The sequence below is a fragment of the Tenrec ecaudatus genome, chromosome 5 (assembly GCF_050624435.1).
Source record: "Tenrec ecaudatus isolate mTenEca1 chromosome 5, mTenEca1.hap1, whole genome shotgun sequence".
Taxonomy (NCBI): Eukaryota; Metazoa; Chordata; class Mammalia; order Afrosoricida; family Tenrecidae; genus Tenrec; species Tenrec ecaudatus.
The window spans coordinates 40,343,604-40,487,782 of NC_134534.1; the positions used below are offsets into that span (position 1 = coordinate 40,343,604).

The 144,179-nt window shown below is 43.7% G+C and overlaps 1 protein-coding gene, 1 non-coding gene and 1 pseudogene across 2 annotated transcripts; 1 reads left to right on the forward strand and 2 right to left on the reverse strand.

Annotated features, from left to right (window-relative positions):
• Window positions 1–683: 683 nt before the first annotated feature.
• On the reverse strand, window positions 684–68,349 carry MTDH (metadherin). Its single transcript, XM_075549454.1, has 12 exons — window positions 67,626–68,349; window positions 52,822–52,923; window positions 42,793–42,877; window positions 41,949–42,125; window positions 40,488–40,553; window positions 38,621–38,857; window positions 33,200–33,298; window positions 26,601–26,725; window positions 15,441–15,548; window positions 7,074–7,214; window positions 5,034–5,193; window positions 684–4,169 (listed from the first exon to the last, which is right to left on the reverse strand). Exons 1-12 carry the CDS (start codon window positions 68,004–68,006, stop codon window positions 4,099–4,101), a joined length of 1,752 nt encoding a protein of 583 aa, XP_075405569.1. The 5' UTR covers window positions 68,007–68,349; the 3' UTR covers window positions 684–4,098.
• LOC142449653 (small nucleolar RNA SNORA42/SNORA80 family) lies at window positions 39,573–39,704 on the reverse strand. Its single transcript, XR_012784778.1, has one exon. It is a non-coding gene; the product is annotated as a small nucleolar RNA SNORA42/SNORA80 family (small nucleolar RNA).
• A 70,620-nt stretch (window positions 68,350–138,969) lies between the features above and the next one.
• Window positions 138,970–139,561, forward strand: LOC142448700 (ATP synthase F(0) complex subunit C2, mitochondrial pseudogene; annotated as a pseudogene).
• Window positions 139,562–144,179: the final 4,618 nt, after the last annotated feature.

Here is a 144,179-nt window from a genome sequence, read left to right on the forward strand (position 1 = left end):
GCACATTATTAGTAGCTAGTGGGACTGAATGACTCGGCTGGAATGTAAGCTCATGTACAATGCACAACTTCCAATTGTCCTACAAAGAACGGGACTCAGCAATTTTCTAGCTGGCTGACATACTGGCAAGAGATGCAGCAAGCCACCTCCCACCACAGCACAAAAGCTGCATGTGGAATACCAGGGACCAGCAAGTAACCTTTGGCCCTACAGTGTCAAACTGGCTTTGGTCCACCTTCCTAGTTTTACCCACAAGGGAAAACGTCTATCCTGTTTGTCACTGTTGTTTGAAGGCGCAGTCAAACCCAATCCTACTACATAATCTCAGACTTAAGTCTAATTTGCTTAACCCAAGAGGTTCATTTAGACAAAAAACCTCTTCTCAGCCATTGAGTCAGTTCTGACTCATGTTGACCCTATAGGACAGGGGAGATCTGCCTCTTTGGGTTTCGGAGACTGTTCACTCTTTATGGGAGTAGAAAGCCTCATCTTTCTCCGATTCAAGTGAGACTGATACTGTACTAGTGATACTGTACTACATCGTCTAAGTCAGACAGCAGAAAGCAGACCATGTTTCCCACAGAGGATATAAGCATTGTGTGTGACAAACGGGCGTTTTAAGAGGTGCCGCACCTGTGGAATGACTGGCAAAGTTCCTTCCCGGAGAGAATTGTAAAGAGCAATTTAAACAAAAGAAAAATGGCTTATTTTATTTACAATATTCAAAGCATCTTACAAATAACATATTTGCATTCCCTAAGTCTTCTGGAGAGTAATTCCAGTTTTTGTGCAATGAATTTACAGGAAAATCTGAAGACATCTATCAGACATCTTAAACCTAAATTCTAAGTTTTGTAAGATATTTCATACTATAGTAGTAGAGAATTTTTTTAATAAGAAAAACTAAGCTCTGTAGTTAAATATTGCCCTGCAGTATCTTTAACCCAAATACAAAGCCGATTTTCCCATGAAATAATACCATTAGATTGGATGAAATCATATCCATCACCCTTCACAAAATGCATGCAACAAAGTAAACATGGTAAGTTACATGAAAGACATTTCAATACTTTTTTTTGGGAATCTCTCAACTGTTGTTTTGCTCAATTCAGGGTGTAGGCTGGTAGAATTCCAGTGTGGGGAACCCCTAGAGCCATTGGTCTATGCTCGCAGGAGGGCAGGATTTTTCGCAGGCGGGGCAGGGCAGGATTCAGGAGACTGCAGTGGTTTTGCTCGCTGCTAGGAGCAAGACTCTCCAGGCCTGACAGCGTCTGAAGGGTCAGTTTCCTTCCTTCCAATAGTCCAAGATGCATCTTATCCAGTCACTAAGGAGCTCTTTCTTCCCAGTACTAGCCCCCAAACCAAACACCTCCTGCCAGGGAGTCCATTCTTAGTCCCAAGAACGTTCTGGAGCAGAGTAAAACTGCGCCTGAAGATTCCCAAGACCGCACATCATTACAGGAGTGGGCAGCCTCACCTTCTCCTGGGGAGCCACTAGTTGGTTTGAAGCACCAACCTTCTGGTTAACAGCCCAAACTAGTCCACCAAGGTAGTTGGGTCAATCTTGATTTTAATGCCCTTCCAGGTGATGAAACCCAGCTCCACTATTCAGATCAGGCACCCTCAAACTGCGGCCCGCCGCGGATATTTATCTGGCCCGCCGGGTGTTTATTGCCCCATTTGTTTTTTTACTTCAAAATAAGGTATGTGCAGTGTGCATAGGAATTTGTTCATAGTTTTTTAAAAACTGTATTCCGGTCCTCCAACAGGTCTGAGGACAGTGAACTGACCCCTGTTTAAAAAGTTTGAGGACCCCTGATTTAGATGCTAGAAAAAATTTTACAGATAAAGAATACTGAACCACTGACACTTCACTGTGCAAGACTTATTTATACCTGATGAATCTGAGCATGAGTTCATCAATTTTATCACTTACACAGGTGCCATCTTGTAACATAAATTCCACTCCTTAGCTCTTGAGCCAGACAGGAAAGACAGAGAGGTATCTCTGTCCTGGATCCATCCCAACTTAGCAAAGTGGCTCACCACCTTCACGACATTGTGCTCAAAGATGGTGTTTCTGCCACCCGGCGTAGCTGACTGGGGACATACGAGGTTGGAGAAATAAAGCACACACGCGACACAACTAACAGAATTCTAAGAGAGTGAGGTAGAGTTGAGAGAGTTCAATTAAATTTTTTGGGCATAGACCTTCTGGCACATTCCCAAACTATACTAACTCCTTATCACATTCTCCTTTGCAATACACCTTTACAAAGTGCTGGCAACTTCGATATCCTTGGAGGGCTCTTGTGGGAAACACTGTACCAAGTTCATGAAGTCACTTGAGAAATCCCTTCCTGGCACTTTGGCTGTCATTTCCCCCCGTACTGAAGCAAATAAAAACAATGCTATCCATTTGCTGAATTTATTTAAACAAATCAACTTAGAAGTATCACTGAATTAAACAAAACTCCTGACATGTAAACACACTGCCATGTTCCTGAAACAGATGTTAACACCTGTAGAAAAGTTAATAACCGTTTGTTAAGAAAGCTGTCCAGTAGTAAGGCCAGTCTTCAGCAAAATTCAAACCACGTTGTTTCCTTGAGCTTTCCTAGTCTGACAATGCAACACCATCAAACGACAATCAAATACAATAAAGACAACATGGACGGATATATCAGTACCATTGGTTACAGCTGTGGAAACACGTTCATTCTTGGCGCCACATAAAAACAATTAAGCCAATCACATCAAATAAATCATGGCTTGTTTTTTGTTGTTTTTGTTTTTTATCACAATTCTCTATGTGATGTTAATTATGGTCCTTGTCAAACACGTTTGGTAAAGGCCATGTACAGTGTACATGGCTGAACATGCACTACTTATAGTTACAAAGATACCTGCCAGTTTATTACGATAGAATTACACAGTGCCTGAAAATGGTGAAACATCTCACACATCATTGTAATCAATACAGTTTCAAGCAGGAAATGTTCCTTATTTGACCATGATCGCAGTATTACATGAAAATTCTTATAAAAACACGAATCCCCTTCAGGTAATTGATGCATATTCTACGCACTACAGGTTAAGGCAGTAAAAAAATGTATTCCTGATAACTGGAGGTCTTGACAATGTCAATTAAAGCTGTCTGCTGCTCATTCCTCATTCTCCACCAAAGCCCTAAGTCTTGTCTGTCCAACTAGTGTGTGATTTTATTTTCAAAGTCAAAAAAGCATTAGTAACTAACAAGAGTTGACAGTGGAAAAAAAGTAATTGCCAGGGAAAGAACATATCTAGGTTGGGTTTTGTCCAACAGGGTTCAAATCATAAAACAAGAGTATTAATTGTGAGTCTGAATCTTAAAAAGTATAAAACAAATACGCAGAGTTGACTTTTCTTAATTTAAAATATACTGTACTTGGAACAATTCAAGTAATGTAAAGACTATCAAAAATAACTTCAAAAGCCATACAAGTGTCAGCTGCATTTTCCATGTTTTAATCAAGAACTTCCTAAAACCGCAAGTTAACCCGGCCAGCTTAGTTAAGCAAATGATAAGGGACTCTTTATTTGCACTTGTGATTCCTTTAATACAAACTGTTACCAACAAGGATGTCAAGATATGGCCGATTATGCATTTGATCAAAAGCACTTTGATTTAAGCACAAACAGATTCAAATGGTACAAAGTCCGTGCATAAGATCCAAAAAATACCTACTAAGTCGCAGGCAACCCTCTTTCTAATCGGAGTCCTTTCTCTCAGCTGCAGAGGAGATAGGGCACAATCTGCTGCAGACAGGGCACTGCTGGAAAGCCAGGACGCTATTCTTAAATTAGGATCACTCTCCTTACATGGAAAAGACTTTCTTTCCCAAGCGTCATCCAGCAACTGTCGTAGGTTCTGTTGACCGTTTAGTTCCATAAATTAATTTTCCTTTGATTCCATTTTTACGGTGGCTGTGTTCAGTTTTGTTTTAAAAATTGGTTGAAATTTATATAAAACTCTGTACATGTTCACAAATTATTGCATAAACAGCATAATCATCAAGACAGTGTTTGCAAACACATGTCCAATTCAGGAAAAAATATTCACGTTTCCCGTCTGGCTTTTTTCTTCTTTTTTATTTGTTTGGGAGATTCCCAGCTAGCTTCAGACTTGGCTAAAAAGAAAACAGAAAAAAGGATGGTAAGTAGGTATTGCTGCCAGTCACTCACAATGACAAAAATGTGCTTTAAAATCCACTAGGAATGCAAAGGTCTCAGACTGTATGTTGAAGTTGGAAGATGCTAGTCCCTTTTCTCTCCTTTCCACCTTAACGTATTGTTAGGCCTGAACCCGGGAACTGCTGATGACCAGTTCTCATCTAGAAAAACCACCACTCAATTGAACTCTCAGCTGAACTCAGAAGTGCTCATGGGCCAAATGGATGAAGGTAGCAGGGGGGGGAGGGGCACAGAACAATCTGCAGTCACAGAAAACAGGAGGATGTGGACAGACAAGCAGGCAGGTAATATGCCCTCCCTCATTTACATCTTTCCCTGCTCCTGAGTTATTTCAGCTCAGATGGCTCAATTTCCATGATGCCACAGATCCTAGGTTTTTGCAAGGAAGAAAAAGTTGACTCATTAATACTTGCCATAAAACCAAACTCACTGCAGCTGAGTCAATTTCAACTTAGTGACTCCAAAGGGCAGAGTAGACCAGTAGTTCTCAACCTTCCTCATGCCGCAACCCTTGACAGTGCCTCATGTTGTGCTGAACGCCCAACCATACAATTATTTTCGTTGATACTTCATAACTGTAAATTTGTTATTGTTATGAATTGGGTGGCCCCAGTAAAAGGGTCACTTGACCCCCAATGGGGTCGTGATCCACAGGTTGAGAACCCTGCTTTGAAATCCTTGCCTGTCTTTCTCCCTTGGAGTGACTGGGGGTGTGGTGTGTGTGTAATTTCTAACTTGGTTAACAGCTCAATGTCTAGCCCTCTCCGCTCGCCATCAGCACCATATTGAAGCACACTCACTCTGGGAAGGAGGCACGCTGTTCTGCTTCGCATTCGACTTGGACGTCTCTGTCTCCGTCTCCTGTAGCGTCGGTGGCACTTGGGAGGAGCTCATGGCATCACTTTGTGATGACATTACAGATGGCTCGGTAGAAACAGCAGGTGGAAGAGTCTTGAGAGGCTATTTTGGAATAAATTGACCTTAGATTGCTTTTTTGGTAAAAGCATTCAAAATAAAAGTACTTTAGTCATATCAAGAGGCTTTCAAATAGAAAATACTCAAGTGGGTTCTAAATAACTTCACATCAGAAGCACTGCAAGTCATGCCTGCCCTCTAGTGACACGACTAAGCAAACCTTCACCTACAACACTCATGGGGCCACACAGGAGCAGGTGGAGAGAACAGGGAGGACAAGGACAAACGTACAAATGCCTAGGGAATCACAAGCACATAGGCCTTTGAATTTCATCAGCTCTTCCACTTTTCTTACTCATTATCATTAGCAAGACGTTGTATTTGCTAGTGAGTCCATGGTGTCAAGAACCATCAAGTTGATTCCAACTCATTAGCGGCTACACGTGAGAATTTTCTAGGTTGTCATCTTTAGGGAACAAATTGGCAACAGCAGAGTATTTAACTGTTGCATCACCAGGGAGCCTTAGCTTGGTGATTAGTAAGCTTAGCTTAGAAGATCCCTTCCTCCCTACTCTCAACTTCCCAAACCTGTCTGATGTGGAAAACAGTTCATTCCTGAACCTGTTCTCCTTCCACAGAGGTGGGGATGGATCATGAGAAAAAACTATCTGAAAAGAGAAGAAAAGGCTTCAGATGGCCCCATAGAAGCCAACTGTGGCTTCTAGTCTTACTGATTAAACCCAGTAAACCTCAGGTCCAAAGCTTCAGAGCTTTCCCCAGCCTAGCCTGGAATGAGAATGCTCGGCCCAGCCTGGAGCAGGCGGAGGCACACGAACGGAGCGACTTCACTGAGGCATCACAGGAAACGACAGAACCCTGAACCCACGGAGTGTTCTGAGGCCATACCAGCCAAGTGGGAGATTGTTTCACCCTATCCACACTGTAGCGACAGATAATCTGAACAGAGAAACAAGCGAAGGAATGTTTCTTCTGCTGCTTACTTCTTCTGGGCTCCACCTCCCAAGTGTGGCATGGAGTAGGTTCTCAACCTCCCCCCCTTTTTAGGGTGAATACATGAACCAAGTGCAACTCAAGTATAATTTACCCAATAGGAAATCAGACATAGAAAGGCCATAGTCTTTGTCACCGGCCTTTATCTTTTATAAAATGGTCTGGATACTTCAGTCTGTTCCATAGAAAACACATTAATTTGCGAACCTGGTAAGAGGGTTAAACTAGTTATATAATGCGTGTGCTTGGGCGGGGGCACCTGCGAGGGAATGTAACCCGCCCCATGTCTCCAGGTCACCTGCCCCTTGTGTGCCTACAGATTTCACAGCGAGAAACAGTGCTCTAACTGCTTTGGTGAGAAGATGCTGAATCAATCTTATAAGTCCTTCTATCTAACAAGATGCATGCCCCAATAGTGGACTCGCTCCTGTTTCTGTACATAGTCCCACCTGTTACTGTGATGTGTTGCTCTGCCACCAATAGTGCCTCCCCTTTTTTTCCCAGTCATGCTTTTTGACACAGTGTACACACATACACACCAATACTCCATGTTAGGGTCCCAATTATGAGCCCTTGGGTGCCATTTCAACCTTGTGTCAATGATCTCCCTCACCAGATGATATGTGCTGTGTCTTTGTGTTGTATTTGCCTCCCAAGAGTTCTCTTAAAAAAAAAAAGTTCTCTTTAAATTATAAAAAAGAAAAAAAAGTGGCTTTAATTTTGTCAGTGAGAGAGTTATGATGCTGGGCAACTGATTCAACTTCTGAGGCCTTGACTCAATGTCTAACACGTTCTACCTTTCTCTTGGGGTGTTCATTTAAAGTGCTTAGTACATACAGTGCTTCAATGAAACATTAAGTTGCAGTTCTCAAATTGTCATATCGCTTAAATAAGTGAAAAAAAAAAAAAACTACCTGGCTATTTTTGACGTGGACTTCAGCCGGCTCACTAGTGCTTATGGTCTTCAAAGAAGACGCCTTTTCTGCTTTGGGTCGGACTTTAGAGGTATTCACAGGAAGTTCTTCTTTAATATCTTTTTCCAAGTCTTCTGTGTCCTACAGAGAATAGAAATCACTAATTTTTTACTAATCATACCTAATTTGGGGTAAGGTAGTTATGTCTAGAAGATAGCCCAGAAAAATAACTTGATTTTGGAAACTGCCCAAAGAGCTAAACAGAGGATATAAAAATAATTGCTTGAAGATTTACAGCACATACGGTCACCTATACATACAACATTGCCCCTGCTTTCTGAGGTAACAGTCCAATCGGCTGTGAGTTCAAGGACAACACCCTCCACTCTCTTCCAATGGGAGCTGGTCTAACACACTCGACAGACAAACGGAATCAGAGTACTTTTCTTTTTAAAGCACACAGGGAACTAGTGGATACTTGAACTAAGCATATTTTGCTTTGTAACTTCAAGTGAAATGTTTCCCTTCCAGTTTCTAGATGAACTGGTTTACACACAGTGAAAGGACACACACAGCTGGCTAGATAATCTCAACACTAAACACTTAGCTTCCACAAACTTGCATTTTCTCAACTGTAAAATAAGCCATGCCCAGACGGTTTTCAGGGCTCCACCCAACATTTGATGACTTTTAAAAGCGTTAACACGATCACTCTGAAAACGTGCTACAGCTCAGCGCCCAGCCCCTGGCCCCAGAACCAGATGGTCCGAGCCAGCATGCAGACTGTGTGAACGGGAGGAAAACATGGTACAAAGCTTCAAAAGGGACCAGGTTTTAAGGCGTGACAGTGGCAGAACCCCTGAAATTCTGGTTTGAACTTGACCCCGCCCTGACTTGGCTCAACTAGCAGTCAGATCTACAGGTGATCTAAACGACCAGGAGCTTAGGAGAGCACAAGGGCATTTGCCGGAGGACAAAGATCAGAGGGAAGGAAGGGTTGGGAGAAGAGGAGGGACAGAAAGGAGAAACGCTGGGAGGAAAAGGGAAGAGAGCTGTCTGTCACAGTGTGCAGAATGCAGTCAGTGCCTCGAACCAAAGCATGTGATTGCTGAATGAAAACCCAGTGGGCTCGAGAAACCTTTGCCCAAGTCACAACTAAAAGCTTCAATAAATCAATGCCCAAACGTATGGTGCCCTTCTACCGTGTCACATCATCACCATGTGGTGGTGTAATGAAGACAACGTATTACATTCATATCGATGTGAAACCAGCGTCAGCAGCTAGAGTAGGAGTAAAGACAGGAGCATCGCTGTAAATCGAATTGTTCTCTAGAAAACACACACAATGGTTGTTGCTATCCTAAAGAAGTGGTTAATAAAGATCCTTTTCGTTCCCAATTCTGGTGAAACTTCTTAAGGATGGTAGTGGGTTTAGATTATAATTTATTTTTTCTTTTAGTTTTATTGGCACTGAATTCACATATCATATAATTCAATAGTTCAAGCATATTGAGTTGTACAATTACCACAATCAATTTTAGAATGCTTTATTTTTTCCTTATGGTTAAATAACTCAAAAAATCATTTTATTGAAGCTCATACAACTCTTATCACAATCCATACATACGTCAATTATGTAGAGCACACTTATACATTCCTTGGGCTCCTGGCATCAGCTCATTTCCCTCCTCCCTCATAAACCTTTGATAATTTATAAATTTTTCTATACCCCGCCCCTCCCTTCCCTCCTCTCTCCCAGTATCACCACTCTCACTACTGGTCTGGAGGGGTTCATCTGTCCTGGAGTCCCTGTGTTTCCCGTTCCTATCTGCACCAGTGTACATCCTCTGGTCTAACCAGGTTTGTATGGTAGAATTGGGATCATGATATTGGGGGGGGGGGTGAGGGAGGGAGGAAGCATTTAAAAACTAAAGGAAAGTTGTGTGTTTCATCGATGCTACACTGCACCGAGTGACTCATCTCCTCCCCATGACTCCTCTGCAAGGGATGCCCAGTTGTCTACAGATGGGCATTGGGTCCCTATCCCGCACTCCCCCTCACTCACGAATATTTTTGTTCTTTGGTGCTTGATACCTGGTCCCTTTGACCCCTCATGATCACACAGGCTGGTGTGCTTCTTCCATGTGGTCTTGGTTGTTTCTGGGCTAGATGGCCGTTTGTTTACCTTCAAGCCTTTAAGACCTTAGACGCTCTATCTCTTGATAGCCGGGCACCATCAGCCTTCTTCACCACACTTACTTATGCACAGATTTGTCTTCCTGATCCGTTCAACACCTTGTGATCACACAGGTTAAATCACTTTTACAATGAGTTGTGGCTCCAGAGGGTCTTGGGAGAAGGGTGTGGTGAGTGGATGGCACCAAGGACAGGGGAACAACTAAGGAATTGAAACCAACATCTAGCAGTTGCAGAGATCCTGTGGGTATTAGAGCAACACCAATCTAGCTGAGAGGAAGTACTAAGAGGTGGAAAAAGGGGGAATGTGACGGTGGGGCTGGAGGAGGCAAAAGGAAACAAAGGAAGCAAAGCTATAGATAGAGGTATTAACAGGTGCACTTCTGTAAATACATCAATTCATAAAAATACAGATGTTGGCCTATGTCATATATTTTTAAGATTGCAGACGGGCCTCAGCTCATACCCTCCCCTCAATACAAGAACACTTGTTCAAACAAATTGGCATTTTGTAATGCTCAAGCCCCCCCCCCTGATCGCTGAAGACAAAATGGGCCCATAAGCAGATGTGGTGAAGACAGTGGATGGTGCCTGGCTATTTAAAGATAAAGCATCTGGGGTCTTAAAGGCTTGAAGTTAAACAAGCAGCCATCCAGCAGTGAAGCAACAAGCCTACATGGAAGAAGCACACCAGCCGGTACAATCATGAGGTATCATCAAGACCGGGCAATGGGCATCAGAAAGCTCATAACAAACAAAAACGCACTGGTGAAAATGAGGGTGGATGGAGCAGAGACCCAAAGCCCACCTGTGGACAATGGAACATCCATCCACAGAGGGGTCATAGGGAGGGGATGAATCAATCAGGGTGCAGTAGAGCACAGATGGATCACACAATATATCTCTGATCCCTTGAGGCCTCCTCACCCCCCACTATCATGACCCCAGTGCTGCTTCCCACTCTGGACCGAATGGGAGCATGTACATAGGGATAGGCAAGATAAAGCTCATGCCATGCGGAACCCAGGAACAGGAATAGCGATACCAAAAGGGCATGGGCAAGGGGGTACCAATTGCAATGAATGGCACATAACCCCCACCCCCATCCAGGGGGAAGAACAGAAACCAGAGGAGAAGGGAGACAACAGTTGGCATGAGATATGAAAATGATAACAATCTATAATCTATCAAGGGGCCATGAGGGTTGGGAGGAGGGAGGGCCAAAAAAAGGGGAACTGATCCCTAGGGCTCAATAGAATATCTAGAAAAGAACGATGGCCATATATGTATAAATATGTCAGATACAATTGATGTATGGATTGTATCAAGAGTTGTAAGAGCTCCCTATAAAATGATCTGAAATAAATAAAATGTATGTGTAGGTCTTAAAAATAATGAGTTGTGTAATCATCAGTTCTACTGTTCCCTCCCCACTCCCCTCCCTATCTCTTAACTCCCCACCCCTATAAACCCCTCTATCAGTTGTATCTTTATGCACCCACTCTTCTGTGTTCCACAACCTGGGAAACCCAATAAAAAACAGAAACAAAATAAAGTGGTAAAGATAAAATAATAATACAAATAGTAAGAAAAGATTAGTGAATATTTGAAAGGTCAGGAAAGAAAATTTTGTCATGTAACTATCAAGAAATACTTGCACCTAGAATTTCAAGTTGGAGGTATCAAGTTTGTTCCAGGGTGTAATCACGATGACAATGATCCCTATCTGATAGGGGTCTGCCAGCAGCTTAACCTGACTCGATACTCTGCAGATGGGTTATGAGCCCTCACTGTCCTTCATAGCCTTCCAGAAATCGGATGTTTTGCAATTTAGGCTCTGACACTATTCCCTTGGTCATATTTGAATTTCACTGTCGTCTTTGGATCACACAAACTGGTGTGCTTCTTCCATGTGGACTTAGTTGATTCTTCACTTAGATGGCTGCTTGTTCGAATACAACCCTTTAAGACCCAGACACTATTCTAATCGACAGCCAGGCACCATCTGCTTTCTTCACCACACTTTGCTGTAGCACCTTATCTTCAGTGATCATTTCATGAAGGTGAGTATTGAGCAGGGACATGTTATCACAATGAGCTGTTCTTGGATTGGGGCTAGAGTTCAGTGGGGCCACATAATCCATCTGCTTGTACCTGGGATAGGAATGACTCAGGTTTACTTGGTGGTTATATTTTGACAAATTCAAAACCCAGTAAGACCAACTACCCTAACAAAAGCAACAAACCAACTAGCAGACAATAAGACAAACAAAAACGAGCAAACTGAAGGCGGAAAACAAAAACCCACAGAGGCAGAAAAGTAAAACATTGTCAATCATCCCCCCTGAGGTATAAGACGATTGTACTTGTAACATCATCATTTTTGGCCAATGACATAGCACTCTGGACACTGTCGGTATGCGGAGTCTACTCAAGTACAGCTCCACCATGAGCCGCAACCCATCTCCCTAAGCAGGGAGAAACCTCCCAGATCAGTTCTTTCAAGTTCAAATCCCTGTCCAACAGATTAAAACCTGTCATGTCTAGGTCCTTTTCCACTGGACACACACCAAATTGGGGGACAGCCCAAGGTCTAATGCCTGCTACTTCAACTCTGCTTCCTCTCCCATCCAAGTAAATTATAATTTAAATCTGTGTTGTGAATTTATGTGGGGCAAGTAATTCCAGGAATATCAGGTTTGCAATCTACAGAAGACTGTATTTTCATCCTGAAGAACTCCACCAGACTCATACCAACTAAAGTGTTTTAAGGAAAAAACAACAAAAGCCAAACACATGAAATTCTGCCACTTATGGATATGTACTCCACACAGAATTTAATGGATTTAGCATTTAATTCTTTTAAAATAAATCATTTTATTGGGAGCTCTCACAGCTCTTACAACAATCCATATATTTGTCCATTGTGTCAAACACATTTGTTGCCATCATCACCTTCAAAACATTCTCCCTCCACCTGAGCCCCTGGCATCAGCTCATTTTCTTAGGCAGCCCCTCCAAGCCTTGATAATTCATAAATTATTATTTTTCACATCCCACACTGACCGATGTCTCCCTTCACACACTTTTCTGCTGTCCGCTCCCCTGGGAAGGGGCTATATGTAGATCATTTTGATCGGTTCCCCATCCCTCCCTCCACCTTCCCCTTATCATCCTGGTATCTCCACTCCCACTACTGGTCCTGAGGGGTTTGTCTATCCTGGAGTCTGCGATTCCATCTTGTATCTGTACCAGTGTACATCTTCTGGTCTAGCCAGATTTGTAAGGTAGAATTGGAACCATGATAGATGTGGGGAGGAAGCATTTAAGAACCAGAGGAAAGTTGCATGTTCCATCATGGCTACACTGCACCCTGACTAGCTCATTTCCTCCCTGTGACCCTTCTGTAAGGGGATGTCCAGTTACCTACAGATGGGCTTTGGGTCCCCACTCCATGCTCCCCTTCATTCATAATATGACTTTTTGTTCTTTGATGGCTGATACCCGATCCCTTCGACACCTCGTGATCACATAGACTGGTGTGTTTCTTCCATGTGGGCTTGGTTGCTTCTCAGCTAGCTAGTCCCTTGTTTACCTTCAAGCCTTTAAAACCCTAGGTGCTTTTATCTTTTGATAGCCTGGCATCATAAGCTTTCATCACCACATTTGCTTATGCATCCATTTGTCTTCAGCAATTGTGTCAGGAAGGTGAGCCTCATGGAATGCCAGTTTAATAGAACCAAGTGTCCTTGCATTGAGGGAGTACTTGAGTGGAGGCCCAATGTTCATCTGCTTGGGTACTGTTTTAAGACACTAAATTAGTAGGGTTTTGTTATGACAGTATCAGAATATTCAAACACTTTCTAGATGGTGGGCAGATATATTTTTAAAGGATGATCTGAAAGGAATGTGGTGGCATAGTGGGTTACTCCTTGGGTTGTTAACAAGGTCAGCAGCTTGAAACCACTAGTAGGTCCAAAGGAAAAAGTCTTTCTACTCTCATAAAGAAGGCTGAGGAAACCCAAGGGACCTACAAGGTCACTTTACTGAGAGTTGGAATTGACCAGCAGGCCATGAGGTTTCTGCCTGCATACCTACCAAAGGAATGGTCGCATACCGCTGCCTCTCAACGGAAAGACTTAGAAACACATCTACGGTAAACAACATCTTTGATGGTGTCAAGGAAAACTGGTGGAAGTCTTATCTTTGTAAAGGGCACTGTCTTTGTATTTTTGTCCATCCCAATAACCACAACCTCCTCTCCTCCTTCCTCCCACACCCAAACTTCTCATCTCAGGAGGTTGAGAAGGCCAGAAGGAGAACTAACTGGGCATTTTTGGTTTAACTTTACACTGAGGCGTGCTGTAAACTACCTCTACTCTTTACTCAGAGTCACAAGGGTCTCCAAGGCACATTTTCAGGAGTTACTGTCAAAGAACAGTGAGAAGCCTGGAATCCACAGGGGAAGACCCAGCTTTAGCTAGCTCTCTGCCCCCTTGGGTGGGACCCTGGGGGAATGTCTGGATAAAAATGCCGAAGTTTACAGAATCAAACCACCTCTTAAACAAAAGTCGCTGAATCCTTACCCATATTAGTGAAGGCTATCGTTCTATCATTCTTGGAATATCCTTTCTCATCAGCTAGCTTTAGGTAACAAGAAAGGTGTACTTATGACATGTTTTTGTTTATCACATCTATGATCATCTTGGCCACTCCCACCTGTACCCGCCATCATCGGGCGCTCTGGTGGGGTACTGGGTCACAGGCTGGGTGCTGACTGCCAAGCCAGTAGAGTGAAACCACTGGCCACTCCACAGAAGGTGAGGCTTTCTGTGCCCCTGATTCCCAGCTAAGAAATTCGCCGAGGCAGTTCTTGCTTCTGTTAGGATGCTCTAAGAAAGCTGGAATGGACTTGATGGTAGTGTTTTTCAGCTTGGGCCTATTCATTATTAATTCCAACGATGATGAATTAGATATTTATTTCTTTTCCAAAACAGAGCATTAAGTAGGAAAAATCATTACGTGGGGTTACCCTCTGCAAATGTTAGCTCTGCCTGTCTCCTATATTGAAATGATTGACAATTGTTTGCAAGTGGGTTTCAGTCAGGCACAGTCTTCCTAAGCTCAGTAAAGGAGAGAGTGCATTCAGAAATACAGATCTGTGCACGTTCCCAGTAACTTATTGTGCTTCACTGAACTGAAAAGAACTTGGATTGCAAGTTTACTACAAGCTGACTTTCCCCCCCAGAGGGGAGATCAAAGGCAAGGAGAATGAGGAAGGATGTAAACAGAACACGTCTGCTAATGAGAAACAAAGTAATCAGGAAAAACACAGTAGAATCATAAGTCCGCAAAATCAGAGGCAGTGAAAAACTCCACATACTTTGTGCCTCGTTTGCAAATGGCATAAAATGCTGCCATTCAGTTACAGGGAAATGTGTGAGCACCACTAGACTATCAGAAATGTATTTGATTAATCTGTACTCAAAACTCCAAACTCACTGCCATCGAGTCAACAGACTCAGAGAGACTCCCTACTGTACCTGTGGGTCTCTGAGACTGTAACTGCTTACGAGTAGATGGCTGGTCCTTCTGAGAAGCAGTCAGTGGTTTCAAACTGTTGACCATGAAGATCACTTATCTTTTAAAACACTTGAGAATTTTAAAGTTTGATTTCTCACACATTTCTTTCTACACATTAGAGTCTGCATATGAGGGGTCTTCAAAAAGTTCGTGAAGATATTACATCCGGGGAACCAATTACAAGGATCTACACGTGCCCACCTCCCGGGGGGACAGACAACAGAAAAGTGGGTGAAGGGAGACGTCAGACAGGGCAAGAAACAACAACATAATAATTTATAAATTATCAAGTGTTCATGAGGGAGGGGGGAGGGGTAAAATGAGGAGGTGATGCCAGGGGCTTAGATGGAGAGCAAATGTTTTGAGAATGATGAGGGCAATGAATGTACAAATGTGCTTTATACAATTGAAGTACATATGGATTGTGATAGGAGTTGTATGAGCCCCTAATAAAACGATTAAAAAAAAGATATTACATCACCTTTAATTCCACTTTCCACAAAGTCTGGGAAGCCCTCTCACGGTCACTACAACCTGCAGCAGTCAATTTGTAAGGAATGTGTGCAGTTCTGCTATTTTTACTTTTACCTGTGCAGAAGAGTTATCTTCACCTTGCTTCTTCTTTTTCTTCTTCTTCTTTTTCGATTTCCCGGCTTGAAGCACTCCCTCTCCCTTTTCTGCATCTTCATCCGAAACCTGAGTGACAAGTATAAAGTAGTCAAGTGAATGGACTGGTGTTGGTGAAGTTTTCTTTTTCCAGATAATCATGAATGCCATGATTTTGCCCATTAGGTGTAGTCCTTGTCTTCCAAATTCCATTTAAGAATTAAGATGAAAGGGGGCAGCATTTGCCCAAGGACAAAATTCGGGAAGTCTAGAACAGGGGAGAAGGAAATGGAGGCGGGTGGTTAAGCGCTATCGCACTGCAATACAGGAGAAAAGCAACGAGTGAGAACTATTGATATGAAACCTCAACAAATCATAAAGAAATAATGAAACTGATCTAGTATTAAAGACTAGAATAATTTCCTACTGACTACAATAGACCACTTTCCCCACATCTTTTATTTTTCACTAGAAACTTACAGCCAGAGTAAATTCCGACTCACAGTGACCCTGTAGGACAGGCTAGAACTGCCTTGTGGGTTACTGAGACTAACTCACCATGGGAGTAGTCAGCCTCATCTTTCTGCAAGAAGTGGAAGTGGCTGGTGGTTTTGAACTGCTGACCTTGCGACTGGCTGCCCACTGTATTGCGCATCCTCGCTGCTAAGGCTATTTTTCACAAGATCAATTAAAGAGCTGTGCAAATCTTGATGTTTGGAAATGCACTGTTTGAGAGTAGTGATACCAGGAGGGTAGGGGGAAGGTGGGGGGAGAAAGGGGGAGCCGATCACAATGATCTACATAGAATCCCCTCCCAGGGGGATGTACAACAGAAAAGTGGGTGAAGGTCAGTGTGAGACATGAAAAAATAATAGTAATTTATAAATTATCAAGGGTTCATGAGGGAGGGAAAATGAGAAGCTGATACCAAGGGTTCAAGTAGAAATAAAATGCTTTGAAAGTGATGATGGTAACAAATGTATAAGTGTGATTGACACAATGGATGGTAAATAAAAATGTACTTCTACACAATCAGAGGTCTTTATTAAACAAAAGTTATCAAAATGTAATGTGATTCCCCACATACCCTCCAACGAGGTCGATACTCTTCTGAAGGGGGGTTTCCATCTCATACCCTGCCCCACCTCAAAGAATGCTGTGCTCTTCCATGCACATGTCAAAAATGACAGTTTTGGCATCCCTGGGGGCTCAAATCCTGTTCCTTTTAAATGTTGAGTTTTGGAAACAAAAAGGCAGTCTGAATAAGATCAGGGCTGTGAGTGTGGTAAGGTTTCCCAACAACAGGTCTATTGACATGATGGGGAAACAACTTTCTGGCTCTCCCCCCACCAATATAGTTTACTATTTTCTTAAAATGCCATCATAGTATGCCCCCATTCATTCTGTGTCCTTCAAAAGAAGCTATGAAGATGATCTTTAGGAAATGTGAAGCCCGCAGAGTTGCTCAGGTGTCACCGTTTTGATTGGATCCCTTTTCCCTCTTTCCTGATGGTACCCCAGTGAGACTAAGACAAGTTTGTGGCAGAAGGAATTTGTCTGCAGCCATTCCCTGATTAACGATATTTTTGCCCACACAAGCCCCCCCCCACAGCCATGCTTTCTGATACCCTTCGCCTTTGCAACCATAGTGCCAACAAAGGACTAATGTGTGAAATATATAAACAACACTCATGATTCAACAACAGAAAATATGCGAAAGACACATTTTACCAGAGGATATTCAGCAGCCCAAACCAAAACCACCTCCCTCGAAAAACAAACAGAATATTCAGGGTCACTAGCTCGATCGGAATGCTAAACGAAAACCAATGACACCATCAGAACGCCTGTAAGGGGGCAGACATACAGCCCCTGGACTGCCAGGGGTACTGTCACTCAGGAAAAAGACAGCTACTTACAAACAGAAATCTGTAATTACAATACCTAAAACACCAAACCAAGTTCACGAACAATGAATCCATTCCCAATTTAGCAACCCTACAGATAGAGGAGCACTGCTCTTTTGATTCCCAAAGGATAGGAGTAACACACCAAACCCATCTATCTTCTTCCTGAGGGGCAACAGGTAGATCCAAACCTGCTGACTTTGTGGTTAGTAGCTCCTTGGGGAGCCCACAATCCCAGAGTGATTGAGACTTGGGTTCACATTAGCCAAATTCAGATGTCTTTCAACTGGGACATCCTGAAAGCGAGTGCCATCCCAATCATGGAGTACCATTTGGAAGAACAAAGGAAGGACCCAGCTCTACATACAACCACCTGGACCAACAGAGGACTCTGCAGATGAAATAAACCAACCCCCAGTTACACACTTCACGATTCCATTCATTGAGCATTTCTGAAGTCATGAAACCAGACAAATGGGAGAACAGACCACTGGTTGAAGAAAGTGTGGCTTTAAAAGGGCAATTTGGGGGGTGCTTGTGGGGCTAAAGAATGCCTGCACCCACGTCAGCACCCAGCGTGTGGTAACTGTGTGATAGCTTTCAAGATGCTACCACTGGGGAAACTACCGAGTATAACCAGGCTGTATTATTTCTGACCACTGCATATGAATCTACAATTACCTAAAAGTAAGATGTTAAAATTTTGTGAAATTTTGAGAAGTGTCTTTAAAAACACACACACCTTAAAAATAGCAATAAAGCTCTCCTCCCTCTCTCCGTTTCTCTGCCACCCCGAGTGTGGTGGTGCTCCGACTTCACCATGTCGTCTCATAAGACTTTCAGGATTAAGAGATTCCTGGCCAAGAAACAGAAGCAGAATCGGCCCATTCCCCAATGGATTCGAATGAAAACCGGTAATAAAATCAGGTACAACTCCAAGAGAAGACATTGGAGAAGAACCAAGCTGGGGCTGTAAGGAGCCCCCTGAAGGGTGGCACGCATGGCCGCATTTTCCCAGGCTCAAATTTTGTCCCCATCTGATGACTTGAACTTCTATTGGCAACTAATCTGGTTTATTCCTTGTTTTTTTGCTTCCTAATCAAGTTTAACAATAAATGATGTAAGGCTTTTGGTGTGGAAAAAAAAAAAGCAATAAAAATCCCTATTGAGAGCACATCTTTTCAGAATGATGAGGGCAATGAATGTACAAATGTGCTTTACACAACTGATGTATGTACGGATTGTGATAAGAGTTGTATGAGCCCCTAATAAAATGATTAAAAATGAAACAAACAAAATACCTAGTGAATAAAGATTATTAAATCAGTATTCACGACACCTCTTCACTCACACTATGTAGCTGACTGCACGATGGAAAACACTCTTTTGCCTAGATTACTTGATTGGCCTTTGGGGAGAGATGAGTTGATAATAAGGAATTGTTACTTTTCTGCTCAGTATCATGGTCACGATGATTGGCTTACAGAAAGAGCAAAGGGCAGGCAGGCTACCTGGCTTCCAGTCTGACAGGCCTGGAAAGCTACAACTGCCAGATGAACAAACGCATCCTGTGAAAGGTGCTCAGGTCAGAAGGATGCTCGTTAGTCTGCGGCTCAGCCCATTAGAGTTCCTACATGAATGCTGTTCCGTATATGGTGAAACACTGTGTTTCTGATAATGAGAAGAAATGCAAAAACAATTCTGCAGCATCTCTAAAATGTTGAGGCTGTGGCTAAGGCTAAGTGACCGTGCCACAAGTTTCTGTTTTAGAACGCACATATTTTGAAATGCTAGAAGTATGCAAACTACCAAACACCTGCTTACAAACTGTTAGGGTTCTCTAGAGAGATAAAACCAGATTGCTCATAATTATATATACATATTTATAAAGATATATAACACAAGAATGAACGGTTAAATTATAAACGGATAGATATGTAAGACAAGAAATGAACAGTTAAATTATAAAGCAGTATAAATGGCTCAGTGCGACTCATTCCCGTGAGAGTTGTGAGACACTGGCAGTCCTTCAAGTCTTGAGAGCCGCCAGGTAGTCCTCTGTAGAGAGAGCTATAGGCTATCCCAGCACAGGCAGCAAACAGCAAGGCAGGGCACCAACTGTCAGCCAGGTCACCAACTGTCAGTCCCCAGCTCAAGAGATGGAAATTTCAATCGTGTGGTCTTAAAGGGACCTCAACTTACAGAGATACAGTCCACAGGCTAGGCCTCCCACAGGTAGTGTAGCCTGTAAATTGAGGCACAGAACAAGCAAGGCAGCTGCACACTGGTCCGATGATCAAGGAGAGAGAGACAAGAAAGGTGAGGCTCACAGAACCATTTATCTCTCCGCCCTTCAATTAATACTACTTGTGTTTATCGGCCAGGCTGGCACAATAAACTATCTCAATCCACCCCTTGCCAACCTGGCACCTGTACACAATTCTTTAGCCATATATACTTATATAATTTCCAGACATTGACGAAATCACACTGATATTTATCATTAATCATCTATCATACATATAAATGAAAACACAGAGTCCAGTTGTACCTGATATATGACACCTGAACAAAGGAAAGATATGCAATAAGCACATAAAAAGAAAATACTGACAATCACAAACCTCGCTTCTGCAATTGATCACGTGGTTGTAATTGATAGGTAGAACTACCTTCTTCTACTACTCATTCTGTATATTACCTTTGTTCTCAGCAAGCACCTCAGCTAGCTGTGGTTTTGCCAAGTGGGGTGACCCAGACCTTCATTCCTGAGGGGGTCTGGGCCATTATAAGTCTTGCCAGGATTGGGTTGCTGTAATTTACCATTTACTTTAATCACAGGGCATGGTAGCACTAAGAATGGGCCTATGGGATCTCCTGGAATCCAGACATTTTCTTTCTTCTTTACCTCCATTATATAACACCACTCCAATTTCTCCTTGGTAATCAGGATCAATCACACCACTTAGTACAGTGACACCCTTCCTGACCTGTTGATCTAAAGGTATGAGAAGCCCAAAGTGGCCAGGGGGCATTCTCAGATGCCAGTTTAGTGGAATCCGTGCTGTGTTTCCAGGTGGGAGAGTTCCTTCCTTCGGGACCAGGACCTCCAGGCCTGAGGAACACAGGGTTGCTGGGACAGGAAGCAAAAATGCTGCCAAGTGGATCACTAGGAGTAATAGTGAGTGGTGCCACTCCAGCTTCTACCCCTTGGTTCCTGGACCCATGAATTCTGGCTATTGGAGACACAGCACCATACATTGGCCGCTGGTTTAGAGCATATACAGCTTCCTGGAGAACATTTCCCCAGCACCACAAGTTGTTACCACCTAATTGGAGCAGTAATTGTTTTTAGGAGCCCATTCCATCGTTCTATCAAGCCGGCAGCTTCAGGATGATGAGCAACATGATATGACCAGTGGATTCAATGGGAATGGCCCATTGCCGCACTGTATTTGCTGTAAAGTGAGATCCTTGATCTGAAGCAATGCTATGTTGGGTGCCATTATTTCTGGTAGACCTGTCACTAAAATTAAGTCTCAGAAAGCTCCTAAATGTGAGGTTGAGATGATTACCCAAGAAGAAGCGCGCTATACTCATAAAGATCTGCTCAAGTATTAATTCACAATCCACACCTGAGTATATTAACCAAACTATTCAAGTTGATATGCAGGTGCCACTCGTAAGTGGACAGCAGCAGCACTACAGCCCCTTTCTGGGATCTCCCTAAAGGATGGTGGTGAAGGGAAATCTTCCCAATGGGCAGAACTTCGAGCAGTGCACCTGGCCGTTCAGTTTGCATATAAGGAAAAATGGCCAAACGTGAGACCGTTTGCTGATTCATGGGCTGTGGCTAATGGCTTGGCTGGATGGTCAGGGATTTGGAAGGACCATGATTGGAAAATTGGTGACAAGGAGGTGTGGGGAAGAGTTATGTGGATAGACCTCTCTGAATGGGCCAAGAAAGTAAAGGTAATTGTATCTCACGTGAACGCTCACCAAAGGATCACCTCTGAAGAGGAGACTTTAATAATCAAGTGGATAAGATGACATGCGCTCCTCTTTCCTCTGCCACCCCTGTTATCGCCCAATGGGCACATGAACAAAGTGGACATGGTGGCAGGGATGGAGGTTATGCATGGGCACAGCAATATGGACTTTCACTGACCAAGGCTGACTTGGCCACTGTCACTGCTGAGTGCGCCATTTGCCAGCAGCAGGAACCAACATGAAGTCCAAGATATGGGACCATTCCTCGGGGAGATCAGCCAGCATCTTAGTGGCAGGTTGATTACATAGGACCACTTCCGTCATGGAGGGGACAGCGTTTTGTTCTTCCTGGAATAGACACCTACTCTGGATATGGATTTGCCTTCCCTGCACGTGATGCTTCTGCCAAAACTACTATTCGTGGACTTACAGAATGCCTCATCCACCGACATGGCAAATGAAAGACACTTAGATATTGTCCCTGCCCCCGCTTATAAATGCACACGATGATTGCTAAAGTGGACCCTCAACAACAGGGGCTGGAACTTCCATGTGGATTTTTTAAAAAAGTGTGCTGCCTGGAGACCCAAGGCCCAAGTGTCGACCAATGGAGATCCCCTCATAGAGGGGTTTAGGAGAGGAGATGGGTTAATTAGGGTGTGAGGTAGTATCGATGAAGAACACAGCTTTCCCCCAGATCCTGGATGCTTCCTCCCCCAACTACCATGATCCGAATTCTACCTTGCAGGGCTGGATAGGACAGAGGCTGTACACTGGTGCATATGAGGGTTGGAGGTACAGGGAATCCAGGGTGGATGATACCTTCAGGACCAAGGGTGTGAGGGACGATGCTGGGAGAGTGGAGGGTGAGTGGGTTGGAAAGGGGGAACTGATTACAAGGATCCACATGTGACCTCTTCCCTGGGAGAGGGACAGCAGAGAAGGGGGGAAGGGAGACTCCGGATAGGGCAAGATATGACAAAACAACGATGTATAAATTACCAAGGGCATATGAGGGAGGGGGGAATGGGGAGGGAGGAGGGGAAAAAAAAAGAGGACCTGATGCAAGGGGCTTAAGTGGAGAGCAAATGCCTTGAGAATGATTGGGGCAGGGAATGTATGGATGTGCTTTATACAATTGATGTATGTATATGTATGGATTGTGGTAAGAGTTGTATGAGTCCCTAATAAAATGTAAAAGAAGAAAAGAGAAAAAAAATGATTAGGGCAAAGACTGTACAGATGTGCTTTATACAATTGATGTATGTATATGTATGAACTGTGAAAAGAATTGTATGAGCCCCAATAAATTGTTAAAAAAAAAAGTGTGCTGCCAACACCTCCACATGAACAAATTTTGTATTGCAGTAAAACGTGTTCAATTATAGCTCTCACATATTTCTGGCCCTTTAAAGTGCCCCTCCTGAGGCTGGAAGTGCTCGCGAGAAGCAGAGGAAAGCCACGTTGCTGTCTGCTGTGGCTGTCCACCACGTCCAGAGAAAGGGATCCAGATGACCAGCCACCGCAGAAAGGGGATCTGTGGCGCCGTGGTGGCAGCTATGCCAGCAGGCACAACGCCCCTGCACTTTCGGAGGAGCACTTCCTCTTCTACTGACAAGGCAACTTTTAAGTTTTATTTCAACAATGCGTACACGTTTCAATTTATTCATTGCAATCCCCCTCATGCACCATCTCTTCACTCACTTGCTCCATGTTTTCTCTTGCCATTCTTCCTCTTTCTAACCTTCTGAAATGTGTCCTTGGGTACATGCTAACTAAACATTTACTCGCGTATGGTTGGTTATTCTAAGGTATGTGTATTGTTATTGCTCTCCTTATAGGCCAATTATTTGACTGAAAACTCAGTCATGGGGTGAGTTTCATTTCAGACATGATGGATGACTAAGAACCACAGTCTTGGCTGTCTCATCAGTCTCTCAGTAATGCCTAATCTCTATCATGATTTTTGAGTTTTATCATTTTCGCCACTCCACACAGACCTTCTAATGTGATACTTTTCAGAGCACTTGATAGTGGTAGTGGAGCACCAACTCGTTCTTCGAGTCTCAGGGTTATAGAAACCGATGTATGTATGCATGGTGGATTATTTCCACGTCTCTTCAGATTGTCGTTAGGAGCCCTGGTGGTATAGTGCTTAACTGTTGGGCTTCGAGCCATATAGTCAGCAGTTTGAAACCACCAGCAGTTCCAAGGGAGAAAGACTGGGCTTTCGACTCTTGTTAAAATCATGCTCTCTGAAACCCACAGGGGACACTAGGAGTCTGCATGAACTCAATGGCAATATTTTTAATTCTCTCCAGTCTTCTTTCCTCCAGATGGGGAGAGACCAATATTTGCGCTTTAAATGGGTGCATGCAAACTTGTCGGACCCGTCTAAATACTCACCCAAAGTAGGGTGTAGAACGTTGCCACAACACTGGGTGTCTCCTGGGGTGATGGTCCTGAGCCTGCAGGGCCAGACTCATTCTCTCCAGGGGTCATCATAATTTTCTTTGCTCTATGTTCCTCCACATTTATGAATATACTTGCAGCTAAGATGCACACAACACATCTAACCCTACTGCTTGTAACTCTTGCAAACCTCCCAATGCCTTCCCCTGCTCCATTTGGTGCCAATCTCATTCCTCTTCTATATTTACTTCCCCTTCATCCAAGTTAATACTTGACTAGCCTCTACTAGCCAGGGACTTCTTTCCTTTCCTGGTAATCACCCAAGAAATGTTTTTGCTTTTAGTGTAAAAACGTTTTCTCAACTTTTTACAATATTGATCTCATGCAATAGTTATCCTTTGGTGATTGACTCATTTCATGCAATATCTCCCAGGTCCATGTTAATATGGGGTCCTGCAAAGCAATCAGGACTCTTTAATGTTGTGGAGTGTATTTAGCTGACTACACTATGCCTTGGCGGCAGAGTGGGTTATGCATTGGGCCGCCAATCGAAAGGTCAGCAGTTCGAAACCACCAGCTGTTCTGAAGGAGCAAGACGAAGCTTGCTGGCCCCATAAAGTTACAGAAATGCATACATAGGGGCAGTTTTACTCTATCCTAAAGGGCCACTAGGGAGTCCACATGGATTCGATGGCATTGAGTATACCATTGTGTATATGTACCAAAAGTTTTCTTATTGACTCTTCTGCTAGACATTTAGGCTGTTCCCATTAGTTTGCTATTGCAACTATTGCCCTTGTATAAGTTAATGAGCTGTTTCTATCATCAGCCAGACTTCACACCAACAGCAGGTTATAGTAATTCAGCTTTTGAGGAGTTAAAAGTTATATTGAATTTGTGACCACCTTAGAGCTCTTTTAGCCAACATTTGTTCATTTGTGTTATTCTAACAGTTTAGGGAGGCTAGAAGTCTGAATTCAGGGATCCTGGTCTAAGGCAAAAGAAGTCTTGGTGGCATAATGGTTCTAAGATGGGCTGCTGGTGGCCAAGGTCAGCAGTTCAAAACCAACAGCTGCTCCGCGGGAGAAAAATGCAGCGTTCTGTTCCCACCAAAAATTACACTCTAGGAAACACACAGGGGTAGGTTACTGACCCTGCTTACAGGGGGTGTTAGTTATATGTTGTTGTCAATTTGAGACTTAAGAGTGAAAGGGGTGGGGGAGGTTATCCTGTAAATCAGTTCGCAGCTTGACCACCTCATTTGGAGGCACTAAGGAGATAAATAGCTTGCTGGAGGTGGGACACAGGCTCACTCCGTGGGAGACATTCCTGCGGACAAGACACATGGAGCTACGCTAGAGCTCTGGAGCCAAAGGAGACCCCTGCCAGTGCTGAGATGCCTCTACTGCCACTGGTTCCACAGACTTCCCACCCACTGGCCCCTGATCGTCCTGCATTCAGCATCATGGCATGTGTTTCCTGAGTCTGAAGAGGACTTTCGAGACTGGTATCAGACATATGGACTTGATCTGGACTGGGCTAGAATGTTTTCTTGATATTCAACGGCTCTTATATATAAAGCTCTTTCTTATACACACGAGTCTCTCTGGACTTGTTTCTCTAGACTATCCTAACACACACAGGGTCACCGCCATCACTTGGAATTGACTCTATGGCAGTGAGTTTGATTTGTAGTCATATGCCATTAAAGGTCAATCCACCCATGTAGACTCAGAATGTCCACTCCCTACTGCCTCTTTTCAGGACCTAACCTGACTTATTTGTTAAATGCTTTCATTTGTGCGTAACTTTTAACTTTATTTACAAAGGTTGATCAACAACAAACCCAGACCAACAAAGTTTTACCAGGACACAGGCCCACCCATTCTTTCTACAGTGTCTACGTGGAAGCTTCAGAAAGCTTGGGGGAAATTCCATTATTTTTCCAGTCCAGTTTCCCACAAACTTTGGAAGCCTCATCCCTATAAATAGCAGCTGATAAGCTATGTACCTCCCTATATGGCCCTTTGAGGGAGTTTGCCAGGCACTGCATAAAACGCCTCCCAATCATAAACCCGAACTGATAAAGTAACCAGGACTGGGCAATGCTTTGTTCTGTTTGTAAATAGGGTCACTGTGAGTCATAACGGACTCCACAGCATGGCACCTAATAATTCCTCCTCAATCGACTACAATATGGCTTCTATTCCAAAATTTCTAACAAGGTTGCTCTTGGTAAAATTAGCAGAGAACAAATCCAATGCTGTTTTTTAGTCCCAGATCCTCGGCTGCTACTGAGATGGTAGTATCCTGCCGCCTTCCTGACACACTCAGTTGCTTCCGTTGTGGTAATCCAGGGCTCTCCTCTCCTCAAGACTCATCAATGGAGTTTCTTATTACTAAACATTTGAGAGCTTCCCAGATTTCTATGCTTGTTTTCTTGGACTCTAAAAGATTTTCTTTAAATATTTCACCCAGTCTCAAAAGTTTTAACAACCATATGCCAGTGATACAGATCTTCCCTAAGCTCCAATCTGGTAGATACTCAAACTTCTCTAAGGCTCAGATTTAAAACCCCCAACAAACCCATAATCTTCTTTGCCCCAATTAACTAGCTCCTCCTCTCTTGCTAATCTCTTTGGCTGTAAATCCCCTGCATCTAAAGGTAAATCATAAACCATATGCACCAGAGAATCGGGGCAGAAAATACAGCAATTACCATGCTCTTGAGCAACCAAGAAATGCCATCATTGCTACAAAAGCAGTAAATTCTTTCTGATGTCAATTCTGAAGTCGAAAGACTAAAACCATACCCCCACCACTGTTTTCTTACCTTTTGGTCCTCAGGAATTGTTTCCTGGGATTTTAGAAGTGATGCTCTTTCTTCATCTACCCAATTCCCCCACTCTTCTGCTGGGGCATTCCAATCCGAGCTGGGATCAGCAGATGACAGACCATCTATAATTGAGAAATGTCAATTAGATAGCTACCATTTATACCATAAACTAAAATGCAAAAAAGAAAATGACCTATGTTGAATTAAATGGCAATTTAAAATCTATTATTCTTCTCTTTCCCGAGCACAGGTTAAAGGGCTAGAGAGCTCCCCTGCCCTGCCCCAAATATAGTTAAAAACCTTTATCTAAAGTTAGCTAGGCATATAACATGGTTTATTATGCTGAATTTCTAATAAGCTCCTGAAAATGTATAGTTTAGCTTTTCAGTTCTACTCTTTTGTTTTATTTGTTATCAATTTGCTTTTTTCATTAGAAATCTATAACTTGGTCCTTTAAACAAATTCATCAATTTTTGATACAGTATTCAACCTGCTCAAGAAAGAATTATTACTCTAGACTTTCGACTCTCTTCCCCTCCATGAGGAACTGAATTCTAACCCCCTTTTAGAACCTAACACTATCAGTGGCTTGTTCTTAAAAGGGAAAATCTTTGGGCTTGTTGTTCTGTCAATCCACTGCCATCAAATCAATTTTGGCTCTCCGTGGTTTCAGAACAAACAGCCTCAGCTTTCCCCCACAATCTTGGGGTGAGCAGCCCCTAATAGCATGATAGTGCCACGCATCAGATGGGTCCTGTCTCAAGAGAGACTATGTACAATAAAACCAGATATCGCCCCGTCCTGCAGTCACTTTGTCAATATGAACAGAAGTGGAACATTGGGTTTACCTGGGCTAAAACACCAATACCCAAACTCAAAGCCAGGAGTCAATGTGGACTCAAAGTGACTCTCTGTGGGTTTCTGAGACTGTAACTGTTTATGGGGATAGAAAGCCCAGTCTTTCTCCCTCAGAACGGCTGAGGTTTCAAACCACGTGGACTGAATCCCAACAATGCATAACCACTACATAACCATGGCTCTCCAAGACTAAAATGCAGCTCTAAAAATTAGTCCTTCTATCTTCTGTCTTCACATCATATTAAAAACAAAGAAACAACACAAAACCAAAAGCAAACTCACTGCCATTTGAATCCATTGCAACTCCTAGTGACCTTACAGTACAGAATTTTTCAGGAATAAAAAGTCTTATCTTTTATGGAGCACCTGATGATTTGAAACTAATGACCCTTTCAGTTGTAGCCCACCATGTAACCCAGGTATATACAGATACACATGTTCCTATATGTCCTTATTATAGTCAGGTTTCATTTACAATAGCTTAAGATGAGATTAGGTTTTATTTCCAAATGGTTAACAAGTTGTCCTAACCCTACTTAATTGAAAAATCAACTGTTTTCCACTAGTGTCAAATGCCATTTTTATCATACAACAGTCTTTCGTGTAGGTGAGTCTATTTCTGGAACTCCTATCCTGTCATTCTAATCTACTCTTGGGGCAGTGCCACAGGCAACACACTAATACAGTCGGTTCTCTGGATCTACGGCTTCAACCGTGTGGATGTCACATCTGTGGCTTCAATGACCTGCAGATACTCCCCCACCCCAAAAAAGGGGAAGAGGTTGCTAAAAAGTAATTAAGTAATCAATACAAGCTTACAGGCTAACTCCTCTGACCTTGAGTAATATGCAAACCCGTAGGGCAGAGAACTGCCCCATGGGGTTTCCAAGGCTGTCCATCTTTACTGAAGCAAACCGTCTCATCTTGTCCATTGGAGCTGCTGGTGGGTTTCACCACCTGCTTAGCAGCGTAATCTGTCACGGTACCAAAAGCTAAGACCAAGTATAAAGTGCTCTTTACCCGGTATTTAAATTTTATTGGTTATTATTCTCCGATGGGCTCTGGAACCAAGCAGCTGTGGGTATCTAACTATTGGAGGAGGAGCGTAATTTGAGAATCTACAAGGGCAAACCTGCCTGCACGAATTATTCTTTCCATCAGTATTTATTCAGGTGAATGCTGTTATCATTTTTTTCTTAAAAGAATTGTGATACACCCTATAAAGATCTTTAAATCTCGTGTTTTAAAAGAATACCTAATGATCTGGAAAAATGTTCACAGGAAGAAAACAAAAACATAAACTGTATACATAATCACAAATTTATATGCGTCAAAGAAACAAAGAAAACAGAGCTTTAGCTCATTGGTAGCATTGTAAAAATCTTATCTATTCATTCCTTATTAAACATTTACTATGTGCTAGGATCACTAAAGGCAGATATTAATATATCTATTATCTCATCAGTAGATGGCAGGTATACAAAATGATACCCCTACCCCCACCTCACGGGCCTCAGAGTCTATTCAGGGACCGAGAAAAGTTAAGGACACTGACAAAATTAAATAAAGAATGACAGATTCTGTCATGGGGCTGTAGGGCTAACTTAGAAGTCAGGGCGAGGTTGAAAGATAAGGGTTTACCATCTAGTGGGTGGGAAATCACTGAACACATTAATTACAGGTGTAAAATGTGTGACAATGGGAGAAATCGCTACTATGTCTACACTTGTTATCATAAGCAAGTATGGGGCATTAGGCTCAAATACCGTATATAATCGCATGTAAGCCAACTCAAACATCTAATTTTACCACAAAAATTGCATTAAAATGTGCTGAAAAACTTGGCTTATACACGAATATATACGATAAACTTACATTTGAATATTGCTTGACTACTTAATAACTATGTGACTTTGGCTAAGTTGCTTCAACTTAGTAGGCTAAATACTAATCTCACAGGATCACCCAAAGCATTAAAGACACATGTAAAACAACTGATAACTAGTCCGTAAATGCTCAATAAATGGTGGCTGTTTTATGTATCACTGGTACATTAATCTTAGAAAACTAGCTTCTAAGACATTTCAAAATACACCAGAATCAAACCTTCTGACATCTAGAACCCAGAGGAGAGCACTTTGGTTTCTGAGGTTATCAATCTTGTGGGAGTCACTCACTGCCATCAGGTTGATCCCAACTCAGTAGTGACCCTAAAAGACAAAGATTTCTGCAACTAAATTTTTAAAGAAGCAGACAGTCTCATTTTTCTCTTGTGGAGCAATTGGCGGGTTCAAACTGCTGACCTTGCAGTTAGCAACTCACTGAGCCGTCCAATATGCCAGTAGATAGCCTCATTTTTTTGTTCAAGGACTGGCTGCTTGTTTGAACCACTGACCTTGTGGTTAGCAGCCCAACTTGTAACCCACTATATCACCAGGGTACTTTCTGGACTTAGTCATGTATAATGAGAATGTATCTTTCATAATCCCGAAAAAATCTCTAAATTAGATACAATTGACATACCTTAATATCGAAGTTATTTCTACAAATGTATAAAGCAATCTAGTAGACATCGGAAACCAATCTATCACATGATTCATTAAATTAATACTATTAGCCCATCCAAATGCTAGAGCAGTCATTACCAGATAAGAAATCTAGATTTTGGTTCGCTCCCGGGTTTCGGCACCAAAAAAACCCAACCAACCAACCAACCAACCAACCAAACAAACAAAAAAAAGAAATCTAGATTTGGAATATCACTTGTCCATAAGTTGTGCCCAATGGCTGCTTGCCAGAAAAGAAGAAACTGCAGTAAAAGTGAGGTCAGGCAATAGCGTGGGCAGTATACTCACATAGAAACTCTTAATAAATATGGTGGGAGGTAAGGGTACAGGATAAAAATATAGTACTTAATAAGAGTACCCCCCCCTTCCAAATCATCTTATTGGGAACTCTTTAGAGATACTATAACATTCAATAATTCATTTAGATCAAGCATGACTGTACAATTGCTGACACCAACATTTTGAAACCATTTTCTTTCTTCTTCAACTCTTTGATGGCAATGGTTCAAAGGCCCCAAACCCAGTGGCTCATTCACTCAACGTGTTTGGCTACAGCTAAGAAACTTTCATAACACATCATTGTCCCGTGTACACTCTACTACACACATGAATATATTTTTTCACATGTAACTATCTCATCAAACAAATATACATATATTCATGAGTATAGACTCTTTTCACTTTCCCACCAACTGTTTGGCTTGCATGCCAACTTATGTATCCATTCCACTGGTATGTTATTGTGTGTTACATGTTTGTGTACGTAATAGTAGGAGAACAGTAACAGCAGCCAAGAATAGCACCAATAAAACTTATGGAATATTTACTATGTACCAGGTACTCTGTTCTAAGAACCTGATGTGTATAAATTAATTTAATCCTTTCAACAACTGAGGGGAAGGAGGGGACAGGGGTACAGAGATCTTGCAACTTGCCCAAACGCAAAGGCCCTGGGTTTTAAACCCCAAGTAGGCTGTTCCCGAAGCTCATGATCTTAACCACTTTACTATGTTACACTCTTCAACTCAATGTGTTTTGGCTAAATGATGTTTATGACTCAAGTCATTGAGCAGATATATTAAGCACACTGTAAAGGTAAAGCTAATATAAAATCATGCACTTTTCACATTCACTGACCACCAAAATCAGTCAATAAAGATAAGAGGGCAGAAAAGAAAATTCACTGAAAGATAATAAAGGAGCTTTGGGTCACCAAGACTGGCAAGATAGCATAACAAACTTGAGAAAAGATGAAGGTGTTCTTGATACATTAACTACAGCATCTTACAGGTATGCACGTGGGGCCTTCAAAAAGTTTATGGGAAATGTCCATTAATTCCATTTTCCAACAAAATTTCTGAAACCCCTTGTGTATGCATGTGTTCGAATATACACATACACATTCGATCTTTAATTTTAGCAGCCAAACATGTTTTTCATATTGAGAGTACATGTGAAAGTGGAACTTTGTATACAAGACGGGAGGCCTGGAGCCGTCTGCTGTTTTCTTCGGTCTCATCCTCATACCTGACGTTCCTCGGTGCTATTTCCTTCCATTACAGTCAGCACGTTGATCATTCTTAAAGCAGAGAGGCTATCCCTTTCGCCCTCTGAAAACAGTGCTTTCTACCTTGTCACACACTGGACTTACAGGAGACCTTACAATGCACAGAGCTTCCCTGTGCACCTACCACCTCATGGAAGTCTCAGAGCCGGTAGGAGTGTCATCACCAGCGACTACAGGTGACCAAGTCTACCCACAGGAGACAGTATGTTTTAGCGCTAAGGTAGCACTTCCCCAACACCCACCCACTCCAATCAAGATTTCCAATATCACTTCTCTTAACCTGTAAGAATACGGCTTCACTAGACCAATTATCCATCAAGTCACAAGCTTGCTTTTATGGTGACTATGATCACCTAGGCTACATCAACTATGTAGACCAGTGGTTCTCAGCCTTCCTAATGCTGCGACCCTTTCATTCAGTTCCTCAAGTGGTGGTGACCCCCGACCATAACATTATTTCATTGCTGCTTCATCACTGTAATTTTGCTATTATGAATTGGGTGACCCCTGTGAAAGGGTCATTCGACACCCCCCCCCCCCCGCAACGGTGAGGCACGAGCCACAGGTTGAGAATCGCTGATGTAGTGGTTTAAGAACATGAATCTTGACGCCGAAAGGTTTTGAATAATAGACCTCTAGCACTTAACTAGCTGCATGATAGGGGATAAGTTAACAACAATTCTCCTCGTCCCTGTCTATTCTGTAGGGGGCAAAGAAAAACATCCCCAAAGACCTACACTGAAGAATTACTATGAACATTTACTAAACTGAAATGTAAAATGACTTAGCACAGTGCCTGATGTAACCTTGTATTAATTATTAACACTGCTGAACACCAGTGTCTGTATGCAGCAGGTATGGTGCATACAAAATAGAAAAGGCTAAGTTCTTGTTATGGAGGGGTTCAAACTAGTTTTAAAACAAAAGCACACTCTTTAAAATATATAATTAATTATAAATTTTATTTACTCTTTGAATAATATTTTTAGTGACATCTTACTCATTTCAATATCAAAAGCACATTATTAAACAAACAAACAAACAAACATTAAACAAAGACCCAAATGGAAAATCTTAAGAAGCAGGTCATTAAGTGCCAAATAAAATAGTAGAAAAGTGCTATAAAAAATTCAGTAAAAATGGATAAATACTGAAGTTTAGACTTATGAGGAACAAAACTTAAAATAACACAAAAGAAAAACACATAGAACAAGCTTTCTGACTAAAAAAAACCCCACTATTATTTATCTCCCTTACTTTATTTTACAACCCGTCTTTAACCTTTAAGTTTTAAAAATTTGAACCCATTCTAATCGCTCAGTTATCACTTAGGAGAAACAGAACACTCATTTAAAGCAAAATTTGAAGCTACAAGTACTATAGAACTACAAGAAAACTTCTTTACACAACGCCTCACGGACTCATGAAAGCAAGCTTAGTTTAATTCTATGGCATTCAATAATCAGTCTCCAAGACACGTGGTCGATATGATAGTACTATGAACGGAAAGTTGAGAAATTAAGATTACAAGATAAAGCACAAATTCAAGGTACTAGAAAGAAAATTCTGAAATAAAAAAACTGATAATTTTGAAAAGGACATACTTAACCCAGACCATTCATCATCGATATAGGGTTGATTACGGCTAACATCCCACTGATAATCAGAAGTGGTAGACTGAGAAACTGGCTCAGCAGTAGACCCTTAAATGAAAAACGAATGCAATAAAATTAAAAGTGGAATATTTTAATGATGTTTCATAACAACAGTTCTTAAATTTGTACATGGAGATTTTTAAAAGTATTTTTTCATTTCTCCTAAAAGGAAAAATTCAGACATTAGAATATGTAAAACAAAAGGCCAAACAGAAGAATTGAGCATATTTTTAGACTAACTATGATATTCACTTAATCTGAGTCAATTGATCAGAAATATATTTTTCCCTAGAACCAATCTGTTAGATTTTGTCTTTTGTAATACATACTTCAAATTAGTTATTTATAAATTTCAAGAAGCCACGAGTTTATTTTTCTTAACGATGGAAAACAATACAACAAAACAGCTTATACTCTACTTATTTTAGAACTGCTAGTCCTGCATGCTCTGGATATACCTTGTATCTTAAAAACTCTGACAGAGCACTAGAAAACATCTATTTAAAATATTTTATTAATAGAATTAGCTAACTGCGGTTAAGGAAAAGTTAAAGTGACAGGTAGGTGATTATCTAGAAGGGAGAGACAAAGAGAAGCCAAAGCATAAGAGAGCTGCTGGTAGCTTAGAGACCCAGTTTCAGATTCACTTATAGACAATGGAGACTCATCTAAGTTTTGGGGTGGGGTAGACGGTGGAGGGATTTGATGAAAACTGTGATGGACTACTGGTCTAGAACTTACACAACATTTTAGTTTGCAGCACATGCATTCATGGGTGTGAAATAAAAACCCCTTGATTAGTAGCCATAAATTCATCTCAGAATTTAACCATGAATGTAAAGCGCTCTGTGTGTGTGTGTGTGTGTATCTATCTTCCGTGTCTTCTCACTCAGAACTTCGTTTATCACTACTCTGATAGTCACCACTCTGGAGTCATAGCCACTGATAACAAGCAATTATTATGAAAAGATACCTGTTAAGTATAGAAGACCTACATACAATCACTTCCTATCAGAATCCTTACTAATATGTATTTCTAATTGGTTATAGATAATCTTTCTTAAGAGCATTCCACCAATGTGATAACGCCTGATGTATACTCAAAATAATCACCTATTTTACATAATTGTAACACACCAATCGAATCCATAAGCTCCATATACAATGGGGCAGCAGCTGCTCAGAGGAACTGCTCTTAGTTGCCCGTGCTTCTTTTCTCTGAATGCGCAAAGGGAACATTGTGCGTGGTACACACAGTCTCCAAAAGAGCAGCAAATCTCTTGTACTTGCGGCGAACACATGGTGGAGGAGACCAGTCTGGTAAACTATGACCTCCGGGCAAATCTGGCTAAGTTGCTGTCTCTGAAATTATAGTTTTGTTATTTAGAAATGGTTGGGAAGAGGGGGGAAATCGATAAATAACATAAACAGCATTTCATTTTATCCAAACCAGCCATATTTCTGTTTATGTTTTCTCTCGGGCTGTTTTCTTGCTATGAGGACGATAGGGCCATGAAGCCTGAAACATGCATTCCCTGGCCCTTTACAGCAGGTGTAGACAGACACCTGCTCTAAGTGAGCGATGGCCCAGAAGTTCCACAGCACACCAACCCTGCAAGCTTCACAAACGTCTCCCACAATCATGGAAGGTAATTCCAACAATTTCTTCTATGCTAATTTTAGAGGAGACAAATTCTTTTAAGTAATATTAAATTCATAGTAGCTGAATAGCAATAGTACATCTTCCAAATGACTAGATACTGAGTACAGTTGTTATGTGGGAGTCGATGTAACTTGAAATGGGCTGGCTAAAAACTCACTATGAAGAGGGGCGAATATGGAAAAGTGTCAAACTTCATGAACCTCTGAGTGCTGAGCACACCAGTACTGGAAGAGTGCCAGGATCCTAAAGAGAAGACCACCCGTGTACATCTGTCTGGGGGCCACTTCACTTGCAGTTATGTTCCCCCCACATACGCTTTCTTGGTCCTCCAGAAAGCAGAAGAACGAAGCCATCTGCAAACCCATTTTAAAGCTTGCCTCACACGTAATATGTACTGTCATTTCCCACAAATAACGCAGCCACACGTGCCATGCTCAGAAATGAGCAAGTGGAGTAAACCGTTCTGGCATGTCCCATGAACTTTGCAGAGCGAATCTTGACCTGATTCCCCTACTTCTCCCATATTACAGGTAAATCCTGTTGTTTTAGTAATTGAAATTGCCTACTTAAACATGGATAAAAACAGTCCAAGAATGCTGTTTTTGATAATGATTATGCAATAAAGGTATAAATAAGCCTTGGTCAAGAATTTATGCAACAAGTTTGGTAGTCTAAAAGAATCAGAAATTACAAAAATGAAACTATGTATTTGTTTCTATTATTTTAAGTTGATAATTTACTCTTTTAGCTCAATAGTCGAACGTTAAAAACTTGATCAGATGGACTTGGATAAAACCACAATATTTTAACTGCTGTTGGGACAACCCTGAAGGACAGAGGAGATTTTGAAATAGTAGATCTTTCCCGTCGCAGAGAGTCTCATTTGGCTCCTGCAGAGAAGCTGAACCACCACTCTTGTGGTTTGCAATGTCAGGTCTGCTTATTTTTATAATTTAATGTCTTCTAGTGTCAACTGAAATAACAGGTAAAAATAAATTTGCGTAGACTGGTTATGAAAGTAGCGTGTGTGTGTGTGGACAGATGTGTGTTTTTAACGTAGTTAGCACAAGGGGGGAAAACACACATTTGGGGAAAATATGGTACCTTCTATTTATGCTGCACAGTGGTACTTGATGGTAATTACTTTTCCAGGTAGCAAGCACTAAAATTGAACATGGTTTTTGGTTAACTAAAGGGAAGACTATTCTCACACACCAGCAACAGCAGAGTTAAGTGTGAGAGATGCAAAAGCAGATTCTGTTCAGAGGCATTCACTTCCTTGGCCACACTAGACCAAGCAGACGTCAAGATCAAGGTCACTTGGAACCTTCAATTTGCAATGAAACTGGTAAGACATGTGCCTTAGAAACTAGAACCATTAATAGTAATAGTTATTATTTACTGAATGCCTACTGTTGGCTAGGCCCTTTATTTACAGAACAGGTAAATGCTTTGCTGATTGCCTGAAAACAGATTAGCCATGATGAGAGCAAGTCAATGTCCACCATACCTACATACTTTATTGTCTACCACAATTGAGCAACTACTTTGGGCTAGGCACTGAACTTGGTACTTGATATTCACTGTAAGTATCCCTCCCAGCTTAAATCTGAGGTTACAAGTCCAAGGTCCAGAAAAGTTATTAAGCAAAAGATTAGGGGTCCATATTGAAGAGACCTGGTCTGAACCAGTGCCCAAGTTCACTCCACTACCCCAGGGTACCCTTTCCATCTTTTCAGAAGCATTCTTCCACCAGGATGAGTATTTTAAGTAACACTCAAGAAATGCATGTCCCCCAGTGAAACAAAACCCAAGACACCTTTCTTTTCAGTGACCCGCTGCAAATCTAATTTAATACAATTCTCTTTCAATTCAACAAAGGTCCCCATCTGTTCTGGCATAAATGTTAACCTGAGCCTCAATTTTATCAGCAGCAATATTAAGCAAGTACCATCTAATTTACATATTAGTTATGAAAATGCTACCGTTTTTATATGTAATCAGCATGATCTCATAGACTACAACAGTTTCTTTTATTAAAAGTAAAGGATGTTTTATAGCAGGGACATTCTTTTCTGATGAAAATAAGGTTGCAATTTAGGGAGTACCTCCTTTTTCCAATCCAATGTTTATATTCTTGATAATTTTTGGACATGGCAAGGCATTTGGGGGGGAGGGGGTGCTAAGAGCAGTACCAGAAAATATATAAAATTTACTAGTCAAACAGGGGTCTTTCTAAGCTTAAAAGCAATGCCAGAAGCATAGTTTTGAAAAAAATCTACTTAACTACTAAAAACTTCCTAGATTCAACTCTTGTCTCTAAGCCAAAAGAAATAAACTAAGAAAAAATATCTCCTACAAGCCTAAGTATGTGTTTTAATACATGAGGAATTATACCTTGAAGGATAAAACAAGGAGAGCCACAGGGCAAATGGACAAAATACACGAGCAATTCATACACAAAATAGAATCAAGGAAAATTGTGTTTGTGTGAGTGCTGTTAACCAAACTGATATGTAATTTTTCTATCGGATTAGAGAAGATCTAAAATATAAAAATACTCAAACCCTGAAAAGCCTATGATAAAACGGACAGTCATACTGATGCTAGAGTACACATGAGGAGCATTCTTGGAAAATGCTTGGGTAAGATGTAGTAAGAGTATTGCAAACATTCATTATTTCCTTTAACCCAGCAATATCACCCTTAAAGCAATAAACCCCCAAATAAAGGTATTTATTGTAGCATATTTAAAAAGAAAAGTGATTTCTCCAATAACATGAATGATTAAGTAAATTAGGCTACGCTTACACATTATATTATAGGTCATTAAATAAAAACATCTACTAGGGCTGTGACGTGTGGCTACACATAATCAAGCCCCCTGAAGTAGTTATAAGCCTTGATGAGCAATAAACATCTCTCTGGCAAAAAAAAAAAAAAAAATTCTACTAGGAGTAAGGAAAAGTCTTATCTATAATGTTAAGAGGAAAAAGGAACATAAAAACACATCTAATTGTGTCAAAGGGAAAAAAAACACCTTTTGCTGGGAGAAAACAAATCCATACAGAAATATAAAACTAAGTTATCTGCAGGTGGTGTGAGAACAGTAGTTTTCCTCTTCTCTTTGTGCAGTTTCTCACATTGAACAGATTACTTTTCTATAACTGGCACACTTGGGCAAGCACATACATGTGCGCGCGCACACACACACATACACATACACACACACCACACACAACTTGCTTTTAAGTTGAAGACCCTCAACAAAGACTTTCAATTGCTCGTCTTTATCTTTTAAATCCCAGGCAGGGGTGGGGTTGGGTAGGGGGCATGAAATGTAAACAGGTTTGGTAGACTGCAAAATATTACACAAATATATGCTATAGCCTTCAATTCACAATGCTATGCAGCTCATGAAAGCCGGCTGTAAATCAACCAGGAAGCCTGCTCACACACTATACTTAGTACATATGAGGGTACTCTGTAAAGAGTCCCAACATTTGTACCTACTTTGTTTCCATTGTTCACTTTCACTTTATTCCTACTGTTTCAATTGAAGAATCTGAGTTATTTAGGAGCATTTTTAAATGGCATTACTAATTTTCTTATTCGCAGATCTCCCCCCACCCCCGCACGCTGGAAAAAATAACAATCTACCAAACAAGCAATTTCAGGCGAACTTGAAATTTATGAACAGTTCTTACCAATGCTAGAAAATATTGAACGGTCACTCCAACTCCTTCCCCAGTCTTTTCCATTTGTGTTCGCATCTCCGCTGTCTTGACGCCAAGCAGATGGCTCGGTTTTCCTCTTGCTGGCAGACGCAGGTGGGACAGAGTTCCACTTCTCCTCCCCTGCACTCATCTGCGAGGAGAGTTTCACAGACTTCTCATTCCAGCCTCCTCCATTCACGGTGAGGTTTTCATTCAGTCCTGAAGAAACTTAAAAGAAGTAGCAAAGATTAAAAACTGATGAAATCATGGGTGAGGGGAGACTTCTTAGGGCTACTTATTTATATTCATTACTCATTTTTGCCCCCTACTGTCCTGGTTTGAGCTTTAAGTGCAAATTAAAAGTGCTAAATTAAAAGGGAACATGATCACCATGGATCCCTTTTAGATAGCTTAAAAACTGACAGGCAGTTTGAACTTAATATATACACACACGTATACACTATGTTTTCAATAGCAGAATGACTTAAAACAGAGCAAACGGGAACACACACATTCTGGTATACTCATGCCCCCTAATAGGAAGGTTTCTCCTTAGTTACATAGGTTTTCCTGAAATATCTTCCTGCATTATATGAGGCTTCTAAAAGGTTGTGGAAAGATCCCATTTTCTTTTCATTCCATTTTTCCACAAGCTTTTTGAAGTCTCCTTGTATGAATGATTAAGACAGGAATTCTCAAACTTGGAGGTACATTAAAATCATCTGAGAATTTCTTAAATCAAAATCTCTGGGGTGGCACTCAGACCTCAGCATGTAAGTGTATATACACACGCACACAAGCATCTGTATATGTACACTACACAACAAATGCTTTTTTCTTGTATATAGGGGCTTCAAAAAGTTCATGGAAAAATGAAATTGAAATAAAATGGCATTTTCCCAAGAACTTTATGAAGCCCACTTGTATGTGTATTTTGTTTTAGTTTTATTTTTACTACTTCAGTGCCCGACGCCCATGGGATAGAGCCAGGCAATGGTTCAGGGCACAGTTCGCTCTGGCCTGAGGCAACTGAGAGGCCCCTGGGGTTGGGCCTGCCAGCAATGCAAACCCAGGCACTGTACTTGGTTCTCGGGTTCTGAGAACATTGTAGTGCAGCCAGGACAAGGCCCAGCTGAAGAGGAGAAGGTGCTGTTTCATGTCTCAGTTCACCACCGTACTCCTGTTTAGGACAGGTAGACAAATCCGTGTAATTCAATCTCTATCATAAATGAGCAAATATGAGGAGACTTCAAAAAGTGTGTAGGAAAATCCCAGTATCTTTAATTCCATTTTCAAAACAACACACAAAAACCTTTTAAAAGCCCCCTCATAAAAAATATCATCTTTGTCAAGGACAGCCTAAGTTTAGAATATTTACTGTGAAGTATTTCCTTATTTCTTAAACGTAGGCCGTTTAAAAAGCTTGTAGGTACCAGTCAAGCATGATGTAGGATGTGTTAGCAAGGAAGGCATGCATCCAGGAAGACCCTCACCCCAACTTAACATACAGGGCTACATCTTGTATTTCACAAAGGCCTACCTAAGGCCAAATCCAAAAAGACCCTTCTCTATTGGCTTAAAGAAAGCAAGCAAGAATCAGAATTGCATACAAACTATTCCTGGGGAGAAAACCAACAAACCAAACACCTAGAAATATCAGAGACTGTTAGAAAAGTGGGAGTGACTTTTCTTTTTAACTACTTTCCCAGAATCTCTTGGCAGTGATTATGACACTTTCCTAATTAGTTAGTGCTGAAGGGAGCCCCCCCCCCTAATTTTCTCTTGTTGAGGTAAGAGACATGTATAAAGCTTCTATTTTGATGGCCCTTCAATTTAAGTTTTATGTAATTTCTCTCACCCTGAAGTGTAGAATCTCCTTTTCCAGACTTAAAGTTGCTAACTTGAATATTTAGATGCGAATCACCTGGTTGAAATAGAAATAAAATTCATTTAATATTAAATAGACCACTGTGTATATAAAAATCAAATCAGGAATAGCATACATATTAATTTTTACTTACAATCTAGACCAACTTGCTCCTGCAAAGATTACATGGGGAAAGAGCCAGCTTACCCAAAAGATACTTCATAAGGAAGTTAAGGAACTGACTTCTGGGTCAGACTCTCAATCAACTAAGCCGCCAACACAGGGCCACGCTGCCTCAGTGTACACAGATTTGGCTGTGCTCTGTTAGCAAGACCCTTTAAAATCGGAACCAGGGACTTGTGCTCTGTAATTGGATTCAACTTTGCCACCTCTCAACAAGACCAGCTGCCTTTTCAACAATCCTGGAAGCAAACACATCAAACTTAAAGAACTTTGCCAGTATTTGGGACCAGGACTAAGGAAATATGGCAAGAAGTGAGAATGTACGTTACAGCACACACACACACGCACACACGCACACACACACTAGTTCTCTAACACTCAAAAGCGTAATGATCACAATGTATCAAACAGAGCACCAGCCAGCATGATGGCGGCGGCTGTTCTAGCAGGGGAGGCATGCACAAGACACTGAAGGAGGGTCACCAACAGACACTACGCACAGCTATCGCCAAACAATGGGAATGATTCAGCAGAAGTCATTGCTGCACCATGGCAATAAATTCCACCAAGTCATCAAGCAAAAAAGTAAAAGGCTAAGAAAGTGGTCTGAAGGCAACTGGAGGGCAATCCATAAAAACGTGAAGGCAGGTAAGTTGATGCCTGGAAGTAAGTTGAACAACATCCCACTGCAGACAGAGCTCGTCCAGGATGTACAGGATGGCAGTGCAGAACAGCTACTAAGAAATCCCCACTACTGGACAGTTCGAGCATTTCTAATCTTAGGAGGAAGACTGTGAGCTCTGTGATTGTTGAAGTTCCAGCTTTATCGAACACTGGAGACTCAAAAACTTGGGGCGATACAGAATACAGTCAGGACCAGCACTGACCGGAGCATGCTCGTCTCATCTTGGAAGGAAAGCACCCAACATGCACAATGGTGGCAATTCCACACTATCTTTTCCACTGTAAAAAATGCGGATGCAACAGAGTCGCGGCAAAGCAATACACACAAGAAGTGCCAACATCATTTTCTCATGTGACTCAAGGCAAAAGGCAAATTTTAGTTTAATAGGCCCTTCATTAAGCAACATGTAACATTGCTGGTACCAGGATAAACCGTACATGGTTCACAATACTCTCATGAAGAAGGGTATATCAGCACAATGAAATAAGCAGTTCAATATCGTCAGATTGATGTCAAGATAGTTTGTACATCTGATTAAAAGGAAATTTGATTTGGTGTATTAGTCTTATGTTCCACTAATATACCTTTATTCTTCTTGGAACCAACAGGAAATGATGCAGTTGGAAGTTGCTCGGTGGTAACTGTGATGGTATTTTCTATCCCAGGGATAGTTGAATCCAATGAACCAGAATCAGTCAGCACCTTATCACGTTTACGCTGCTGTCGTTTCTCTCTGTGACTAATTTTAGTTTCCCAGGCTCCTGACATAGCCCCAGAAAAAAAATGTTATTCAGTAAGGGGAGACAGAAAGAGCTGTAGCTTTGGGAAGAAAATGGGATGGGGCACACAAAATATGGTAGATTTATATATTACACTAAAACTCACCATTGATTATATTAATTTACCCTAAAAATTTACTTTACTCTAACTTTTAAAATGTAGGCAATAATTTCATCCAACCTGTCACCTATGGCTTAAAAGGTTATCAATATCATCTTGTGTATTTATGTTGCTTGGCAGAATAGGAGAAGGTTAAGTATAATCACTAAATAAGTGGGTACATTATTAGGTGATAACAAAAAATGGCTCACGAGTTTTGTCCTGTGCCTTCTAGGGAATGGTATAGTTAAGAACAAAGGGAGCAAAACCAAAACCATGTTTTCAGAAACAAAGCTTAACTGCTTAAGATACTGAGCAATTTTAATTTCAAGGTGGTTCCCACTTCAGGAAAGGCACTGTTGGATCCTTAAAACAAGTCAGATAGCAAGTGTTTCCTAACAGTGTTAGTAGATCTGTACATTAAGGATTGTAGTAATTAAAAAGAAGAACTACAGATATACAATTAAAGTGAAATAAATGCAGTTTCTATAAAACACGTTGGTAGAGAAATTAAAATGTTTCCTAAAGCCCTTTCCCTTGCTCAAGTACCTTCATCCACTTCCTTCCCGTCACGGCGTGAACTGTTCTGCACTGCGTTAGCATCTGACTTTGATTTCTTCTTAGTTTTCTTTGACTGAAAGTAAAATAGAATGTTACTTAACAGTATTTCATTGGGTTTTTGATTAAGGCAGAAGTCAGTAAAATCCATAATGAAATGTATGATACTGACAACTAGAGTAACTTACTGTTTTATTTTTTTAAATTAACACACGTGAAATCACAGTGATAGAAAGTAACCACTTGAGTCATTACTCTGTACTAAGTACATTTACATTCCATTTCTTATTTAGTCCTTAAATAAAATTCACTAGGGAAGGTATTACCCACCCCCATTTTAGAGGTGAGGAAATAAGAGACCTAAGTAGAATGAGGTCACATACAGTTAGTAAATGATACAAACCAAGATGGTATTAAGTTAGAAACCAGGTCACCCAAGCACAACGCTTGTGCCCTTCGCCATAATGCTGTCTTAACTGACACCATAAACCAGGCACAGTCAAATGAAGTCATCAAAGCAATAAACCGAAAAGCCATTGCTATTATGTGGAAGGAAATGCTGTTACGAGTATTGATTTTTTTTAATTTTGCATAAAGCAGCTTGTTGGCACACCCTTTGCTTATTATGTATCAAATGAGTCAATGAAGCAGTTTCCGAGAAAGGTGAAAATACCCTGGGTTTATATGGAGTAGTATTTAACAATCCAATAAAAATAAATACGCTATTTTTATTAAATACACACACATTTTAGGCTGGTGTTACAACTCCCTCTGATAAATTTCATTTTTTCTCTTTCCAATAATAGCTCACTAAAAAACGTACCAAGCTTTCAACATTTATGTAAGTGCATCCACGAGAAAATCATCGAAGTTCGTAAAACAGTGTTATCTATGCTTTCTATTTGTCCTTCTCACAACACTCAAAGATAGCAACCATTGCGCGGAACGCACAGGTGGGTCGCGAAGAGTCATAAGTCACTCCACAGACAACAACTTTCACTCTTCCAATCATTTGTTGAAATCAGTACTAACTTAAATTTCAGTTTACAACTAAGAGAATATCTTGAATATAACTTTTTTGGGGGGAGGGGAGTAGGGAGGCTTCTATAGGTAAGCAATAAATGACAGCTACATATCTTTCCTTTCAATAACAAAACTTTCGAATATTTTCACATAGCATGACCTTTTAAAAGTCATTAAAAATGGTTTATGACAATGGGAGCAGACATAAAAAACAAATTGGGTTTGGAATTTATCATGTTTAATAAAACACTGTATACCACCTACCAAAGTAGGTGCATATCTAAACTTAAGAGACATACTGAAACATATACCCATTGAGAAGATGGAGTTTAGTGGCTTTCAATATGTTCAAAGCTGTATACATATGATCATTATCTAACTCCAGAGCATTGGCATAATGCCAAAATTAAACACCACCCTCTTTCCTCTTCCTCACTGCCAATCAATTTATTCTCTGTCTCCACCACGTTCAGTAAAGTTACACACGGGCGATCTCTTGTTTACACTTTAGTACAGGGACCACATTATTTCTGTAAAAAACAAGACAGTATATACTTTAGGGTTGGTGGGTCAGCAGTGGGAGAAAGACTAAGCTTTCTATTTGAAAACTCACTGCCATTGGGTTAATGATGACTCATAGGGACCCCCTGGGGGTTCTGAGGCTGTATTGTTTATGGGAGTAGAAAACTCGGTCTTTCTCCCATAGAGTTGCTGATGGTTTCGAACTGCCAACCATGTGGATCAGGGCTTAGAAATCCACAGGGGCCACTGTACTCTGGCCCAACAGGTCACTGAATCGGAATTGCTATAATGGCGGTTAAGGGCGTTTTTGTTTTGTTTTGTGTCTCTGTTGCAACCACTCAACTGCTGTGGCTCTAAGGAACAGTAATATGTAAATGAAGGGTGTGAAGGTTCCAATAAAACACACTTTAAAATGCAGATGTCTGGGTGAACTTGAGGTTGATTTGGCCATAACTTACCAACCCCAAGTCTAGAGCAGTGCTGTCTCATAGAAATATAATGCAACACACTGAAAATTAAACTTTTCTAACAGAAACACACAATTTAAAAAATGGGTGGCATTAACTTTAACAACATACTTCACCACAAGTTCATCACAATGGATCACACAGCCCAGCAACATGGCGTCTTAGTGTTTAGGTCTGTCCTGGAATAATGTTTGGAGTGCTGATTCAGAAGACTGCCCTGGATAGACCTCATCAGTTTACTTTAGTAGAGATGGCGGCGTGACTCTATTTTCAACTATTGAGTTATATGCATTTATGAATTTATCACCCTAACTTTAAATATAAGAAATCAGACCCACAAATTACAGGATAAGACAAAAAAAGTTCTAAGAAATATTTGAAAATTAATTGAGTATGAAGGGCCTTCCGAGGGAAGCTGTATATGGATGCCTGGTGGCTTATACATTAAGCTGCCAATCGCAATCACGGCACTCTGAAGACTTTAAAAAGGGTAGTTCTTTTCTGTCCTCTAGCGTGCGTCACTATGAGTTACAATCCAGTAGATGGTAGGGTGTGTTTCTCTTTGGTATGAGAGATTATGCAATATATTCAGGCAACATGTTGGACACTACAAAGTCAGACACAGCTTGAGAAGAGTGGAAGACAAGCACACCTTTGGAAGGTGTGTGGACAATTCAGAGTGCCCAAAATTTAAGACTTCATAATAATTTTCACAGATGTTTTGAAGATCTAATTTTTCTCTCTTCAAGTTATGCAATAAACATTTCAGAACACATTTTAATACAATAATTCATGTTAAATGTTTCAGAGGTGAGGTTGACTCCAAGCTTCTTTATAAGAAATATTCTAACCTTTCTTTGAAGAGTTCTATGCACAGGTGAAGTACAAGATTGGAGCATTTTAATTTTAATACATGAGTTTGTACTATTTTATTTGAATTTACTGTACCAGACTCATTACCAGTAGGTCGATGAAGACTCATAGCGACCCTGTAAGACAGAGCGGAACTTCTGGTGTCTGAGTTAGAGGTTGTAAATCTTCATGAGCACAGAAAGACTCCTCTTCTCTTGCAGAGGGGCCTGAATGGCTGACCTTGTGGCCAGCAAACATGAGACCCACTATACGCGCCACCAGGGCTCCTTAGATGTTGCACAGTGGCTCTTATCTCTGGCTCCCTATAAAGATAACAAATTGGGACGGAATGTTCTTCAGTCCTTAAAGGTGGAATGATCCTTAGGGAAAACTTCAAGCTCAAGTAGTTTACACTGTTCAAATGTCTTTGGCTCAAAGGACCATGTGAAGTATAACTTGACTTAAATATTTAATACAACACAAACAACTTTAAATAAAGCTAGAGTGGAGTGCACTTCCTCGATCTCAGGCTAGCTACCACTACACATTAAACTATCCTCATCTTTTTATGAGTAAGCAGTGGTATATGGCATGCTCTCTATCTCAAAAACTAGTGCTATTGGGGAAAATCGGTGCTGCCAAATATACTCAGAAACAAGTCTAACCTCTGAGGTACTAAGATGTGTGTTGTTCAATGTTACATTTTCTCCCCATGTAAGCAACATAAAAAGTTATTAAGAGATGGTATAAAAATAGAATGCAAATGAAGCCTTCATAATTAGGTAATATACTTCAGACAATTCACATTTCAAGTGGTCCCTGACCACTGCAGCAGTGGATACCACACTGGACAGTCCTGGTCTTTGGGGGTAATTTTAATATGGGACTAAGAAGTACGTTGCATTCAGGATTGTAAAAACTTATCACATACCAATTTTGTTGGATAAATTAAAATTCTGCCATTTCCTATTGGCAAGTGAAAGAACTTTTTTATTCCCCCAAATTTGAGATGGGAGCATATATTTGGTTGGACTGGTTCAAAAGAAAATTTGGATCAGGAAGATAACCCTGAAAGAGACATGTTAATAAAGAAAATTTTATCCTATTAATGATGAGAAAGTCTTATTAAATCATGACTAATTTTTCAATGTCATCCTCCAATTCTGCAAAGGTTTTTATAGAAATTCAATGAATAAAATTTAATCTTCCTCAGCATCAATCACATTTCTGCAATTAAAGCAGAAGTTTTTGTATGCTGTTTTGTCTGTAAAGTCAACAAAGACTAAAGAATGTACTGAAAGTCTTTCCAGACTTAAATCGGTTGCACAACTACTACACTGCTCTAGGTAACTCACTTAACACTCAAAATAGGCTGACTGTCTGCACTTTACACATAAGAAAAGCGAGGCAACTTGATTGTCTAACCCCAAGATCACAAGTCTAGGAAGTGTGGGAGCTGGAATTAGATCCCAAAATAGTGCTCCGGACACTGGTCTTCTAACCAGCACACAGTTTTTTTTGTTTGGAAACTGCTGTCCTATTTATGAGTAACATACAAATCACTTTAATAATAAGGATGCATTTTTACTCAGAATGGTCTCTTCATTGCCATGAATTTCTTTTTAAAAAACCCATTAGTTTCAAACTCCTTGCTAAACAGTCCTTTAAATGGACAGATAATGTATTCATTTCCCCCTACCCCAAGTGTCTAAGAAGATAACCATTTGGCATTATAAGAAAGATCAATCCATTTAGAACACTACTTCTTGGGGGAAAGAAAACTGCGTGTGGTTCCCTTAAAAGTTGGTCGTTTCTCGAGCACTGTTTTGTCGCAGGATAATGCATTGCACACACGGTGCTGTCTCTGTGACCTTACGGCTAGGCTCTCCATGCTTTTGTTGAATCAGAATTCTCACCAGGAGCAGTCACGTTCACTGTCACTTGTGGTGGCTATCCTACGTTACTATCCCCGACAAGTTCCGACTTCACAGTGCTCTACAGTTGGCACTACTTACACTTCTCAAACACAGAAGCAAAATGGGCATGGTTAAGGAACACATGGGCCAAGGGGTGCTTTTCTCTAGACCGGCAGCTCTCAATGTTTAATTTTGAAACACAATGCCAGGCTGAAATTAATTCTGAATGCTGCACAATGATCTTTTTAAAGTAGAAAAATTTGCAGCTGATTTCTTCCTTTTGAGGGGTATAGTTTGACACTAAAAATTGATGCCGTGGTTAAAGTGCTAGGGCTGCTAAGCCAAAAGACTGGTAGTTCAAACCCACTAGTCCACTCCACACAAGGGAGAAAGGTGTAAAGCTGTGTCAGCCTGCTTCCACAAAGTTTCTTTCCATGCAGGTTTCAAATAGTGGATTAGGTGAAGGGGGTCTGTGAGGACTGATACCCTTGGGTGGCTACTGCCATAGGGTGGGGCACTCGGTGCTGTCACACTCCCCGCTTAAGCTGGACCAACAGGAGTCCACTGCTACAACTCGGATACAGTCTCCTGGGTGAAAGAAAGAGGGAAAATGTTGCAGGGCCAGTGTGTCCCACGACTATACTTTACCTCTATTCCCCACCCCCTGCTTAATTCATTTCTTCCTCAGCACCTAGCATCACCTTACAGAACGCAGCTTTTTTTTTAAAGTTGGTTCTCTCATCACACTTCATGAGAGTAGGGGCTCTTATCAGCTGTTGGATTCTTAGTGCCTAAAATAATATCTTGCACACAAAAGGTGTTCAATCCATATTATGTCTATTAAGAATCTAAAACTAAAGAATCTAGGTAAGTAAGAACTAAGCAAGATTCTAAGAATCCAAAACTAGGTTGCCAGCTCTCCCTCAGTCCAATAAACTTCGAGCTATCCTATTAGCATACTTGATCCATGATCCCAGCCACTGAATTATTTAAATGTCTGGTGGTAACTCCTCAGGCTTGGTACACTGCACAGTCGGCGGCGGCACAGCTATTGACTCACAGTCTCAAACACTCACAGGAAACCTTTCCTAAGAAGTCCTTTCCTCACATGACTTTTACATTTATCCACTAGCCCATGAATTCCACCACGCGATTCCATTCTTAGTCAGTCTTAGCCTCCTTAAAACCAGCTCCATCATCTCACCATGTTTCAATCCCCCCTTGCACCTCCTGGGTAAAGACATTGGGTTCTGGTCTTGGTTTTACTACTTGTCAGAAGTTTAAACAGAAGTCTGGGGTGGAAATGAGGTTTTCCTAGCAAGACTTAATTCCCATTCATAGAAAACTTGTTTAGCTTAAAGGTGACCTCAAAATATAAGAAATCGAAAAGCTACTCGAGGTCATAGGCCCAAACCATCAAGACTATGCATTATCAAAGTACTCTGGGTAATGAAACATCCTGATAAATCCAGAGTTTAAAACAGGGACCAACCAAAGAGACCCAGGAGTTTTCCCTTGCCATGACCCAATTCTTCTGCTCTAGATACACTGTCAGAGACAAAATTCTAGTGAACTTTACTTTCTACAAAGTCGGGAAGAAAACCAAATTCAGTTTGCGTGTCGTGCCATAGCCTGCTAACCCCTGGTTTGCCATTGTTGATTTCTGAGAAATACAAGGGCGTTTCATAAAGTACACAGAAAAACCCAGCATCACTTTTCATCCCACTGGTCATCTTATACCACGGACTGACCTTTCAATCTTACATGCTTTTGCAAACATCGATCATTCAGAAACTCAGAAAATAGGGATTCACTGAGTTATACGCAATTCTTCCAAAAGTTAACAAATTTCATGTGCAACCAATGCTATCGGTTGTTTTCCTTAAAGTGACAGGGTCATTTTGGCTACTGTTGGGAACATGTCTGCAGACACCTAAGAGTAGTCCTCAGTCGCTTTTCTTCAAGTAGCAAAATGAGGGGGACATAAGATAAAGACAGTTCAGCTTCCAACTTTATCATTCCAGACAAGCAATGTTATTCAGGATCTTAGCTAAACTATTTTGTACCCTGCAAAGCACCATAAAAACACTGAGTTACTAGGATTCTTCGGTAGCAGCCAACAGCCACTCCCTTCTAACTACTGAAACAGTCGACTACACCGGCACAGCACTGCCTTCAGCCTAGCCCATCGTAACCGTGGCCACATTTTAGTCATTTTTTCTTATTAACAATATTTAAACGACTACCTTAATTCAACCCCCTACTAGCACAGAAGCAAAATGGATCCACTAAGAATTCTGCTTCCAGCTTAACACATGCTAAGTTTTTATGGTAACCAGACCTGATGCTAACTAGTCAGACTGGTCTAGAGCACTCCCTCAAAGCTGGGATCATGTTCAACTGCTTCTTTCAGGTTTCTCTCACTGAAATACCAAGCCCACAGATAATATTCCAGTTAGATCCATTTTTTCTGACTCCCCACGCAGGATCATCTTTCTCCACTGGCAGTTAATAGTTTATGCTATCAGGTATCGTCCCTCATGCTTCTCTTTCCTTCCGTGGATTCATCTCCAGGAGGGCAAGCACACTGTGCCTTTCTCTCCCCTCCCTTCAGCACAGGAGCACACCCTGCATTCAGTCTGGCTACTGGCCCCGAGTGCACTGCCCACAGAAGAGTAACAACCAGGCACTTGCCTGCACGCCCCCTCAAAGCTTTAGACAACAATGGTAATGTAAGGTCTGAGAGATACCGTTTTGGGCATAGATGAGAGTGGGGTGGCTTAAAAAAGATGGTGGGAAAATGAATTTAAAGGTAATGGAATTTTTCCCGTGAACTTTTGGAAGTCCTCGTGTATCCTTTCTATCAATGTGGCTTACTCAAGCACCGAGGCAGGGAACCAGTGTTTTAGCTTCATGTGTGATTACTCCATAAGCAGAAAAATCATGCTTTTCAAGTGTTTAAAGATGTGGCTTGGAGATGAAAACAAACGATATGCTAACATATACTGAGATGCAGATGTAAATTAATCTAAGAGATGCTATATTTAGAACACAAATGCACAGACACAGTGCAAGAGCATACTAAATGAGAAGAAATTAGTTTTTTGGACTGGACCAAAAAGCATAAATCCAAGATGCAGAATAGCAAAAATAACATCAGCCATGAATGGTGGCATTTATCAGCGCCCAGAGTGTATGCATGTATATATGTGTATGTATAAAACAAACCCCACAAAACATCAAGCAGGGCAACAAATGAGAGGTAGAAGCTTTGTACTGAGACAACAAGTTGACCACTGAAAGGAAGCCACACGTCAAGGAACAGAGCAAAGTGTATGGAGATGAAATAGCTGGGTTCAAATCCTAGTTCAGAAACCGTATGATGCGAGTCATACCATGAAATCTCTCTAAGATTCAGGGGCATTATCTGTAAAATGGGATTGCTGGTATTTGCCTGCCAGGGTTTTTAGGAGAGTCAGAAATAATATAGTATAGTCAATAGCACAGACTTTGATGGATTTGATCAGAATTGACAGTACACTTCCATAGTACTCAGGTAACTTAAGCCTCAGATTTATCATTTTTAGATAGGTTATCTACAGATATTTTATTAAATTCTTAAAAGTATACATAACATATACCAACACAAAACATAACACCTGAAATGAAACTGCCTTCAAATTGATTCTGGCTCACAGTGACCTTAGAGGAGTGGGTTAGCTCACAGGGCTTCCAAAGCGGCAATGTTTACCAGAGCAAGCAGAATGCCACGTCGTTCTCCCAGAGTGGCTAGTGGATTGAAACCATCAAACATTCATTTAGGAGTCTAGCACTTGAACCACTATGTCACTGGATTCAGTCAGTTGTCCCTACTAAATCTATGTAAGTATACTCCTAGAAATATACACACCCTATTTTGCATAGTGCCTGCCACATTACAACTAGTCCAAGTATCATTTCTATGGAAAAAAATTCACATTAGACTGGTTTATATCCAGGTACCCTTAAACAACATATGTAATTAATCAATAAGAGATTTGTGATAGGTCATTAATTATTCTAACTACAAACCTGAATAATTTAGGGATGAATGTCAAAGTATAAAACTATCACCAAGAGGGACAGCCTAAGAATAAGGAAAGGCTAGGAAGGAGAAATGGTTAAGAAGCAAGCAAACTACTTACCCTAAAAACTCACAATCCCTAAGAGATGCATTTATTGGTTTTTATCAATTCATGTATTTACTAATCAATGTGATGGTGGTAAATTTTTTTTTTAAGGCAAAGTCAAGCATACATTTTGCCCCCATTCCCACCCACAAATGTCTTTTATTTCAAGATCTCCTATCTGCCACTGCCTTGGCCCCCGACTGGTTTCACCAGGCCATGGAGGGTGAATGGCTATCATCAATTCCTTCCAAGACGTCCTGAAACCGCAACCATCAAGTAACTGACTGCAGCAACCATTTCACATGACTGTTTCTGGGGCTGAAGCTGGCCCTTCCTTATAAACTACTTACCGTAGCTAGGCGCAGGCCCTACTCCTCCCAAAAAGGATTAGGCTAAGGGTTCAAATTGGCGTGGAGGTAGGAATTCCATGCCTGAAAGTGACTTTAAAGAGAAGTCTCTCTCCTACAGCTGGAGAAACCTGAGTTTCTCATGTATTCTGACAACTTCTAAACCAGACTGAGTAAAAATGGCTTCATTCTAACTATGGCAACTGGAAAATTAAAAGAATGTACCATTGATCGGTTATATCTAGAAAACTTCAGTGTATATATAAACTTTTTAAATGACCCCAGACTAGAATTCTCTTTTGCTAAATAAAGGTAAAAACTGTTCACTAATAAGTAGATAATTATGTCTCCCTCACAACACAAACCCACTAAGCAATTCTGCTAAGCTTTTCTGTGACAGGAGTGCTATTAACAAAGGCAACACAATTCTGCTTTCTAGTAAGATATATTATATTTCTGGAATCTTATTCAAAAGGCGTCCAAACAATGATCGAATCTTGTTTGCACAATGAATATTTAAAATGTCAGACTAACTTTAAAATACTCCATGATAAATGCTTCCCATTAAAGTAAATTTAAACTCTATCAACTACACTAAATTCCCATTGTCACACTCTTCTTTACATGGAGGTAGCCTTAAGATTGTATGGAACAGAAAAACATCATTTGCATAATAAGCAGCTCATTATTAAGGATCCTGGTGTTTCACACGTGCCTCCCTTACCTTTTCATTTTTCTTGTCTGCCTCTACTGGTTGCTTGGCTGAGACATTTCGGGGTGGCCGAACAACTTCATTCTCAGTCACCTCCACAGGTCGTCCATTTGGCTGTCCATGCAACAACAAAAAAGTACCATGTTATAAAACAGCTTGGCAGAATGCAGCAGACTTTTACAATCAAATTCTACCCCTTGACCCAAACTTAAAAGGTTTTGTGTAGTAATGTTACCTAGAATCTGTTGGGACTACTGGGCCCCTTCCAAGAGGTGTTTTGTAGTGTAATAATATAGTGAATGCATAAGCAAAATTCTGTTATCATAACTGTATTATTCTCTGATCAAGTCCCTCCAACAATATATTACAATGGAGACTGGAAAATGAAAGTAACCTGTATTTGCTTTCTACCAGCTACAGCCCTCTAACTGCAGAATGTTTTACTCTCTATCTTTGAGCCTTATTTCTACACCAATAAAACAAGAGATTTTATCTACTCAAAGCTTGGCAAACGTTTTCTGTAAAATACCACATAAATATTTTAGCCTTTACAGACCACATTTAGTCTCTGTTATACAACTGTACAATTCTACCATTGTAGCCCAAAAACAGTCACTGATGACAGAGGACAGACAGCATGGCTATGTTCCAATAAAACTTCATTTACAAACACAGAGGTAGGGTCAGGTTTAGCCCATGGATCATAGTTTATTGAGCCTTGTATTAGATAATCTCTAATGTCCCCAGTAATTCCATAATATAATACTGTCCTGGGATTAAATATAACCTAAACTTCTTGTAACATTCCTAAAATAGATAGCATTTAGGGGTGTTCATGAATAGAATGGAATTAAGTCGATGGCTTCAAAATTTGGCTTTTAATTAAAATGACCCATGTGCTGTTTTATTCAGTAAATAATTCTGAACCTCATCAGAAATTTATCTGATGAAGAGGGGCCTGGTATCTGTGTTCTCCTTCTGCAGCCTAGCACTTCTCAAGGCACCCAGGGCTTCCAAAACAAACCATCAACAACAGAGGAAAAAAGGCTGCTGAATCAACAAAGCAGATATGCACTCAACAATCTCAATGCTCAAGACTCCTATAAGTGACTTTCTCTGCATTTGTTAAAAATTAACAAAGACATGCAATGGGGACCAAAAGAGACCAATGACATTTTAAGCCCAAATGTGCTTACTTTCCTAAGAGGTGTGGGGCAAAAAAAGTCAAAGCAAAAGCTGTTCTTTAGCTGATCATATTCCTAATTAATCTACATTCTAAACTGTTGGATGCCAAGTCACTTGCTAATAGTAATGGTAATAGTAACCCCAGAACTGCTACACTCCAGCCAGGTCTCCTCACCCCTGACTCTGCCCTGCAGCATTACCGCTGCCCTTTTGGGTCAGCACTTTTTCTCTTTGTGCGCACAGGTAGGCAGATATATGTAAATATTTTGCTGAACTCCAATTACAAATGCAGCTTAATAAAATCAGCTTCCTAATACATATTTGACATGTGCAAGCCTCAAGGAAGTCATCACAAGCAAGGCTTCCCACTCATTTACCTCAGTTCTCCGCACAAACAATTATGGACTGACGCAATTATGTACCTCTTTACTTAATGCCAGCTCATTTTGGGGCCAATTGAAAGAGAAAACACTTCAAGTACCACAATTACACTAGCTTTTTTAATGTTCACATTAAGTCTCAAATGCATGTTTATAGGAATTTAGTAAAAATAAAAGGTTTTCACAAAGTGGCCTATGATATATATTGGAAAATTAACCTGACTACCCATTGTTTATTAGGGAATCAATCCTGTGGCAAAATTCTCAATCTTATATGTCACACAATGAACCTTGAAGTACCAGTGGACTTCATTTATGGAGCAGTTCCATCGCCTCGTTGGAATGCAGAGTTGATGGGAAAGGTCCTTTTAAGAGCAGCTCCCCTCCCATTTTTAACTTAGGGTTAAAATCTACACTTGGCACTCATTGATTTTTTGGTCTGGGTTTTATAGTTATTAGTTATCCCCCGAACCAGGGACCTGCCCTGTTCCCCTCCCACCCACCCTCACCAGAAAGAAAGAGAGAGTGAGAGGGTTAGGATCCATTGCTCAGCAGTATATGCCCATTTAGTCTGGGCAGATATAATCCTGGATTTAAATTTTCATTCTTTCACCTAATATATACGTGAGTCTAGAGTTACAATAGTGCTAGAGATACAAAATGAATAGTGAGCAGATGGCCAGAGTACATGTTCTTTATGTGTTTTGTTTTTAATTGGGCCGTGGGGTGGGGGTGGCAAGCCAAAAATGAAAAACCTAGTTGACAATAATGAGAATGGAAGCAGGGATTGGGGCTAAACAGCTGATTAAAAAACCAAACCCACTACTACCATGAAGTTGCTTCCAACTGATAGCCACCCTAAAGGACACAAGAACTGTCCCTCAGAACCGCACTGTACAGAGCAGGCAACCTCACCTTTCTCCCAGGGAGCTGCTGCTGAGCTGGGACCACCAACCTTTTGGTTAGCGGCCCAATGCTTAATCCACTGCATTACCAGTGGCTCCTTTCAATGAAATAATGTTCTTGAAGTTAGTCAATCTTCGATTAATTCTATAAAATAGGAAAATGTTTAAGTACTAAGGAGCCCTGGTGCCATAGTGGGTACATGTTGAGCTGTGATGTGCCAGGTCAACAGTTTGAAACCACCAGCACTCCATGGGAGAAAAACAAGCCTTTCTACTCCCGTCAAGAGTTACAATCTTGGAAATCCACGAGGGCAGTCCTATGGAGTTGCTAGGAGTTGGCATCAACTTGGTGAGTTTTAAAAATTTTGTCCTCAAGCAGTCTTAAGGTTTAGAACAAGATACATATTATAGACCTCCACTTCATTTGAGTAGCCATCATGTACTTATACGACAGATTCTCATTTATGGGAGAGCAACATGTACAGAAGTGGTGCCCATTCTCTGCAATCTCTTCTAGAACACAGAAGCAGAGGAAACACTTCTAACCTTTTATTAGGTCAGCATTATCTTACTGCTCAACCCAGAAATGGACAGTAGGGAAAAGAGCAAATCAAACCCAACAACGTGTACAAAGAATTAACACCACAACCCAAAGGTAAAGATTTACCCAAGCATGCAAAATTACCCCCATATCCAAACGTCAGTTAATGTCATCTCTGACATCCATTAAGAAAAAAGGAATATGATCACATCAATAGATGTTGGAAAACACTTGACAAAATCCAATTCCCATTCATAATAAAAATCTTCATAATAAAATGGAGATAGAAGGGAACTTCCTCAACTTGAGAGTAAGTGGTTTCCAGAGGCTCCAGAGAAGAGAGGAGAGAGGGGAAGAGATGGCGCACAAGACCAGATACTTTTAGGGCAGTGTATAAGTATGTGACAAATGTATGCCATCAAACATTTCTCCAAACCCAAAGAACTGGCCAATCCCTTGCGTGACCCCTACAGGAACCATGGACTAGAGTTAATAGCAACATAGCTATATCAGTTCATCAACTGAATTTTCTAGAGCGGTGGTTCTCAACCTGGGGGTCGAATGACCCTTACATAGGAGCTGCCCGCACCAGTAGCAAAATGGCAGTTAGGAAGTAGCAACAAAAAAATTTTATGTCTGGGGGGTTGGGGTGTCACCACACACGAGGAACTGTATGAAAGGGTCGCGGCATCAGGAAGGTTAAGAACCACTGTTCTAGAGGAATGATGCAATTTTTCTATAAACCTAACTGCCCTAAAAATAAGATCTGTTAAAAGAAAATCATGCAGAAACGATCTGAAAATAAGCTCAAATTCAATTGGGATTCACTGTAGCTTTAAAGTTTTCCTTTTTTTACCTTCTGATTTCATCATTTGCAAAATGTAAGGAAGATGAGTAGTTAGTTGTCTTATGGGTTTCTCATTAGAATGGAATTAAGTACTATGTGAGAGTATACTTTTCCAAGAAACACCTCTTTCGATATCATTTCCTTTCCTGAGCCATGCCAGTCCATTACCCTCTAGTCCCAAACTGGAGGACGTGGGTTATTTTTCATAAGAGGCAAGTTCAAAATGAAGTCAAATCTTGATGGACAAAAAGCCAAGAAAAAGTTGTATCCATTAGGTCCAGACAAACTCTGGGAAGTTAACAAAATGCTGAATAAGTAGATACATTCGCAGAGTAGCAGTCCCAATTAGCTACAGAGTGCAGTAAGGTACTCAGACATTAACAAGGCATCTCTGGACCATCAAGAAAGAGAAGGAAAAAGCAAAATACATCTTTGGACCCAGAGGTCATGGCACTGACCCCTTGGGGGTGGGGGAATGACAGCAGGCACGGAACAGAGGGGCCCTCTGGCAGAGTGGGTTGCCTCAGGCACCTCGTCTGGAGAGCGAGGTTTGCGAACACACCAGGTTAAGGAAGTCAGGGATAAGTGCCTCGGGACTGAGGCCAAGAAGCTGCAGTAGGAGTTCACAGAGATGTGCTTGCAGATAACGTTTCTGACCAGAAGAACTGCACCCTGAGTATCTACTAAATAACTTGTTGACTTCCCTACAAAACCCCCTAATTGTACGTATTATCTGTTGAGTTCTGTGGAGTCACTGCAATGAATTATTGAACCAAGCACAGAAGTGAGTGCCTTGGGAGCGTGGAGGCTGGGACACAAGTGGTGTCAGTTGGTAAAGGAGAGGAGGGCAGAGGATTATCTGACAGGAATGGCCAAGTCACTGCTGCTAGTGATTCTACTCCCCTCCTATGGGAAACAGGAAGCCAGACCTGTCTCCATGCCCTTTATACACGTGCACACACTAGGAACACTACTAGAAAAAAGGAGCCCTGGTGGCTTGGTAGTTACATGTTGGGCTGTTAACCTCAGGACCAGTAGTAGTTTGAAACCACCAGCCGCTTCTGGGAGGAAAGATGCTTTCTATTCCCATAAAGTTACAGCAGCAGTTCTCAACCTGTGGGTTGCAACCCCTTTTGGGGTGGTGGGGGTGATGTGGGGTGTGTGTGTGTGTCGAATGACCCTTTCACAGGGGTCGCCTAAGACCATCGGAAAATACATATTTCACAATATATAATTACATACTGTCTTGTGATTACTCACAAGGTTTTATGTTTAATTATGTCCGATTTGTAACAATAAAAAATCTGTAACAATTTCAGATATTTATATTATGAATCATAACAGGAGTCAAATGAGTTATGAAGTAATAATTTTATGGTTGGGGGGGTTCACCACAACATGAGGAACTGCCGCCTTTCCTTTTGCCTTGGAGAGAGCCTGGAAACAAGATGGGTCACCAGCAGTTCTACTGGAGCCACCCGTGAAAATTCGGCCAGGGTTCCCGTTCTTGCGGTCTGATCAGGAAATACGGCCTCAATATGTGCCGTCAGTGTTTCCCGTCAGTACGAGAAGGACATCAGCTTCATCAAGCTGGACTAAGTTATCTTTGGATGGACAATCCAACACCGCTACCCAAAAGAAGAAACAATGCCAACAACGATTTGTACATAAAATTTAAAAAATTCAAGTCTGAAAAAAAAAAAAAAACATGAGGAACTGCCTGAGAATCTCGGCATTAGGAAGGTGGAGAACCACTGGGTTCGTCTCAGAAACCCACAGGGTCGTCATGAGTTAGTACTGACTCTATGGCAGTGAGTTAGAACCCTTAAAGCCTTTTAACAAAGACAAGAAAGGCACACGCCCTGCCCTCAGGAAACCTAGAGCCTCTGTAAAAGACAGGACTACACCACCAGAAACCCAAACCTAAGAGGAAAGCACACACTCCTTCCCTCCTCTCTGCTAACAGAAAAAGATGTGGGGCTGGAGGGCAAGATGAGTGACGGGGCTGACATCCCAAATGTGTGTCGCCATGGGTAAGTTACTGTTCCACTGGAATCTCATTATTCTAGTTCAGAATTGCTCCGGGCACGCGCGTGGGTGCCGTGCCTGGGGTAGGAGTGAGGGGAAGAAGGCAGAGGAAGCCCTCTGCTCTAGCACAGGGGCTGTGGCACTAGGAGATGGATGGGCCAGCCCGGCCCTCTCCAAGCTCTTTACACACTGGTCAATTCCAGTTTTAGGAGTGAGGAGTTTTGACACAAATTCAAGATAGAACAATTAATTTCAGGATAGTTTCAAAGCGCTGGACGGTATTTTTCATCCAATTGTGTTTTTGTGTGCACAGACTACCCAAATGATACACACACACAAAATACAGTTTGGGCTATAGTAATTTACTAATTCATTTTGAAATTCAACTGCAAAGTTAAACTCTTCACTCCGAAAGACCTCTAACAAATATGAGCTATAATTCAAATCTGTAAAAACAGCTAACTATATCCTAAGACATTTTGGGGGGAAATGACGGGTTTCTCCCCGGTAGTTAAGTCTCAGACACTCACAGGAGCCGTTCTACTGTCCTGAAGGGTCGCTGAAAGCTGGCATCAACTCAATGGCCGTGCGTTTGGTTTGGGTATATTTTGTAGGTAAAAATTCAGCATTTCATGTATTCCACATCATCTCCTGTGGCCCCTCCCCGGGATGCTCTGGCCTATTTTTATGGGATGGGGAGCTACCATTCCATTTCTTTCCACTAAGCCAAATTACACTATGGGTGACTTTGGAAAAACTACGAACGCTTCAGTTTCAAGTTTCCTGCGAACAGGCACTGACATTAGGAGTACAGGTGACGCAGCAGACGAGCCACGCCTCTTCTCTCGACTCCTGAAGGTTGTCTTCTGGACCCGATATTCGTACAACCACTTGAAAACTACCATCAAGACAAGACCGACTCTGTTATAACAACCGTGAGGATGGGTTAGAACGGCCTCGCTGAGTTCCAGAGACCCGGCTCTTCACAGGAGTTGAAAACACCATCTTTCCCTGCGGCTGGACCAGCGGTTTCAAACAGTGCAATTCATAACCACTGTGCCACCGGGGCACCCCCTGACACCTGCTTAAAACTGACCGACAACACCAGGTCTTTACTTGATCTGTCTAGATTTTCCTTGATTGATAATCATTTAAAAATAACTCCAAGGATTTCACAATCTTCAGAAATCAACAAGTCGCTGTCAGGTAATTTCTGACTTGTCACAACCCCATGTGTGTCAAACCAGAGCTGTGTCTCATGATTTTCAGTAGCTGTTTTTTTTTGCTTGCTCTTTCCGATGAAGGTTCCCAGCTCTTTCTTCTGGAGAACCTCCGAGTGTACCTGCTCTCCAGCTTCCTGGCTAGCAGCTCAGCACATTATCCATTGGTGCCACTGAGGAACTTCCAGAGTAGTCAGTGATGGATAACATCAAACAGAGCAAAACAAGGAAGCGGTTCTTGTTATCGGACGATAGGAAGCACAAGTCTAGGTCGTTTTCTGTCAGAACTATGACTGGGTCTTTCTGCAAGGCCTCCGGCAGAACGTGAAGAAAAAATGAAGCAGTTCTTCCACATAACTAAACTGACAGGAGCCAAAAATTCGAGAGCTTTTGTAAAAGTTGTCATATTTTTCAGCAAAAATTCCTGATTATAAAAGCAAAAATGTAAATCGATTTAGAAAGGTGCAACACACCAGGAAAACTAGATCTGTGCTATGAGAGGAGCTGGAGATCCGGGCCCGTGACGGATGAACGGCAGGGAGAGCGAGGCTAGAGATGAAGACGGCATTTTTTGAAGCTCTTTTCGTCAAGATTCCGACTTATTCAGGAATATTTATTTTATTTAGCACCCAGGATTGTTGTATCACATAACTATTCATTTAAGAATTACAACTAAGAGGAGAGTGACCTAAAGGTAAAAAGAAATCTTACAAATGTCTCTGATGATACAGGTGGGAAGTGTTCTAGTAGTTCCTGGTATAATACAGGAAAACCACTATCTAAGAATAAAAACGACAACTCTATTGGAGATACCTTAAAAGACAAATTTATTGAGCATAATAAATGACTATCCAATGCAATTGTGCATTGTCATGTTAGCTAGCCACTTCATTCAGAACTTAGTTTGATATATAATTATCAATGGCGTTTACATGCCAGGCATCGCTTGCCTTTTTTTTAAACCCAGAAACTTACAATCCAATAGAAAAAAAAGACACCCCTTCCAAATAAACAAATAATTTAAAAAGTGTAATATGTAATAAGAACATACAAGAGGCTGAGGGAAAAAAAAGAATAATTCTATTCCAAACGGGGTGAGCAGGAAAAGCTATTTTCTGGGGTGAGAACTTAAGATGATGGAACGAGTGGGCAAAGACGGTCTCGCTGAGTGTTAATAATAACCTGTATGAAGGTATTGGGCAAGTGAGAGGAAAGTTAACTCAAAATCTCTTTGGAAAGATAAGCAAGTGACGGCCCACCTAGGCTCTGGCGAGAAGGTCCAAATTATTTTAAATTCAAAAGTCATCTAAGTGATTTTAGACAGAATGGTATTTTGTTTGTTTGTTTTTAAGGAAAACCCTACTAGTGTGTGGACACAGTGTTCAGTGTTGGAGGCAGTCAACTGCAGGTGAAGGGCGGCGATTCAGGTAGTAAGTGGCCTGAGTGACTGACAGAACCGGACAGTAGCCAGACTGGATAGTGTTTCTGGAGATAAAATGGAGGGTCCTTGTTGCTGATAGATTGGAGAGAGAGAGTAGCGAAGCTATGAGGTCATTAAGGACAAGGGAACAAAACATCAATGATTACTCTTCAATTTCTTTTGAGTAAATGTAATATATAATGGCATTTTAACCATTTACAGAAATTAGGAAATGGAATGGTTTGAGAACAAATAACTGTCAAACTCTAAGCAGGAAAGTCAAATGCACACCTTGATATAAGGTTGTGGAGTTGAGAGGAATGGGCTAGTCAGAGATGCAGACTACTCTCTTCATCTGTTCATGCCATTGCTATTTATAAAGCACCATTTATGTGTGCAGTAAGAGCCCTGGTGGTGTAGTGAGCTAGTCACACTGAGCTAACCACAGGGTCAGTGGTTCAAACCCAGCCACTCTGTGAAAGAGAAAGGCTGTCTATTCTTATAAAGATTTCTAAAATCTTGGAAATTCACAGGGGCAGTTCTAGCCCGTCCTATAATAGGGTTGCTATGTGTTGGAACCAAATTGATGGCAGTGAGAAGTGTGCAGGTAGAGTTTCTGGGTGTTACAAATGGTTGATGCAACCAAGTGCTTGATCAGAAAGACGGAGGTTCAAGCCTGCCCAGAGGTACCTAGGAAGGCTAGATTTGCTTTAGAAACTGAGCCACTGAAACCCCCATGGAACATAGTGGCACTCTGACACATTGGATCCCTCTGAGCTGGCTCTAGGACAACTGGTTTAGTTATTTGACATGAAAGTAGCATTCTAGTAGTGTGCTTGCTCCAATGTATGCACCATAGTTGATGCTGACTCACAGTTGTGCTACATGACAGAGCAGCACTGCCTCCTAAGGGCTCCTAGGCCATCTGCTTCATAGCAGATTGCCAGATCTTTCCTCCACAGTGGCCTTTCATTTAGCAGCCAACTACTTAACCACCGTGCCACTCTGGCCCCTGTGTTCTATGCTACAGATACGTCTCAGATGACTGAGTATTAGATTGAGTGGTGTGAAAATGCTGATATACAGCCAACCTACAAGTTTGGCAAGAGCCTAAATGAAAATGCCCAATCCACTGCCATCGAGTCACTTCCAACTGGCAGTGGCCTTATAAGACAGAGGAGACTGGCTCCTTAGGGCTTTTGAGACTTTATTAATTATTAACCAATTATTTACACACTACCTGGCCAATGACCACAAAAAGAATGGAAACGGAATCTAGCTGGGAAACTAGCATAGCGGACATTGCTAAATCTGGGAAAGGCTTTCCAGCAGAAGGTAAATTATAGGAGCAAAGGGCAACAGAAGTCCAGATAAGAAGAATTATGCATGAAGGGTAAAGATGAGAGGCGACCTAAAGTCGAAATTAGAGCAGGAAGCGACGTGATCCCAAGTCCAAGAATGGATTGTATTAAAAAGACAATAGAGAAACTACTGAAAAGATGTGACCATGGAAGTCGTATGCCCAAAGATGGACTTTAAAAGTGGAATGGATTGGCAACAGCGTAACCGGAAGAAGGAAAACCTGTTAAGAGTGTTGCTGGAATAGGCTAAGCAAAAGGTACACATGCCCCTCTAAAGTAGGGCAGGAGCAGTAAGACCAGGAATCAATGACCATGTACACACAGAAACCATCAACACGCCATTAAATAATTTCTTGACCAAGTAAAAGATGGGCCAAGGAAAAGACACAGCCAGATGAGAAAAGCAGTAGCAGATGAGACAAACAAGTATTTTATTTTCATTGTTAAGAATAAAAAGATGGCTCACATGGTTGTTTATCAAGCATGGAAAATACAAGTTATATAAACTCTTTACATTATTTAGTAATGATTTACTGTGGCCCCTCCACTGTACAAGACACTGCTTTTATGCAATTTACAAATTTTTGTAAGTACACAGTAGCAAATCTTTATAAAAATTCCTACATTAATATATAAATAAGCTGTACACAAAAAGAATGTTTTCTGAAGCTGATCCTGGTTATGCACTTCAGGTAAAATTCAAAGCATCACCTGGCAAAATTACTTATTTGAGATCCTGATGCTATTGGCTGCTGTTAAGCGGGATCCCTAATTTATGACAACCTTGTGTATGTACAACCAGCTTGGGTGCTGTAATCATAGGGTTTTCATTAGCTGATATTTTTTCCCCAGGCAGATAGCCAGGCCTTTCTTCCCAGTCTGAAAAATAGGTGAAACCTATTCAGCATCACAACAACACAAGAGCCTCCACTGACAGGCAAGTAGTGGCTGCGCTTGAAGAGCTTGGGCCAAGAACTGATCCAGGGCCTACTGAGCAGAAGATGGATAGCTTTCCACTGAACCATGAAAAGTGAGGTTAAAAGAAAAAAAAAAAAGGTTGCTGAATTTACCAGGTGGCAAACACCTAAGCTGAGCTAGGTGTCATGGCAAATATTTATTGGATGGATAACAATGATTTCCAAAAAGATTAAGAACTAAAATAAATCCAACAATGCTAGCCTCCACTTTTCAGTATGGGAACAAACAACAGGGCACAGGCCAAGATTTTATTAGAGGTTAAAATCAAACTAACACAAGAGTTTTTTAAAAAACTTTATGAATTAGTCCAAGTCAGTAAGATTCATACAGATAAATATCACCTGCTCCACAAACAGACAAGCTACTACATACAAATTTTGAAAATGAGTTGGCAAAAATAAAAATTTAAGAGTATTAAAAATAAAAGGATGACAATAAAATTACACTTAAGCAAAATGCTTTAAATAAATTTAGAATGACCTTTCAAAGCTGTATATTACATTACTGAAGCCATGTGAATCAGACTAAGTATATCCTCAATGGCACATCGGCATGGTGTACTATGAAGATGGGCTACAGCCAGCGATGGCCCTTTTAAGCAGCAAGCAACATGTGAATGCTACATAGGCTTAATACCTGAGCTGTAATAGCCTTCTTCTTTTCATTGTTATAATTATTCTTAAATTAAACATTTGTACATATGTTGTCACCATTATTTTCAAAACATTTTTTTCTGCTTGAGCCCTTGGTACCAGCTTTTTCCCTCCCTCCACCACTCTGATCAGTATCATTATTATTTTCATATCTTACAACAATTCTTTAATTACATTGGTTTGAATGCCAATTCCACTTCCTTTATCAGCTTTCCTCAATTCCTTCAGTAGACTCTCCCACACTCTGTTGGGACTATGAGCAAATCAATCTGAATCCACTAGCACTCTGTAGGCAAAAGGTGAGGCTTTTCACTCCTGTAAAGGTGAGCAGTTTGGGGGAACCACAGGGGCAGCCCTACTCTGTCCTATAAAACCCAAAGCAAGCCCACTGGTATCCAGTTGATGTCGACTCAGAGACCTAGAGGGCATAGCAGAAGTGTTCCTTTGAATTTCTGAGGCACTAAATTTTCTTGGGAGCATGGAAAAAGTCAAAGCAGAAGGTAATATAGTCAAGAAAGGGTTAGCACCCGTTCAACGTTGCCCATTCGCATCGCCACTGGATCAATTCTGACGCACAACGACCCTAGTAGAGGAATCTTGCCATTTTCAACTTGGTGAAGAGCTTCCATTTATAAATAAGATAAAGCTAACTAGAGCAAGGTTAATGCCTTACTGAAGTTTAAAGTTCCCTATTCCTGCCAGGCTGCCCAGGTCTTCCTCGGCATAAGCGTCCCCTCCCTCTCAATGTCTTCTACTACTCACTTCCAAAGCCGACTTCTCTGGAGTAAGAGGCTTTCCCTACCTACCTAGGTCCACTTGGGTTTGTTTTGTTAATTTTCCGATTTTACCTTTTTTCATAAGTGGAATGAAAAGCTCCCGGGGGGAAAAGCTTAGCTCTTACTCTTGTATTCCCCTACCCAGTAAGTCAGACTAGAATATTGGATTCCTTTTTACTGCCTTTAATTCACAAACAATATCCAGCTTGTCTGGATAAACACTGAACATACTTCACAGCATTTAATGAGCATTAAAGAAATTGCAGCTCAGACTTCTGAGCCTTGCAAAACAGTATTTTTCTAACTGTGGGTCAACGCCTCCACCAAATGAGAAATCAATTTAGTAGGTCACTAAAATCATTTAAGAAAAACAGAACAGTTGTGTGTGTGTGTACATACTGTAATGCAAAATATATTTACTGTGGGTTGCAATCAAAAAAGTTTGCAAGCAAAGAGTTTGGTAAACTGTTGATGAAGCTTAACACCTATACACCTTCTAACCATTCAGTTGGCAGACACTCCTTTCACCTAATCGATAGTCAACCACCCAGTCTTTCCCTTATCCTCTGATCAAAGCTAACACGAGGCTATTTACCTACCTAGTACTAAAGCAAATCCAAAAGGGCAACAACAGATCTAGGTCTGAGTACTCTCGGTGGTGCAGATACTCAGTGGAGCCTGTGTTCCTTCTTGGGGTGAGTCATCTGAGGGATATGATACACTTCAGATGGGCGGCCTCTTGGAGCACCTGTCTTGCTAGTCAAGTGTTTCTGACATTCTAGACGTCCCAAAGAAGGCTTCGAAATTTTCACAACCTGATCCATCCACACAGGGCTTAGCTTTAATACATGTGATTTGATTTTTTCAACATCATCTTCTTTCCTTCCCCTGGAGCCAGGTGCACTACTTCTACCATCAACACTACTTCCTGGCAATCCTCTTGATGCTCTCGACAAATTTAAATAAGTACATACTTACATACTCCAGTTCCCTCCTGTCCTATCTTTATATAGGGGGCTGAGTTATCAGAATCGACTGGATGGTAGTTGAGTTCGGTTTTGGGATATAGTCCCAATAACCTTTCCTATCTTATGAAGTACTCATCTTGACAAAGCATGTTCTGTTCTAGGTTGCATTCATATCGGGCATCCTTTTAAGCAGCAAGCGGTATGTGAATGCTACATAGGTTTAATAGAGCTGTAACAGCCTTCTTCTTTTCACTGGTACAGACAACTCATTACATTGGTCTGAACTCCGATTCCACTTCCTTTATCAGCTTTCCTCAATTCCTTCAGTAGACTCTCCCATTCTCCAAATCTCATGTACGCTCGCTCTGCTCACCCTTTCAAAGTACTTCTCAGTTAAGCAACTGTGGCTCAACAAATGAACCCAACTTTTACATTGTTTTACACTGTTCACTAGCACCAGCGACATGCACTTCAAAGTCGGGCTCTGGCACTATCTTGTTAATTGTAATGGGGGGGTGGTGGGAGCATTTGAGCTTAATCCAGCGTGTTTGAAAGTATGTTAGGAATTATTTCTAATCCCACACACATTCTTCATACCCTCCGATTGCTCGTGTATTTAAGAAATAAAGAACACTATGAAAGTTATAGTGTGGGCATTCTGGGAAACCAGGAGCCTTGGTAGTGCTGTGGGCTAGGTGTCAGGCTGTTAGCACAGGGTCGGTGGTTCAAATCCACCAACCAATGCTCTGGGGGAGAAGCAAAAGGCGATCGGAGGGCTCAGGTAAAGATTTACAGTAGGGGTGGGGGGCAGGGTTACTAGGGGTCCGGGATCATGCGGAGGGTGATGGCATGCTGACACGGATGTGCTCTCTCAGCAAGCCCCCGTGCGGCCCAGGAAATGGGCGCCTGAACCCTCTCTTGGCGGCACTGCCATGCTGGTCATACCCTCTTCAACAGCCTAGAGAGCATGTCCCTCCGCAGAACTTGCCCAAGCCTCGCTCACTGGGCTTCTGTGCCTCCGTTGACCGGGGCGCAAGAAGTAGAGTGGGCAACCATTTGCCTGTCACAGTCCCCGCTAAAATGGAAGCGCGTCTAGACCGAGGCCCCTTTCATTCTTGGGTAAGCCCCGGAATGTTCAGGTCACCGTGTTGCCTGCGGCCCTCAATGCGACTCGAGATGGCATCTGTCTTCCAGACGCGGTCCTTCCACAACTTCGCAGCACCACCGAAAGGTCCCACGACCCTCCCTCCGCATGCAGGCGACCCGGTAGGCCTCGATTCGGGCGGCTGTGCCCCTCCGGCCGTCCAGGTTCCCGCAGATGTCTTCCTCGTGCCCCCCCGAACCGGCCCTCTTAACTTCCTTCCTTGAAGCTGGTCTCCTCCGCTCGTCCTGGAGCTCCCGAGTTTCCCCCCGCTCCCCAAGTGACAGGTCCACCTAGCTGCGCTCCTCCCGCCTTGGGGCGACGTGCGCCTCGGCTCCAGACGAGCCTCACTCTTCCCCTGCGCCCGGCCGGGGCGCGGGGTGCCACTCGCCCCCACTCGGCCGCCTACGCACCTTGGGCTTCTCGGGCAATTTCTTCCGGCTCTTCTTCTTCTGCTCCTCGCTCCGGAGAGTCTTCAGCAGGGCCAGGTCGTCGGGGGCCGGGGCCGGCGCGGCCGCCGCCTCGTCCCGCTTGCGAGGCGGGCTCCTCCGCTTCTTGCGGGCGCCGGCGCAAGCCGCGGCCCAGCCGTAGCCGAGCAGGGCGAGCAGCAGCAGCCCGAGCGCAGCCGTGCCCACGAGGATCACCCAGCCCGGGTACCGCTTCGGCTCCAGGCCCAGGTCGAGGCCCAGCTCGGTGCGCAGGAAGCCTAGGCCGGCCGAGAGCATTTCCCGGAGCCGGGCCGAGCCCTCCTCGGCCTGCTGGGCCAGCGCCTCCTGCCAGCCCCGTGCAGCCATCTTCCCTTCCGCCGGTGGCACCCGCAGGAAGACGCTGGCGCGCAGGGAGGTCGAGCGACGGTCAAGGGAGGCGAGGCCGGGCCGGGCTGGACAGCCTCAGGCCGAGCGCATCGCGGCCGCCCCTCGCGCCGGAGGCGGGGATCGGCCGCCGCGTCCGCGGGGAGGGCGCGGGGGGCTCCCAGGTTTCCCCGAGTCAGACTCGCGTCGCCGCCGCCAGGAGGAGAGGAGAGGAGGGCGGAGGGCGTCTCTCCAGCGGCGGCCGCTAAGCGGCGTCTCGGCGCCAGTGCCAGGCCCCCGCTGGCTACCCGCGGCGGAACAATGGCGGCTCAGGCCGGGCTCCACGCCGCGCACGGGGACGCCGGGGCGGGGCCGCGGGTCACGCTGGCGCCGGTGGGCGGGGCCTCGGGTCACGTGGGCTCGGGCGGGGCCGGGCGGGGCGGGAGCCGTTGAGCTGGCGAGCCGGGCGGGCCTGCGGGCAGCGTGGCGCAACCAGCGCCTGGGAGGGAGGGAAGGAGGGGCCGCTCCTCGGCGGCGGCGCGTCTGGGGCTCCGGAGACGTGGCGCTGGGGACGGGATGGGGGAGGAGCCCCCGGGGAAGCCCGGCGGGGCAGAGGTCGCGCCACGTCTAGAGCTTAGGTCCAGGTCAAAGTGCTGATAGGCGTGGGCCCTTGCTTTTCCCCGGGGACGTGGCGCGAGGCAGCCTGCTCTCCCTCGGGAGCCCCGCGGGCCCGGCACTTCCACCCGGGGCTCGGTGCAGCGTGAGGCTGCGCGTTTCGCTGCCAGGGCCTGGGGTGCGTTCACACCTTGGAAAGTTCCCTTCGGGGCCAACGGACGCGGATTGCATGCCTACCCCTTGCCAGCCGGGCTCCGGCGCCTTCGCGTCGGTTCGCTCCTTGACTCTCGACGGTACTTAGTCCCCGGGATGCAAACGTGGCAAAGCCCGTGGGCGGAGCTAATCTTTTCCTACTCATGTGTGCCTTTAATAAGAACCCGGGGGCACACCCGATTGTATTTACGTGAGAAATAGCTTCCTTGTGGCTCTTTTCGACGCAAAAGGAGTATTTTGTTCTTAACGGGATTTGTATACACTGTGTGGACCATCTGTGGAAGGCAACTTTAGAAGGAAGTGAATTATCTTGTCAGGTTTTAAGTTCCACTTCCCTATAAGGAAACTCCAGAATTGTATCTTTTCCATGAAAATTAGCATATACGCCAGTGCCTTGATCCAGGCTTTCCCAAGGAGTGGAATGGAGGTAGCATGAATAAGTACCAAAAACTAAAAATGTATTACTAGGAGTAGTTTGGCCTACTTTGCAACAATACTGTAACGCATGTTGTGATTAGTGGGTTGCGGGGAGTTTTGTAAATAATAAATCATTTAAAATAAAAATGAACCAGCCCTCTGGCAAAGCTTTATACAGTCTTGATAATTAAAGACTGTGTAAATTACAAGGCAAAAAAACTTAGAAAATATCATCAGGACCTGCTTTCAAAGGACCCCGTTCTACTTGTACATGTGAAATTACATTTTATAACCCCACATGTGTTTTGGTCCCACAAACGTGAAGGGTGTGGTGATTTTCCTGACCTTTGGATCATTCTAGCTAAATTGTGGATCTGAAAATTAAGCTGTTACCAAGAAGGCCTGGTGGCTAAGCTAGAGAAAGGGCAGTTTGAGGCCAGGAGGAGAAGCCCATGGTGATCAAGATGATAGCAAGCAAACCTGGGGTGTGGTTATACTCTGCCACCTGGGGTCCCCACGAATCGGAAGCAACTCCACAGCACAGGATGGTTTTTGCCTGTTCCTTTGGCAGGTTTGCTTATGCGGTAGAAATCTTGTCGCTTTTCTTGCCATGGCTGCCCCTTAACCTTAAAAACAAAACCCAAGTATGTTTTTCACTACTCAGAGGAGCTTTGGTGGTGTAGTCGTTATGCATTGGGTTCTTAGCAAAAAGGTCAACAGTTCAAAACCACTAGAGGCTTGCAGGGAAAAAGATGAGGTTTTTTACACTAGAGAGTTGCACAAGGGCAGTCCTAGCCTGCCCCATAGGATCACGAGTCAGAATTGACTCAGCAGTAAGTTTGGTATCCCCACTCAAAGGAATGGGTTATGCATTGGGTTGATAACCAAAAGGTCAGCTGTTCGAAACCACCAGCTGCTTGGAGGGAGAAAGATGAGGCTCTGCTCTATTAAAGATTTACCGCCTCTGAAACCCCCAAAGGCAGCTCTACTCTGCCCACAGGGTTGCTAGGTGTCAGAGTGCCTCCATGGCAGTGAATTTGGTTTTGTGAAATCACTACCCAGAGATACTAATTTGTACTTTTGATTCATCTTTTCATATATTTGTATTTTAAAAGCAAAAATCAATCATATCCTCTTTACTGTTTTGCACTTACCATAATCATAATCATAAACATGCATGTTAATGGATAAAGCCCACTAGGGACATACCTGTAGTCCCACAAAATTAGGTTTATTAACTTACAGTAGAATGGAATTTAGGTCAAATAGAAATAAGGCAATATTTTGAAAGTCAGATATATATCAGATATAAATCCCTGCCATCAAGTCTCTGCCAACTCACAGTGACCCTATAGGACAGGGTAGAACTGCCCTGGGGGATTTGAAGATACTCTTTTCTATTTTAATCATTTTATTGGGGGCTCTTACAGCTCTTATCACAATCCATACACCCATCCATCCATTGTGTCAAGCACATTTGTACATATGTTTCCTTCACCATTTTCAAAACATTTTCTTTCTACTTGAGCCCTTGGTATCAGCTCCTCATTTTTCCCCCTTTCCCCGCCCTCCCTCATGAACCCTTGATAATTTATAATATTTTTTTATGTCTTACACTGACCACTGTCTTCCTTCACCCATTTTTCTGTTGTCCATCCCCTTGGAGGGGGTTATAGGTAGATCATTGTGATCAGTGACAGTCACTCTTTATGGGAGTAGAAAGCCCCATCTTTCTCCTGAGAAGTGGCTGGTGGTTTCAAACAGCCTAACATGTAACATATACCAGCCTTGCCTGAGACATAGTTGAGGCATCTGAATTCTTTGAAACTTACAAAGGTAGTAAGATAATGTGAGAATGCTATGTTTGAAACCCCTTCCCTGAAGCGCTGCGCCTGGGTTGGAAATAGAGACTCCCTTTTATAGGAGTAAAAGTGATCCACAGGAACGAATCAACAAATTGTGGTCTCTCCATACCATGGAACACCATTCAGAAATAAATGGATGAACTATGAAGCATGTAATAGCACAGATACAACACAATATAGTTATACTGAGTAGAGGAAGCCCTTCCAAAAAAAGGGAGTATATATTACATGACCCCAATTAAATAAAACTATAAAATGCAAATACAGCTAGAAGGCCAAAATCAGATCACTGTTTACTTAGGGATGGTGAGACAAGGAAGGAGATAAGGAAAGTAGATTATAAAGGGGCAAGAGGAAGTTGGGAGTGATGGATATGTTCCTTGTTTGGATTGTGCTGACAGTTTTATGGTTAAACTATGTAAGTATTAAAAACTTACCAAAGTGTATACTTCTTAAACATGCAGAAGTTTGTTGTATATCCATTAGGCCTCAATAAAACAACCCTCCCCCCCCCCAATAAATTGTGGTTCACCTAGCTCAGATACTCCAGACTATCTTGAGTGATAGGAGTTCAACATGGTTTGTTTTTTGGACCATCTATTATCTCTTTTTGTTAACAGAAGTATTTTACAGGTTTGTACAATAAATATCCTATTTCAATGTCCTTTTAAATTGACACATCATTATTGTCTACTGTGATTTATTTAATGTTTACTGTTGGTTAGTTAGATTATAGGGTTGTTGGAGGGGTTTTTTGTTTGTTTTGTTTTTGCCATTTAAAGCAATTCTATCATGAAGATGCTTGTAACTAAACTGTGTTGAAGATCATTCCTCAGGATAGGATACTGGCGCTGGAATTGCCAGTGATGTACATTAAATGCATCGAATGTAAAAGTGTTAAGCAACAGTGTATGGAGGAGTAAGTACTTTCTGGGATGGCTGCACGTTTGCTAAGCAGGCATTCCCAACCTGGCAGCCAGACACCTTACAAATGCTGGTTTTCTCGTTTCTCATCACAAGACCTGGTGTATCGACTCAGCAACCCGACACATACTTTCAGACCCCTAATGTCACGGTGCAGGTCGTTTCAGTAACTCCCTTCATGCAAAGTTGGCTATTACCTGGTCTAAGAAGGTGCCCCACAGCTACCCCTTATTGGATCCACTCCTGCCCAGCTTGCCGTCACCGGGTGCAGTACTATCTTCCTGGTCTGTGAGCCCCTAATGCAAATAAACGAATGCCTCTCGGATTGGCCCTGGTCAGCTTTTCTGTCTCAGTTTCCATGGATAGGGAGTCTGTCCTCTTGGGTTTGAGCCTAAGTAGACCGAAGAAGTTCATTACTTTTAGTGTTTCTATCAGGGGAGGAGTCTGGGTAGGAGTCTCTGATAAGTGTTGGACTGCTGACCACAAGGTTAGCGGTTCAAACCCAACAGCCTTTCCATGGGTGAAAGATGAGACCATCTGCTCCCATGAAGATTTACTGCCTCTAAAGCCTTTTCTAGGGTCACTGTGAGTCCGAATTGGCTCAGTAACAGTGGATTTTATTAATTTTTTTCTAGAACAGGGGTACTTCAAAGGATTCGGACGTACTCTAGGGTCATAGTGACTAGTACTCATCAATTATACCGAACAGCCTTTGGCGTTAGTGCAGAAAGCTAAGTTCCACTCAAGTGGCTCGTGAAAGAAGGAATGGTGTGCTAGACTGGGTTGACTAGAGAAACAAATCCAGGGACACTCATGCATGTACAGGAAAGCTTTATATCAAAGAGTAATTGAAGAAAACATCCCAGCCCTGTCCACATCAGGTCCATAAGTCTGATATTAGTCCCAAAGTCCTCTACCAGTCTATAAATTCCTTTTCAGACACACGCGGCACATGCAATGATGCTGAATGCAGGAGGATCACAGGCCAGTGGGTGGAAAGTCTTGTGGATCCAGTGGTGGTGGAAGCATCTCAGTGCTTGTGTGGGTCTCCACGTACCTCCTCCAGTTCTAGGGCTCTGGCTCCATCAGCATAGCTCCTTGTGGCTTGTCAACAGGAATGTGTTGCAGAGGGTGTATCTGGCTTCTAGTGAGCTATTTATCTCCCTTGCGCCTCCAAATGCAGTCATCAAGCTTCGACCTGATTGACAGGCTAGGCTCCACCCCTCCCTCAAGTTGACAGATTATGTAACTGCCACAAATGGACTTTTCCACAAGGACAATGGAAATAAATTCCCCACAGGGCTACAGGGGTGTGCACGTTATGACGATGATTTCATAATTTAAAAAAGAACTATAATGAGTATTCTGAGAATTTGGGGATATGGTCAGAAAAGTTAGTTATGACTAACTTAGAAGTCGCCAGTTCCAACGTACCCTGAAGAATCTTGGAAGAAACACCTAGTTATCTACTAGAGAAGTCCCAGCCATGCAAATGCTACAGAGTATGGGGTTGCCATGACTTAGAGCAGTCTCAAAGACAATTAGTCTTCTTCTTCTTTTTTTAAATCTGAGAATCTAATACGAATGAGTAAATAATTAAAGAATGCATCTGTAGCGATCTCTGGGCTAGAAATTCGTTTAGAAGTACCCAATTGCTGGGTTGCTAGAATCCTACAATGGGAAAGAAGATATTGGGCCCTTTTAGTTCCATCACTATCCCCAAAGTCTTCGGATTCCCCTTTCTGTGATTTCGACCCACCCGCCCAGAGTAATGAGGCTTCTTCACCAGGGACCTTTGCAACCTAACAAGAATGCGTCCACCGGCTGACTTTGAGGTCATCTGGTCTTATTGGCAGTTCAGGTCATGACTACAAACCACTCATTCTGAATGGAAAAACATTACAAGACTATTGGCTGGTGGGTGAGTCAATGGCAGGAGTTAGTTGTGGAATGTGGTGGTGGGAACTGCTGCTCTTTGGTGAGGTGTGTGCTGATAGCTGGTATTGATCATCTTCACAAGCCAGACATTCCCCACACATGCCTTAAATGCATGTCTCTACTCCTAAAAACAGTGGGCGGTGTAAGTTATGAAAATAATAATTTATCAAGGGGTCATGAGGGTGGAAGGTGCGGTGGGAGGCTAAAAAGAGCTGATATCAAGGGCTCAAATAGAAATGTTTTGAAAATGATGATGGCAACATATGTGCAAATGTGCTTGATACAATTGATGTATGGATTGTTATAAGAGCTGTAAGAGCCCCAATAAAATTGTTTATATATATATATATATTTGTTTATATTTATATATATAAATCCAACACCTAGTGAAGGAGCCCTGGTGGTTTAGTGGGTTATTAGTTGGCTGTTAACAGCAAGGTCAACAACTTGAAACCAACAGCTGATCCATGGAGTTCAGATGAGGTTTTCTGCTTGCTAAAGTGTCACAGCCTCAGAAGACAACATGGACATTTCTACTCTGTCCTACAGCATTGCTCTTGAGTTTTGTTTCTTCTGAGTGAATACAATGGGCCCTTTAGACAACTTCAATACCAGAGTATCGCCACAGGGATTGGACTTGAGCAGAGGGTTTGTAGTGGAGGTTGTGCGGTGTCACCGAATAACCCTTCAGGGATGAGGGAATTTTTTCTCCATTCTGGGTGAGTTGCCAGAAGAGATCACTGCCAACTTGTGTGTGTGTGTGTGTGTGTGTGTGTGTGTCGGGGGGGGGGGGAGTGTTAGCAGATGACTGAGGAAAACTGACTTAGCCAATGACTGATCAGCCTGGAAGTATAAAGTCCTGGCCTTTTTGCCCAAACTTGGGAAAATTCTGTAGGCCTAGCCCAGCTTGCGAAGTGTTCCATGGGATTGGCTGAAGACAGCTGAGCCCATACTTCAGCTCAGTCCTCCCTTTGGCAGTCCTGCTTTCGTGTCCCCTTCCATTGGCATTGCTACTTCCTAATCCACGTCCTGTTGCAGTCAGCTTCCCAAGGAACGCAACCTGCGACAGGGGTGATGAAGTGTTTACACAGTATTTGATATGGTTGGATTTGGTGGGTTGCACAATTAGGAACTTGGAGACTAACCAAGAGTTTGGCGGTTCAAAACCACCTGGAGGAATCTTGGAAGAAAGGCCTACTGATCTTCTGAAAGGTCAGATCCAGGGAAACTCTTCAGAGCACAGGGCAACTCACGGGGCCACCAAGACTGGAAATAGACTCAGAGACAACTAGTATGGTCACTTCTTTTTGCTGGATATCATCGAAGAAGGAGACTTTTCTGCTTGGGCAGTGGAAGACATTAAAAGCAACACAGGCGTATTTAGTTGGTCTTCAAAGATGAGTAGAGTTTTGCTAAGGGAAGCGGGCGAGGGTGAAGAGGTATTTTCAGGCAAGAGGCCAGTAAAAGTGAAGGCATGGTATATTTGAGTTATGGTGAGCCTTGCTTGTAACCAGAGATAAAGTCTATTGGATTTGGTCAGGGATTGAAGAAGGAATTGTCCTGTCCAACAAAAAGAATAAGTCCTAGCTTTCTCATTTCCAATTGGACAGATGGAGTGTCTTTCACCAAAATGGGAGGATCTGGTGGAGGGAAATTAAGCATGGCAAGCAGTCTAGTAACTTGGTTTTATGTACATTGAGTCTGAGACAGAGAATTCATATAGGCAGGTGGGTACAGAGTTGGTTTCCTTTCTCATCCTTCCATCATTCAGGATCTCTCCTGTCACAGGCCATGTATACTCACTCTTCCTCGTGTTTGGAATTGTGTTTAGATTTCCCCCCTTATTTTCTGCTCATTCTTTGTACCTTGAATCAAACGTTATTTTCTTCCAGAAGCTGGGATCAAACCACTAGATCAGATAGATCACTTTCTTGTGTTACACATTTTCATAGGACTATGAGCGCTCACAGGGCTTGTCAAAATTATAATTTCACTTTGATTCACAGAATTATTTTTCTCTCTTTCTGACTACTTTTCATGAGAGCAGGAACTGTGTTTGCTCTTGTTCACCACTGTGGCATACCCTACACCTCCTGGCATAAAGCCTAGCAAAGCCAGCTGCTCAGACTGATATGTACTAGTATGAGTAAAAGAACAATAGCTAAATCCACATGGTGGGCAGATAGAGCTCTCATTGGAAGTATTAGTTTGAACTTCTAGCAGCAAAGACTGTAAGATGATTCCCAAGTAATCCTTACCTCCTAGTAGTCACGCCTCTGTGCCATTCCTTCCGCTTGATTAGGAGGGGGAAGAAACAAATTCACTGCCATCGAGTCAATTTCAGCTCACGGTGACCCTACAAGACAAAACAGAATTGCCCCTGTGGGTTTCCAAAACTGCAAATCTTTATGAAATTAGAAAGCTTCATCTTTCTCCCAGGAAGGGTGGTGGTCTTGAATTGCTGACCTCAGAGTTAGCAGCCCAATTTGTAACTGACTAGGTCACCAGGCTTCCTAATATGGGACATGGGAGAAGGATGAGGCTTTCTGCTCCCATGAAGCGTTCCCGTCTTAGAACACACAAAGCAGTTCTATTCTGCCCTCTGGGGTCACTCTGAGTCAAAATCCATTCCGTGGCAGTGAGTTTGGGTTTCCTGGAGTGTGGGCGGGACCTGTGGCATACTTCTAACCAATGGAATATGGCAAGAGGTGATGGGCTATCATTCCCATGGAGTCGGTTACATGGGATGACTCCTCCAGCTTGCTGGTCAACTCCTTCTCTTTCTCCTCTGCTGGCTAGGGTAAAGCAAGCCTCCCATGTGGCAAGAAACCGAGAGCGCCCTCCTATCATACCAGCAGCCAGTAAGGAAGGAAAGCCGCCTGTCTGACACCTCACAGGCACTGAAGCTAACAATCACACAAGCTCTGAATTGTTTGAATGGTCCGTGTAAATAATAGTATTCCCTTAATCGGCAGGTTGCTATTGTTAGATTCTGTCGAGTCGATTCTGCTTCATAGCGGCCCCGTGTGCCGGAGTAGAACTGCCTCGCAAGATTTACTTAGCTGCTATGTGTAAGGGAGCTGAGTCCAGGTCTCCCTCCGGCACGCCCATTGGTCAAGGTTGATCTGCCAACCTCCGGTTAGCAACTGAGTGATTACCCGTTGGGCCACCAAAAACAACAACAACAACAACAACAAACAAACAACCCCCCAAACCTCCAAACTCACCGCCATCGAGTCAATTCTGACTCACAGCGACCCTCTAGGACAGACCAGAACTGCCCCTGTGGGTTTCTGAAGACTGTCACCCTTTACAGGAGCAGAAAGCCCCATCTTCCCCCTCCTGGGCCATCCGAATATACGACTGCTACATTCATCTTGTAAGAACCAGGTAGAGAAACCTTTAAACATCAGAAATAGAGCGTCTCCCTCAAGAGGCCAGTCGTATCTGGAGGTCTTAGGTGAGCCTAACTCACCCGTGAAGCGCATCCCTGGACAACCCTTGCCGAGAGCTGTAATGGGAGAGAGTGCTGCTTGCCTTTGGCCATCCCATTACAGGGGGTGGTAGTGGGGGGACACCCTCAGGGGCAATTCTACTTTGTCCGATAGGATTGCTTTGAGTCAGGATTGATTTGATGGCAGAGTTGCTTGGTTTGTTTTGTGAAGAGCGGTAACATTTGTTGAGCTGCTGCGTTTCACTGAGGCCCATTTTGCTGAATAACACCACACGTTAACTTTTCAGACAGGCAAACCAATGCCATTTATGAATAGAACCCAGTCTTTCCCAGCTGGAGCCCTGACGGCATAGTGGGTTACTTATTGGGCTGCAAACGACAAGGTTAGCCGTTCAAAGCTGCCCCGGGAGAAAGATGAAGTTTCCTACGGCCGTAAAGATTTACAGCCTTGGAAGCCCACAGGGGAGTTCTACTCTGTAACCTGTAGGGCAGATGTGACTCAGAATAGACTCTATGCCACTGCATTTTGAGTGGGAATTTCCCAAAGTGGGCAATTCTGTCCCCTGGGTGTTGCTGGACCGATCCAGGGGGGCTGCAGAAGCAGACCCCCCACTTTGCCTTGGATTATGGGTGATAGTACAGAAGTTTGTAATTGCCATGCTGTCACTGAATAATTTTTTTTTTCTGAAAAGGGGGTAATAAGGCTAAATACGTTTGAGAAGCTATGATAGAACCAGGAGCTTTCTACAATTCCATTTTAAGACATATTTCTAAAGCTATGAAACTGTTATTACTATTATAAAAAAAACTTTTTTTTCTCTAGAAGTCAGTAGCAGCCTCTCCAGGAAAAGAGAGAAAAAAATAACCTTAAACCTCATTTGCGATGTAACGACCGTGAAACGGCACAGCTATTCTGGTTGTTGAGCAGAAGGGAAAGCAACACCTGCCCTCGCCGAGGAAACCCCGGAGGATTTATGTAAATCAGTAGCCTCCGTGACTCATAAGCCGACAAAAGAATCGGTAATGCAATCTCAAAAATGACTGGGGGCTGTAGTGTATAATTCCTGTGTGACGTTGCCACAGCTAAAACCTCTCAAATTTGATGACCTTGAACCCAAGGAGCACTTGTTTTCGCTCAGAAGGGGGTAGAAGTGAACAGCAAGTGTGGTGACTGCTTAAAGATACCAAGGAGACCCTAAATCTCAAATACGAGTTAAGGAGGACCTTTAGTAAGTCTTAAGCTGGACAAAGACGAGGACACAGCATCTGAATGAGGGAGACCATTAGCACTAGCTCATAATGGTGCTCAAGGGTTTGCTGAGAGACAGAGCTTTAAAAAGGACCCGCAGTGGCAGGCCAGAAGAAACTCACCAAGCCTGGCTGGCAGCGGACCAGCGCATCATCGGTAGAGGTGAGACTAGAGACGAACAGAACCATGGCCGGGACACGTACCTTATGTTAGACAGAAGCTCCTATAAGATTGGTCCAGGGCCTTCAGAGCAAGGCCGGCAGGGCATGGCTCAAGACTTTGTGATCCCCTAGTAAAACGGTCTCTATCAAGGACACACCTAGGCAAGGCCTTAAGGGAGACTGCCCTTTCCTGGGATGGCTGGAGAGGGGTGGAGGTCACCTACTTCCGAATGTAATCTGCTTGAGAGCAAATTTACTCTCACCCCTGCACAGCCAAACCAAACCAAACCAAACTCATTGCCATCAAGCCGATTCTGACTCATGGTGACTGTGTGGGCCAGGGTAGCCTCGTCCCTGTGGATTTAAGAGACGGTACCTCTTTACCGGAGTAGAAAGCCCCATCTTTCTCCTGATGGAGCGGCTGGTGGTTTTGATCTGCTGACCTTGCAGTTAGCAGCCCAGCTTGTAAACACAGTGACACCAGGGCTCCTCCAAGGTCAATGTAAGAAGAACTTCACTGGAAGTTTAAGCACTCTGCAGGTAGATTGTGGGCTTTCACTGTTACCCATAGCCTTCTGCACTGAATGCTCAGAATGTGAGCCCCAGCACATCCCTATTTGAATCAGTGCATTCTGTCTACGTCAGGAGTCGGCAAACTTTTGAGACGGAAGAGTCGATCCTGTCCCTCAGAACAATTTAAAATTACTTGAGAGCCATAAAGAGATTTTGAAAAACAAATGAATTCACCATTATCGAGATCATATTTAAATCAAACTATGATAGTTTTATTTTCATTTTCATGTCAGAGCCACGTGTACCTACTGGAAAAAACCACAGATGGCTTTCAAACTGCTGTTTGCTGACCCCTGGTTGAGGCTGTCGTCTCTAGTTTTGAGCAGATGTTTTGTGAATATATGTGAGAGCTTTAACTGCTTTGGAAAAAAATCCATTATTTTGGGGGGAAAATGAAGAAGAAAAAGACTCTTGGGGTAGACATCACCCTCAGATAAATATATTAGATTTTAAAAAAACCAACACACCCCAAACCACAAAGCTCAAGGGCGCTTCAAAGGGTTCCTGGAAAAATAGGATTCAAAGAATATGGAATTTTTGCATGGACTTTTTGAAGCCCCTGCATTTAATATGGTATACCTAACGACCTAAAGGTCATCTTTCAAAAAAAATAATTTATGATTTCTCAAGGGTTCACGAGGGAGGGAGGGTGAGGGAGGGAGTGGAAAAGAAGAGGAGCTTATACCAAGGCCTCAAGTAAAAAGAAAATGTTTTGAAAAGAATGATAGCAACATATGAACAAATATGCTGGATACAGTGGATGTGTGGATGGTTATAAGAGCTGTAAGAGCCCCTAATAAAATGATTTTTTACAGTTAAAAAAAAAGACCTTTTTTCATCATTGTTAACCAAAAGGTTGGCAGCTCCAAAACCACTTGGAATGATGCCTTAGGAGGCAGACCTGGACATGAGTTTGTGAAAGGTCATGGCCTTGAAAGCCACTCCTCTGTACCCCGCCCCCCGGGTCACCAGGAGGTGGGATCCAGTGCACAGCCACTGAGCACAGCATCTTGCTTGGTCCGAGGTCACCCTCAGCTCCCTGCTCTCCTCCTATGAGAATCGACTGACATCTGGCTCGGTGACAGCACTTGTTAAGCTATAAGGTGCTGGCAGATGTACGTTGACCACGGTAGGCAGATACTGTTTGGCTACGACTTCTGTTCCTAAGAGGTTGTTTGGCTGCTTCTGTGTACTTCGCAATTAGTGTAAGGAAACCCCTGGTTAGGGCTTTAGTTACAGCCTTCCAAGTAGACTTCAAACACAGGTAAGAAGATCTAAGAGAGGTAGGTGTTAACACACATGCCCTGACCTGATACTGTGAGAAATCATGGAAACTATTCAAATGGTCACGCCTAGTGATGACCAAATGATGGAACAGAAAATAGATGGTGTCCTGGGCAGAGGCAGGCAGGGGCCTGGGGGCACCGGCCCTGTAGTCCTCACCCCTTCTCGGGCCACCAGTATTGCCCTGATCCTTTAAAAAATCAAATCCCCATGTTTGTAAAGCTAAAGACACCTGAGAAAAAACCCCTCCTCTTAAAAAAAAAAAAACACCCAAAAAAGGGAAAAGAAATGGTGTCTTTGGAGAATGTTATTGGACTGAATGAAGCTAAGGGGTGGGTGGAGTAGTAGTTAAGCGGTGACTGCTAACCGGAAGTTCATTGGTTCCAACCGACCAGGCCCTGGGAGTTCCCATTCTGGCACTGCTGTGGTAGCTCCCAGGAGAGAAGGGCTAGATATATACCTTCCTGATAATACTGCTTCTGAAGCAACCTTTGGACAATACTGCTCTGTCTTTACTTTTTGTCATCCGTGACAGCCACAGCAGCCAAAACACGAGCAACCCAATCGGCAGCCTCGTCTGTGTCCCGCAGAGTGGCTGGTGGGTTTCAACCACCGGCCTGATGGTGAGCAGGCCATTAGTAAGCCCCAGTGCCACCAAGCTCCATGGTAACCATTTCAAACCCATTGCCACTGCGTCTATTCTGCCTCCAGGCTTCAGTGGTTGTCTGTCTTTAAAGAAGATTGCCTCATCTATCTCCCTAGGACTAGTTGGTGGCTTCAAACCGCCAGCTCTGCGGTTAGCAGTTCACCTCCTGGACAGTGCCACCAGGGTTGGCTGCGATCCAGCTAGCAATGATGGCCAGGTGGGCATCAAACGGAAATAAACACTTTTAGGCATTAGCACTTTTTATTTCACAGTTTGTTTGGTTTTGTTCCTGACTCCTCCTTTGCCTTTGTGCTTCTAGGAGAAATACCTCGAAGCTTGCTTTCTCACTTAGTTCTCTAGCTGAATTATTTATGGGCTGAAATTTCCATCCAACGGCAGTCTGTTCTCTGAGAGGGCTTGTGGTTGCAACAATCTCAGTTTATATCAGAAACATTTTGAGCAAAGCCACGGTCTCTTCTGGACCATCTATTTTTAGCTAACTTTAAGGCTTAAACTCAAAAAGGTTGGCAAATTTAGATTTAGAGTAATTTGATTACATCTTCTAACAGGATTTAGCACCAGGACAGTATTTGTTTTTCCTGAATAATTGGAATGCTTTCTACTAGCTTTTGCCCTACTTGTTCCATGAAGCCAAAAATCAAATTTAACTTAACAGACTGTCTAAGGTTCTTTATAGGTAGATAGCATAGCCGATAACCTTGAGCACAGAGCTTGTTCACTGCATGGAGACCTTCCCAGCGAGTTGATAAAATGACCAACCTGATGTTAATGCCCATCAGGTTGGGCAGAGTTATCATCTCTTGTTGTCAAGAAATCTGTGAAATTCATCGGATGTTTCACTGCTCCTTATCTTAAATGCTTGGTAACACTTTAGTCAAAATGAAATTACAAAATGCACAAAAATTAATTACAAAATGCACTATAAATGTCATACAACTAAATGGAAGATGCTTCAATTGGGGTATAATTTCAACAAGATAGTATTTTATTTATCCTTTGATACTCAGATTAATCTCTCAAATCATGCTGATATTGTGAATCCTTCCATCTTGAGACTCCAAAAGCCCTGAGAGTTTTATCTGAAAGGACTGCCACTTAGCTTAAGTTCTAGGAAGAAAAATAGGAGAAGCAGACTGAGAAAATCCTGCTTCCATTTCCAGGGCATCTGAACTTGCACACGCTTAGAGCCGAATGGACAGAATGTAGTGAACTGACCATGCAATAGAGGCTGGCAGGTAAGCTCAGGTAAACCGTGGGGCTCTATTTCTTAAGGGAAGATGGGAAATATAGACATGGCATGCCAGAAATTATGACTCTTCTAGTCATGCAAGGTCAACAATTGGTTTCTATTCCCTGGAGCAACCGAGGAAGAAAGAGCATTAGGAATACAGGGGAGAAATCGCATTGGTGGCTAACTGCCTCCATCAGCAACTGCATCCTTTGCCATGGATCAAAAAACTGGACAGTGTCCAGTTGCAGTTCCTGAACAGAGATGCTATAGAAGAATGTTGATAAAAAAGGAAAAAACACAGGATAGATTTCAAAGCGTCGTAGACTCCAAACTTTCTGGAGCCGTTGAGGTTGGATAGACCTCTGAAATTATTGCCTGGAGATGGTCACCTGTAAGCCTTAGATAAAAAATATCCCCCGAAGTCTTCCTTAAACCAAATGATAGTTGAATTTATTTGGGGAACAGTGTCTGTCTCCAACGATGTACGAGTTTAATGGGTAAGCTCTGCTAGATCAGCTAACAAGAGCAACTCAGGGGATGAGATGGGAAACGTTCAGAGCAGCAAGTTTATGTTCATGGGGTAGGATGTGTTCAGAGGAGGAGGAGAGTGAGAATGGTCACACAATGTGAGGAATTGATGTCTCTGAATTGTGACTGTAGAAATCATTGAATTGACATGTGTGGTGCTATATATGTTTTAAAACAATAAAAATATTTTTAAAAGTTGGTACTCTTCAGTCTCAAAGAATACTCATTGCATTGGATCAGTTAACTGCATAGTCCACTGGGGGGGTGGGGTGGAGAATAAAATCAAACATATATATGTATATATTCTCATCAAAATGCTGAAAACACTCAGTGACCAAGGGCGATACAGGGGACAGCACCGGAGACACAGTGTGGGAATTGCACCTGACCTGATCCCACCACACCGAGGCAAATCACTGGGGGAGTGCAGCGGAACAGCAAGGGAATGGAGTGTGGCAAGGTCCCCAGGGAATGCTGAAAGTGGACTTTGGGGCCAGGGCATGGTGCCCCAACAGACTGGACTGGAAAACGCTCCTAAGGGCCAGCAAACAATCCTTGAACTAAAAAAAATTTTTTTTAAATGCCGAAAACATGATCAAAACCCAAATCAAAAAAATGGAGTATAATTATTTTATATATCTTATAACACTTAGCAATGGACGATCTCTTTATAACTTTTGAACATTTGTTTTTGAACCATTTGCTTTTTTTCTTTTTAAAAATTAACTTTTTTCATTCTTTAATTTAGGATATGTCTCCCCCACAGCTGTTTTAATTAGGAGCTAATCCAGACGTCATACCATTCCATAGTTTAATCACATCAAGCAATATTGTACATTTGCTACCAAAATCAGTTTAAAAACATATCTTCCTTCTTGAACTCCTTGATATCAACTCCCCTTTAAACTCCCCCACCCCCACCCGACCCCCCAGGAACCCATATTCTAATTGTTGTCTCTATAGGTTCTTTATTCCCGGGTATCAGATACCCCAAAACAGGAAAAACACATACCAAAGATTCAAGAAGGCTACCCACAATGACAAAATAAATGTATCAGAGACAAACCTCAATATGAAAAAAACCAACAGTATATTGAAAACCAGATCCACCCTGACGTGTATCAGAGGGGCGATGAAGTGACAGGCTTTAACCGTTTACATCCGGGTTATCATGTTGATCTACTGTAGTCGTCTCTCCAATACTCTCTGTTTGGGAACCGGTTTATTCCCACCCCTCTATTGTGGACAGAGGGCAATCCCCGGAGACTTACTTCCTGTGACAAATGTACTTTGGGTCTCCACTGTCACCCAACGCCTCTGTAAACCAGAATCTCACAATGGAAGTGCTAATACTATACCCTTCTCTGCTGGATCACTTCATTCATAATCCTTGGGCCGTGGATGTTGGGGTGCTTCTTCCATGTGGGCTTAGTCGACATCTCACTTAGATGGCTGCTTGTTTGGAAACAAGCCTTTACGACTCCAGCCATAGTCTGATAGCTGGGAAACATCTCATTTCTTCACCACACTTTGCTGTGTTTCCTTCATGAGGGCAAGTATTGAGGAAGGCCATGTCATAGCACTAATTGTCCTTAGAGTGGAGCTAGGATTAAGTGGGAGCTCAAAATCCATTCCTGGATCTGTGCTTTTATCTGCCTCTGGCTCTCCATAGAGACAACCTTGTTAAATTCTGGCAGAGAATCTTATCGATCATCTCCCTGGCGCATAAGGAGCTTCGGTTAATAGTGTCATTGATTTGCCCATGTACTAATTTTTAAAACACTGTTGAGAGAGGGAGATTGATTAGGCTAATTACATATCGCAACACCTGACTTACTCACTTGTATAGAATAAAAATCCGTACGTGGCTGGAGGATATTTACACAAACAATGGGAGTTGGTTGTTAGGCAAAATTTACAATAATATTCACTGACAATAGCAATCAGAGATCTGCCAGATAAAACATATCTTACTACAGCAAGTAGGCATGGATGTACTAAGCCAATATTGGTCCACCTTCTTACAGTTTGATACTCTTGTCTTCTGCTTCTTCACATACCATGTAATTAAACATTATTTTTTATTATCATGTTCTTATTGAAATATACTGTACATATCATTCAATTTAATCATTCAATTATATTAAAACCATTTGTGCAATCATCAGCACAATCCATTTCAGAACACCCTCCCCTCCTGTTATGCTCCAGTTACTGTTTCTATAGATCTACCTATCCTGGGCTTCATATACAGAACATCAACGAAATGCAGACAGAAAGTGTGGCAGTTACATATTTTCCTGTCAACTAGGGTGAAGGGGTGGAGTCTAGCATGTCAATCAGGTCATAGCCAGTCATGCCTCTGCTCTGTGGGCCTTGCCTTCTCCTGAGGATTCGGAGAACTCGTCTTCTCCCCTGGAGGTGGAACACACACTCTCTGTTTTGACTTCCTGCTGACAAGCCACATGGAGTTATGCTGGTGGCAGCCAGAGCCCTAGAGCTGGAGGGGCTACGTGGAGACCCCTGCCAGTGCTCAGGTGCCTCTACTGCCACTGGATCCACAAGACTTTCCACCCACTGGCCTGTGATCTTCCTGCATTTGACATCATGGCAAGTGCTGTGTGAGTCTGAAGAGGAATTTATAGACTGATATCAGACATATGGGCTAATATCAGACTATGGACTTGATCTGGACTGGGCTGGGATGTTTTCTTAATATACAATTACTCTCTGATAGAAAGTTCTCTGTTAACCATATATAAGTGTCAGTGAATTTATTTCTCTAGGCTACCCAGACTAACACCGAAAGCAAACAAGCAAATAAACAAACCTCAAAAACATTGACTAGACAAAACAGAAAAGTCTCTTTCTAAAAAGAAAGCATAAAATACTAAAAAGAGAAGCAATTTTAAAATGGGTCCAAAGGGAAACGGAATGAGGGGGCATTGCATGTTTAACAAAGCCACATCTGCCATACTCGACTTTAAAATGCGCTGTCTGACAGCAGGGCTAGTCACAGCCCTGACCGCTTTTGAATTCACTTGCAGTCACGCACTTTAGGAACAGGAAGTTATCTACATGGAAGCATCTGGCTTGGTCTTTGTTCTGAAATTGTACAGGTGAATCGATGTTGCTGCAAAGGATCAATTCGTTGAGTGGCCAGGTTTTCTTTCAGTCAGCATGCAGTGCAGTAACTTTTGATACTTTTGAGACAGAGAACTTCTCTATTGAGAAGTTTGTGTGCATAGATCATTGTCATCAAACATCATTAATGGATACCCTTTTCTCCAGAGTGGATCTGAATGGATGCTGGCTTCTCAGCCTCCTGCCCAGTGCTTTGCACTGTCGTCCCTGCCTGGGAAGAGGAAGAAGGGCTCTGTTGAGAACAAGTGAAGTACCAGGAGGTCACAAAGGGTGAGATGCCGTTGCCCCAGCCTGAGAGCAAGTAGACTGGAGGAAGAGATCACTCAAAGAGGCCAGAGATCCCAGCAAGGATGGGAGAGAAGTCACAGGATACTTCTCTGTGCCAGTTCATTGGGGAGACTCAGAAACTCAGCGGGTGGCGAGGGGGTGACCAGACTTAGCCATCTCCTAGAACACTAGAGAGAGTTGGTTCTCCTGCCCCCACTCCCTGCCAGGACTGGAGCTGTCCGTGAGTGGAATGGGTAGCCACATGCATGGGCTGCTCTGAGGAGTCTCCAACTTCCATCCCGCCATGCTCTATTCCACTGACAATGCTGATAGCAAGGCACACTATACGTTGGATTGCTAAACTCTAGATCTGAGATTCAAAACCACCAATCACCTTGCCAGAGAAAAATGAGGTTTTCTGCTCCCATAAAGATTTACAGCTTTGGAAACCCAAGGGGCAGCTCTACGGCTATCCGACACAAGGTCACTGTAAGTTAGAATCAACTTGATGGCGATCCGTCTACTGAGGCTCTGGTGTCTATCATTGTTTCTCAGTACTACTGTCATGAAAATAGCACAGTTGGTGGCTTTAATGACCATAAATGAATGAACAGTCTTTATTTTTCACCGGCTTAGGAGGCTAGAAGTCTGAATTCAGGGTCCCAGGTCTAGGGAAGAAGGAACCCTGGTGGGATACTGGATTATATGCTGGGCTGCTAACTATAAGGTCAGCAGTTCAAAACCACCAGCTGCTCTGTTTGAGAGAGACAAGACTTTCCACTCCCATGAAGAGTTAAGGTGTTAAAAATGCACGGAGATCAGTCTACTCAGTCCTATAGGTGTCAGCATGGACGTGGCGGTGGGCTTAGCTTTTTTTGTTTTGTTTTTTGCTTTAGGGAAGGTTCCTTCTGTCCACCCAGTGGGAAAATCCTTGTTTCAAGTTCGCTGGTGTTCTTCCCAGCAATCCCTGGTCATGTTGACAGGGCACCTACCATCTGTGCTGAAGCTGCTCTTCTTATATCTCAAAAAACGATTGGCTTAAGACACACCCTGCACTATGGTCTCCTTAACATGACCAAGAAAACCTATTTCCAAACGGAATTACATCCGTAGGTATAGGGGTTAGGAGTTACAGCACCTATTTCCTGGGGTGGAGGGCACAATTCAATCCAGATCAATATCTTTACTAAACCTTGGATTTTGTAGTTTCCTTCCGTGGCACATGTTTTTCAGCCCAGGCAGGTGCAGGCTTACAAGTGGGTTCCATTCCACAGACTGTCTTGAAGTCAAGTTAGTGTCTCACAACAGTCACATGCGTGTCTTAGCACACAGTGAACCTTTTTGTGCATTCAAAACAAAACCAAAAAATACTAAAGAAGCGCTTCCAGATACACGGATACTCCATTTAGCATAACAATGATGATAAATAACAATAATGCTTTGCTGGACATCACAAAGTAGCACCCACTGCATGTACCTCAGCTTTAAAGGCGTTCAGGAGCCCTGTCGTAGTAGTAGTTGCATGTTGAGCTGGTAACGGTAGAGTTGGCAGTTCACAATCACTGGCCACTCCTCAGGAGAAAGATGAGGCTTTCTACACCCATAAAGAATCACAGGCCCAGAAACCCACAGGGGCCATTCTACCCTGTCTTATAGGCCTTTAGGTCAAGCAGGAGCTCAGGTGACACCGTGGTTATGCACTGAGCTGCTAACTGCAAGGCCCGCTGTTGGAAACCACCAGGCGCTCCTTGGGAGAAAGGCAGGGGTTTTCACTCACATAAACAGTTACAGCCTCAGAAGCTCGCAGAAGCAGTTCTACCTTGTCCTATGGGGTCGCTATGGGTCAACATCGACTCCATGGCACTGGGTTTGGATTTTGATTAGGTTTAGGTTAGCCAAGTGCTCAACTGTTTGCTTCCACCTCTCACTCGCTGCCCTTAAGTGGGCTCTGGCTTAAAGTGACCCTGTAGCACTGGCCTTGTGAGTTTCTGAGACTGCAACTGTTTACAAAGCAGACAGCCTCCTTTGTATTTTTGGCAGCTGGTGGTTTCGAACTGCTGGCCTTGCAGTTGATAGTCCAATGCGTAACCACGATGGCACCAGGGCACTTTTGGAGCTCCTCACTCATTTCTAACTGATCCATTCATCTGACTGACTGCTCAGCACACTGGGCATCGGAGAAGTTTAAATGAGTAGCATCTACATTCCAGGCTGGGATACGGTGGCAAGCGGGAGACCATTGGACCATCAGGGGCTGTTTTCAGTGTGTTGGACTGGAACTCGGTGTGCACTGAACAAAGGAGAACACCTGGTGACCTTGTACCAGAAAAGAGAGAGTGACACACAGATTTTATCCAGTGACACATTCCCCCAGGCTGCTCTTGCTCTGGCACTCTTTCAACTGAAAATGTCTGGGTTAGAAGTAAGCTTCGTAGTGATGCTACTGCAAGTCACCGTGGCTTTATACATTACATTTATTTTACCCTTAAGGATTCAGGAATTTTTTTTCTGAGCTAGTTCTACTGCGATCTTTCAATGTTAGTACTGGGTCTTTCAATGCATATATTATCACTCATTGTAAATATGGGTTAACATTTTAAAATTAGTGGGCATGAACAAGGACACATGTTTGGTGAGCTGACGATATCTCTATGGGGCACGTCTCTTTATGTGTGCTCAATGATGTGTCTCTTTAACCTAAGCAGCTTTTTAAAGAAGCAAGAAATTTTCTTTATATGGAAATATCTTTATTAATTTTCAAGGGATTAAAGATAGTTCCTTTAGTAATAATGTAAGAGACACTGTTGGTTAATGGAAAATATACTAGACCTGTGTCACCCCTCAATTGGTGGATATATCTCTGGTGTTGAGCTCCTTGGAGAGGGGCAATCTTGCTTTGTCTTACAGGATCACTGTAGGTCCACATTAACTATGGGCCTCTCTCTCTCTCTCTCTCTCTCTCTCTCTCTCTCTCTCTCTCTCCCTCCCTCGCTCTCTCTCTCTCTCCCTCTTTCTCTCCTTTCGTCAAACTCCCTGCCATGGAGATGTTGACTCACAGAGGCCCTAAAGAACAGGGTAGAACTGCTTTGATGAGTTTCCTTTTTTGTACATTTGTTGCCATAATTTTAAAAACATTTTCTTTCTACTTGAGCCCTTGGTATCAGCTCCTCCTCATTCTTTTCCGCTCCTTCCCACACTCACCCTCCCTCCCTCACAAACCCTTGATAATTTATAAATTACTTTTTCATGTATTACACTGACAGATGTCTCCCTTCACCCACTTTCTGTTGTCTATAACCCCAGGGAGGACATTATATGTAGATATTATGATCGGTTCCACCTCTTTCCCCCACCTTCCCCTTACCCTCCTGGTATCACTACTCTCATTATTGGTCCTGAGGGCTTTATCTGTCCTGGATTCCCTGTGTTTCCAGCTCTTAACTTACCAGTGTACATCCTCTGGTCTGGCTGGATTTGTAAGGTAGAATTAGGATCATGATAGCAATTTATCGGTTTCTAAGAGTGTAACTTTTACAAGAATAGAAAGTCCTGTCTTTCTCCCAAGGAGCAGCTAGTGGTTTGGAACTGCTGACCTTGCAATTAGCAGCCCTTTGAGTAACCACTGTGCCACCAGGGTTCCTGACGTGTGCCTGTACATGTATATGTGGATGAAGCCTGGTGGTGTTGTGGGTTGGGCTAACTACAAGGTCAGCACTTTGAAACTCTAGGCCAATTCATGGGAGAAAGACAGGCCTTTCTGCTGCTGTAAAGACACAGACTTGGAAACCCAGAGGAGCAGTTCTACTCTGTCCTGCAGGGACAACGTGATAGCCATGGGTTTGAGTTCCATTGACATGTGCGGGCACTGTATATGCGTGTGTGGGTGTAAAGAGGGAAACAGAGAGAAACAGAGACAGAAGATTGTGTATCCTCTCAAATTTTGTCTCTCTGAAAGCCCTGGGGAACCCTATCCTACCACAGAGGGTCATTATAAGTCGGATTTGACAAGGGCAATGTAGAAGCGAGGAATTACTAAACCTGAATGAAGGCCGAACATGATGGTGCGACAAGAAGGAAGTTAAAAAGGAAATAGAGGAAAGAAACAGGTGGCAAGGGACATTTATAGAGACCTAAATACAGGTATGTAAACATGTAAATATATATATAATTAGAGGGGAATAGATCTATGTACTCATATCTATGTGTTAAGAATTAAGGTTGCAGATGGACAATGGGCCTCAACACAAGTACTCCCTCAACAAAAGAACACTTTGTTCTAACAATCCAGCATTCTGTGATGCTCACCTTCCAGACACGATCACTGAAGACAAAATGGGTACATAAGCAAATGTGGTGAAGAAAGCTGATGGTGCCCGGCTATCAAAAGAGCATCTGAGGTCTTAAAGGCTAGAAGGTAAACAAGCAACCATTTAGCTGAGAAGCAACAAAGCCCACATGGAAGAAGCACACCAGCCTGTGTGATCATGAGGTGTCCGTGGGATCTAAGGTACCAAGCATCTAAGACCCAGAACAAAACCAAACCCAAGGTGAATGGGGTGGGGACATGGAGTGGAGACCCAATGCTCATCTGTAGACAATTGGACATCCCCTCACAGAGGGGTCACAGGAAAGAGATGAGCCAGTCAGGGTGCAGTCAGAAGGCAATGGAGCAGTATCTACCAGCTGCTGAAAAGAAAGTGATCAAGTCAAATTACCACTCAGTATTAAGCCTTTTAAGGTCACTCTGAGTGGAATGAAATTAACTCGATGGCATGAGCTTGTTTAACCAGAGAGCCAGGGAAACAGACCCATAACCAATGCCAGATTCACAACAGCTGTGTTTTGAATTTGCAGTCAGTTCACTGTGGTTTTGTTTTGTTTTTTTCAAAGCCTCTAGGGCAGGGGTTGCACCTTCACTTAACTCGAGTTTGCCATGTTCTTATTGCACATGTTCATGGAGGTCTCTTAACACACACACACACGCACACACACTCACTGCCATAGAGTTAATTCTGACTCCTAGTGACCCTACAGGACCGTATAGAACTACCGCTGCAACTCTTGACGGGAGTGGAAAGCCTCAGCTTTCTCCCACAGAGCGGCTGATGGTTTCAAACTGCTGACCCTGCAGTTAGAAGCTGTGTGCATAACCACCAGGTCTCCAGGCTCCTTTGGAAGACGAGGAAGACTCTTTAGGAAATGTTACCTCTTGCTGTGAAGAACGTCTATCCGGCGGTCTGCAGTTCCTAGTGTCAGATGAAAGGACACTTGTCCAATAGATAAAGTCCTCTCCCTTGTATAACCAGTGGTGTCTCCCCATTTACCCAAAGGACAGAATCTCTCTCTTGGTCAATGAAGACTCCGTTGCTCTTACCTTTTTCTTAACTTTATTGCTACCAGGTTTTCAACTTTAGCTCCAGTCTGAGTGATCCTCCTGAAAGAGCCCTTCAGCCATGTAGAGCGCGTCTAAGGAGGCATCTTCCTAAGTGGAGTCTTAGGCTATTTAAAGCTTTGGGAGGTTAGCTGCTGTCACCTTCTAGCTATTTCTTTGGCTCGGTTCCAGCATTCAGTCCTTTAAATAGAGTAAGATTGGAACTAGACAGCGCCAGAAGTAACAGCTGGTTGGCTCTGAAGACCCCACTGGGAAGTTCAGATCCTGGTCTGAGAAGCTGAGCTGGTCATTCTAAGGGCAACAACATGCGCAATCCTTGGGCCTATACTGGTGGCCTTAGAAGGGACAGTTGATAAACACTGGAAGGGCTGGCACTGCAGGAGAAGTTAAAAGATGAGGCCCTGCAAATAGAATGGCAGAATTCCCAAGTTTGTGCTTTCCCATGCAGGCATCGGATCAGTTCTTCGGGATCTACAGCTGAAAGCAAAATGAACAGACACTACCTTAGAAGAGCAACATTAGCCCTTTCCTGGAGTCTGTAATGATCCAGAGAGAGATGCCTCTCCTGCGTGGGTTTTAAGCCATTAACTCTTTCCGTCTTGAACTGTTGAGGACAGTGAGAGGAGTTTTCCTAAGCACATGATGGGAGAGAAGAGAGGCAGCCGAGGGAGAGGGGCCGAAGGAGCAGGTCTGAGCCCTGGATCCAGAGGAGCAACGGTTGAATGGCTCCTGACTGGATGTGGGACAAAGGAAAGAGTTATGCCTGCTCACTCGAACCCTGAACAGTAGCTAACTCTGGGCCAGCTGTGTGGGAGAAAGATGAAGCTTTCTACTCCTGTAAAGCATCACAGCTTCAGAAACCACAGAGGCAGTTCTCTGTCTTATAGGGTTGCTATGAATCAGCATCAGCTTGATGGCAGTGAGAGAGAGAGAGAGAGAGAGAGAGAGAGAGAGAGAGAGAGAGAGAGAGAGAGAACAATTTACCCACCTAATGCTTTTAAAGGCTATAAATACCTTTACAGTCCTAGTGTTTTCTAGAGTGAGATGCCTTCTTCAAAGTGCTTGCATTAAAGATTCACATAATATCACTTTCTCAGAAAGCTCTGTGACAAATTATCCAGAGCAAATGGATCATTCTGCTAAGGAAAAGCCAATCAATGCCTTGTGTCATGGCAAGCATAAATAGGTTAGTAATTAACTGTAAAATTCTACACCAAGAAAGGAACATTTCTACGAAAATACTTCAGAATACGTGGGCAATCTCTTTCTCATACACACCAGACCAGAAACCAAACTCCCTGCCGTCAAGTCCCTGCTGACTCACAGCCACCCTACAGCCGGTGTAGAACAGTCCCTGTGAGTACCCAAGACTGTGACTCTTTACAGGAGTGGAAAGCTGGTCTCACAGAGCTGCTGACTGTTTCGCCCAACTTGTAGCCCCTCAGGGCTCTTGAGGTCATCTATGCATGAATTTATTCCAAGCAAAACATGTTGAAATGTAAATAAGTCTCTATGATTAGTGATGGCTACAAAGGAGTTCATTTGTCTTAGTTTTGTTGGGCTTCTAATTGCAAGGTTGGTGATTCAAACCCACCAGCTGCTACTTAGGAGAAAGATGAGGCCGACTTGTTCTCTTAAAGAAAGACAATTAAAGAGGACCTGATGCAAAGGGCTTAAGTGGAGAGCAAATGCTTTGAAAATGATTAGGGCAAAGATTCTACAGATGTGCTTTATACACTTGATGTATGTATATGTATGGATTGTGATAGAGTTGTATGAGCCCCTAATAAAATGTTTTTAAAAAAAGATGAACAGTTTTGAAAACCCCATATAAAACTTCTATGAGTTGGAATCAACCCAAGGACACTAGGTTTGTTCCATTTGATGAGTCATGTTGTGGTTGTTAGGTGTGATATGGAGTCAGGTCTGACTTATAAGGACACTATGTACAACAGAATGAAACATTGCTCGGTCCTGGGCCATTCGCACACTGTTCTGATGTTTGAGCCCATCGATAAAGCCACTGTGTCAATCCATCTTGTCAAAGGTCTTCTTGGGTTAGATGCACCTGAGTCCTCAAAGTAATAGTCTTCCTTTTCAACACTCTACAGAGGTCTTGTGATGCAGATTTACCCAAGGCAGTGAGAAGTTTAATCTCTTGACTGCTGCTTCCATGAGCATTGATCATGGATCCAAGCGAGACAAAACCTTTGACAACTTCAATCTTTTCTCCATTTATCATAATGTTACCTGTGGGTTCAGGAGTGAGGATTTTGCTTTTCTTCACATTGAATCATAATCCATACCAAAGACTGCAATCCTTGATCTTCATCAGCAAGTGCCTTAAGTCTTCCTCATTTTCAGCAAGCAAGCTTGTATTATCTGCATATGGCAGTTTGTTAATAAATCTTCCTCCAATCCTGATGCCACATTCTTCTTCATAGAAGCTAGCTTCTCTGGCTATTTGCTCAGCAGGCAGGTTGAATAAGGATGGTGAGAGGCTATAAACCAGAGGAACACCTTTCCTGAGTTTAAAGCGTGCAGTAGTCTTTTTAGGGTACCTTTAAAATAAAGTCCAGTTGAAACAGTGGTTTCTCAGAGGATCTGCTGGGCTAGTTAAATAAAAAGCAGACAGATCATTTCAGGTAATGGCAACTGTTTTGTGGGATTTCAAAGGAATAATCTCTTGATAGATTTCCTTGCGGGACACAGGGCAGGCATAGGGGATTATTAGGAAGAAGTTTGAAGGAAATGGAAGACTGCGTTGGTGAGAAAAGCCCAGGAAAGTTATACTGAGGACTTTTGTCCTCATGACAATGTGCTTGCTCATTCTTTGAGGGCAGCAAGGGCTACCCCAAAAGGATTGTACTGGAAACGTGGCCCTACATACACTACAGCCACCATCTCAGCTCCACGGACTTCTCTTTGTTGTAAAAGCTCGCTCTCTTCCTCCTCTACTTCCTGCCACTGAGTCCATTTTGACTCAGAATCAGGTAGAACAGAATGGTCCCTGGGGGTTTCTGAGACTGTGAATCTTTATGGGAGGAGAAAGCCTCATCTTTGTCCCAGGGAGTGGCTAGTAGTTTCCAATTGCTGAATTTCCTTGTTAACGGCCAAACGCCAAACCCCTGCACCACCTGGGCTCTTTCCAAACTTCACAGAACATTTAAAGGAACACAAATTAAGTTCCTGGAGAATCCAAAACGGCACCAAAATCTTGCATCGCTGCATTTTGATGTGATGTCCGAGCTCCGATGACATAGTAGTTACACACTGGGCTGCTAACCACTCCCACCGGAGAAAATTGAGGCTTTCTACTCCCATAAAGAGCGACACTCTCAGAAACGCACAGCAGCAGTTCTACCCTGTCTTACATGTTCGCGGTGAGTCAGAATTGACTTAGCGGCAGTGAGTTTTATGTGATGTAATTGGGAGAGTTCAGGATTTTTTAAAAAACATTTTATTAGGGGCTCATACAACTCTTATCACAATCCATACATATACATACGTCAATTGTATAAAGCACATCTGTACATTCTTTGCCCTAATCATTTTCAAAGCATTTGCTCTCCACTTAAGCCCTTTGCATCAGGTCCTCTTTTTTTCCCTCCCTCCCCCCTCCCCCCTCCCTCAGGAGCCCTTGATAATTTATAGATTATTATTTTGTCATATCTTGCCCTATCCGGAGTCTCCCTTCATCCCCTTCTCTGTTGTCTGTCTCCCAGGGAGGAGGTCACAAGTAGATCCTTGCAATTGGTTCCCCCTTTCCAACCCACTCACCCTCTACTCTCCCAGTATCGCCCCTCACACCCCTGGTCCTGAAGGTATCATCCACCCTGGATTCCCTGTGCCTCCAGCTCCTATATGCAACCAGAGTTCAGGATTTTTTATCAAAGGATAAGAGAGATGGAAACATCACTTTTCAAAATGCATAATCCTCGTTGGAGGAATTGTGCGGAAACAATACTTCACATCATAATATTTTTATTTGGTGAAAGTTTCTACGACTTTGTAGCATTATTTTTGACTCACCTATATTTAATTATCGTTTGATTCTTTAGAATTATGATTTGGGGGAAAAAAGCAACACCCTGCCTTTTCTTAAATCTCCATGCTCTTCCATGATGCTTACCTTCCCGACACAATTGCTGAAGACAAAGCAAGTGAATAAGCAAATGTGGTGAAGAAAGCTGATGGTTCCTGGCTATCAAAAGATATAAACAAGCGGCCATCTAGCTGACAAGAGCAACAAAGCCCACATGGAAGAAGCACACCAGCCTGTGTGATCACAAGGTGTCGAAGGGATCAGGTATCAGGAATCAAAGAACAAAAAGTCACATAATTATGAATGAGGGGGAGTGTAAAGTGGGGACCCAAAGCACATCTGTAGGCAACTGGACACCCTCTTACTGAAGGGTCATGGGGAGGAGATGAGTCAGTCAGGGTGCAGGGTAGCAACGATGAAACATACAACTTTCCTCTAGTTTTTAAATGCTTCCTCCCTCCCACTATCATGATTCCAATTCTACCTTACAAATCTGGCTAGACCAGAGGATGTACATTGGTACAGATAGGAACTGGAAACACAGATGGAAGATCCCTACAGGACTAGTGGTGAGAGTGGTGATACTGGGAGGGTGGAGGGAAGGTGGGGTAGGAAGGGGGAACCGATTACAAGGATCTACATATAACCTCCTCCCTGGGGCATGGACAACAGAAAAGTGGGTGAAGGGAATCGTCAGATAGTGTAAGATATAACAAAATACTAATTTATAAATTATCAAGTGTTCATGAGGGAGGAGTGAGCAGGGAGGGAGGGGAAAAAGAGGAGCTGATATTAATGGCTCAAGTAGAAAACAAATGTTTTGAGAATGATGATGGCAACAATTGTACAAATGTGCTTGACACAATGGATTTATGTATGGATTATGATAAGAATTGTATGAGCCCCCAATAAAAAGATTTTAAAAAAATCTCCATGCTCACCTCGCAAGTCTTATTACATAGTATTAGATTATCTTGAGTATATTTATAAAAATTAAAAGAAAATTTGCCTTCACTTATATTTTTATCCATGTTCTAATTTGAAGGATTAAATTATCCTAAATAAAACTAGTGTTTTGAGTTTCCTGTAGCTTCTTACCACAGCATCCCATCTAAGAGTTCAACAATTGTGAAATGCACCATTCTTTCGTGTACTATCAAGAAAGAAAAACATGGCCTTAGTGCCTTATTCCACAGATCACAAGACGTCCCCAGACTTCAGATCTGTTCAAACGAGGGGAAAACTGTCCCACTGGGAACTAATAAAGTGCTGTCTGTCTCAAGGTTTCAAGCAGGTCAAATGTCTGACACGGCATGTTGTTTGTTGGACTGCAAACAAGCAAGATCTGTCTAAGCATTTAAGTAATTTTTATAAACCTAAATATATTCACATGAATATTAAGATTTCTAGGAATTCCCGAGTAGCACCATTGGTCAAGGCCTTGAGGACTAGCTGAAAGGTTGGTGGTTCAGATTTTCGAGATGAAGACCTGGTAGCTGTTTCCCAAAGGTCACAAGTTTGAAGCCCCTACGGAATGTCCTCCTGTATCCCAACTATGGAAAGACTATTTGTGAAGGTAATTGAATTACATGTTCTAACTTAAAATAACTCAAAAGACAAAGAGAAAATACCAATGAGTAATAGAATGAATGTACCAGTTTCTATGTCAAATTTCTTCATCATTTCTTAGCAAACAAGAAAATTTTTTTCAAACATTTATGAAAGTTCTAAACTTTACTCAAAAGAATGAAAATGCCTGGGTTTGGTTACTTCACCCTCCTTGTTTTTATTTCTAAACCTTCCTAGTGCCGTAGAGTCACTTATCCAGTGACCACTGGATCCCATTGACCATCTCAAGTGGGCTGGGATTACCAGTTCAACGTTCCAAAGCCACATTTGATTATGAATGTGATGGTGGTTTTGCAAGCTTTTTGGTGTCACCGTCCCTTTACACTCCTGAAAATTATCAAGAACTCCAAAGAAGTTAGGATTACAAGATGAGGCTAGCCCCTGGTATTTATTATAATAGCAATTAAACCACAGAAAAATTTTTAAAAAGTTGATTCATTTAAAAACAATAGAAACAAACCTATTACATGTTATCACAAAGAACATATTTTATAGCAAAAAATTACATTCTTCCAAAGGAATAAAAAAGTTTAAAAAAAAATGAAAGGAGTGGCATCATGTCACATTTTTGCAAGTGTTTCCAAGGGCTGCTCTAATTAAGACAGCTGAACTCTCTGCTCTCTTGCGTTTGGCCTGTTGTGATATCACAGGTCTTATCTCTGCAGCTAGAGTAGATGAGAAGGAAAAAGACCAATGGTTCCAAGAGTATTATGGAAAGAATTTTGACAACATGGACCACTCACAGGATGGCTGATACTCACAGGATTTCCTGGACCCCTCTGAGAACCACTGAGTTAGACCGCAATGAACTAGATAATTCTGGGTGCAGTACCAGGATAAAGCTACCTGAGCCACAGGATGACACACTGAGGGACCTCTCTTATTATTGATTCTGTCCACTGTGCCAGTGGGGCACATCCTTGCCTTTGCATGCCCTATCCATCTATTTTTACTTTTTAATTGAACAATGAATTTGTTCTTAACAATTTCACCAGCATACAATCCACATGTCATATATTTCAATAGTTCAATCACATTCATCAATTCCAGGACATTTCTTCTTCTCTGTACTTGTTGTTAGCTCTCTATTTCTTGCCAGCCTACCCTGCCATGTCCATTGGAATTGGTTGTTTATTGATCCAGTTGTTTACCTAATCTGGGTTTCACAAACAGAAACTCATACAAACTCAAGACAGGACACAAAGAAACAGTCAGACAACAATGATACAATGAAATAAAGAAAAAGCTCAATCAATAGTAAAGCAGGACATATTAAAAGCTGAATCAATTATTCACTGGGACAAGAGGGAGTTCACTGACCAGATGTCACACTTTGACCTCAGACAAGTGCAGTAATCCTCCCTACAATGTACTCTGTCCGAGAACAAGGCCTTTCCTGTCTCTGGTCCATAGCCAGAAGGGATTCATTCGCCAGTTGCTTAATCCACCTGGGACCTTGCAACTCGGTTTGGGCTTGTCATCCACAGCCTTCTGCAAACCGGGTCCCAGGGATCTTTTAAGCTTCATTCTTACTCAATTAACGCTCTGCTCCCCAATTGCTTCTCATTGTTGTTGTTTGTTGCTCTTGGTTTGGCACCTGACACGTGTTGGCCCCACACATGAGAGGGCAGAACAATGAGATCCAATGTGTTTTCATGTTCTGCTCAGAAAGTATGTGTTCTTTAGCTTCTTCCTGCCTGAAACATAGTTGTCATACTTGGAGGTGGAATAACCCTCTTGTGAGCTGTACCACAATGTCACATGCTACATCCCTGAAGCCTTGATGATTTCCTCAAGCACTGACATGGAAGAAGGTATATTATTCAAGATCATTTGAATAATAATCATGCTAGTTGGCCTTCGTTGTAGGTATATGGATAGTGTTGTCTTTCAGTATAGTTCATGAAATTTCCTTTTTGATGATGAATGTGCCCTCACTACTCTCCAATTTGTGATTCTCCTCGGAGTGGACCATATGATTGTCTGGTTATAAATGCCCAATGCCATTTCATCTCACCAATGTCTAGAATGTTGACCATATTCTGTTTCATTTTGGATGATCTGAACTTTCCTAGCTTCATATCTCGTGTATTCCATGTTGCTCACATCCGTTTCTTCTCATTTTGAGTCATGCTACATCAGCAATGAAGGTCCTGCAAGCTTGAGTCTATTCGTACCAGTTCTTTTTTGGAGTAATTTCCAACCTGAGAAGCCCGTCATCTTGCACTACACTGTAACACTGTAACACATAATGCTCCACTGGTCATATGTCCACATAATGCTCCACTGGTCACTAGTCATATGGTTTTTATTGGCCACTTTTAGAGGGAATTACATGGCGAAATCTTTTGTCCTGGTCTGTCTCGGGCTGAAAATTCCATGATGCTGTCCCTCAAGGGTGACTCTGCTGGTACTTGAGATACGAGTGGCATGACCCTGATCTATGGCTTTCTCCTCATAAGAGAAATAGAATCCCTCTCTAAGACACTGGAATTGCATTTCTGTTACGTACAGGTTAACATAAACTTAACTAGGCTCATGGGAAAACATGCTGAACTTACTGTTCCAGTACATCACTGCTGTCCACTTTTGGCTTAGAGTGTACTCTTCCATTGATTTAGCATTCCTGGCGAAGTTAAAATGGTGGGAGAGTGCAGGGTGGCTACAAACTGGCCAGAAGAATCCACTAGTCGTGAACCCTCAGGCAAGGTACTCAATCCCTTTGAGCACTAGTTCTCTCACCTATGGAAATAAGACTAAGATTATAGGAAAAACTCTCTAGCATAATGCCTGGTAGTTCACAAAATAGATACTCACTAGAGAAAGGCTCCTTTCTCTCTTCCTGTTACAGGACTAAGTTTCACTCATGCCCAGTTGTGAAGTATTCACTCCAGTCCTGCCTCCTAATAGATTGAAGTAAAATTTAAAAAGCAAAACAAAACATAATTCCCAGCCTATCGACTACGATCAAGTGTGAAAATAAGAACAAGATTTTGGTATTCTAATGTTTATGCAAATATTTTGACAATAAGTCAGGTAAGATGGGATTGCCTAGGGCACTGGTACTGGATACAGATAGACAAGGTGGGGTCCTGATAGTCTATAAAAGCACTGAATGGTGACTTTTTGGGAGGTGGGGGGAGTAGGAAATTAATAAAGATAATGATGATGGTGGTTGTGACAGTTAATATTTCTAAAACATCTAATACATGGTAGGCACCATGCTAAGTGCTTTATGCGTATTATCTCATTCAACACGCACAAGCTCTGAGTTGCTATTGTTAGCCCCAGTTTAAAGATAAAGAAATGGGAAGTTTGTGGTGGGTGTTGTTAGGGACCGTGGAGCTGGTTCTGACTCCGAGCAACCTTATGTACAGCAGGGCTAGCCCACCCTCCCCACCCTCCACTCATTGAGCCCCGCGCGGTCGGACAGATGATACTGAGCTTCTCTGTTATATCTTTCGTAGATGGAGTAGATTTGATTCCTGTCTATCTGATGAGGTCCACATGTATGGTCACCATTTATGCAGCTGAAAAAGATATTTGCACCAAATGATTCTCTGGTCTTGCAAAATTCTATCATGTATTTTTCCAGGCTGTTTCCATCACCAAGACCCTTTCTTTTTCTAACTACCAATCCTTCTTTGTTACCAACGCTCACGTTTCAATCTCCAGTAATTTTCAGCGCATCTCGATTTTGGGTTTGATCAACTTCAGACTGCAGAATTTGGTAGAATTCTTTCATTTTTTCATCTTTGGCATTAGTGGTTGTTGAGAAAATTTGAATATTTGTGTTAGTTGATCTTCCTTCTAGGCATATGTAGGTATTTATCAATATAGTGCTGTACTTCCATATAGATCTTGAAATATTCTTTTTGATGATGAATGCGACATTATCCTTCCTCATTTCTTCATTCCCTTCATGGTAGAAAATATGATAATCTGATTCTAAATAGCCAATACCAGCCCACCTCAGCTCACTAGAGCCAGAAATATTGATCTTTATGCATTCTGTTTCATTTTTGATGATTTCAACTGTCCTAGGTACTTTGCATATTTCACTTACCATTATTACTGAGTGTTTGCATTCTGTTCCTTCTCATTTTAAGTCATACTGCATGAACAATGGGAGCCCTGAAAGCTTTAGGCCTTCTAGACCAGTGGTTCTCAACCGGTGAGTCACAACCTCTTTGAAGGTCGAATGACCCTTTCACAGGGGTCGCCTGATTCATCATCGTAGCAAAATTACAGTTATGAAGTAGCAACAAACATAATTTTATGGTTGGCGGGGCTCACCACAACATGAGTAACTGTATTAAAGGGTCACGGCATTAGGAAGATTGAGAACCACTGATCCAGAGTCTGCTATGAGGAGTCTGCTATGAGGAGGCAGCTCTTCCCCAGACATATTTGAGTAGCTTCTGAGAAATTAATCTTCCTGTACTGTATTAGACAACATTTTTCTGATATTCATATGGTTTTTATTGGTCCTCACCCCCATGTCCTCCCTTAAAAAGGAAGTACATTGCCAAGTTCGTTTTCCTAGTTATTATGAGTCTGGAAGCTGTCCTGATCATGTCCATTGTGGATGACCCCGGTGCATCTTGAAATACTCATGCAGTTAACCATCGTCTGACAAACTAATGGATAGGTGGCTTAGATAGGCAATATAAGCTGTCCAGGGTGACTTGGTGGTAGAGTTGGGGCTACCCTAGACCCTTGCTCTGTCCAACTGCAAATTCATGTTGGGACTCACTGCCTGTTGATAAGATGCAATTCAATGACGAGCTGAATTTGTGTTATGGGAGCCTATTATGTGTATCTCTTCCTGAGGAAATGGCATGTCTGGCCTTCTGTGGCTCCAGAAAGTTGAAGAATCCAACTCTACATTTGCCCAAGGATGATTCCTGTTAGGCAGAAGTCAGATATCCCTCCATCCTTTATCCCACTTCTGACACCAGCCATTCCTCCTATGCACCCTACATCTCTGCCACACAGAACTCATACATAAGACTCACAACTATGAGGATTTCCAAGGAAAGTTAACATGTCACAACAAGTCAAGAGCAGAAACATTATAGATACAGCTCTTCTACCCAGAGCAATGCCTCTTCTCAGTCATGCTGGCAGGCGTCTCTCTCTGTAGTCCTCTCTCAGTCACACGACCCCTTGGCCTTTGGCTTGCTTGGACATGTGTTACAAAGCTTCTTTAGCACTGATAAATGCCTAAAAGTCACCCTAATCTACAACCCAGCCTTCTACGAAACTCAACTTCATTTGGTTGGATCCTTGGGTCAGGAAGCCTGCTGCTCTAGTTCATGGTTTTTGTGTTTTGATCAAGGAGCCTTGATCATATAGTGGTTATGAGTTGGGCTGCTAACCTCAAGGTCAGCAGTTTGAAACCACTAGCCAATCTGCAGGAGAAAGATGAGGCTTTCTATTTTAGTAAAGAGTTCCAGTTTCAGAAACCCATAGGGGACAGTTCTACCCTGTCCTATTTAGTTACTATGATTTGGAATCCACTCAATGGCAGCCAACTGTTTTTTTGGGGGATTGGGGTGAGGTAGGGAAGAACTTTGACCACGGGTGCCTCTGCTGCCACCACTGGTTCAGACAGGATTTTCATACTTGCTCTCAGGTGCCTCTTCTTTCTTAATGGCCATAAGATTCTCCCTTCCTACTTCTTAGATAGCTCACTTTATCCCCAGCAGAGTGGCAAAACTGACTAACGCCTGTGTTAGAGTCTTGTATACCTTATTTACATGCTCCCGTGGAGTCATTTGATGGGCGTTACACAGACTTTGACAGATGAACCATACAAGTAATTTGACTTTCCTGCACTTCCCAAATCTGAATTCAGTGAAGTCCCATTGGTAGCATGAAATTGACCTTCTAAGGGATATTTACACCACAGGAATTGGCAATTGACCCTTCCCTCTGATATATCAGTACAACACTGAATGCAATGTAGCAATCTTAAAGAAGCTATCAAAAAGCAGTCCTGGTGGCATAATAGATCACGAGTGTTGTTGCCAACCAGAAAGCCGGCAAGTTCAGAACCACCAGCCATTCCGTGAGAGAAGGAGGAGACTTTCTGCTCCCGCAAAGAATTACAGGCATGGACACCCAAAGCGGCACTCTATGGCATTGAGCTTGTTGGATTTTGGTTGATGTTGTTTGTTTGTACTCATCCGGAAACCTTGTATCTGGTGGGTGTGATTGGAAGGGGTGCCAGCCCCCCCATTAATCACGGGTTCGATAGGCACAATTGTACAGTTGAGATATATAAATATTATATTAAAGTCATTGAGAGCATGCGAGATAAAAGAGAGACTGAAATGATGGAGTCAGACACATTTCATGGTAGTATTCTCACCTCAGCCCCACTTGGTGGTCCATGTGGAGAGAGGGGGAGGGGAAGTAGAACAAGTGGAAAGGGAACAGGGGATCAAGGATGAGGACGGGAGAGGAGAAGGGAAGCCAAAAGGAGGAGCAGAGAGAGAGAGAGAGAGAGAGAGAGAGAGATCTCTATTGCTAACCCAGGTCTATATACCTTTGAGGGAAGTACAAACCCACTAATTACAGGTGAAGACATACGTCACAGGAAGGGGTTGCACTATAGGTTATCCAGCAATGAGAGGGGGACAATCTAGGGGACACACACAAAGGAAGAAGAGGGATTGGGGGTATGCACTTGACAAGATGGGCGGATCCTAGATTCAGGATGGCAGCCTAACTTGGATGTCAGGGAGCAGGTTTGACCTGTTCCCTGGCACCATTGTCAGTAGGGTGTGAACTCCATCTACAGGAACCAAGCTAATAGTCACAGCCTCAGGGAGAAATAGCCATTGTCCCCAGCAGCAGGGAGGGAGCCCACCCGAGGTGGGAGGAGGCAGCAGATTGCCTCAAGGGAAGTAACTTTCACCATCAGCTGCAAGCAGTGCCCTAAGTCTAACTTATTTTGGGGAGATGACTTGGGAGAAATCTTTGGTTCCCACAGTAAGGTGGGAATTAATTTGTCACACCACAGCCTTACAGTGAAGGATTGTGGAGCATCTGGAGAGGAGACATCCTCAAGAAAATGGATCAGGTTCAAAAGAGAGACTCAGGTTCTGCAGACGTTGAGGTTGTCTCAAGTCAAGCTGTGATGTAAAGGTGCTCAAGTGCAGGGATCCAAAGAACCCACTCAGATTCCCTGGTCTGAGGACTGTGGTAAACAGGGCCAACGTTAGTTTTCTGAGATTGGCTCTCCCCTGCCGCCCTACTCTTTAAACAGGTTTGAGTTTCCCTGAGACCTGGCGGGGTAGTGGCCTCCTGTTGGGCTGCTAACCGCAAAGTCAGCAGTTTGAAAGCACTAGTCATTTGTGGGAGAAAGACGCGCTTTCTACTCCTGTCAAGAGTTCCAGTCTCAGAAATCCACAGGGCCAGTTCTACACTGTCCAATGGGGTCACTGTGCATGTACTCGATGGCAGTGATTTTAGCGCTCTCCTTAGGCTGTCACACAGGCATCTGGTTTGTCACTGAACGCTTCCCTGGGCCTTCACGTCCATTCCTTATGGCGTGCTTGCCAGTTCATTTACTGCGCTGTTTGAACTCACGCTTAGTCTTTTAGCTTCAATCTCAGAATACAGGGTGTTTTTTTTCCCTTTTTTTGCTGATAAAGGAACTTCAGCAGCTGGTAGAGAGACGCCGAGATGTTGAAGGTAGATGAAAGATGTCTTTCAAATAGACCCATAATTGCACTGGGAAAATCTGCTTCAAAAAGTTCCTGTAAGTGTTGTGAAGCAGAGGTGTCACATTAAAAAACCTTGTACTTGTGATTTGAGTGCAAACTTACAGACAGAGTCAGCTTTCCATGCAACAACTTCTGTTCTGTATCACTGAGTCCCATCCCCGAAGCGTACGGGACGTGCAGGCCCACGGTGGGATCGAATCTCTCCCTTCCCTCTTCTCCCCCTGTGTTTACTCCTTCCATGCATCCTTCTCTCCTGTTCCTTCCAACCTGAGCTTTGTCCCTGGGCAAATGCTGCCCTTTTAATCTTGTATGGTTGATTGTTCCAAGAGGTGTGTAACTCCCTGGTGGCACGGCTCATCTTATGAGGCTGTCTGTTGTTTGGCTGAAAGTGGAGCCAGCTGACCCATGGAAATCGAGCATCAGAGGCGTCAATCTGTAAAGGGCCACCACTTTAAATCAAAAAGAAGTAACGAGTGCTAGACAGAACTTCCAAAGGGCCAGATGCCCTTTGAGGATTAAGATATGCCTGACACACCCTTGGTATCTTCAGTCACTTCATATGCATACAAAAGATGGACAATGAATGAGGAAGACCAAGGAACAGACACATTTGAATATGGTGTTGTGTATATACAATATTGAATATACCGTAGACTGCCAGGAGAGCTTATACATCTACCTTGGAAAAAGTGCAGTCAGAATACTTCTTAGAAGAGTGGAGGGCAAAACTTTGGACATGTTATCAGGAGGGGCCATTCTCTGGAGAAAGACATCACGCTTGGTAAAGTAGAGAATGAGAGAGAAAAAAGGAAGATTCTCAATGACATAGATTGAATACTGGCTGCGATAATGGACTTAAGAATACCTACTATTGAACAAGACCTCTGCAGAGTATTGAAAAGCAAGGATGTTACTCTGACCCAAGTCATGGTACTTTCAATCACCTCATATGCATGTGAAAGTTGGACACTGAATAAGGAGACCAAAGGAGAATTGATGCTTCCGAGTGGTGGCGCTGGAGGAGAACATTGAAAGTACCGTAGACTGCTTAAAGGACAAACACATCTTTCTTGGAAGAAGTACGGCCAGACTGCTCCTTAGAGGCAAAGACGGCAAGATTTTGTCTTGCATACTGCGGACATTTTGTCAGGAGAGACCATTTTCTGGAGAAGGACGTCGTGCGTGGTAAAGCAGAGGGCGGTGGAAAAAGGAGTCTCCGGAAGGAGATGGATCGACACAGTGCCTGCAGCAATAGGCTCAGGCCCGGAAATACTTGTGAGGATGGCACAGGACGGGGCAGTGTTTCGGTCGCTTGTGCCTCGGGTTACTAGGGGTCAGAACCCACTCAATGGCATCTAATGACAACAATGGTGAGGATGGCACAGGATCTGGCAGTATTTGTTCTCTTATATCCAGGGTACCTATGAGTGAGAAATGGTCGGACAGCTCCTGGCAACAACAGCAATAAACAAACAATAAAACCCACCAAGAACTAATTTAGTCATTTATGGTGAATGACTACTACCTGGTCGTTGGTTGTTATAATTCTGGAAGCTATGCCAATGACATTTCAAACACCAGCCACATCACCCGGGGTGAAAAGGTTTCAGCATAGGTGTTAGACTAAGACTAGGAAGAAAGGTCTGATGACCTACTTCTGAAAACGAGCCAATAAAAATCCTACAAATCACTGTGGAGCATTATTTGATAAAATCCTAGAAGATGGGCCCTCTAGGTTAAAATCACTCAAGTCACTGCAATTGTGCGTACCAGTACCTGGGACGATGACGCAGGAACGAGCAACCCTCTGCTCTGTAGTACAGGTGGTCACCAGGAGGAGGTATGTGCTGGATGGTAACTGACAAGAGCAAGGAGAAGAAATCAGCGATGAGGGAGGGATTTCAGAAGACTTCCTGCTGCTCAGTGATGTAAACAGCCTTTTCTCTTCTCAGGAGGAGAAACCTCACCCAGATGCCAGTATTGCTGGAGAATAATTTCTGGGAGCTATACTTGGCATAGTGGTGCTGTGGGTGAACCGCTAACCACGAGGCTGCTATCTAAAACCCACCAGTCCCTCCTCACACAAGCAAACAGAGGATGTCTACTGCTGGGAAGATGGACAGCCTCGGAAACCATGGAGCAGTTTGAGTTGCTATGAGTGGAACTCGACTGGAAGTCAGTGGGGACACTTGGCCCTAAAGGAGCTCTGGTGGCACGGTGGTTAGAGCACAGACTGGCGGTTGGGACGTGCCGGTCACGCTGCAGGAGTGAGATGAGGCCATCTGTTTCCATAAAGCAGGGTGGCCTTGGAAACCCACGGGAAGTTCTCTTGTGTCCTCTGCCTGGTCTTGGCAAAAGGGACTCCATTTTGAATCCGGTGCCTTCAGCTTGGCTCTCAGAATTCACCTCTCATAGACCTCCCTTTCACTGACCTCCCTCTCTCACTGATCTCCCCCTCCCCTGCTCAACCTTCAAATTCCTGGAGCCGGCTCATCCCGGAGCCAGAATGTTTTCTGAAGATATGCACACTCCACTCTAGCCTTCCTTGGCATATAGATAAGGTCAAAGACCTCCTCCCTTCTGAAGCACCTGTGTGCACAGACCCTCCCCAGCTTGGCCCCTTCCCAGCTGTGCCTGCCAGCAGGAATATAAAAACTGCAGCCTAAATTTCCCAAAGTGCGGTTTCAAAGGCTCAATTCCCTGAGTTGCTGAATCCGCCCGCAAGCCTCTCAATAAAGCCTGCTTCTAAATTTTGCCGATTGGATCTTTGGTTCTGTTTCGTGCCCCCAAATTCCTTACATCCTCCATGGCCACTCTGAGTTGGAATGGACTCAAGGACATGGTTTTTTGTTTATTATGATCAGTTTTACATTTGACATCCTTGGTCCCACGTCTCACTGTCGCCAACTTCTTCCAGCCAGCTGGACAACAGGGAGGCAGATGCTCCCCTGCCTGCAGCTTGCCCTCCTACACTCCTCGATGAGGCCTGGGCAGCAATGTGCGCACAAGAACCGGTCGTTAAAACTCATGGAATGTTGTGAGTCATCTGCTAAGCACAGCTGTGATTAAAAATTAAATTTTATGCACTTGCAGATGCATTATATCAAAAAAGATAAATATAGCATGTCATCCCCAGGTTAATTTTACTAGATCTTATTGCTATTGATGTGGTTGGCGTGATTCCCGCCTATTGTGTTCTTTTGAGGGTCGTACCCTTTAATAACGTGCTCCTGCCAACCTCATCCTGGTTTCAAATTCTCCTCATTCTGTAGAGTCATTTTGGGACCTTGAAATCTCCTTGAAATGCTGGATTTTGTTCCTTGTTGAACTTGATTTGACATTATATTTCATCTCTTTGAGCAATTGTGTATTTATGATCCTGTTGCATACAAAATAATGACATGTTCTCCTCAATGGGGGTGGAAGATCAATTACAATAGTAGATATTCTAATTGACCCATGAGCACTGGTGATGCCGAGGTTAAAGTGCTCGTTTGCAAAACAGAAGATTGGTAGTATGAATCCACCAGCAACTCGAAGAATATGGCATTCGGCTTCCATGGAGATTTACAGTCATGGCAAATCAATGGGCCTTCCACAGGAATGGAATTTTCATTTTTGGGGAGACACTGATAGGTCTGTTGGGAGTCTGGTGGGTGAATGGGGAGGGGTAATCTCACCTCGGGAAGGGATGCTAAAGATTGATTGTAGGGAACTTCAAGGAACAATAGACCACATTTCATGTTCCTGGGTAGGTACTGTGGTAGTTATATAACCGTTTGTCAATTTGAAAGGATTAAGAGTGAAGGGGTGGAATCTAGCCTGTCAATGAGGTCATAGCCAATGAAGTCTCTCTGTGGGCATGGCCTTCTCTTGAGGATTCTGGGAACTCCTGTATTTCTCCTTGGAGGTGGGAGACACTCTCTCTCTTGGCTCACTCCCAGAAAGACATTGCAGCTGACAAGACACATGGAACTACTCTAGTGCCCTGAGCTGGAGGAGCCACTTGAAGACCCCTGCCAATGCTGAGATGTTTACAACGCCACTGGATCCACAGTACTTCCCACCTATTGGCCTGTGATCTTCCTGCATTTGGCATCATTGCACGTGTTACGTGAGTCTGAAGAGGACTTTGTAGATTGGTATCAGACATATGGGCTACTATTGGATTTATGGACTTGATCTAGACTGAGCTGGGATGTTTTCTCAATATTCAATTGCTCTTGTATATAAAGCTCTTTCCTATACCCATATGAGTATCTATGAATTCTTTCCTCTAGTCTACCCGGACTAACACAGGTACTATGATTAGGTTTCTACCCAACCTGCTGTGGCCACACCATGGACTAAGCACCATGATGACCTTGGATGCTGACTTTGCAGGCAGCATGGCCTCCCCCAGGGCCCACACCACAGGGACTCAACACCGAGGCCCAACCGAATGAACTGAACCCTGCCCAGAAGCTAGCTACCTGCACCCTTGGACTGAGGACTGGAATCCTCTGATGGGAGAGGAAGCAGAGAGTGGCTGCTCCAGGGCTGTCGAAGTGGTGGTCACTGGACCTTGGGGGAAACCCCTGGCGTGGTGGGCGTCCTATGGAAAGGGCCCCAGAATCACCATCGATGTAGTACTGTGCTGCCTCCCTTGCATTCATATGACAGGCTTGATACTGTTGGGCAGGGATTTACACTTGCAAGAATTCGTCTAGGAAGTTTTTCCTGGCACCAATTCCCGTGCTCAGGGTAAACAGAGCTCAATCGATTGGGAGCTAAAATTGTGCGAGACAACAGCTCATGGGGTGTGGCTCCCAGTGGAACTCTACTCACACAGACTCCTGATACCAACAGTGTCTGGAGTTAGGTATCATTGGAAAAATGGTTGATGTGATCAATGCAATCGTCTTATACCCCAGGGGGATGATTGACAATGTTTTTCTCCCTCCCCCGCCCTCCCCCTGCCCTTTGGGTTTTTGTTTTTCTGCCTTTTTGTTTTGTTTTTTGCTTGTTTGTTTGCTGGCTGGTTTGTTGCTGTTGGTGTTGGGTTTGCCTTAAGGGGTTTTGTTTTTGTCATAATATGACAGCCAAGGTAAACCAGAGTTGTGCATAACCTGTGGACAAGCAGATGGAGTCTGGGCCCCATGTAACTTTAGCTCCAATCCAAGAACAGTTAGCTCTGATAGCATGGCCATGCTCCATACCTTCATGAAGAGATCACTGAAGATAAGGGTGCTACGTCAAAGTGTGATGAAGAAAGCAGATGGTGCCTGGCCATCAATCAGAATAGTGTCTGAGGTCTTCAAGGCTTGTATTCAAATAAGCAGTCATCAAAGTGAGGTGTCAACTAAGTTCACATAGAAGAAGCACACCAGCTTGTGTGATCTAAAGATGACAATAACAAAATCCAAATATGAAGAAGGAAACCGTATCAGAGCCTAAATTGTGAACACCCAATTTGTAGAAGGCTCTGGAGGACAGTGGGAACCCAAAATCTATCTGCAGACTATCTAGTCAGACTAAGCCTCTGGCAGATCCCCTCTAGTTACAGGCAAGGGACTCGAAACGCTTTATGGTCAAATAGAGAGCTCTGTAAACTTGATTTTGCTGTAATGATCTTGACCCAAGCCAAATTTGTTCTAGCTCAAGAATTTCTTATTGGTTCAATAGCAAATTTTTCCCCTGGCTTTTAAAATATTGATGGCGATCTTTTCTTTCTTACTACTTTTTTTTTTTTAGTTTTAGCTTTATATTCTTATTATTTTATCCTTACCATTTCATTAAAAATTTCTTTTCTTTCTCTTGGGCTTCCAAGTTTGTGAAGCACAGAGGAGTAGATTCATAAAGACAATAACTGATGCAATTGTTTGTCAGGGATGTGGTGGGGGTGGCGCAGGATGGGGGGAGGAGATAGGGAGGGAGAGGGGATATGGGGAGCAAACAATGAATGCAGGAGGGGGCACTAGAACTGATTGTGATTATGTATATACAACATTTTAAAGAGCAATTTAACCATGGGGGTATATGGTATCAAGGAGAGCACACACACACACACACACACACACACACACACACACACACACACGCCAGACTTAGTCAATGGTCACCAGAAGTGAGGGGGAAATAGCTGTGTAAAGGATTTTGAGTTTATGTCAACGGTGGTGGAATAATTTGGAAAAGGATATCAATAAGGGTTGTTCAACAGAAAGAGTATCATCAATGACCTGAATTCTGAAAGTAGAAGTCGTGGAATTGGGGAAAAAAATGTTCACAGTCGTGGGAACCCTGGGGGGTGGGGGGTGGGGGGTGGCGGTTCTATTCTGTCCTGTAGGGTCAGTTGTGAATTGGAATTGAGCTAAAAGCAAAGATTTTTTTAAGACTGGTGGCACAGTGGCTTAATGCTGGGCTGCTAATGAAAGTGGGCACTTGGGACCCCCAGTGGTGCCGGAGAGGAAGGCCTCATGACTGGCTTCCATAACAATGGCAGCCGAAAACCCTGTGGGGCAGCTTGATCTCACGGGGGTGTGGGGGGGGGGGTGTGGGGGGGGGTATATGAGCTGCAATGAACTTGAAGATACCTCACAACAACGCATGTTACAAACCCCACATTGAAAAAGGATCACATCTGTTTACATAGCAACCTTGCTGGCAGAGTGGTTACTTGTTGGGCTACTAACCACAAAGTCAGCAGTTTGAAACCACCAGCCACTCCCAGGGAGAAAGATGGGAACTTTCTACTCCTGTGAAGAGTTAGTCTCTGGAACCCACAGGGGCAGTACTACCCTGTCCTTTAGCATCACTAGGAGTTCACATTCACTCATTTAACCCTTTTGAAAGGTCTTTTTTAAACCTTTTGAAAGGAATTTTGAAGTCCATGTGTCCCCGCCCCCACGCCCTTACCCCACCCACCCACCAAGGTTTTTATTCATGACAGAAGTGTTTACATTAAACAGTGATTCTCTACTCTTAAACTCTTTCCTTTTTACCTCAACAAAGGCATTTATAACGAGGTGCCAGGCTGGAGCCCCAGTTCCTGTATGATAACCCAAGGCTGCGGTGCTGACCTTGGAGTTCAAGGGAGGACCTCACCATAGGGTTTCCAAGGCTGCCATCTTCATGGAAAGAGCCCTGGCAGGTTAGGCATTGGGACTGCTCACCTCAAGGTCAGTGGTTCAAACCCACCCACCACTGTGCAGGAGAAGGATGAGGTTGTCTGCTCCAGTCAAGATGGAAAGCCTCTGAGATCCTATCCCAGGTCACTCTGTACGAGTTGCAATTGACCGGATGGCTGTGGGTATCTTTACAGAGCAGACTGCCACATCTTTTTCTCTGACGACGGGCCAAGGGCTATTGAAAATCCATCCTGCATCCACATTCCCTGTGAGTCTGGTCAGTTTTGAAAATCACATTTTTTACAATCTAGCACTTTATCTCTGGTGTCTGAGGAATCCTGTGAATAATATGGTCTCTTTGTTCCTTGGAAAAGTATAAAGAGTTTGGCGGGTCTCTTGCTGCATAAAAAGTGATGTTCTCCTAGGACAGAATGTTTAGGGGAGATAAGAGTTTTCAACCTCAGAGCTATATATTCAGGTCAGAGGCTTAATGTCGGGTCGTTAGATACAAGCAGAATGACAATGACAAAGACAGCTTTCTTGAGTTACATTCAGGGCAAAGATAGTATTGGCCTTAAATTAGACCAGGAGTGAACTGCACATCAATTTCTAAAACTTGGTAATAAGTCATTCTAAGTTGTGCCTTCTGTCTCTGAAAAGACCCTTAGCATCTCAATTAGGCCCTGCAGTCCCTTTGCCATGGTGAGTGACTTGGGTTGATGTCCCTTTTCTGACCCACCAGTGCCTCATACACCTAGTTTTTGCATTAATAGAATTCTTGCCTTCCAAGCCATAGACTGGGAGCCCTGGTGATGTAATGGGTTACACCTTGTACTGCTAACTTCAAGGTCAGCAGTTTGAAACCATCAGACATTCCTTGTGGAAAAAAAAGAAAACTCCGCGGCTTCTACTCCCCTAAATCGTTGCAGTCTCAGAAAACCCACAGGGACAATTCTACTCTGTCCTATGGGACCCCTCTGAATAGGGATCAAATGATGACTGTGAGTTTTTTGGTTTTGGTATGCCAGAGGCTAACTTTAGATTTTTAATAACATTTGTTGTTATTAAGTACGAAATGCTACCCAGGAGCTAGCTGAACTCTTCCACATTTAGCCAATTTTCCCCTGCCTTTTTTTTTTTGTTTTCCCCCCTGCTAACTGATTTTGTTTGTTGGTTTATTATTTTTTCCCTATCCTTTTCACCAGTTAAGATTATGAGTATTTATTTAAAAAACAAAACCCAAACCAACAACAATAGAAAACAAACATGAGAAGGAAACAGCTCTGGTAGGTATGTATGCTAAACTAGAGAACTACAGTAGTACGTGTTGTAGTTATTGATGACTGAGCAACAAAAACAAAAATAAAACACCAGCTGGCAGCTTGGAACCTGGAGGAATCTTGTCTGACAACAGTGCTGTGCTAGCCCTGTGAGCTACGGTGTGTCACTGGTGATGGTGGCAGGGATGGGACTCAGGCTAAGTGAACAGAGACCTGCGAAGCGGGTGAATGGGACAGGGCAGCTGGGGATTCTTCGCCCCCGCTGACCTGCCTATCTTTCCTTTTCCCATCCAGAAGGAGTTAGAGAGAAGACCAGAGTCTGTGGAATGGCTAAAGCTATTTACTCCCTTAGGAAACCCAAGAAAGCATTACAAAAAGAAATGCTAGAAGAAAAAAGTGGAGAAACCATGCAAAAGAATTCTTGTGCTTCAGTGGTTTTAAAACAATAGAGACAGTATTATGGCCAAGTTGCTGATGGTAAAACTCCCAGGCCCTCATCCTACCACCTTTCCAGACACCAGAACGCTCTTGGTGACCATAGGGTTTCTTCTCCTTGGCCTTTGGCTCTACGAAGTTTCCAGTCTGAACTGTGCCCTCTAGGGGTCTGACTGGATGGAGATGGGTGACAGGCCCACAGTGAGGGGGATTGGGGGCACAGCCCCACGGTGAGTGGGGCTAGCAGGCCTGTTGGCTGCTAAGGAACTAGGGAGTGGGAGTCAGTGGTTGAGGGTCACCTCTCCAGTGGATGTTAACCCAGTAGAGTGGCCATGAAGACCACAGGGGAGGTGATGGGAAAATGGGGCCAGGGGAGAGGAAGCGTAACCCCCCCGGCTCCCTGGTCCCGTCAGCCTTTCCTGTGGGACTTCAATGTCTCCAGGCCTGTCTGTGTAGCCCTGGATACCTGTGAAATCATGGAGTCACTTCCTTCTCTGATACCTGGCTTTACCTGGGTGTGTCAGGGTGGGCTGGAGGAAGGTGGGGCTGACCTGGGTGGGCCTCCCTCAATTGCCTGATTGGGGCGGGGGTAGGGGGGAGACAGAAGAATTTTCACTCTGTTGGAGTGAGGAGGTCAGAAGTGGAATTAGAAGATGCCGCTGTGGTTTCTTTGCAGGAGGATCATTGAAGGCTATTCGGATCATTCTGATACCTGAAGTGTAAGGCCTATCCAGGTGAGCAGCGAGTTGGCCCACAGCTATCGTAGTCCAAGAGATACCTGCCAGGACGTATAGCCTCACGGTTTGTGTGTCAAGAGAAGAGAGTCCACCTCTCCTGGCCTGACTCCCTTCCCATGGCCATGCATCCCTGGCTCAGGTGAGGCCTCCCACTTGGGAGCTTTAGTTCCACCTGTTCATGAAGTTCCAGCTTCCTGTAGGAATTAGCAGCCCAGAACCCCCTCCAGCAAGCATGAGAGCCTCACAGGTTAGGGTCAGTAGGCATGCCCTTGGAACTCTCAAGAGTCTGAGTGAATTAAACCAGGTTGCTGTCCCACGATATGGCTGGCAACAAAAACTGAGCCAGTATAAGGGGCACTCCAGTCATTGTTAAAAATCAGGTGCAGGCCTTGGGGGGCAGGGCTAGGCAATTCCTGGCTCAGTCTTTTCTGAGGGTGAATGGACAAGGCACCTCAAGTGAAGTCAACCCTCCACCCCCCTCCATTTGTCAGTGCAGGTGGTATGTGCTGTGCTGTTGAAGAGGTTTCAGCGGGCCTTCAAGATTAGGAGAGACTGGGAAGAAAGGCCTGGCAATCTGCTTCTGAACATCAGCCAGTGCAAACTCCATGGATCACGATGATCTGATCCTGAGGATGGCAGGACCTGGCAGTGTTTCCTTCCCCAGAGCATGGCACCACCACGAGTGAGTGGCCCACTGGACAACAGTGGGTGAAAACAAGAGTAGGCCCACAAGTCTTGCCAACATGAACAGAACCACCCAGTGCTGCTGTTAGCCTGACCAGTGTGTGGCAGATACCTCCCTTCCTTCCAGATGGTTTCAGGGGGGCCAGCTGGGCCACCGCCAGTGTCTTCTGATTGTTATTGGAAAGGGACCAAATTTCATGTTTCAGGGGATCTAAGAAGCAGATTCTTCTCCATTGTTTGAATTTTTCTATTCAAATTCATATTCCCGTAAGGAGAATCTGTCTTTTTGCCTCATCTACAAATATCAGGCTTGCTTTCTCGGGCCTTGAAAGGCCACTCATACATTTTAGCTTTCGGTGGTGCTGGCCGAAAGAGGCCTTTCATCATGAATAGAAAACGTGATACATCTTCCTTGACATGGCTTGACCACGCTATTATTTTCCCAATGATTTTTCTTATGTATTTTGAAGATCTCAAAAATTTTAAATGACGGAAACCCAGATGCCAGCTGTCCCTAAGAACAGCTTCTGTTCTCATTTTATGCAAACCTGGTCCTCGATGCATTCTCCCCAAAATGCCAACTTATAGGGCAGAGATTTGGTGTGATGGAGTTGCATCTTGACTCTGTGGGTGTGACCTTTGAGATGCTAATCAGTCCCTTTTCTACTCATTTTCCTTAGTTTTATACAGCCAAAAAAACAAAACCCACCTCTATCCAGTCCATTCGGACTCAGTGGCCCTAGATAGGATTTCTGAGGCTTTAAATCTTTAAAGGATCAGACAGTCTCAACTTTCTCCAGCCAAGCTGCTGATGGGTTTGAACCACTGACCTTGCTGTTAGCAACCTGATACCTATCCTACAGTACCATCCTTTAAGAGTAAAAAACAGATCACTCACTCACTCATTTATTGACTCACACTCACTCACTCACTCATTTATTGACTCACTCTCACTCACTCACTAAAAAAAAGGTAAAAACCAAAACAAACTCACTGCTATCAAGTCAGTGCTACTCACAGTGACTGATAGGAAGGGTAGAACTGCCCCTTGGGGGTTTCTGAAATTATGACTCTTTAATGGAGTAGAAAGCCTCATCTTTCTCCATGGAGCAGTGGGTGGTTCGAACTGCTGACCTTGCGGTGAGCAGCCCAATACAGGGCCCAACACAGCCCCCTGGGCTCCCAGTCTCTAAAGGGGAGAGGATGGTTATTAGTACCTACCTTACAAAGTTCTTGTTAGGATCAAATAAAATAATCGATGTTACCCAGTAAGTATTTATTAAGTCATGATTGTGAATATTAAGGAGCACTAGAGATTTCAGAAACTTTCAAACCGAGAGAATACAATAAACCCCAAATACTGATCTTGCAGTGTCAACAGTTAACAATTAATTCATGGCTACTTCTTTCCACAGTATTTGTTCGGAGCAAATCTCAGGTATTTTATGTGTTGATCCATAAATATATTTAAACATGTATTTGGTAAAGTACGTCTTAAGATTTGTCGTTGCAAAATAACATGGATGTGGTGACTAATCTCCTTCACTTACACAAAATTCAAGACTCAGCCTCCTTGCCATCAAGTTGATTCTGCTTCAGCGACCAACCCTATAGGACAGGGTAGAACTGCCCCTGTGGATTTCTGAGACCGTAACTCTTTAGGAGAGTAGAGAGACTTATGTTTCTCCGACAGAGCAGCTGGTGGATTCAAACCACTGACCTGGAAGCTAGCAGCCCAATTTGTAACTACTCTACACCCACAGCTCCTGGGTTGGAGAATAATGGTCACACAGGACTGGTGGACCTTACAGTTAGGAGCTTAGTAAGGAACAGGGCACCAATCAGAAACAACATTAGGAAATAGGCAAAGCCTAGTGGTGCTGGAGAGTATTGAAAAGACCACAAACTGCTAAAAGAACAAACACATCTGTCTTGGAAGAAATTTGGCCAGAAAGCTCCTTCAAGGCAAGGATGGCATGCCTTCATGTTACCTACTTTGGGTGTGTTGTTAGGCACTGCTCGTCCCTGGAGAAGGACACCTGCTTGGTAACCTAGAGGGGCAATGAGGCAGGTCAGCATAGTGCCTGCACCGCTGGGCTCCAATAGCAATGGCGAGTGGCTCCCGGCTAGGCAGCGCTTTGTTCCGTTGGACACAAAGTGGCTATGACTCCGAACCCAGTCAAAGGCACTTGACAACAACACTGCTGTTAGGAACTGTTCACTGTATGTACCTTGATTAAACAAACAAACAAGCAAACAAAGCTGTCTTTATTACTTTAGAGATCTCTTCGCGTGCACCACCCAGATCCCTTCCCCCACTGCTCACTTTGGCAGCTGGTCCTTCTTCTCTGCAGTGATGGCGAGGCCGATCCCTTTCCCTCGGGAAAGAGAAATCCATGGTTTGTTACCTTTTCCAAAGCGATTGCCATCGGTATCTTTCCCGTGAGCCACATCCAAGGAGCCAGGAGGTCTTTCTCTACCAGTGATCACACCAGTTTTTCCCAGGTTAGCCCCCTTCTCCCCTTCCAGTTACCCCACACACGTTCCCAGCGTGGGGCTCGATGAAATCAGTCATCTTTCCAGTCTCCTAATCCACCTGAACGGCGTCTCACCTTGACGAGGGAGGGCATCAGCAGAGCACTGGTGTGGCACCAGAAGCCACCAGGTGAGGGATTCCTTTTGTGCCCACGAAGATCATGTTTTCTTTGCACAACATTGAGCTTCACCTCCTCAAGTGCACTACGATGAACAGCAAAGTGACCCTTGGCGCCAGGGCCAGAGGGAAATGCTCTCTGGTCTTGTCAATGCTGATGACAGCTATAAAACAAGCAGGGCAGCTTCTATCAGCCCGGACCTTGCCATCAATCTTAATGAACCGCTGCATGCAATTAAAAAAAACAAACAACCAAAAACACTTCATCTCCTGTCAGGGCATACTTAAATTTATCTCTTTAAAAAAATGATTAGTGGATTTGACTAGACCAGAGCATGCACACTGCTACAGATAAGAGCTCCTAACACAGGGAATCCAGGACAGATAAACCCCTCAGGACCAATAATGAGAGTAGAGATACCAGGAGGGGAAGGGGAAGGTGGGGGAAAATGGGGAAGCGATCATAAGGATCTACATATAACCCCTTCTTAGGGGGATGGACAACCAAAAAGTGGGTGAAGGGAGACAGTGGTCAGTGTAAGACATAGGGGGAAATTAATAAATTATCAAGGGTTCATGAAGGAGGTAGGGTGGGGGAGGGGGAAAATGAGGATCTGATACCAAGGGCTCAACTAGAAAGAAAATGTTTTGAAAATGATGATGGCAACAAATGTACAAATGTGCTTGACACAATGGATGTATGTATGGATTGTGATAAGAGCTGTACGAGCGCCCAATAAAATGATTTAAAAAATCAGTGGACTGATTTTGGTAGCAATTGTGTAATACTGCTTGATGTGATTGAACTATGGAATGTTATGGGATCTGTAAGAACTCCCAATAAAATGACTGAAAGAGAGAGAGCTCCATGGGAGACATTCTCTCAGCTTGTGGGGACCAGTGGATGGACGAGGAGCACACACACCAGTGAGCTTGCCCAGCATCCAATGCTTTGGAGCAGCTCTGTGCTTAAGGAGCGTCTTGGGACCAGGAGTGGGGCTGCACTGGGTACCTTGAGTTTCTAATGCCACAGCTTCCAGGGGGTTGGTTGTAACTGTGGCCGTCTGGGTTGTACTAAATCAGAAGTTTGAGCTGCTCCATAGGAGAAAACAAGACGATCTGCAATAGTAAAGCTTCACAGGCTCGGAATGTAGGATCCTCCTGAGTCAGGATTGACTCCACATTGTGGGTTTGGGTGTAGCTAGACTACACATTCCTTACAAGTGGAAATTGTATCTTCCACTTGGTAGTGAGTTTGAATCTGTCAAAGTAGAGTATTCATTTATGAGTTTATAGGTATTTCCTACTTTGATCAACTTCATTTGGTAAGACTTACTTAGGTCTTAAGGCTTTGTTTGGGGGAGTCTTCCATCCACCCCTTGTTGTATATTGTTGCTTGGTTGTGCTCTGTTTTGTTTTTGTGCATGTTATTATCTCTGCAGTTCTGTCTAAATAAGATAGGCTGGATGAACAATCTGGAGGAGAAAACAACGGGACTGACAGTTCCAGGGGGACATGGGAGAGGGGGAGATAGGGAGAAAAGTAGTGTTGTTAACAAACCCAGGGACAAGGGAACAAGTGACCCAAATCGGTGGTGAGGAGGGTGTAGGAAGCCTGGTAGGGCGTGGTCAAAGGTAATGTAACCAGGAGGAAATTACTGAAACCCAAATGAAGATTGAGCATGATAGTGGGACAAGAGAAAAGTCAAAGGAAATAGAGGAAAGAGCTAGGAGGCAGAGGACATTTATAGTGGTCTAAATAAAGGCATGTACATATGCAAATATATTTATATATGAGGATGGGGAAATAGATCTATGTGCATATATTTATAAGTTTAGTATTAAGGTAGCAGAAGGACATTGGGCCTCCACTCAAGTACTCCCTCAATGCAAGAATATTTTCTTCTATTAAATTGGCATTCTATGATGCTCACCTTCCCGACACAACCACTGAAGACAAAATGGGCGAATAGGCAAATGTGGTGAAGAAAGCTGATGGTGCCTGCCTATCAAAAGATATAATGTCTGGGGTCTTAAAGGCTTGAAGGCAAACAAGTGGTCATCTAGCTCAGCAACAACAAAGCCCACATGGAAGAAGCACACCAGCCTCTGTGATCAAGAGGTTCTGAAGGGATCAGTTATCAGGCATCAAAGAACAAAAAATCATATCATTGTGTGCTCACGTCCATGATAAGGCCGCTGAAGACAAATGGGTGCATTAGCAGATGTGGCGAAGAAAGCTGATGGTGTCCAGCTGTCAAAAGATATAGCGCCTGGGGTCTTAAAGGCTTGAAGGTAAACAAGCGGCCATCTAGCTCAGAAGCAGCAAAGCCCACATGGAAGAAGCACACCAGCCTGTGCGATCACAAGGTGTTGAAGGGATCAGGTATCAGAACAAAAAATCATATTGTTTGGGTTGGGTCTGAACTAGGCAGCCCCCACTTGGGCTAAGCTGAAGCAGGTCCGGGCCCTGTACGTGCTTCCCTGCACATCCCAAAGGTCAGCAGCAGTCTGTACCAGATAAGATAACCAGTGAAACCAGATGTTACTGGTTCAAAGAAAGGCGTCTACAAGCAATTCTCAGAGTTTCCAGACCCCATATGCTAATTGCCCTACATTCCTCACCATCCCTTTAAAACCCTTGCTCCCAGCTTCCTGTCCCTGGCCTAGGTCATGAACCTCACCATCCAACCATCCGGGAGTTCCCCCCACCTAATAAAGCTATTTCTGTTTCTGCTCTCCCTTGTCCTGTCATGTCCGTCTTCCTCCCTGTTCCTCAGTTTCTCTTTTACACATATCATTGTGAATGTGTGTGTGTGTGTGTGTGTGAGTGTGTGTGTGTGTGAAGAGTGCGGAGTGGAGATCCAAAGCCCATTTGTAGGTCACTGGGCATCCCCTTACAGAAGGGTCTCCCCCTTACAGAAGGATCTTGGGGAGAAGATGAGCCAGTCAGGTAGCGATGTAACAACGATGAAGCATACAACTTTCCTCTGGTTTCTAAATGTTTCCTCCTCCCCCACTATCATGATTTCAATTCTACCTTATAAATCTGGCTAGACCAGAGGATATACACTGGTACAGATAGAAACTGGAAACACAGGGAATCCAGGGCAGATGATCCCTTCAGGACCAGTGGTGTGAGTGGCGACACTGGGAGGGTAGAGGGACAGTGGGTTGGAAAGGTGGACCTGATTACAAGGATCTACATGTGACCTCCTCCCTGGGGGACAGACAACAGAAATGGGGGTAAAGGGAGATGTCGGACAATGCAAGATATGACAAAATAATAATTTATAAATTACCAAGGGTTCATGAGGGAGGGGGGAACAGGGAGGGAGAGGAAAAATGAGGGGCTGATTCTAGGGGCTTAAGTGGAAAGCAAATGTTTTGAGAATGATGAGGGCAATGAATGTACAAATGTGCTTTACACAATTGATATATGTATGGATTGTGATAAGAACTGTATGAGCCCCTAATAAAATGATTTTAAAAATAAATCAATCAATAAGCTTGGTTTTCAATGAAAGAGAAAAGAATTTCTATTCTTAGGAACATTCTGGTATTTAAGCAAACTACACGGTGAAGCTGATCAAAAAGGATATGAAACCCATGTAATTTCTAAGGCTGATTAGAGTAAAATCAGAAGTTATTTCATTGATGATATTTTATCCTTGTAAACTTATAACACTATCTTACTGTCAGCATCCATTTATATTAATTAAATTTAGATGTTTCTTGTGTCAATTAGAAGAAGATACAACCCATGGTAGCTTTAAGTTCTAAGCAGACACAAAACGTTGCATTTTATCGGAGTCTGAATCTGCATCCGGTTCCATTTCCATCAGCCCAGGAAGCCAACCTTAGGCTTGATTCAGTTCCAGTCTCCAACCAAACGCACCGTCATGGAGTCCATCCGTCTCTGTGTGTCAAGTGCCCCCTGCGACTTTCTGAGATTGGGGTAGAAAGCCCGGTCTTCCTTTCCAGGAGAGGCTGGTGGTTTTGAACTGCTGACCTTGTGGCCCAACTCGTCACCACGATTCAACCACGGCTCCCGTTTTCGTTTTTCCAAAGTGGAGGCTACCATTCAAGAGCATTGACTTGGTCTTCGCTCGGAGGACCAGGGCGAGGGGCACAAGGCAATTGAGGTCCTTCCGTCACAGGAACACGTGCCCAGTCCTCGCGCATCGAGTGCAGGCAGCACGCACGGCAGGCGGCCGTGGAAGCAGTTTGACGCGCTGCAACACTTGGGAGTTTGAAACCAGAGTCTCGGTTTCGGAAGGAACTGCCAGGGTAGCGAACTAAGAAAAGCTGGGTGCGGGAGCTGAAAGGGGAAGGAGGATTGGGGGTAGGTGGAGAGGAGATGGGCTGTCTGCCATGCGCAAGGCGCAGACAGGGAAATGGTGCAAAGGAATGCTCCCACTGCGAGGGAGCCTGTTCCTTGCTTTCCCCTGGCACAGCAGGCCCTGGCGTAGGAAGCCAGGAGGTGGCTGGGGACACGGAGGGCCTCTTTATGCCAGGCTTGATAGCAGCGAGAAGAAACTGGAAACCAGAGGGCTGGGCAGTGTGTTTGGAATTGAGGAGCCCACACTAAACTAGAATGAAGGGGGAAGTAGCCAGGGGGATTTGGAACAAGTTCTGATGAGCCTGGAGACAGAGTCAAAGTAAATCATAAGAAAAGAAAGTAGGTATATTCTAGTTTTTGCTTCTTTTAAAATGATTGTTGGTTATCAAATATATAAAATTATTCTGGATTAAAATGGTGTATTTTTTTAATGAAATACTTCTCTTGGGGGCTCTTACATCTCTTATCACTATCCATACAATCACCACTGTGGCAAGCACGCTTGTACATATGCTGCCATCACCATTTTGAAAGCATTTTCTTTCTACTTGAGCCCTCATTTTATCCCCTCCCTGCCTCCCTCACTTTCCCTCCCTCCTGAACCTTTGATACGTGATGGAGTATTTTCATATCTTACATCATCCTCTGTTGCCCTCCACCCACTTTTCTGTTGTGCGTCCCCCTGGAGGGGGTTCTATGTTAATCCTGTGATCATGGTGTATTCTTTAACCGGAAACTCGTGGGAGGTCATAGCTCCAGATCTGGGTGCATTTGGCATGGCGGACCGCCTTCTGAACGTTTTCTGCAGCCCATGTAAGCCAACTCATGGCTGTCACTGGAATGGATTGACACAGTGGCTGCAGCAATGGGCTCAAGCGGAAGACCCATTGTGAGGATGGCGGGGGATGGCCTGGCAGTGTTTCATTCTGCTGTGCATAGGGACACTAGGTGAGGGATATAAAAAGACTTTTCCCCAGCTTTGTCTCCCCCAAAGATATGCCAAACATTAGCTGCTGTTTGCCAGCACAAGGTGGGAGGTCAGATGCTTAGAGATATTCATAGATATTCATATTCTCATTGTAGGCGGTCAGCCATCCAGAGCAATCAGACACTATTGTTTATCCCGAATAGGTGGGGCTCACTCCCTGCTGTTAGGGACAGTGGATTCCTTTCCATAGAAAGCTTAGACTAAGGTCTCTAGCTCATGGGCAATCAAGGTTGGGCCCCCATCATGAATCTAGGATCCGCCCATCTTGTTACATGTGTGCCCCCAACCCCTCCCCTTCCTATTGTGTGAATACCGCTAGATCATGCCCCTCTCATTACTGTATTACTTAAAGTACAACCCCTTCCTGTGACGTGTGTGGTTACCTGCAATCATGTCCCCCCCCCCAAGTATATATGAATCTTGGCCAGAAATCAAGAGATGCTATGTCCTGCCCTCTCTGCCCATGCTGTGCACAGACCTGGGTGGTGAGATCAAGGCCATCCAGGAGGTGAGCATGCTACCATGAAATGCGTCTGACTTCTTTATTTTACTCTCTCTCGCCCTTCTCTCTATTACTCTATGACTTTACTATAATCTTTATATATCTTAACTGTACAGTTGAGTCTATGGAACCCGTGATTAGTTGTGGGGGGATGGATTCCCCCCACAACTAGGGGGCGGAGCCAACTAGATGGCACCTAACAACAAAAATAACAACCAGCAATCCCACCGCTCAGCTAGATCCACTGTAACCGTGGAATCTATTTCCTTCTAGAATATCCAGGTGGAGCTTGGTGATGCAGTGGTTACTCATTGGGCTACGTCTGCATGGCCAGCAGTTTGAAACCCCCAATAGCTCTAAGGGAGAAAGATTGGGTTTTCTCCTCCTAGTCCAGAGTTACCGTCTCGGAAACACACGGACGGTGGGGTGCGGTGGCTATGAATCATCATGAACTCGATGGAGGCGAGTCTGGTGTTTTTTGGAGAATCTCCATGTGTTCACATGCGCACATATTGGATATTTTGTGCAAGCAACCCGAGCACATTGTATATAATAATGGTCACCAACTCAACTTGTTCTTGCTAGGTGCTGTCGAGTGAGCCCCGTGAGATGGAATAGGACTGCTCCTTAGGATTTTCTTGACTGTGCTCTTTACGGGAACAGATTGCCACGCCTTGCTTCCGCCTCATTTTTGAAAGTGTATCCACCTTTTGGGTAGCAGTTGAGCTACCACACCCGCGGGGTTCTAATACCTGCCTCAAAACTCAAAAACCAAACTCACGGCCACTGAGTTGATTCCAACTCATGGTGATCCTGTCAGACAGAGTAGAACTGCCCCTTTGGGTTTCTGAGACCTTCAGGGATTTAAGTCTCGTCTTTTTCCCGAAGTGTAGCTGGTGGTTTCAAACTGTTTCCTTATGGCCAGTGCAGAACCACCACATCAAAGCCTGCTGAGAGTTCGTTTTATGGCAAGCATCATTCTCAAGGTTTTACCTGCAATACCCCAACTAGTCATAGTATTACTATTTTATAGATGAGGCCCAGTGAGGTGAAGAAACCTGCCCAAGGTTATGCAGCTAATTACTGGGAATTGACCTCAGTGAACTGTCTCCAGACTCGATGCTCTTTCTTAGCCATTATAACCAATTCCATTTCTTATTTGTGCTCTGCAGCCTGCTTTCTTTTCACTTAAAATAACACATGACACACACGTTTATATGACAGTGCAGAACTTTCTCACCCTTTGAAATAAATAGGTCACAACGTATCTACTCAATTCTGTACTGATAGACATTAGGTGCTTTTTCCTTTTCTTAACAATGCCTCTGGAAGCACACATCTTTTCCCCTTATCCTATTAAAAAAAAGAATTTCTAAAGGTCGAAGTTCTACATGAAAGAATTTTAATTCTTCTGTAGTATTATGAAATTAATTTCATAAAGATTCACCAAAACATTCCAGACATTGTATCTGAAGCATTTGCGGGCTAGCCTCACCGTGCAGACTCCCTGTTGCCACCTAGTGGCACCAGCTCAAAGTTGCAGCAGCAACATTTTGAGACCGTTTAAGAATAATCCAAAGAGTAAATAAATATTAATGTAATGACTGTGTATTGCACTGGAAAGAATCTTCAGGAAAATGTTCTATTGTTATGTGTATGAGTATAAATAATATAATCATAATCAAATGTATCCCTCTTGTCAAATTATTTCCTAAGGATTAAAACCAAACCCATTGCCATCTAGTGGCTTCCAACTCAGGTTGTTGTTCGGTGCCGATGAGTGGATTCAGACTTGCACGGCCCTGTGCACTCCAGAAGCAACTGCTGCCCAGTCCTGTGGGCAGTCTATGTCTGAGCCCATCCGTGCAGCCACTGTGTCAACTTCCTCTTTTTTGTGGCCTATTTGAACACGCATGATGCTCTTCCACAGGGCCTGGTGTCTCCTGACATGTCCAAAGTACACGAGACAAAGTCTCACCATCCTGGCCTCTAAGGAGCAGATTCTGGCTGTACTTCTTCCAAGACAGCGGTGTTTGTGCTTTTGGCAGCCCGTGGTACTCTCAGCATCCTTCGCCAGCACCATAATTCAAAGGCATTGATTCTTTGTCGTCTTCCTTATTCAGCGTCCAGCTCTCACAGGCAGGCGAAACTCACAGGGATTGTGTAAAACAGAGTCGAACTGCTCTGTGGGGTTCCCTAAGCTTGGATCTTTGTGGAAGCAGACAACTTCCTCATACGGAGAGACTGGTAGGTTCCAATTAGCGACCTCAGAGTTTGCAGCCTGATGCCGAACCTACAGCGCCACCGGGCTCTTTTCCTAAGCGGAAAAGAAACCCCGAGCCAAATCCACGGCCACTGAATGGGTTCTGACTTCGAGCGACACTGTAGGACAGAGTAAAATTCTCTTAGTGTGTCTGAGAGTGTACATCTTTATAGGAGCTGACAGCTTTGTCCTCCCAACCAGCAGCTGGTGTGCTTGAACCAGCGACCCTGAAGCTAGCAGCCCAATGAGGCTCTTTACTGATCGCATTGTTGATAGGAAGAAAGAGTGACTATTAATGCAATACTTGGTACTACAGATATCGTACAGAATGAAAATGACATTAGAAAGTAAGACACATGAAAATGATGTACAATGTCATCACCCAGGAAAACCCCTGCTAACAGGTAGGTACGTTTTATTGAGAAAACAAAACAACCAAACCAAATACTAAAGGTGTGCCCCATTTTACAAAAAGGCCCACTTTCTCTGTTCCCCGCCGGACCTGTTTTTTCAGTTTGCTTTTTCTGATCTGATTTTCTCACTGGAGCCTTTTGCCCCGTTAGGAGCATCTCCAATGCTGCCCGGCGGCAGGCTGAAGCATTGACTTAAAAACCCTGGAAACCTTCCAAAGTCTTTGGATCACACATGACTGAGCCAAAAGTTGAGAGATGAAAAAAAACAAACAAAGCTTTTCTCATTCCTTATCCTTTTCTCCAATTTTGGAATCAGGTGTCCGCTAGCCCCAGCCGTTCCTGATGCTGCCTCGATATTGGAATTCACTGCTGGGTTCAGGCTGCTCTCTTCTGTCTGCCTCCTCCCTCCCTCCTTTGAGCAGCCAGACCAGCAAGAAGAGGCTGTTGTAAATGGGGTTTAGTTAGACATCTTGCTGGAAGAGGTGTAGGCAGAGGGCTTGGCTGAGAAGAGACTGACAGTCAGAAACACTTGGTTTTGTTGATACGTCTTTGTAGCAATTGTCTTTAAAAAAATCATTTTATTGGGGGCTCATACAACTCTTATGACAATCAATCCATCTATCCACCGTGTCAAGAACATTTGTACATTTATTGCCATCATTATTTTAAAAACATTTTCGTTCGACTTGAGCCCTTGGTATCAGCTTCGCAGGTTTTCCCATTAGCTGTCTGACAACTTTTCCATTTCCGTGTCTGAAAGGAAGGCTTGGCCTCTGGGCTCCTTTGCAGCTCTCTGAGAGACCCCCTAGGACAGGGTAGACCTGCCCCTGTGGGTTCTCAAGGCTGTGCATCTGTACTGGAGGAGAAAGCTCATCTTTCTCTTGGGTTGCTGGTAGGTTCGAACTGCTGACCTTGTGGTGAACAGTCCGATGAAAAGCCCACCACACCACTAGGGCTCCTGTCCATCAACCAGGGGATGCTTATCATTCTAATGCCCGCACAGATTCGAGAGGCTAAGTGCCCTGGAGAAATGAAGCCCCAGCGGAGAAAGGAAGGTGACCTGAAAGTGCAGGGGTTCGGGCTTGGTTGCTAACCATTGGTTTGAACTCCCCAGCCCCTCCTTGGGAGAAAAGACATGGAGACCCTCAGCTGAGGACAGCAGCCCTCTGGGGCTGTGACTCTGCCCTGCGAGGTTGCTGGGAGTGACAGCACCGCACAGCAGGGCCCGTGCTTAGCTTAGTTTAGCACTCTGCTGACACCATCATGAGGTTTAGTGCAATAAAAAAAAACTCATAAAACCAAACTTTTATTGGGGGGTCTTACTCTCTCATCACAATCCATTCATTCATCCAGCGTGTCAAGCACATTTGCACATATGCCGCCGTGATCACTTTAAAAGCATTCTCTTTCCACTTGAGCCCCTGATATCAGCTCCCCATTTCTTCCCCTCCCTCCCCCACCTACCCTCCCTCACAAACCCTTGATAAGTTATAGATTACTATTTTCATATTTTACATGGTCCTCTATCGCCCCTCACCCCCTTTTCCATTGTTCGTCCCCCTGGGAGGGGGGTGTTCTAGGTTGATCCTTGTGATTGGTTCCCCCTGTCTCCCCCCACCCTTCCCTAATCCTCCTGGTATCTCTACTCTCCTTGTTGGCCCTGAGGGGCTTATCTATCCTGGATCCCTGTGTTGCGGGCTCTTGTCTGTAGCAGGGTGCTTGCTCTGATCTAATCCAATTTGTAAGGTAGAACTGAGGTCGTGATAGTGGGGTGAAGGAAGCACCAAAGAACTAGAGAAAAGTTGTGTGTTTCATCGGTGCTATCCTGCACCCTGACTGGCTCATCTCTTCCCTGTGACCCCTCTGTGAGGGGATGTCCAATTGTCTACAGATGGGCATTGGGTCTCCACTCCATGTACCCTCTTCCCCACCATTCACATTGGGTGTGGAGGTTTAGTGTAATTTTTAAACTTTTAAAAATTATGCACTGGTGTGGTGAAGTGTAATTTTTTTCTTTAATTTTAAGTATAATCGAGATATAATTCACGTGTCATGCAATTCAATAGTTTAAATACATTACAAAGTGTTGTGCAACCATCGAAGCGTAATTTCTTAATATGTCTCTGTAACTCCTATTAAACAGCTGGGTAGGATTATGCAAATAGGGTGTGTGGAATACTAATGGAGAGGAGTGGTCAGTTTGGGTTGCCACTCCCTGTGTATAAGAGAGCCATCCTGGGGCAGAGGGAGAGAATGGCTGGGACCATCGAGGGCAGGGAGCCACCAGTGGGCCGGCCTCTTTTGAGAATGAGGCGGCAGAGGCAGCAGCATGGTGTCTGTGGGACAGAGCAAAGGACTCACGCTGACACGGCGCCGAGGGGCTGTCCCTGAGACTGTGAGACCCTGAGGTGGGGTGGCAGGCAGGCTTCCTGGCCAATGGGGGCAGGGGCCAAGGGACAATGTGGCTCCGAGGCTGCGGCTCAGAGAGCAGCTTGTCTGCTGGCTGAGGAGAGGCACTGGTGCGGACCAAAGACTGTTTCCTTGATGTTTTATGATCCTGGATGGTTGTAGCCTATCAGCATCGCCTATACATTTCCAGCAGTGAGAGTATTGTTGGTGAGTTCTGGGTGACCCGTCCAATGGATCCCAGAACCCAGAAAAGAAGTACAGGCTCTTGGGAGCAACTGTTGGTATCGGAAGAAACAGAAATGGAGGGTGGAGGCATGTGTGGCTGCTCATTGCCTTGTGCTGACAGACCTCAGGCTGGTGTGGAGGAAACCCTTAGCCTTCTCCCTTCTATAGCCAGGGGTAGTCAGCTATGCCCCCCCCCCCCCCAGCCCCTTGTACTGTCTTCTCAACTGGCCTCCCCAGATTCTGTAGCCAGTCTGGGGGGAATGAGGAGCCACATGGCCTAGAGGAGAGAAGGCTGGAAAGAGAAAAGAAAGGGACATGGCCCTGCTCCTACCCAGGGGATCTGCCACCAAGCATGCTTTTGTGACAGTTTCCTTTGTCCTCTCAGGTTCCTTTGAAGTCTCTGAATCTTAACAACCCCTCAGAAGCCATTATGACCTTGTGCTCATGGTCTCCTTCATCCCAATGAAGTATCTTTGTCATGTTCACCACTTAATAAATGCTCTTATAAAATTATATTGGAGATGTGGGGGTAGGCTTTTGTAACCTAGGGAGAGAGGCAGGCGCTTTCTGCTCTCATAAACAGTGACATTCTTGGAAGTTCACAGGGTCAGTTCTGTAGGGTCGGTTTGAGTATAGGGTCTCTATGAGCTGGCATCGACTCAGTGGCAGGGAGTTGTTATTATGTAACCCAAAACACAGGCCATGACACTTTCAGTGCTGTGTTCAACATGTAATTCAAATGCATCATTGACTCTCCACTCTTTCACCTGCCTATGAGGTGACTGAAGTGACCACGGCCACAGCTGGATGCACCCGAGCCCTTTAGGTGACATCTTTGCTCTTAACACGTTCAAGGTCTTGTGCAGGTCTGTCCATTGCAATAGTAGGTCGGTCCTTTGCTCTCTTGATGGACGCTTTTGGAAGCATGTCTGTAGACATTTTGACTTTAAATCAGCCACACTTGCTTCCAAAAAACCCAACTCACTGCCTCACTGAGTCAATGCTTACTCATTGCAAACCCCTGGTGGGTTTCCATGATGACAACTCTTTACGGGACCAGAAGGCCCAGTCTTTCTCCTGTGGAGCTGCTGATGGATTTGAACTGCTGACCATGCGGATCACAGCCCAACGCATAACCACTATTTTGCCATCGTGTTTCCAAGGCATGCTTCAGCTGTCAAATTCAATCAGGTGTTTGGCATGTGAATTCCAAGTTCACACAGATTCTGTTGGAGGTGGACTTGAACCTCCAGTTCCCCTGGCTATCTATAAGGTCTGATAAGCAGTCATCTAGAACATAGACGGCAATATGATTAATGATTGAGATCTTTCTGTATGTCCACCATGTCCTGTGACATACTTGTGGGGGGTCGTCCCTTGACAATTCTAGCCTACCCACAAGTAATGCATGACTGGCATCATTAGAAAAATGGTGTCAGTGTTGAACGGAGCAACCATTCAGCAGCACTGTTACTGTTGGATGTCACATCACTCTTGCTTCCTAACAAACCACTTTTCTCTTTGTCTGCTCCACTTGGCCAACACTCCCCCCACCCCCCAACAAAGAACCACTTCCACCAAGTTAATTCCTACTTATAGAAGCCATAAGATTTCCAAGGCTGGATCCGTACTGCGGAGAAGCTGGAGGATTTGAACCCAGAAAACTACCAGGCACCTTTTCATTCGAAGTGGCAATGAATTGGGCTCACTAGCTCCAGACTCCATATTTGGGCATTTCAAGAACATTGACTGTGGATCTAAGTAAAATGAAATCCTTGACAACTTCAATCTTTTCTCTGCTTTATCATGATGTTGTCTAAGGCCCAGTTGTGACAATTTGTTTGAAACATTGAGTTGTAATTCACTCTGAAGGCTGGAAACTTTGATCTTCAGTAAGCACTTCAAATCCTCTTCCCTTCCAGGGAGCAACTTGTGTCATCTGCGTATTTCAGTTTGTTGGTGAGTTTTTCTCCAGTAACGGCTCCTTCTCCTTCATGTAGTCCAGCTTCTTGGATTGTTTGCTCATCATGCAGATTCAATAAGCATGGTGGAAAGATACAACCCTGATTCTTGCCTTTCCTGATTTTATTGATTTATTTTTTCATTTTACTGGGGCTCATACGGCTCTTATCCCAATCCATACATGCAACCCCTGTGCAGAGCACGTTTGTACATACGTTGCCATCATCATTTTTCTTTGTACTTGGCCCTTGTCCTGACTTGAAGCAGGCAGCATTCCCGTGGTCTATTCTAATGGTTGCCTCTTGCTCAGGTACAGTTTCTGCGTGAGAACAGTTATTTTCTCTGGGACACCCATTCTGCACAATGTGATCCATTGTTTGCTATGATCCATACACAGTTGATAAAGATGCAAGTAAGCATCTTTCTGCCAAGACCTACTCGACTTCAGCAGCGATGCCCCCTGTGCCATCTCCCTCCGCTTTGGAATCTAGCTGGCTTTTCTGGCAGTTCTCGGTTAGTGTACTGCTGCCACAGTGTTTGAATTATGATCAGCTAAATTTTACTTGAATTTGATGTTAATGATATTGTTCAATACTTTTCACATTTTGTTGGGCTACCTCTGTGTGAAATAGGCACAAATGTGGACCTCTTCCAGAGGGCTGGCCAGGTAACTTTCTTCCAGACTTCTTGGCGTAGACTAGTGAAGAAGTATTTATGTTAGTGTTCTGTCAATTCTTGGAGACATGTTTTGGCTAATGTCTTCAGGCAGTCTGGACTTCATCCCTCAATATCGCCGGTTCTTGAGCAAATGCTATCTCTTGAAATGTTGAATGGTGACCAGTTCTCATGTTGACCAGTGGTGACCAACATTCAGCTGGTGGTTTCAAACTGCTGACCTTGTGATTAGCAACCCAATGCTTAACCCACTATGCCACCAGGGCTCCAAAAAAGAATAGGACTGTTCCCATACACTTTCCTAGGCTATAATCTTTACTGGAGCAGATTGTTTGGTCTTTTGTCTTGCAGAGAAGCTGGTGGGTTTGAACTGCTGACCTTTCAGCTAACAGCTGAATGCTTAGCCAATGTACCTCCAGGACTCCTTAGGTACAGATGACAGAAGGGAACAGTGTACTTTTCCTGGATAGATTCTACCTTCAGCATCACTTTAATGATGAAAGGTATTATCACAGTAACCACCCCTGATGGGACGCAATCTGAGGGACTCAGGACCACTGCTATGATAAGGGAAAGCCTGCATCTAATCAAGGGGAAACATCCACCTCATATTCTCTCTCTCCAACTTTCTCCAACTGGAATCAAATCTGATAGACGGCCGGAAACAAGAAGACACCAAGCATCCCTTGTTACTATCTATGAAGATGGCTTATAAGATGCTTTCTTAAAAATCTGCTGAGTCTAAAACTCATTCTGAAAGAAATGTTCAGATCTGTAGTGTTTCAAAATGAGAAACTACAAAAGCATTACTTGCACTTGTAAGAAATGGAAAAGGGCGATGGTAGGAAGAAGTAAAAATCCACCCAATAGAAATGTAAATGTTCACAATATCTACGAACAGCATATGCAACATAGTAAAGAGGTCATAAAGATGCAAAGTACTTTGTTTATACTCTACTCTTTGGGGCCTAAATTCTCAAAGTGGCCAGGAGGTGCTGCAGAGAACTGTGTAGGTTTTCAACTTGACGTTTGGGAGACGGTCTCACTCTGAAAATTCTCTCACTTTGCGGGCTGCTAAGCCCTCTTAGTGAATCGGAGTCAGGGGGCTGAAGATAAGTTTCTTTTTTTCTTCTTTTTAACATAAAATCCACCCTGTGGTGTTGGTTTAGGTTGGAGGCTACCTTTCTGCAGAGGCAGGATTCTGAGCTGTTGAGTTAGACAGTGTTACAGGCAGTGGGGAGGCTCGTGTGTGGGAGCATCTTGTAGCTACCAAGCATGGCACATCTCAAGTCTTGGGTCCAGGTAGAGGAGGATATAAGGACGGGGAAGGGTTCAGCTGCGAACTCTACTTTCATCTCTGCGAACCCCACGAGGTCGAAGCCAGGCCACGCTTAAACTCTAAGCACATTGTAGAACACTCTAGAATTGTTCAATTCATGATGCCATCTGTGAATAAATCCAACCCCATGGCCTCATTCCAAATGGACTGTTTTTATTTTTAATGTATTTAAGGACTTGAGGTTTAGGCTTCCAAGGGAATGAGACAAAAGGGATGGAGGTCAACAGAAGGGAGGAGGAGAAAAATAGCTCAGGATGAGCGATGGGACATTTAACTTGCAAAGAACTGTGTTTTGCGGTCAGCCAGAAGACGATTACAATGGCAGTAAACAGAGACTAGTCATCAAAGCAAGATTTAAGTAACTTTCCATTCCTTGGCAGTGTTTTACATCTGAGGGGGAAAGCAAGCCTGTAATTCTAAAACCAAATTAAAACCACTCTAGAGGGCTCTGAAGATTTTGATCTTGCAGGGTAATTGGCTGTGTTAGTAGGCAGGACAAACAAACAAGGACAAGAGTGCTGACCTGCAGCAAAGCATTAGCCGTCTAGGCCATGGTCTTGGTCTCCCTAAGTGCTGTACAGAAAACCGACGCTTCTAACCCTCTGCATCTAAGCCGGGCTGTGCTATACCATTTCAATATACACTGCACACACACGCACACACACGCGCACACACACACACGCATTTGGCCGATGGCCAAGGATACCACCCATTGTGCCCTGCCCTAGAGAAAAGGACACAGGGTGACCGTACCCAAGAGAGCCTTTTCTAGGACACTTACATGCCTGACATTTCCCTTAACTAGCAACTAATTGATGGTGATGTTTCCAGTCTCTGCCACTTGATGCAAGATTAAATTATAGGCTTTAAAATAACTAGCCCATTGAGCCTGGTAATCCAGCAGTTTCCTATTCCTCATTCACCTGCCACCACTTGGGAAAAGCATCTGGGGAGACGTAATGAGATCACTGGGGCACCCCCTTTTCCAGCCTAATTATTCCGGCCCGCTCTGGCTGGCACGCTTATTTTTAACCAACTAACATTAGCTTTCTTCTTCCTAAGGCAACTAGGGCCCACTCAATTTCCCTGAGTGTCAGAAACACAAGTTACAATTTTATTTGATGTTCCCTTTCCTGGGAAGCGAGGACCTTTTACCCAACCTCGTGTCCTTTCCCGGCACTTGGTTGGTTTGTCTCCTTACTGAGCAGGGATGCACGGTGGCTGCTGAGAGAGGACACTGCAGGAGCAGGCTGGGCACGTTTGCAAGCGGTCAGATGTCTGGGGGTGAAGGCCCAGGGAAGGGGGGCTTCCACTTTCGGAGGGCAGGAGCGCCTCCTCATTCAGCTCCTTGCGTCTTCCCTGGGCCCTCTCCCATCTCTCTGGTGGCCATCTTGCCAAGACATGAGCAGAGCAAGTCGGCCCTCGGTGGCCTCGATCTCAGTGCAATAACCTACTAGGTCCTACCTGGTTGGACCTCCCAATGTCCCTCTGACCTCATCTCTGACGACTTCCTCACTCCCTCGACTGCCGCTGAGGTGACCTTGCTCTTCCTTCAGCACACCAGATGGACTTCTGCCTCAGGACCTTGTCTGTACTGCCTTCTCTTTCCAGAAAGTTCTTCCCGTAGCTATCCATATAGTTTTCATATCTTGGAAGTCTTTACTCAAATGCCACCTCAGTGAGACCTTTCTTGTGGCTGTGAACACTCCCCAGCTAAAACTCGCTCCACCCCTTCCTTTAAGGACTGGTCATCGTCTATTTTGCTACATGCTCTATTCATTTGAGTTTTTCTCTCCTTACAGGATCTACGCTGGGTTTGACTAGTGGTCAGCAGTTGAGCACTTTTTTGGCCACTACTTACAAGAGTGCCTTGCGGTCCGTGTCAGGAAGCCTACCAATACTTTTTAATGTCATTCCATAATACTGCCGAGTCTCCCTGATCTAGTGGTGCTAACATCAGCTATCTGGATGGCTGATCGAAAACCCTGATTGGCGGCACTGGCCATTTCCACGACGTAAATACATGGACTTGGAAAGAGATGGTCAACAGTGCACATTCTTAGGCCCACTCGCATCTCGCTGGTTTTGACTCAGAGTGACCCCCCTAGCTAGGGTTTTGGACGCTGTACATCTTCCCAGGGACACCTGGCCTCATCTCTCTTCTGAAAAGGAGCTGGCGGCTTTGAACTGCCAACCTTGTAGCTAGCAGTCCAACCCTTAGCTGCCAGTGCCACTGGGGCTCCTTTGTCATACAGATATAATCACATAGTAAATTCAGGGCAGCTGCTTAGGAGTGACCCCTATCTCATGGAGAGCCCACTGGCTTCTGGAAAACACTATCCTGCTTGGGTTTCAGGCTCATTTTTCAGGGGTCAGTTGCCTGGCCTTTCTTCTATGGCACTCTTGGATGAACGCCAACGTCCAACCTTTTTTTTTTTTTTGGTTAGAAGCTGACCTCATTAACCCCTTGTACTCCCAAGGGACATCGAATCGATCATCATAAATAGTGAGGTGATTTGGGAGTACTGAGTTCGAGCATTTATTACCTTTGCTTTTAATATGATTTGTAGCTTTAGTAAGTTTATAGTCAGATCACAAAGTTCCTGATGGTGTACCAATGCTCTTGGGAGCAAATCCCACACACCACGGCATCATCAGCACATCGCAATATATCATTCTCCCTAGAGAAGTGCACATGTCCGCACACATATGAAATCCTGTCAACATTTCCTAGTCTTCAGAGACTGCACCCTTCACAGCCTTCCACCCTGTCCGGACAGAGATGAGGCTTTGTCTGGTTTAATGACCCTGCCTTCAATCAGATGCACAAATCCAAAGAGCTTTCATCCTCTTCAACGACTCGCTCCCCTTCCTCCATGAGGGCATGTGCTCCTGAGCCCCTCCTCCGGTGCCCCACGTCTGTCCTCTTCAAGCAGGACTGAGAGCCAGCCTGCGCCCTGAAGACTCCTCCAATGTCTGGCTGCCTGGCAAACTTCCCTTTTGGCACCGCTCACCGTGGGTCTGTGCGGACCCCCCAGCACCAGGGCAGGACTGTCTAGACGCCACCATCCTTTCCTGTTGGCATTCTGTCCCAACTGCGCTCTCAGAGTGCCTCTCCCGTGGACTCTTATGCACACCTAGTCACTGCACGGTGATGCTGAAGTCGACATAATGTCCTTTAGGGAGGAAGAATGAGGAGGTGAAGTGAGTTTCCGTTGAGCTGCTATTGCAAGGTCAGCAGTGCGAAACCACCAGCCACTGCACAGGAGAAAGATGAGGCTTTCTACTCCTACCAAGATTTATAGTCTTGGGAACACAGAAGGGCAGTTCGACTCTGTCCTCCAGGGTCACCATGAGACAGAATTGACTAGATGGCAGTGAGTTTGGTTCGGATAGATGGGTGGCGGTGATGGGCCAAGCTGGACCTGGATTCAAGGTCTAGCTCTGTGGCTTTGAGTAAATTTCCTCCCTCCCTCTCTCCTTCCCTTTCTTCTTTCTTCCCCCCTTTTTTGGCGGTGGAGATGTAAGATACACACCATATGTTCACCATTTTAAAGTGTACCACCCAAGGGATTTTAGGATGTTCCTAATAGCATGCCACCATCACCACCATCGGATGTCGGACCACTTTCACCTCTCCCCAAAAGGAACCTTCTGCACAAAGCAGTCCTTGACCTTCATCCTTCAAAACTCACTCCTTACCATCTCGTCGATGTCAACTCACAGTGACCTTGTAGAACGGGTAGAATTGCCCCTGCGAGTTTCTGAGACTGTCACTTAAAAACAAGTTTTCTGTATATAAAAATCACATATCATGCACTGCCATCGTTAAGTCCCTTTTAAAAGAGTTGTATATAAAAAATAAAAAGTTGTCTATACACCATCAGCATCACTTCTAGCGTTTCCTGTGCTTCCTCCCTCCTCCCCATCCCCGCTGCCCCACCCACCCCTGTTAAACCATTGCTCCAGTTATTGTCTCTATGCATCCACTCCTTTTGTGCTTCATAAACTGGGAAACCCAACAGAAGCAATACAAACAAAACCAAAGTGAATCAGAAAGAAAAAACCCCATAAAGATTAAAATAAATAAAGAGCAAGAAAGAAAAGACCACCAGCAATACTAAAAAAGCCAGAGAGGAAATTTCTGTCATGGAACAAGTGAGCAATATTTAAACCTAGAGAAAATTCAGGTTGGGTCAAGAGGGAAGTCTGACCAGGTACTGTATGACACCGTAGTTCCATCTGCCACAATCAGGTTGACATCTCTGTGTGGTGGCCACGTTGCTTGAATCCCTTGATTGTGGGCAGAGGGGGGCTGCCTGGGGTTAGCTTGACCAGGTGCTCTACAAATGGGGTTTCAGACTTCCACTGTGCTCTGTAGCAGTCTGCAAATGGAAAGTTCACAGTTTAAGCTCTGATATTTCCCCCTTCATTATATTTGCATGATGCTATCATCTTTGGATCACACGGGCTGGTGTGCTTCTTTGATGTGGGCTTACTAGATGCTTCACTTAGACGGCTGTTTGTTTGAATACAAGCCTTTAACTCCAGACCTGATTCCAGCTGGGTGCCATCTGCTTTCTTCACCACACGTTGCTGCAGCACCCTTCGTTTCAGGGATCTCTTCACGAAGGTTTCGGTAGAGCAGGGCCATCAGAGAGGAACTAACTGCTCTTGGATTGGGGATAGAATGATGTGAAGTCCAGAATCCATCTGCTTGTCTGCATTTATGAACACCTCTGATTTACTTCAGTGGCCATATGATCACTTTATGACCACAAAAATCAAACCAAACCATCCAAAAAACCATCATCAACAACAAAAACAAACACGAAAGAAAACATTGTCAACGATTCCTCTGGGGTGTAAGGGATTGATGACATCAATAATTTATCCAATGGCATAGAATTTGAGGTAGTGGTTCTCAACCTTCCTAATGCCGCGACCCTTTCGTACAGTTCCTCATGTTGTGGTGACCCCAACCATAAAATTATTTTCATTGCTACTCATAACTGTAATTTTGCTACTGTTATGAATCGGGCGACCCCTGTGAAAGGGTTGTTCCACTCATGGGTTTCGAACCACTGATTTAAGGCATTTTGAGAAGAGGAGCTGATGTGAGTACAGTTCAGTTGGGAACTACAGCCCATGAGTTGTTGCTTTGTACAGATGGATTTCCTAACCGATTGAGCTCTATTTACATTGAGCATAGGGGTTGGTGCCAGGGGAAAATTTCCTACAGCATTCCTGATAGGGGCAGATCCTTGTCTGTCAGATTAATACCGGGCATATTAATGCAAGCAGAGCTTTAAGATAGTAAATATACGGTGGTTCTGGGTCCCCTTTCATTGGGCACCCAGTAAGCCAGGGCTACTTAACACGCAAGGTGCAATGATTTCCACAGTCTTGGGGTGGCGAGCCTTTCCTTCCTCTGCCATCAGGGAACATCAGTCCGAAGTCCAAGGGCAACAGGTAGTTTTGAGGTAGGCCCCAGATCATTCGGTTGAGCTAGATTGTAACTGTGAACGGGTGTAGAAAACCCTGAGGTGGGCCCGCCCCTCCCCTCTCTGTCTTCTCTGCACTAGGAACAGCTCGCCTGCTACTGCCCCTCACCCCCTAAAAATGTACGCCTGCGCCAAATTTGTCTCTACTCCTTCCCTGGTCAGGAGCACATCCCAGCTGCTTAGCCGACCACTGTCTGTTTTGGTGCAGAAATGGCCTGAGACACCGGCAGACTAGCGCTTCAGCAGCTGGACAGCCCCACGTCCCCTGACCTCACGCATCCCTAGACGCAGCTTCCAAACCAGCACCGTCTCCAGGGACATTGACACAGCCGCCAAGTTCATTGGGGCTGGGGCTGCCACAGTTGGAGTGGCCGGCTCTGGAGCTGGCATTGGGACTGTGTTTGGGAGCCTCATCATTGGTTATGCCAGGAACCCTTCTCTGAAGCAGCAGCTCTTCTCCTACGTCATCCTGGGCTTCGCCCTCTCGGAGGCCATGGGGCTTTTCTGCCTGATGGTGGCCTTCCTCATCCTCTTCGCCATGTGAAGGAGCCTGCTTCACCTCCCAGAGTTCTCTGTCCCGCGCCTCGTCTGCCCTATATGTCTGCTTTCCCTGCACCTCCCCAGGCAGCCCGGGGAAAGAAATTGGCTCAGGGTTTGACAGAGGGAAGACAAATAAATACTGTATTAATAAAGAGAAAAAAAAAAGAAAACCCTGAGGTGGTTTTGAACTGCTGACCCTGTGCATTGCAACACAACTCATAACCACTATGCTACCAGGCCTCCTATCCTTTCCCTTAGATCCTGACAATCACTTATCTATTTTCTGTCTCTATGGGTCTGTCTACTCTGAAATCACATGAAGGTCTGTCTTTTTTCCATTTCGCCTTATGCCTTCACTGCTCATCCATGCTAAAGCATGTACCAACACTTCATTCTGCTGCATGGCAGAATAATATTTTGTTGTATGGCTATACCATATTTTGTTTATCCTTCTGCAATCTTCCTTATTCTTTGTCTGGCGTTCCCATGCATAGGGGGTGGTTGAAAATATGGCTGGGGTCAGGTGCACCTTGTTGAGTCCTCAACGTGACAGCTTTGCTCTTTAACACTTATTGCCCAATGCAAGGCACCGTTTGATGGCTTGACTGCTGCTTCCATAAGCATGTAGAGCTAAGCAAAATGAAATCCTTCCATTTTTCCCTCCATTTATCATGATGCCTCTCCAGCCTGGCGAAGGCAGGGCAGTCTCTCTTAGCGGCTAGCCTGGGGGTGTCCTTGACAGAGATCACCGTACTGGGGCCAGCCTAGCAGGGTGCATAGTCACGAGTCATGCCCTAACTTGACAGCCTTGGTTGGAAGATTTAGACCAATCTTGTAAGCCCTTCTGTCTAACATAGCGAATGTACCCCAATCGTGGCCCTGTACCTGCTTCTTTAGTCCCACTGGTCTGTGTGATGCACTGACCTGCCACCAATCGTGAATCTGTGACAGTGCCCTTTGTTCCATGTTTATTTAACAAGCATCCCGACTATGAGTCTCCCCATGCCAATTGACTGTGTGCTAATGGCCTCTCTCATCCAGATGCTGCGTCTGTATCTTTGTATTGTCTTTGTCTCTTTTCAGACTTAATTTATATTTGTCCTTAAATTATATTTGCAATTGGGCTCTCTTTTGTATCCTAACACCTCCCCCCTCCCCAATTTCAGCATGTCTTCTGTTACTGAAAGCACATGGTCTCAACAACAAAAACATTCAAAGGAGAAAAATCATTCGGTCGTGAAAGAGTTAACGAGTGGAGGTATCTTCTTTGTTATTTATCAGTGCTCTGAGAAAGATGAGGGTAAACAGTCACAGTCTCGGAAACTCACAGGGGCAGTCCTACCTTGTCCTAGAGGGTCCTATGAGTTGGCATTGACACCATGGGAGTGAGTTTGGTCTTGGTTTAGGCACATAGCTACGCTGGTGACCCAGTGGTCCTTAGTGGGACATGTTTGGAAGTTGTCCTTCCTCCAAGCCGGAAGTGGTGAGATTTCACAGGTGCCTGAGCTGGGAGATGCTGCCAGGCTGGGAGACGTGACTTCCTGTGATTCTCCTGGTTCATTTTTCTCCCCAAATCTTTAACATGCAGGGACTCTCATCACCTGAGGCACTTTCACGGTCTCCCCCCCACCAGCCCAATCCGGGTGTGCAGCAGTCCCATTGGTAACGTCTGCAAACAGAAACCTCAACTGGAACTTCCCCGGAAGAGAATCCCAGAGAGCTTGCAGTGGGATCTTAATGTATGTCTCTATTTTTGAATACTTGAAAAATAGGTCTTTCCCAAGTAATTAAGAAATCCATTCTCACCATTACCAAGTTATTCGTGGTGACTTGGAACTAAGTCTGTGCACCAGAATCTTTCTCCACATAAGGCAATGGCCCTGGACGATGTGCTTGATGGAATCGGATCAACTTAGTTTTATTTGTTTATTCAGAAGTGAATTCTCTGCATCCGGGAGCCATTTGTTTACTCACTCAATATTTATTAAGCACCTCCTGTATTCCTATGCACATCAGTGTTTGGAGAATGATTCAAATGATTGTTAACCTAGTCCTGGGGGAGCGTTGTCACAACGTTATAGAAGAGTGGAAAAATGCAATGTTTCTCAGCACAGTAGTTAAGAGAAAAGACTGACCCCCTTCAGACTGAGCAACGTCTCATGCAGCTTCCGTTGTTCTGTACTCTAGTCGATCCTCTGCACCCCAAACTCACTGCCATCAAGCCAATGCCGACTCATAGTGACCCTGCAGTTTCTGAGACACTGACTGACTGTTCATGGAAGTAGAAAGTCCTGCCAATCTCCCTTGGAGCTGATAGTGGTTTCAAACTGCACACCTTGCAGTTAGCAGCCCAACACCAAACCACTAAGCCACCAGGGCTCCTGTCAATCCTTTGTTGGGAGTAACTATATAGACAATGTTCTTCTGCACCAGTTCACCTTTACTTCTTACTCTTTTAGGGACTGGTTCAATCCAATTTGGCTTGCATTCCCTTATTCAACACAGTGAACATACACGTTTTGGTTCAACATTCATCTAGCAGCACAGGTGAGCACGTGGTGCGCTAAGTGAACTTTCAGAACAGTAGAAAAGCAACTCTCATTCACAGACCGAAGTAGCGTGTGCTACCGACTTCATAACTCACGGTGAGGAAACTGGCACGACGGCGAGCCAGATTCAAAGGGGTGCAGCCAAGACAGCAGTATTTATAGCTGTGGGAGGAAAAGTGGCTGGAGCAAGATTGCTAAATTAGTCACAAAACTACCTAATCCCCTAGAGGACAACACAACTGTAGCATTTGGAGCTATAGTTCTCTGGAGAGAAACTCGTTTGCATCGCTATAGGTCAAAAATTATTTGATTCATTCTCAGTTTTCTACTAGTTAATATACCCTAATCAATATTACTGAGGGAGTCAGTAAAGGACCCTCCTCTTCCCCACAAGGATTAGGAGAATTCTGGGCAAGTCTGTTAGGCAATGTCCTAGTTTGACATGGAAAATATTGATGGCTTTTTTGTTGTTGCCTATTTACAAATTGGATATATATATGTTTATTTATTTAAATAACACTATTATTATTTGTTGTTGTTAGGTGCCAGTGAGTCAGTTTCAACTCACAGGGACTCTGGGTACTGCAGAACAAAACATCACCTGGTCCTGCACCCTCCTCACCCGTGTTACTGTTGGAGGCCACTGGGTCAGTCCTTCCCGTAGAGGGTCTTCCTCTTTTTCACCCCCCTCCCCCACGTTACCAAGTATAAGGTCCTGCTCCAGGGACTGGTCTTTCCCGACATGTCCAAAGTAGGTGAGACAAAGTCTTGGCATCCTTGCTTCTAAGGAGTCTTCTGCCCGTACTTCTTCCAAGATGGATGTTTGTCCTTTCACCATTCTTCTCTTTGCACCACAGTTTAAACGCATCGATTCTTTTTTGATCTTTCTCTTTCCTTATCCAAATTTAATATGCATATGAGATGACTGAAAATACCATGACTCCGAGCAACCTGCCTGCTCTTCAACACTCTAAAGAGGTCTTGTGCAGCAGACAACCCAGGGCAAGGTGTCTTGATCTCTTGACTGCTTCTTCCTTGAGCACTGATTGTGGATCCAAGCTCTTCTAACAACCCATACATACATCAACTGTGTCAAGCACATTTGTATATATGTTGCCATCATCATTTTCAAAACACTTTTTTTCTACTTGAGCCCTTAGTATCAACGCCTCTTCTTCTGGCTGATGTTTTTGAAAGCCGATCACGTGGCCTTTCTTCTAGGTGCCTGGGGTGGATTTTGAACCTCCAGCCTTTTAGTTAGCGGCCCGATGTCTTAAACGTTTGAATCACCCAGGGACCCCAGGTTCCTCACAGGTGGGGATCCTTGAGCCAGGAGACATCCGAGTTATTTCCGTCCTCCCCTCTCCGCCTCTTTCCCTCCCACCCTTTCTTCTTTTCCCCGTCTGGTGACGTGCCTGTGGCAGGTAGAGGAACTGGAGACTCAACGCTGACTTGCAGCGACGACGTCTTCACAGCACATGCCCAATGGGTGCGGTCACAGGAGAGGCATGTTCGCAGACAGGATCCTTTTCGTTTCCTCTAGACTGTTCCAGAAGCTCTCTGCCTAGGAAGGACCACGGAATTGTCATGGTGGAGAGTATGGCTGTATTTATTTGGAGAGCTGAGGGACTTGATGGGAAAGGATGAAGCCAGTGGACTTAGAAGTTCTTAAGGAACAGAGTAGCTGTGCTTATAGGGATATTTTAGAAGGGGGAACTTTGATGGGGCCTTAAAGCACACAACTCACATGACTCAGTCCTGGAATGAGCCCTGTGAGACGGACAGGGTGACGAGGACAGACAATGTTCATGGAGGATATCTAGTGACCGACAGTCCTCCATGTTCTCCATATGTAGGAACTCATTTGTCCCCTTCCACAACTTCTGTGAGTTACGTATAACGATTAACCCCTCCTTATAGATGAGGAAACTGAGGCATGGAGAGCTTAAGGAACTTGGCTGGTGGGTAGGACTCGGTTGACTAGAGAAACGAATTTATAGACAGTCCTAGGTGTGTAAGAGAGAACTTTCTATCAAAGTGCAATTGCACATTAAGAAAACAGCCCAGCCCAGTCCAATTCAAGTCCATAAGTCTGATATCAGCCCATATGTCCGATACCAACCTATAAATTCTTCTTCAGACTCACGCAGCGCATACAATGATGCCCAGAGCAGGAAGATCACAGGCCAGTGGGTGGGAAGTCTTGTGGATCCACTGGCGGTGGAAGCATCTTAGCACT

What these genes read in the sequence shown, in the direction of transcription:
- MTDH (XM_075549454.1), bottom strand. Translation starts at nt 68,006, where the DNA reads ATGGCTGCACGGGGCTGGCAGGAGGCGCTGGCCCAGCAGGCCGAGGAG. An exon ending in TCCACGTCAAAAATAGCCAG is followed by an intron (nt 5,194 to 7,073) that starts GTAGTTTTTTTT and finishes ATTCCAAAATAG; the next exon opens with CCTCTCAAGACTCTTCCACC. An exon ending in CAGCGTGCCTCCTTCCCAGA is followed by an intron (nt 4,170 to 5,033) that starts GTGAGTGTGCTT and finishes TTTTCTTTTTAG; the next exon opens with CCAAGTCTGAAGCTAGCTGG.